Source organism: Cinclus cinclus, chromosome Z, assembly GCF_963662255.1.
Source record: "Cinclus cinclus chromosome Z, bCinCin1.1, whole genome shotgun sequence".
In the NCBI taxonomy this organism is placed as follows: Eukaryota; Metazoa; Chordata; class Aves; order Passeriformes; family Cinclidae; genus Cinclus; species Cinclus cinclus.
The window spans coordinates 59,166,343-59,310,521 of NC_085084.1; the positions used below are offsets into that span (position 1 = coordinate 59,166,343).

The following is a 144,179-nucleotide window of genomic DNA, read 5'->3' on the forward strand; positions in this document are numbered from 1 at the left end:
AAGTTGTTGTGGCCTGGACTAGAGAAATACTACAAATGTTAACCTGGCAGTATCTTGAAGCTGCAAAACACAATTATCATTTCAGTAAAATAACTGATTTTTGCTGTGACGTCATCATGCTACAGATTAGTCCTGGTGTGAGTGAAGGCTTGGAAAGGCACACAAATAAATTTGAAAATCAAGGCAATAATTGATTAAACTGGACATCAGAGGATGAAGTATCCAGACTGAGGATTTCTCATTTTCTGGAAATGTAACCTTTTAAGATAGTTTAAGCCATTTGACTAAAAAAAAAATATTTATTTAAAAAAAAAGAAAAGATTAGAAGCTACTCAGATAAATTTACACATATTTACAGCTATGAAATGTTAAGAGCACTTACAATGTGGGATTCATGCACACCTTACTCCTTAGGCATATCATATGCCTATACAAAGATGATGTTTTTTTTCTTCCTCCTGAAACCTGAAACACCTGCAGCCAGTCTTAGCTTATAACAACACCCACAGCTTCATCTGGGGCTCTGCCTGCTGACTATGGGCCTTTTGTTAAGCCTTGGGCCAGTGTTTGGCTCCATCAGTCATTAAGGCAGCAGCAACATTCACCCCTGGTTATTATCACTTCAGTCAATATCAGTTTAGTTACTCAGAAGATGAAATCTTACCAGTGTGATTAGTGTGTGATAACAGCAGAACTGCAAGCCCATCAGATCATTCCCTAACACTATCCATGACGGTGTAAAAATAATTCTTCCAGGTGGCTCAAAGCAGTTGGCTGTGTGCCTAACAACTCACTGAGGCACTGTGGGATCGCATAATAAAGTACTACTTGCCATGTTGTATTTTAATTATCGTTATCAGCTTCCAGAATTTCAGTAAATTGGGCGTACTGCGTAATGACTTTATACTAAGCTGGAGGGATTATATCACCAGTATAAAGAGAGCTATGCTGTTATATTTTACTGGATAAACTATTACACCAACAGAGTAAACTTTTTACTCTCTGAGGAAAATACAAAAACACTGAGTTTAAGGTAAACTTTCCTTCGGCATGCCTGGATCTTAAAGTCTGTGTGAATGATAAACTCCCAATATGATAAACTCATTTTGTTAAGATTATCACAGCCTGCTCTAGAATTTATCTGGAGAATAGATAAGATGACCCCTCAGGTTAGGAGACTGCAAAGTAAGGATGGTCCTCTCATGTTACATAATATCACCTTCACTTCCTTGCATATGGATATCTCCCTGCTTTTTCAATCAATGACATAAAGAGCATAAATGATTAAGGTAAAAGCCTCAAACAACTGAGCAATGCTAGCAGAAAACTCCTTCAAATTAAGATGTACACGTAGAAAACTGAGCAGAAAAAAAACTAATGTAAACAAAAACCCAGTGAAGAAACACTTCTTTGTTGTTCTTGAAGAATTTATATCCACCTTTTCAAGCAGCTTTCCAAAGCCAAGAAAATCCATGGTTTATAAATGAGAAAACAGAAGAACAATGAAGGCCAACTATATGATTTAATATAAATACATCTCTTTGACAAAGGTAAAATACATGGTTTCGCTTGGCAGGTGGGCTCCTTTGATTCTTTGAGTATTATTTAAGCTTACATTGCACACTAAAATAATATTTTATTAATTTTTACTGCCAAGAACAGCAGAGGGCAAATTCAGTTCTTGGAAGATCAGTTGGTTTTATTCTGGTTAATTTATCATAAAAAGAACTCTTAATTAAATACTCAGTGCAAAATATCACTATTATTTATTAGATTCTGGTGTATGTTTTCCTGCTCATGCTCAGAAAAAAAACCAAAACAAACAGCTCAACCAAAACAATCCAACAAAAACAAAAAAAACAAATCCCAAAAAACAAAACCAATGAACCAACCAACAACAAAAAGCCCAAGCAAAACAGAACAATAACACTAGGAAAAACTTCTAAATGGGAATTTATGCTGAAGACATACTGAAAAACAATCCTCATGGAATGAAAATATTAGTGGCTGCCCTGATCAGACAGCACCAATTTGGAGATATGTTAGACACTGGTCATTAGCCCTGCTGCACTTGCTGCTGCTGCAATAGTAGCTGCACAGGCTAAGCCACCAGTGGCACAATGCAGAGATAGAGTGAGGCAGGGGTCTGCAAGCAATTTTGATAAATTTCTCCCCAAAGACGTGCAATTCATGAAGATCACACTGCACTCCACAGTCCAGAAATGCTTACTCACAAGAGCATCCCCATTAGCTTTTGGCCTTGGACCCAGAGCATGCTGGCACTGCTTGAAGAGAAGCTGACGGGCAGCTTTCTGTATAGCAACCCTGCAACATGATGCCATGTCCTTGCTTCAGACAGCCAGTTTGATTACAGCAGGGGCTCCTGAGTCCTTTGTAGGCGCATGGGAATCTTTGGGTGCCCTCTCAGTGCTGACTGCATGGCCAGTGCTCTGCTCCATGGTGCTCACGGACAACCATGGCTGCAAGAAATCATTCTACTTGTTGGAGGGGATGCCAGTGCACACCTTGACTTACCCTTTGTGCAATGCCCTGGGTTTTGCAGGGCTGAAGGGGAATTGTGCTGGAACCAACCTTCTTCCTCTTCTTCTCCAAATGATGAATTCCTATGCTGTTACTTGCAAGAAGAATGCATGGGAAGAGAAATGATCATATTTAGTGTTTGTTTCAATACCTACTGTATATGTCCTAGTCTCTTCCAACATCATCTCATCCTTTATTTTTGTAATTCCTTTCCAATTTCAATTGATAATATCATGGCCCTCTTGGTAGTCACCTCTTAGCTCTTACTCTACTTTTCCTCCAGTGCCGACAGCCTGGAAGGAGGTATTAATATATGTTATAACATTAGGCTGTACAGCATCTGGGGCATTTTTTTCAGCCAAAATAAGCATGACTCTTCCTTGATTTCATGTTGTTCTTATTTAAAAACTTTTTCTTCTAGTAGTATTTCAAAGCCTTGGTACTCACCCTTTATGTGCTGCATGCTAGCAAAACATGGGCTTACCCTCCCAGAAATTCCATTTGGAGCCAGACTGCCATACTAGCCTCCTAACTAGCAAAGCCAATGGCAAAAAAATCTTACCATCAACCCTGATTATCCTTAAAATTACCCAAAAAACCAGGGGCATTAAACCAGAACCTAGACTTCAGAAAAATATTCTGAGGAAGAAAATAACTCTCTGTCCATTTTATTATAACTCCATCAGTGCTCTTTGCACTTCATCTCTGTCAGGTTTCACCCCAGCCAGCAAAAAAGCCCCACACACCTGCTCATTCATTCCCTCACCAGCATGAATGGGGGAGAGAACTGGAAGAGTAAAAGCAAGAAAACTTGTGCATTGATATAAAGACAATTTAATAGGTAAAGCAAAAGCCTCATGAACAAGCAGGGCAAACCAAGAAATTAATTCACTGCTTTCCATGGGCACGATGTCTTCAAGGAAAAGCAAGGCTTCATCATGCAAAAACAGTGACTTGGGAAGACAAATGCCATGATTTAGAACATACCTCCTTTCCTTCATCTTCCCTCAGCTTTATATCCTGAGTGTGATGCCATATGATCTGGAATATCCCTGTGGGCAGCTGGGGTTAGGTATTCCAGCTGTGTCCCCTCCCAACTCCTTGTACACCCCAGCCTCTCACTGGTGGAGTGGTGTGAGAAGCAGAAAAGGCTTTGGCAGAAAGGTCTGCTCAGCAATAATGAAAATACCTCTACATTGTCAACACCATTTTCAGCACAAATCCAAAACACAACCCTATAGAAGTTACTATGAAAAAAAGTTACCTCTAACCCTGCCAAAACCAGCACAGTCTCCCAGTCTTTTCTTCCATCAATTCCTCTTCTCAGTACTTTGCACCATAAGGTGGTGGCTTTAGCAGTTTTCTTCTAGATGAAGATTTACTGGTCCTTCTACCACAGCTTTAATTTAGTTTTCTACAAAAATAGCCATGGACAGCTGCTTTACGCTTTCTCCTGAGTTTGTTACTATCAAATGAGACTGAGAGTTTAACAGAACCCAAGGAAAATGATGTGTCCAAACTGGAAGACTGAACCTATAGCTTGAGATGTTGAAAAACAAAGAGGTAATCAGAGACTCCTCTGGAAATAAACAAAACATTTTCATTGAATGAATCATCTATAATGACTTTAATGCTGTTAAAAATACAATGTATAAATGCAGGAATATAGCAATGAACAATTTTATGACCCACAGGTCACAGGGATTTGTTTGAGTGCGTTCCCTCAGTGATGACAAAATCTACTGTGACTGACTTCTCAACAGAAATCCTCCAAAGAAAACATACAGAGCTTGTGGTAAGGATATCCAGATAAATAAAACTGTTCTCTCAATTTATTAGTAAACCTATTTCCTCTTAAAGAGTTGACACTTTGTGGTTTGTGGAACTGGGATTTTCTCAGGGAAATACAGAAAAACAGTTCTGACCACGTATTGCCAACATACAGTGCCTTTATGGTACTAGAAAATAGAGATTACATTCTATCTATGCAATGTATATCCATGGCTTTACTTGGAAAGGATGTATTCATTCATGCCTTTTTGCAAAATTGAGTGCAATGGCACTTTGTGTTATCCCAGAAATAGCAATATTTCTGTGCTGCTGTGGAAGAAGATACTCCTGCATGTAAAAGTAGCATTTCCAGCATTACTGGGAGGAGAAAGAGGTTTTTCTTGTATCATTTCTGTGATATACACAAGTATATACTACTGCCGACCTAAAGACAATACTGTCAATAGCTGCTATCTCAAAAGTATGCCTGCAGGGTGACTGCAGTAAAATAAGTCAGGCTAATACAATCTTACCTTCCTTAGTTTTGAAGAACTGTGCCTTACAAATTTGGAATTCAAAGCAGTTTTGGAATCAGTGTAAGGAGAAATTGGAAAAAACCTGCAATTAAAGAAGTTCATGCTGTTTTAGGGAAAACTAAGTGGAATATTTAATAGAATCATAGGATAACCTTACTTGGAAATTACCAAAGAATCATTGAATCCAACTCTTGAACCTACACAGCACAACTCCAAAAACCGGACTATGAATATTTGGAAAAGAATATTCTAATAAATGCTTGTTTTCTGCATTTTGTAACGTACTTGGTCATGGATCTATATTGTTGCATTGGAAATCATACTTTTCAGCAATGGCTTTAACATTGTTGCTTGTCTTCACAAATAATGAGAAAGAATAAAATTTCTCTGTATTTCAGAAATATAAAACGACTCCAGAATTACCCAAAGAGGTTATAATGCAACTTCTGATAAGAAAGTTGCATTATAACTTGACAAAATTCAGGACAATTTTTGTGATGAAATCATGGCAGACCCTGTCTATCCCATAGCATGGTTCCAGCTCCACAAGGACTCTTGGGGCCTTGGGCACAAAGCAAACACTGATGGTGAACCTTTATATCAGAATGCCCAGTGGTGGTGGTCTCTGCTGACTCTCAAAACAGGGGGCCTTTAGCAAAATGCTCAGCTTACTGAGCTCTCTGGGTGCCCCTGCTGTACAACCTTCACTCAAAACTTTCAGTAAATTCTGCAGTGCAATTCTTAGTCAGCACATCCCAACCTACTGCAAAATGCCAATGACTAGGAATTACTTATCAATTTAAAGAGCACCCTTAAATCATCTTTGCTTTGTGTCAGCCTATTGGAGTGCCTGGGACAGACAAATAAATAAAAACAGAAAACAAAAGAAAACAAACAAGCCAAAATGATGCTGCAAAATCGTACAAATGCTAATACTGCTATTAAGCCAAAATAGCAAAGAGCACAAAAGGAGAAAGGAACCAGATGGTCAGTCACATAGGTGGTCTGAGTGAACAACTCTGGAATTTGTTTTGAGATACATATAAAATTAAGTTAACCATTTCTACCATTTGTGCTGTTTGAGTATCAAGTTCTGTTGAAAAAGTATGAGGCTTTGTGGCAGCTGAAACACTTAAAGGACTGGATGATTGCAACAGTAAGACTAAAGACTACATCAGTAGAATGGCTAAACACTGTTTAGGCAGTATCAGAGTCACAAACCAGTCTTTTAGGAAGAGGACTCATTGGAACTTTCACCATAGTGACAGCACTAGAAGGAAAGGCTGCATCAAGATCCTTGAATGAACACAAAGTCTTGGGCAAGGGTGCAAAATGGTGCACTACTCTGGTTGCAGCTATGCAATACATGAAATTGCTGCGGCCTTGAAGAGTTATGATACCTCCAGTGTAGGACCAGGGTCTGTAGGACCTTTCCAGTAGGAAGATGCAGCAGTTCTTCAGACTCTGTGTTTGGAAGCCTGTCAGTGCACTATAAGAAATTATTCTTGCCTAGATTTCTTGCTTCCTATTTTTCTATGCAGTAGCAATTTGCCATTTCTATTGTAGTGTTCTTGAGAGAACAGGACTCTAGTAAAATAATAATAAGTGATTCTAAATCCCACAGAACTCCCAGAGCTAGCAGGTAACCCCTGAAAAATATTGAAAGGAACATCTTAAAAGTACATGAAAATATGGTGTAAAATATCTGATTGCTGTTCGGTTCCCAGAGGCAGCTTTAGACAATTCAGCTTGGAGAGAAAATAACAAAAACAACCAACCCACCCTTTTCTTTAGAGCACCTCCAAGTGCTTTTGCCACCTGAGTATCAGCATGTGGCCAACAGCCCATTGGTATTTTTCTTGTTTGTGCCTGTAGTGAGTTAAGGGACTAACACCTTGGCTTGGATGGTCCTCCTGATGACTATGGACAGGGTATGCTGCCAGGGCAGGCAGGTTTTGGGCAGCCTGTGGCCAGGCTGAACATGGGTGTCATGTCAGCCAACAGCCCAGTGCAGGAACTCTCAGCTTCCAACTAGGAAAACTAGGCCAATAATAGTGTAATTTATTCTAAACCTATGGCTTAATTTGTCTCCTCTCTTAAGTCAAGACTAAGCTCTAAAACTGGCTTGAAAGGAAGCACATATGGGGACTCTAGACCACAGGATTCTTCAGGTTGGTGTGACAGGAGATAAATTGTATTTTACTCCTAGAACCCAAATGAAATTCTGTAACTTGCAGTCCTTCAGTAAGAACTAAAACCCTGACAAACTCATGTCCTGAAACCCTAACTACAACCTACATCAACAGACCATTCTGGCTCTTGTTCAGAAGGGATGACAACTGAGCCCTGAACTCAAAGGATGCTTAAAACTACTGCCTGATGCCAACCACTTTGTCTTATCATTGTTTTTGCAGCTGATGATGTTTTAATTATCCATCCAGCTTTGTGGCAAAATGGGTACCATTTGTGGTGCAATGGTGCCTTCAATGCTTTTATTATCATTTATTGCTGAATTTTAAGTATCATTTTAAGTATCATCCTAATTAGTAAACATGATCGAATTACTTAAAACTGCTGTATTTTCCCTCCAACAGTGGAGAAGCACTAATCTTATTTTCATGAAAAGCTACATGTTCTTTTCATAGCAAATGTCAGGATAAAACTATGCAAAATATTTTTTTTTTCTCTTCCTAATAGCCCAGTGGAAAAATCTTTTTCTTGTCATTTAATTCTCATTGCAGTTAAATAAAGTACTTTTTTCAGGTTTTATTTCTATTTTTTTTCCCCTAAAGAAAAAGAGGGAAATTACTCTGATAAAAAAATAATTGATATTTCCACTGGGAACCAATGCAAAATGTTACTTGGTGCTATTTTACTCTCACTTCAAGACAGAAAGCTAAAAGTGAGAGAAAATGTTATTTTTAAAAGCAATAGTGTTGCTTTCTTCACTTTTTTTTCCTCTTTTTTTGTTAAATTTAACTTATTTTCTGTGGAGAAAGTGAAGGGAGTGGGAAACAGAAGAAATACCAATTGAAGTGGTTATTTCACTATAAACAAATAAAAGCTTTCTCTCCTTTGCAATTTAAAAAGCAATCATTAAAATTGAAGTAACATATTTAAAACATCTGAAATGAATGTTGGTCAAGTAATTTTTATTTTCCATGTAGTTAAAGTCTGGCATTATAAACCATGAAGTATTTCCCCAGAGTCAGGTACAGCTCTCTGGTGACCCTGGCTATTGCAAAATCACTGCTGCAGTAGGAGCTCCTCTGGCAGTGCCAGCCTAAGGATGTTAGAGATGAAGATGCGTCCCTGCTTAAAAAGTGGGGGAAGGAGGAGGAGCTGTCATCATGACCCACACACCTGGGTGTTGGCAGGGAAGAGCTCATTACTAATCACACCACGGCCAGCAGCTGCAGGGTGACATGCTGACTGTCCCTCCGCGCCTGTGCTGCTGCTGCTGCATGCTCTGTGACTTGCCCCAAAGGAACAACACACTGAGGAGACTCTGGGAGGTAAAGCCTGATCCAGATGGGGATTGTAGAGCTTCTGATTGCAGGAAATGGGGGGGTGGGGTGGAGTGGGGGTATTGAGAATGGTCACATTGAGAAGACATGGGGAAGATACAAAATGTTACAGGTATTATCTGCTATAGTATTGGTTGCACATTCTTGACTTCATAATGCATCAGAAGTAGCCCAGAATGGTGGTGGTCTCCATTCACGGACATATTCAAACCCCGCTGAACACAGCTCTCAGAAACGTACTCTAGGTGGCTCTTCTTGAGCAGGGGAACTAGACAGAATGACTTTCAGAGGCCCCTTCCAACCAGTCTTTCTGTGAATCTCTGACCTCAGGTCTAGGCTGGCAAATCTCCATCTCTAGAAGTTAGGCCTTCCTGCCCATACTTAAGAAATCCTACCCACCTGAGCAATGCCCTTCATGACACATTGTGCAATCCTCAGAACGGCGTTTCTCTGAATGAAGACAGCCTTCTGAGACCCTTGAGTTTCAGTATAGTTCTTATATTCAAAAAATCTCAGCATATCCTGAGTTTGAAGGGATCCAAGAGGATCATTGAAGTCCAAATCCTGGCCCTGCACAGGACTCCAAGAATCCTACCATACATCTGGGAGCACTGTCCAAATGTTCCTTGAACTCTGTCAGGCTTGGTGCTGTGACCACTGCCCCGGGGAGCTCCTTCCAGTGCTCAGCCACCCTCTGGGTAAAGAACCTTTCCCTGATATCCAACCTAAACCTCCCCTGACACAAATTCAGGCCATTCCCTCGGGTCCTATCACTGGTGACCACAGAGTAGAGATCAGTCTGTCCCTGTCCTTCCCCTCACAAGAAGCTGTAACTGCAGTGAGGTCTCCCTTCAGTCTCCTCCAGGCTGAACAGACCAAGTGACCTCAGCTCCTCCTCAGCTTCCCCTCAAGGCCCTTCACCATCTTCACGGCCTTCCTTTGGGCCATGTTAGTTTTATATCTCTCTTTTATTGTAGCACCCAGGACTGCCCCCAGCACTTGAGGTGAGTGCAATCTAAAGCAATCCACATGGATATGTATTTCTTTTATGCTAGGGATGACACTTGACCTGAGACAAAGAGCCAACCTAAAGGCTTGTACACAACTGAAACTTCATTTAAAATTTGAAGTTTGGACTTGAATGAAGCTTGAATATTAGTGGGCAACAAATGGCACATAATACCAAGAAACATGTTTTAAACTTCAAACACTTTATTTAAACTGCCTCCTTAAAAAAAACCCAACAACATCTAAAAAATACAGCTCTACATACAGTATTTGACCGTATTCAACTCTGGGACTCCAATTTGGTATTGAACATAATAAAACTACAAAATCAAACTAAAACAAAACAATCAAAAGCCAGTCAGGTGTGGGTCTCAGTCAGTGTCTCTTTGAAACAGTAAGATATTTTCCATAGTCCATGAATGTTGCTGTTTCTTCTACTGAAGGGGCATATCTATGTGATTAAGCTGCAGATAGGCAGGTGGTATCAATCTAAAACAGTGAGGGTCACAGGATACTAAGTCAGTTTTACATAGCATATCTCCACATTTTACTCAGCAGTGGACCTGATGCTCCATATTGCAGAATATAAATTAGTTTTCAGGTAGGGAAAGATGATGACAAATCTACCTGACTGAGATACTGACAGAGCAAGTCACAGAGTGAACAGTGGCTATAGAGCTGGGACTCCGCAGCTTCCTCAGAGGTACGTTCAGGATAAATCACCTTTCTTGTCTACCTTCTATCTCAGATGATGCAGCATATGCTTGTGAATAGACAAGGCCAGAGGTCTGCATCCTTTGAGGAGTTTAAAACAAAACCATTTTTTTCCAAAGAAAACCTCTTGTCCTTAGGGTTTTAATGTGTAACACATCACCCATCACAAGACAGTTTGACTGTAACAGTTAATCTTTTATCATACCATGTTCCAACTCCATGTTGTTTTACAGTGCATTACAAAATAGAGGACTACCAGAGCAGGTGTCTTGGTTTGAAAGACAGGTGTTTGCTAAGGAAAGCAGAAGCTTCCCTTTGGACTGAAAAAAACCGTGATTCTTCCGATTATTATAATTTTGGAATTAAGAGAGCTCTCAGGCAAAGATATGGGGGTAGGAATAACAGTTCTTTACTAGTGTATCTAACACGACAAACAAGAACAACAACAGCTATGAAATTACCCACAAACAGAACAGTAACTCAGTCCCAGTGTTTTTTGGCTGCAGGCACCTTTTCCCTGAGCTGCAGTTCCCGGTGCTGGGGGCGGGCGGGTCCCGCAGAGCTGCAGGAGGGCTGGGGGTGATGGCAGCGCTGTCCCAGGGAGAGAGAGAGATGGAGAGAGCCCTCCACTCATGGTGTGGGTCCTGATGCTCAGCAGAATGCTGGATGGTGGTAGTTCACAGCGAGAAGACAGCCGGGCAGGGTCCGATGGTGGTTTCCTGACACTGGGATGGCAGGGATGGGACACAGGCGGCGATCGTCCTTCTCGTCCGAACTCCGCGGGGGAAATGGGCCAAGGCCCAGCCTTCCGCTTCCTCTTCTGGCTGTTTGAATCTCGCGGGGCTTTACCTCTTCCCTCCCGTCCCCTCCCCCTTGTCACCAGGGCCCAGTCAACAGGTATCTTAGCATGACAATGGGGAAAATTCCACAGAGGGAAAAGGGAGAGAACTAACCCTCAACAGCAGGCTATTTCAAATGTCATTACATTACCTACCTGTATGTAAGCATTTTATTCTCTGATAAAATGCATTCTTTTCAGCTCTTACTTTTCAAATTCATAGTCATCTTTTCATCTATGGGTGTTTCCACTTTTCCTTACACTAAGAAAGTGCTTAAAAGCACATACAGTGCTTTTTGAGTACTGGTGTGCATGTCTCTGACTATCACATTTAACTTGCTGTGCTTGTGAGGCAAGTAATTGTTTTATCTTTATGTCCAGGAATCCGATTCTGTCTATTCTACAAACAGTTGCCAAGTCCCCTTGGCAAGCCCCTTCCATGCTTGAGAGACTAGCTGCTTTTGTTGATGATTGAAATAAAGACATATCCCAAAACTACATATAGCAGTGATGGAAGTCTGTAGCTGGCTTTCTCCAGTAGGTACCATGTGGCAAGTCTTGAAGGTATCTATAATTATAAATAAATTACTAGGAAGGGGGTCGCATAGGAAAAGGCCATGGGGGATGGACATTATTTCTAAGTAGATACCTTCACCATCCCTTGGAAACTGACATGATTAGCAAGGAAACAGCAAAGTGGGGCCAGATGAGCAGGGGTATCCAAAGAGCATCATATTAAACACCTTTGAATACCTTGCAAACCTTAAAACTGCGCCTAGTTCTTCTGCATCTACACCATTTCATTTGTTCTATCAGCAGTGTCAGCTCTAGTGAAGAATGAGCACTGCTGCCCTTCACCACTGTGTCATCTCAGCCACCTGACATGGATGTGAAAACTCTTGCCTGCACCCTACAACCTTCAGAATAATGGCAGTTCATAAAATGTCTACTTTGGATGCAACATCCAAACACACCACACTATGTAAGCCAAGACTCTGAGTGCAGTATTTATGTAGAGGAACTATTCTTATCAAAACCACTAGGTGCTATAGACAGATACAACACTATGGACCGGCAATTATAATGATCCTGTTCTAACCTTTGTGGGTTGAAACTGTAGCCTCTAGGCTAGTAAGACAAAAAAAACTTAGTGACAACCTGAAATGCCTGTGAATTAGTTCACTGTACCCTGGAAAAACATACAAAAAAGACAAGGCTTATACACTGGTTCATTCAGGCAAGCATTCTGTTCCTGAGCAGTAGGCAGAGAATTTGCACACCCAGCACTGTAAGAAGCTGCAGGAAATGTCTTCTCAGTAAGGGACAAGAGATTAGCTTAAAAACCAAGCTTAGAAGTTTATATCCTTTCCTAAGTCACAGTGACTTGAGGCATATAAACAAGAGGCTCAGTGGAAACAAGTGGCTTGCTTATGTCAGTAAAGTGAGAGGAACATCTCAGAACGATTTGACTTCTTTATCCTGCACTAGGAGAGAGTAACACACTTTCCAGAGGTGGTTATCACTGAGTATTGGGGTGTAGATACTAACATCTATGAGAAGAGAAATTAAACCTTTGGTTCTGTCATTGTGTAAGTTTTCCACTATTGTTTTTCCCTGGAGCTGCTTGAGCCTGGTCAGCATTACTTACCAAAGCCCTTTGAACTTCAGCTTTCAATAAGCTAAGAATACAGGTTTCAGCACGTTGTCCAAAACCCATGTTTCTTCTGGTGTCGTATATCTATGGGCATTAAATATATACAGAAAAGCTATGTGTGAAGTATCTTATTAAATGAACTGCTTTCAAATAAAATTAGCAAGAACATTTAGATTGCTGGGTGAGGGTGTGTGTTTGACTCAAATTTTGCTGCAGTGCTACAGCAAGACGTAGGAGAGGGCAACTGGCTTTGGACAGCAGCACTGCTTTTTCATCCGCGTCTGGAGTGCTGCTAGATTCCCGATGCCGGCTTTCCCACATGAGCTCCCCAGGTCTGCCAGGCCATCGTCACCTGCGGCTCCTCATCGCCCCATTTCACGGCTGGGACCCCGGACGCTCCTTGGGGTGACCGGCCGGCGGGGTGACGCCCCGAACGGGCACCGGGAACAGGGGACGCGAGGGGCGCGGGAGCAGCGGGGCCACGGCCGGGACAGGAGCCAGGCGCGGGGCTCACTCCTCGGCGTCCCCTCGGGGCGTTGTTCGCCCCCCGCGTCCTTCCTGCTTCCGGGGGCCGCCGCGGGGAGGATTTGCCGCAGATGACATCAGCTGTGGATGCTGGAAAGGCGGCGGCGGCGGCGCGGAGGATGCGCCGGCTCCCCCCCTTCCTCCTCCTCCTCCTCCTCACCAGGTCCCTGCCCTACACCGTCTCCGTATAAAAGCGCCGCCGCCTCCCCACCCACCCTCACTTCCTCCCTGCCGCCCGCGGAGCTGCCGCCGAGCGGCCCCTCTGCGCTCAGCGCCCCGGAGACCCGGGGCGGAGGCGATGGCCACCGTAGTGGTGGAAGTGGATTCGGAGCCCTCCTGCAGCATCCCCAACCCGAACTCCACCTCGCCCAGTCTCTCCCACCGCTTTCTAGACAGCAAGTTTTACCTGCTGGTGGTTATCGGCGAGCTGGTGACTGAGGAGCACCTGCGGCGGGCCATCGCCAACATCGAGCGAGGTGAGGCGGCGGGAGCCGGGGCGCCGCAAGCAGCTCCACGACATCCCCCGCCGGCGCCCTGCCCCTCCTGGGCGCGGTCGGGAGCCGGGATTGCCCCCCACACCCATCCCCCCGAGCCGCGGTCTTCGGTTTTCTATTCCCCGGGGGGTCCCGCCGCAATGGCCCGCCCGCTGACCTTCCCCCGCGGGGCCCGGGCGCTGCGCAGCGGGGCTGCGGAGAGCCGCAGCGAGCCCCCTCCCCGCCATGGCTGGGCGGAGGGGCCGCGCCGGGAGCGCAGAGCCCGCCGCCGAGCCCGTCTGCCCGGAGACACCGGCGGGTGGGCGTGGCACGGTCCGCACTGCGGTCCCGATGGCAGCCCGGGGCGGACAAAGGGCGGCTGGCGATGGGGTGGATGGGTTGGGCTGGCGCTGCCGCCCGCAGTCCCCCGTCCCCCACCGCCGCGCCAAGCCGGCGGGGCTTGGGGCGTTTTCCCTCTGGGCGGCAGAGGCTGCGCGGGCGGGAGGCAGCCGCGCCTTTGTGTCTAACTTTGGGCGCTGGGACTTTCGTGTTGTCTGGACGATTTCTCAGGAACAAGTTATGTACTTGTATATGTGTTCCAATAAAGAAAACCCGTTTGAGTAACTAGGCTGTTAACCCGAGTGCTCAGCCTCATTATTGTCCGACTGCGGGCTGCTCTGACTCGGCGTTTTTGTGTCCTTTTCTTAAGACGGCGATGCAGGGTGGTATTGCAAGTGAAATGACAGTTTTATAAGTTTTCGTTGTGGTTTCTTGATACAATAGATTGCAGTGCATATGCGGAGAGGGAAAACAAAAAAAAAGCCAAGCTATTGCGGTATTGGTGGAATAAAGCACGAAGAAAATTATTTTCGGACCTTGCAGTTAGTTAAACTCAGTTGGTGCTTGATTTTATAATATGTATTTTTTTATTCTGGGCTGGTGAAAACAAAGATTTCAGGAACGGCCATTGTTAAGAGTGAAGAAGAGACTCCGGAACGGGGAATTGGTAGCAGCCTTGTCATGTAGGTGTGGTTCAGCAGTCCAGCTAGGACTTCGTCTCTCTCTATTGTTGATTTCTCAACCATTGTTGCTTTGGTTGGTTATTTCTCCGAATTATTTTTCATTACTGCTTGAGGTAAAAAGCATCCTAATCTCAGCTAACCAGTTTCATCATAACATGTTCATCTTTACTGCTACCATTGTCTCTTGGGGAGAGCTACTGAGGCAGGTGCTTTGTCATTCAGAGCTTCTTCAGCATTGCACTTCCTTAACTCTATTTAATTTTCAGTTGTGTTAGAAGAGAACTGGCTGCACTTTAATTAAATTGTCAAACATTATAAAGCAAATTGCTAAAATTTCTTCCCTCAAGACAGCTAATACCCTTCCTCTGAAGAAAGGCTCTTCAGTCTCTTCTTGAATCTCCTATTGTACAGTTGCTGTTGCATAGCTCAGTTGCTGCTATCTCCTGCCACTAAGCATAACACCCACTTACAGGTTTAGGTGTTCAGAGGGAATGCTTTCGCCTTTTAATTCATCATTTTGGATTAAAGTCACCTTGCTGCTTCTAGTATCAGACCATCTGATTGAGATTTTTGCCTGCTAAGAAAACTCCTTGGTGAAATTTTGAGGTGCATTGTTCTGGATGAATGCAGTGGGAGTCTGATGCTCTATCTACGTGAGGCAATTATGGGCTCAGCTAATATTCTTCTCTTTGGAAAGTCTGCTGTAGTCTGGGAAAAGCCACTTCTTGCTGCCTTTATTCTCAGTAGAGCTTTAAGTGCATTTTGGTACTTGATAACTCTGCCTCACTCTTCTCTGGTACATCTCCTGAGCACTATCACTGAAAACTGTGGATTCATGCGCCAAACTGCAGAGCAACGTGTCAAAGAAAACATCTGCTGATAACACATCAGTGGCGTGATGCTACGCAACCTGGTGGAATGCAGAGTCATTTCTTAATATATTGTGGGGAGGGAATGGCTTGGCAAGACGCATTTTCAGTAATGACATTTTGGATGTGACTTTGCTAAGGGGGCAATCCTCCAACCCACCATCCACCAAAAGCGAAGAGGGGAGTGAAGAGGAAGCTTCAAGATTTTTTCACTGATTTAGCAGATGCTACTGGGTGTGCCCTGCCTGCTGTCTGATTAGTCCTGTGTCTAGTGGCGTTGCACTCCAAGACTGCAGAAAGAAAGAAATAGCTCCAGTTCAGCCATGTTTACAGCAGTTATGTGCACACTGCTAATCCATCATTGGATTGACCTTGGATTTTAGTTCCAAGTTTACCTTTGTTCCACCCAAAACCTGATTTAGTGATAACATTCATTTTAATACATTTTGCTACACTATAATATGCATGCATAATTTTTGCATCCAGATTGCTGAATCATGCAGTTCCAAATTTTGGAGAGTCTACCTACATTCCAGCTTCAGCTTCTGGGACCACTGTGTGCATAGAGCACACAGGCTTTTTTTCCCCTTGGCTTTGTTTTTTCTATTTTGTATTGAGTCCTGCATTTTGGACCTTTTGTGGCTCAATCAGGCAATGATTGAGCAACCTTGACTGTATCTAATCAGAATCTTATACCTACAGCAAATTAGGATTGCATCTAAGGCAGCTAGGGATAGTGGACAAGTCCTACCATTAGCAGCATAGATGAATCATAGGCCATGTTATTTAATTGATCTCCAGAAACCAATGCAATTTCTTCACCCAGCTTGGTGTCATAGGCCAGTGGAGCTGTTTGTCTTCAGTTCAGCACTCATTCATTCAGTGTACTTCAGCTTTGTGATCAACATCAGTTCAATAGTTATTGTTTTCATATGTGTGCTATGTGTAAGGTATTATATCATCTTAGTGTTCTTGCTCTCAAATATTCCAACACCTGGAAGATATTAAAGCCTGTTTAGATGTATTTGCCTGCCAAAACTTGTCCCAAAAATGCACCATATGGCCAAGAGCTTTCTGAGAAAACCAAGTAAGGAGACTTGCAGAAGAGTCTTGCCTCTGAACAATGATGCGTCAGTCAGGAAGTGGAGGTGGCTGGTTATAGCTCAGTTATTTTTCTCAAGTGGTTATGGAACACACAGGCAATACTGTATTTTCAATTTTTTCTAGAGATTCAAATGACAGCTACTTAATTGTTGGTAGCACATTGCAGTAATCTTGCTACTACCTTTACTTGGATGCTTAAAAGGAAAAGCCCTGGATGCATTCTTCTTGTAGAGGCTTCAGGCTCTTGAAATGCAGATGTTCATATTTGCATGGAGAACGTATTCAGAGCTGCACTGGGAGACTGACACTGCAGATCTGGTTTCACTGCTAGTCCCTCTTTTCTCCTCGTGCTTCATCCCTGCAACATGGCTTCTGCCAGTCTAAGTTCTGACATTTCTGTGGCCTTGGAACAGAAAATGCATATAGCATGGGAAGTGGCATTGACAGTAACATCCACAGCCTGAAACCCTGACAGAGTTAACAGCAGTGTTCATTCTAGACTCATTCTGAGGGGTTGGACACGTACCTCTTCAGGCATCTTGTTGTCAAACCCCAAAGTGGTCTAACCCAAAAATTCCATGCAAAGGCATGGTCATGTGGGGAGGGACCACCAGATACTTCCTCACCAACAATCCATTTTATGTTTGCCAGTTCATTTGTGTAGATGTAATAATGATTCTTTAGGACAAAAAATCAGTGCAATTTTGGTTTTCAAAATTGCAGCAGTGCCTGAACTTGTAGTGTTACTGCCTGCTTATTATTTCAGAACTAGAAGATTTTTTAGAACAATTTCAATTTTATAGAATTTATATAATTTCAAAATTATAGAAAAATCTGAAGAATGTTCTACTTTTTCCCCAAATTATTCATCAGAATCTTATGGAAGAAAACTAGTAATTTGTCTTTTGGCTGCAGTGACTTTTTTTTTTCCCCCCCGTCGAATTTCAGTCCTTAAAAATCCACTATGGAATAATTTTGGTCCTATAAGTGTCACATGTCTCACTTTTTTAGTAGCTGGGGGGAAAAACAGTAGGGAACAGCGATGTGCGGTTTGATTTTTAAAAAAAAGATCAAGCACAGCGTTTTCAAATCTCAGAACTAGAGTTCTGACACTTCATAAATAAAAGATCACTTAAATTTTAATTTAAAATGTGGTATCCTTCAAAGATACTGAATGAAGAAGCCAGCAATTTAATATTGCATTTAAATATTAATTAGCAATATGCTAGGTAATGCTGCCCTTTTCTTCTCAAAAGGGAAGCATGACTGAATTGTCCTTTGGGTGATTCATTCTTCCATTTTTGTAAAACTATATTGTGATTTTAAAGTCATGTCAGGGACTTGGTAACTTACTGTGATGTGGCTACTACTGCACTTCTAAAGCTGAGGTCTTAAAGAATGGTCACCCTTAGGAGAGGCAGATTGGCTTTTTCTGATTCCTGTAGGAGTCCTTTCAAAAGCATTTTTAAAAATAGCTGTGTGCCTTGGAAGGATGTGAAAGATTGGAATTTAGAAATATGCAAATAGCTTGAATGCAAATAGAATAATACTTGGTTAAAACTTCCAGTGCTCATGTGTCAAGCTAGATGTGTTTTGTATTTTGAATTTTAGGTATCCGGTCATGGGACACAAACTTGGTTGAATGCAACTTGGATCAAGAACTTAAACTTTTTGTGTCTCGCCATTCAGCTCGATTCTCTCCTGAAGTTCGAGGTGAGTTTAAGAGCAGAACTGTTAAATTACACTCTGAAATTGCCTTGCCCATTAGTTTTAGGGCTTTTTTAGAGACAAGAAAAGTCACTTTTTGACTGGTGCTACATGAAGAAACTGTTCAGTCTAGTAGTCCAGTGACAGAAGCTTATTGTGGTAGATAGAGTACATCCAATCAATAGCTGGAAAGGTTGGCTCTGTAGTTTGGCCGAGCCAAAACTGATGTCACAGTGGTTGCACAACTGCAGCTCAAGCCCTGTGTTTCTTCCCAAGCAACTTCAACTTAGCTGTCTTATTAGGTATGAGAAACTGAGTTACGGTGAGTCTACCTTCACTCACAGGAACTTTCTTTGGCTTATATGAGGAAATAAGAAATGCATAGGTCTAATAAGACTAAATATCTTTTGCTGCCTGTTTTTCAAGCCTCTTCTTCCTTAAGATGACTCATTCAATAAAGTGAAACATTTGTTTACCAGTTGTGAAGTGCAAAACTTGGGTTTGTTCTGGTTTCTTGAGAATCAAGTGTTTGGTAAGTTTTCTTAGATATCATTACTTTTAATACCATTGCGGAATGAGTATGGATGAATTTAATCAGGTCACTCATGTGATCATATAAGACCTTTTCAAAGTAGTAGAGGTGGAATCATTGTGGCCATGTGCATGTTGAGTGCTGTTGTACATTACAGCCCAGTTACTGACAAATGTTGGAAATTCCAGCTTCTGGAACATCGCTCATGTGTGGAGTAAATGGGCTGCGAAATTTTGTATCATGCTACTAAATCAACTTCCTGAGGTCAGTTGCTATACATTGTTGGGAAAGAGAATCCAATGCCTTGCTAGCATGACAGCATTGACCTGATGGTTTTGAATAATGTACAAAAATGTCTTGTGAAGCTAACCTTTTCTTCTTGCAGCATATGTTAAAGCAGTTTTTGCCATATATCTCCATATCTACAGAAAGTAAAGCACTGCCAGAGTTAAAAAAAGCTTACATACTTCTATCATTCATCCTCTGGTTTGAAAACCAACATAACTAATAAAACAATACACAGCATGAAGATTTTTCAGTAAAGACATGTAGCCCCCTTATTTATGTGGATGTAAACTGGGACCTAGAAAAGTTGTCTTTCATTTCACTTTGAATGTCAAAAAAGCCAATTCAAGTGACATTTGTTGCTTTGCTTTACAGAGAGGAAATTTATCTTAAAGAAATGGAAAATGCAATGTATCCCATTTTTGATACCTCTATGTTTTACTTTAAGTTTTAAAGATCCTATGTTGCTTCTGTAGCAAAAATATTAAAGCATGAGTAGTATTTTTACTCTCTTTTAGACGATACATTCCAATACCGCTGCATGAATTAAAATTAAACAAATGCTCTACTTTGCTATACTAAATAAGATTGTATACCCCTTTTGCAGCAAAAAGAATGTAGTATTGTTCAGGAATTTTTCTCTGGGAATTGTATTTTTGATTGATTTTTTTCCCCCTTGTTTGTCTAGACTTCGCTGTTTAATCTGTCATTGTGTTGAATTCCATCTTAATTGCATGTGACTGGAATTCATCAACATCTCTGACAAGCAGAAATGAATGTGTTTTTCACTACTGCTCAATCTTTAAACAATAAACTGCCAAAATCTGTTTAAAGAGCATTAAGGGAGCCTGAAACTTGAATAAAGACAATATTGAGGGATAAAGCTATCCGCTTTGACCAACTTCTTGTTTAAAATTTTGTGGGGAAGTGCATTTGTACCTCCAGAATCCCACTGTGCAGATCAGATAATGATTTTCTTTCTGCTTTTCTATGATGTTAAATTCTGCATGAGGCTCCTTTGTATCTTTGCTGTTCGGCTGAGAGAAGGCTTTTTTGTTGCCACATTCTAATAAAATTTCAGAGTGCTTAATTTCTGTTACAGTACCCAAATGTTAAATTTTGGGTGTTCAACCACTGAAATGGTTGACTTGGATACTAAAGAGATGATTGTATGTATTCTTTTATGGTCCCAAACTCAGAAAGGGAATTTAGGTAACTAGGTGACCTTTTGTCCAAGGGAAGCATTCATCCAAGGTGATGGGGTTGCCTGTGGAATGTAATTAAACAACCTTTTTTTTCTCAGCTCTTTGAGTCTGAAGTCTCTGTGCAGCTTACATATAGGGACAGTTTGCTCTTGAGGAAAGCTCCTGTTTTTTTCAGGTCTGACTGCTGGCTGGCTGGAGCCTGTTTAATTACCATGTTTAATTATGGTAATTGCAGTGCTGGCTCAGTACCTGTTTGTGCGCTTCTCAGAACAGCTTGAGGATATGGACAGCAGCGAAGTGAAGGGTAGGCATCTTTCTGCAAAAGTAGGCTTGGAGGAAATGGGGGCCAATCCTGTCCCCATGCTATATGCCTATGATGTCAAAGGAGAGATGTGCAAGAGATTCTGTCAAAGCACTTGTGTGTTTTCACTTAAAGAATTTAAGGTCTGATCCCCCTCCCTGCATGAACAGCAGTGTATATACTAGTACTGCAGGGAGCATGGTTAGATCCCAGGACTTTTTTGTGTTCTTTTCAAGGAGACGGGTTCTCACATTGGTATTTTTGCACGTTGTATTCAGCTGTTGGGTAATTTGAGTGATTTATGATTCCTGAAAATTAAGATTCAGAATGGAAATGCCAGCAGATCTTTTCTGCTACCTTGTAAAGCAGCTGAATTAGCAGACTCCTTAATAATAACAGATCTTGGAGTGGTGGTGTTGCCAGGTGCTGGTGAAAAATGAGTAAAGCAACTAATTAAGTGGTTGCCACAACAACAGGCAACATGACTTTAAAGGGGTACTCCAGTGGTGCCTCTGTTTTCTTTGTCATGTACTGATAACTTCCATCTTATGGTAATATGAAAAGGACAAAAAAAAATACAAACAATACACAAGTTGGAAAAGGAAATGTGCATCTGGCAGTGAGGCAGAACAAGTGGAGAGTCTTGGAAAGAGCTCATTTGAAATTGCAGCTGTACCTACCAATCTCTGCTTAATTAACAAGAAAGTTTCAGCTGCATGAAGCAGCTTCACAAAAGACCATGGTTTTGGATGGGGGAGGGTGAAGCTGTTGAGGGCCCTTCTGTAAGACTTGTACACTCATAATTTATCCCTCAGTTTCCATCTGGGGACACTTAACTGTTGCACTGGTGGATATTCAATCTCTTGTCTAGATAAAATCTGTTTTATTTAAATAGCTGTTCACCCCCAACCTTCTAGTAAATATTGCTCAAGCTATGTATTGTGGCTACTTTTTACTTTGTCCTGTGGTTATCAAGAACATATATGTGTTTCCCATCTGAATAGTATCAGGAGGCTTCCTGTTGCCCATTAGCCAGTGCAGATACCAACTGCTGACTTGAGTCTTTCCTTACCTGTCCCTAAGACTTTTTTGCCAGCCTGCCTGCAGCCAGAGGGGATCTTGGCAAAGGGCAAGACATGTTTTTATTTCTTCTTGGCAGCCACCTGCATCGGCAGCAGCAGTGAGCTTGCCTCTTTCAGGCTTCCTAAAAAGTCTTTGCTCTATGATGCTGTCATTATTCCATAAAACTGTAACACCTTCCCTTCTGACAGTTACCATTTCAAAAATCACTGTTTAGGACTGCTCATAATCTGTGGTCAATTTTTGCATTTGGGAATTTTGGTCATCAATGTACACAACTCCATACTTCGACTAAGTGGTGTATAGTCCCATTTTCTTTGTCAAAGCAGATCTAAAAACAGTTAACACCACACCTAGTAGCTTGCCATGTGAGATTGTGGAGTCACTAATAAAATCCTGAACTGCATGGGTTTTGTGCTGATTTACTTGAAAACTGCTGTTCATCAATATTCCTCAAGTCGGGACCTAGGTACTTGAGCTAAACCTTTAATTTGAAATGAAAGAAAGGGAAAAGAGACAAGAAGTCAAGACCAGATTTTTCAGGCACTATTGGAGTGCCATAACTGCCTAGGAATTAATTTTGCTTAAGGTCTCAGGTAGCCTGGTATGCACATTTGGGGACATGCTGCAAATACGATTCTTCAGGTATTTAGAGGCTGTGATGATAGCTGGAGTAGCTATTGAGTGGAATAGTTTTAGCTCATTATATGTTTGGTGAAGTTAATTTTAGTTGGCTACTAGACTTGCTTTGTATCTCAAAATATTTGTGCATTGAAAGAAAGAAAATGGAGGCAGACTGGAAAAGATAATTGAGCTGACTCACGCTGCAGTGGCTGCGAATGGTGTCCCTGCAGGGTGACCTGCAGCTGCCACTGGTCCAGCGCTGCAGCCGTGGTGCAGCCCAGCAGCACAAAGCCAGGAGCCCCTGGGTCCTGGTGGAGGATGTTGATGGGAGCATATGCACTGGATTACTCTTGAGCTTTTGTGGGGAGATGCTAGTATTTTGGTGGTTCAGGAGAGGATTACAGCCTACAGTGTAATACAGTGTAATAGCCTATGTGTTTAGATACAAGAATTGTCAAAGCCTTCTTTTCTTAATACTATTTAAAGTTCCAGAGATGGGCTAATAAGTCTCTTTATCATCTTTTTTTACAGTGAGTAAGGTGTTGCACTTATATGACAATCATTCTGGCATTGCTTCTATTTCTGCTTTTATAAAGAAAGATCTCAAAGAAAATTAGCATGAATTTGCATTGCTGCCAAAACACCAGTACCTGCTAATGCTGAGCTGTTAGCATGAATCAGCAATATTAGTGAGAGGGTATTTTTAAATGCCTTGTATCAAAATTAAATACATTGAGTTCAATAGTTTTAGAATAGTCTGTGTTTTATGGGAATAGGTTTTGGCCTGTGTGAGGCAGCTACCAGAGGCACCAGGATGAAGTTAAGAATAATGATAGTATTTTAACCACATTATGAAATCTGAATCCTCATTCCTCTTTTTTCCTCTTTATTTCATTTATTAAATGAAAACTAAGCATACCTAATGGTATATTTGCAAAGGTTATCTGATAGAATTTTAATTTGTAATATGTTGCTTGTGAGATTCCTCAATCTTTTTCATAATATTTTGTCTGTGGGGTTTCTGAAACTGAAAACTTCAACAATATTTTATTTCTGACCTCTGCCCAGTATAATTTACAGATGCCCTACCTCTTATCTCTTCCATCATGGATTTACAATACATGTTTAAGCAGAATATAGTTGCCACTTTTTAAATCTAATGTCTTTTTGTCATGTGCAACTTTTTTGTCAGATGTCTGTTTTTCTTAATTTTTTTAAGACTTATGGACTTCACTTTTGTGGAATTTGTTACTTTCTCATCTTATTTTTCAGTTATTCAAGAGAAACATTAAAGGCTTAATTGGACTTTATAACGAGAAGAGACTTGATCCAAAGGCCTTATGAAATAATTGGATTGGATTAGAGCAAGTACTGTCTAGTATTTCGAAATTAGAACAAAGACAAAAATACCCCATAATTAGCAAAAAAGTGAACATTTTATATTCTTTCTTGAAAGACAAAACTATTATGTTATTTGAAGTGAATTGCCTACCACTATATTCAGAAATAAAACCAGGCCCAAGTAAGAGGAGTTGAGACACTTCCTGTCTCCAGGCTGGGTGAAATGGGAGCTCATGTTTAGTCCCACTGCTGTCTGTAGAATGAGAGTTGCCACTGTGGCTATTGATACCAGCCTCGCAGGAGCATGAAGTGCTCCAGCTTTCATCTGCTTTGTAGAGACCGGGTACAGGAGGTGCTGGGTGCAAATCCATGTGATGCTGACTGCCAGGAGTATCCCACAGTACCTCACAGTCCCTTTGGGCAGGGGAATTAAGCACTGCAGTTGGTAATAGTCACAAACAGAAAGATGGATGGTTCTGTAACACAGGTGCATGTTTTTGCATCAACCCCATCAGATGGTCCCAACAAAAAGACAGGATGGTTAGTTGGGGTTGTAGTTGCTGGTGGTAATCTTTTCCTAGAGCTGGCAAGAAGAGCAGTGCTCCTGGTGACCTGGATTTGCAGATTTTAATCTGTTTATGATTCAAAACTGGTTGCTGGTAAAATAAAAAAAAAAAAGTGTAAAAAATTGTATTAAAATAATAACCACTTCATAAGTAAACTTGTGTGAATTTCAGTATTGTTTTGGTGTTGCAATTTTACATATTTTAGTATGTGAAAGCTTGTCTTGTAATGGTGAGATGAGTCACCATCCTATGTCTCTCTGCCCTATCTCAAGCATAGCTTGGTGTGCAGATTATGCCCATCTGTAACTCTGGAAAGCTTGGGGTTTTATTTAAAACAAGCAATTAACCCCACAAAAGACACCTTCCCCCCCCAAACAAAACAAAATAAATAAAACTGCTCACCAAACATTAGCCATATTCTTAGATTGTGTAATCTCTTGAGTGATTCTAAGGAACCACACAGACTTTCACCTGGAAGTCAGCTCCCTGCTATCAAAGGCTGCCTTTGGAAGCTGGACCGGTGTTATGGCAGTTGTAGCTCTTCTGAAGAGCGGACTGATGCCAGCTTTGGCTCCCATGTCCTGAGTCATCTTTCCTAGGCCTTGTAAGCTCTTCATGGTGGATTGTGGTTCTCCCCACACCTGAGAGACTGGAAAGTAAGAAAACTCATGGTTCCAGATAAAGGTGAATTAATATGTGAAGACAAAACCACAGAAACAACCACAACCAAACCATGTGTGTGCATATCACCCAGGCGAAATAATGCCCAGCCAGTCTCTGAACAGCTCCCACCTTAGTAACTAAACACCCCACCTTTCTCCTCTACTCTAGCTTTTGTTGCAGTGCATGATATTGCATGCAGGTAGTTGTGTTTTGGTAATATTCTTTTTTCTGACACAATTGTTGAACTTCTCAGAGTAAAGAGGATGAAGTTTGAAGAGCCTTAAGAGTCCAACTACAGGAATCTTGCTTCTGCTCTTAAGGCTTGGAAACAGCAGACGTCCTGTCATGAGTATTATGTCCCTCCAGCATGCTTTCTTAACCTTAGACTGTGTCCTGTAGTTTTTCCTGATCTTCTAGAACTTGCACAGCACTAAGACAAACTTAGAAAAAAAAAGATTATTTTGTACATGGCCAGTATTTTAAATAGATAAAGCAAACATTCAAGAGTATCTTGGGATAGAATTTCATGCTTGTCACAGACTAATAATTTAATAGCATTGCTCGTAATAATTTATGTAGTGCTATTGATTTGTTCAAACCTATCATTACTAGCTGCAAAACTCAAATTCTAAAAGTTCATTAGACATGGAAGATTTAAATATTTTTCAGTACTAATTAGGTTTTTGTACATTTGCCATTTCTGAACAACTTTATGTATTTTAATCTTCCTGTCCTCTGTTTCAATAATTTCATTTTGTTTCAGTCTGCTGTCTTACCTAACTAGCTGTCTAAAATCTGCTTGAACTTGTGTGAGGTGGTTTTTTATTGTGTCCTACAATGTGAATTGCTGAATCAGATCACAAACATGTCACCTTTCAACATAACACATAAAAGACATAAAAGTTACTCAGAAGTAATCTAAATGGAGATGGCATATTACTTGAGCGACCCGTTAAAAAGTAGGGATGGGTATCTTTAATCATAGCACTATCTCAATGGCTTAAATAGTTTGGCTGCACCAATTGTATTTTTGAAGTGAGACTACTTGCTCTGTTAGAATTGACATCTGTCACTTCGAACTTTTTTGTTGATCTTGCTTTAGAGCTGATAGACAAAATCATTGTCAGTGATTTTTAACTTAGTCTAAGCAATAATCAAATTATAATTAGTTATATATATATTTAGGTAAATATATTTAGATCAAAGTCCTTGCTGAACCCACCAAATATTACTCCCATACACTGTCCCATGTTTCTGACTGTCTTGCAAAAATGGGACACTCAGAAAACACTAGGGCAGTATTAGACCAGTTGTTTTTTGTTAGATAGTTTAGGTAACTTGGTTGGTTGTTGGCTGTGCAACTGGACACAAACACTTCATTGATAATCACTGAGGGGAAGAAAAAGAGAAAGAAAAGATGTTTTCAACCCATCAGAGACAGTTCTGAAAACAACAGAGATGTGGCTTCTGTGGATCAGCCTTGCTGTAGTCCCTATAACAACAATCATTTTTTGTAAGTGGAGTTACAGACAGGTGTTGTCCACAATCTGTAGTCGAATCACAAATTGGCTGCAGAAAGCTTGGAATCGCAGTTGCTGTAGGTGATGACACAATAAGAAACAGAATCACTGCTGAGTTTTATTTTTTTTCCAGTTCTTACTGTAGAGATTTAGACTTTGAATGTTCACACTAAGTAGTTAATAAAATCTAGATAACTACTTTTGAGACCCTGTGAAACAGGAGAATTACAGAATCATATAACTTCATAAATTGGAAGGGAACTACAAGGATCACCAAGTCCAGTTCCTGGCCCTGCACAGGACACCCAAGGAATCACACACACACCATGTGTCTGAAAGCATTGCTCAAACACTTTTTGAACTCTGTCAGGCTTGGTGCTGTGACCACTTCCCTGAGGAGTATAGTGGACACTGTTCACCAACCTAGGTGAAGAACCTTCTTCCTGATATCCAGCCTAAACCTTCCCTGACTCAGCTTCGTGCTGTTACCTCAAGTCCTGTCACTGGTCATGAGAGTGAAGAGATCAAGACTTTGCTTCTCTGCTTCCCCTTGTGAGGATGTTGAAGACCACAGTGAGGTCTCCCCTCAGTCGTGCCTTGTCCAGCCTGAGCAAACCAAGTGTCCTTAGCTGCTCCTCACATGGCGTCCCCTCCAGAAGAACAAGGAAATACAAGCAATGTCAGTCTTCAGCTCTCTTCATACTTCCTAGTTATGTATGTTGTCTTTTAAATTGTTACTATTTTCAAAAGTTAGTCTTTCCCATTGCAAAATAAAGGTTAATACTCTTCTTCTGGTTCAAAATCCATTCCCACCAAAGTTTCTGCATAAAATTCATCATACCATTCAGGTAAAGGTACTTTATTGAAAAAAAACTTCACTACTACAGTTTATTGAAAAAAATAGCAGTTAAAACAAACAAACTAACAAACACAAACCAAACAACTGACAATCCAGATCATGTTTCTTAACCCTTCCCATTTTCAGAAGCTGCTTTACAAGGAATTGTGCTCCCTCATGCTTCTATTACCAGCAGATGGCATTCTCAATGCCCATGCTCACTGCTGTGCCTTAAATGATCACATTCTAAAGTCAGTATGAATACTTATGTAATGTTTTTAGGTCTTAGTTCTTAATATGAGACATATGTTTCTATTTTTCTCTGAGATCTTTCTTGGACTTTAAATTTCAGAGACTTCAGCTGTGTTGGGTGTGAAAGATGAATCCCTCAGTGTGAAATGAGCTCAGCAAACTTCAGATCTCTCACTGTCAGTGAAGGAAAAGCTCATTCAGGTCAAGAGCTTTTTCAGGCTGAAGGCCACAGATAGTGATAATTATGAAAATGCTTAACATTAACTCAGCAGAGCTAGTAGAGGAAAAAAGCAAGATCATTGCACACAGCTAGATTTGTGCATAAATTAACACATCTCTAAATACAGATAAAAAAATCAGCCTGACAAATCATGTATTCTCTGTATTTTCTGGATATCTCCAATAGGCCCGAGCTTCTCCTGTTCAGAAGCTGCACAGTAAGACCTGGAGCAGTGCCTCTCTCTGTCTCTCTTAGAGCACATCATGGAATACAAGACCTGAGACCTAAGCGAGTAGAGTCTGACTCACTTGTCAGATTTAGTATATCTCAGGTTTTTTCCTGTCTCAGTCTGCGCTGTGACTGTCTGTTAGGAATATAGGAGTACAGTAGCAGGGAGTTTGACAAAGCAAATCAGCCTTATCTGTCCAAAAATACTTTTGTTCGTACAAGTTAAGTCCCAGAGTGGCATTTTTCCTTTCACAGAGATTGGAAAAAAAAAAATCACAGCTTTCTAAGTGACTTTAGAACACATGGTATATCATAAATCAATAGACCTGAAGTTTAATTCTTAATATTTCCCCTGAACTAAGTAAAGACTGACTGTGACAGTCAGATGTTGTGGGCAATCCGTTATTTGAATTATTCAATAGCAGTAATGTAATGACATTTAATTATTTTTGTCTTGCTTCAGCTTTCCATCAAGGCCAAGTGTGCCAGTAGGGAATCTAATGTCAGTGATTTATGCAGTGTGGTTTTCATTAAAATTCAAAATGATGCCACCAACTCTCTCCAAGTAAGCTAGTTAAGATACTAGCCAGATGTTAATATGAACACTAAATGGATCACTCAAATGTACTTGAAAATAACAGTAATAGAGATGAAAAGCTGAGGTTAGCCATTCGTGAAATTGTGTAACTCCTTCAGATTTCTGAGTTGTATTTAAAAAAAGAACATGTGAGGACCTTTTTGTTAAACAACACCTGCATATGTCTGCATGGGCAAAATTTTTCCATATATGCAAACACTGGTAAATGGACAATCAAATACTTTTCATCTCATTTAATTCTGGTGGAATAGCAGGGCTCTTGATGCTTACCAAAAACAGTTCTTTGTTACCACTCATTAAAAAAAACCACAACCCAAACAACAAATAAAAACCAGAAAATGCCCAAAACCATAGATAGCAGTTTGTCTTAGTGTGATTACTAAAAAACACTTTGACAAATTCGGCTTTGAATGAGTGTCAATTACAAGGAATTTTACTGGAAATAGATGGACCTCTCTCCAGATCTATCCTGTTATATGTTAAGGCAGCATTGGAGTGCTGTTGAAGAATTGTAATTTGTAGATCCTAGGAATGCTGGTGAAGAACTGCAATTTGTAGATCCCGTCTCTAGAGAGTTTGAGGGAAATGGCTGTGAGAACTAGGGTTTGTAATGGGTTTCTACATACATAACATGCAACACTGCTGGGTTGCTGTGACACCACTTGAAATAAAGTATGGCAATTCTCTTTTATGGTATCCTTGCAAGTCTGCATGGTGCTGGAGCTAGAAATAAATTGATTTCTGTTAGACTTCAGCCTCTGTAGGAAGCTGAGTGTCTCAACAAAAATTGTAAGCCAAGCTGGTGAAATACTGCCTGCCATCTTCAACAAAGCACCTTGTCAAGTGGGAATGAAATGCTTTTAAGTGGTGCCACGTGGCTGTGGAAGTGTGTTTTGTGACTAGAACATTTTTGCCAGTCCTAAATCCAGGAATACTTGTAAGATAAAAGTTAAAATGTCATGGGGAAATTGGTAAATGACATTTTTATTACCCCTCTGAGTTTTGCTTAATGATTGAGACAACCTTCAAATCCTGCAGAGAGAGAAGTGGCAAGGAGTAATCTTTTGCCTTTTGTCACCTCAGCTGAGCCACCCCCCACCTCTGCATGGCTGCTTATCTCATGGCTGCGGGTTAATTAGAAGAATTTGAGGTTGAGGATGTGGAAGGGAATTTAAATTGCATCTGTATGGATTATGATCTGGTGGAGTTCATTAGCATGCAGGCACAGTTCCTTTCTGCCTCTCTGCCCAGAGCTTGCAACTTCCAGGCATTTCCACACTCTCAGATCTGTTGTGCCTTATGGGCCTGGCCCATATTTTCATATTAGCACAGCTTAATTGGGCAAGTAGAGATTGCTGTGACTCCAGAATAATCTATGGTTATGATAGATCAATATTTATTACAGAGATTTTTTTTCAAATAAATGTCTGTTCCGTTGGACAGGTTTGCTCATTCAGAGGCCCTAGAGCCATTTAGGAAACAATTAAATCCTCTTTTGTGTTACGTGGAGTATTAAAAATGATTAACACTGACATGTGATCTCTCTCTAGCATGTATTAACACCATGTATTCTCTCAGTTTCATCTGCATTCCTCTGCTTTGCTATTCTCATCGTGTATGTAGGTTTGATAGAGGGAGTTGGATTCAGGGACTGCTGCTCTTTCCTTGCAGCAGTGCAGCAGTGCAGAGCCTAGTGCGAGGATGTCATTTGGGTCAAGGCATTGACTAAAAACTGTAAAGCCCAAATGTAAATATGTAGCTGTACAGTAACTTGCAAGCACTGTGCTGTGAAGAAATTTCAATAGTGTAAGTCCATTAAATTTATTCTGATTATCCAAATTTGATGTGAAAGGTAGGTGTGACATAGTCTAGTATCCCAAACACTTAACGTGAGTGGCCAGATTTATGGAGGCCATCCGATAAATGCCAAATGAGGATAGCTTGCATGACCATGTCATTGTTCATTTCTTTTCATGACTTCTCAAATTAATTCTGGTGTTTTCTACAAGAAAAGAAGTTCACCCTTTTGGGAACATGTTAGAACAATATGCAAATTCTGCTCATTTATGAACATTCACAAAGGTCTTGCATTTTCCTTTTGTATGGCTTTATTTAATGTATGATTATAATACTGTATATTGTAAATACTTGTATTTTTAAATTTTGATTTTTTAGGTTAATAAGTTATGAACTACACAGTAATGTAACTTTGTGGAGGTGTAGCCGCTTCCAAAAAATACAGTAAAGGTCATAATCATAAAGTTAAAAAAACCATAAAAATACTGGCTGCTAAATCTGATTTAACTCGTACAGCATACATGACTCTCTCTTATCTTTGCTGAAGCCTTCAAATATGAAACGAATTTGTAGCAAGTCTTGCGTGTAAAATCTTTTCCTTTCGGAAATCAGTCAGAAATTTGCACTTGATCCCAATGAAAGCAGGGTCAACCCTTCCATCGTTTATTTCTCTTTTACATAGGTAAGTACCTTTGTCTTAAGCTAAGACAGAATACTTATGCACCTCTAAAATTTACAACTATCATCAATCATAGGTCTATTCATTGCATCTAGTAAGAATTCTCCTTTTAATTGTAATTCTCTTAGAAAATAAAGAACTTAAAAATGCCAGACTTAACACGTATTGTGGTTCATATGGAAAAAAATTAAAATACGGCAACTCTGCCTAAAGTATGGAAAAGCAGAAGCTTCCAGTGAATGAATGGCAAAATTTGTATCTCTAGTCAACAGAAAATATTAAAAGTAATGAGATTTCTGTTGTCCAAGAAGGAGAGAATAAACACTGCATTATTTTATTAATCTTTGTGGAGAGAAATGCAACTATGTTGTTACCACCGTGTTCCTTAATCGTGTCCTCTGTTGTTTTTTTTTTTTTTGGTTTTTTTTTGAATGATGTTGCTGATTCTGAAAGTGGACTTGAATTGTGTTTATTTAATACTGGGAGGGTTAAATGTCTCACCAGTACCAACACTTTGTCATTATAATGAAGTACAGTTCACAAGTGCCTTTAATTACACGGCCTGTGTGCAATCAGCAAGATTTCTAAAGGGAGTCTGTCACATCTAAAATAACACTTTCTTCATTGCACAGTCTTAATTTCACCCGACATTTTGCCAGCCAGGGCATGAACTTTCTACAGAAAGCACGACAGTATCCCTGGTCTCCTTTAGACTAAAGAAGGTGGAAAATTAGGTATTATAAATTTGCTTATAATTATGTTAACGAATTATTGCATCATGTAGATGAACCTGCTGTAGATCTTAGATATTTCTTTTGTTGTTTTAGCAATTTGCTCTATTTGTTGTGCATGAAAAATATGTTTGATAACCCATGTTGATCATGCTTGCAAATGAACCAATGCCTACAATTACTGCACTTAAGAATATATCTTCAGAAGATACAATGTTAGACAGTTGCTAATGAGCTCAACAGTACCAGAAGACACTGATTAATTTAATCAGGGTTGTTTTGCCTGCCAAAGTATAGGAGGATGGATGCTGCCACTGGAAAATGCTTGAGCATTTAACCTGTGGCTGTGTTTTTAAGGAAAAAAATTGGTTGTCAGTCTGTTTCAGAAACACTAGTAATGCAAAATGTTTTCCCAGTTTTAAAGATGGTAGCTATTTAGTACCTTACTCAGATCAATTTATTATGAAGCACCATGACACTTGGTGCTGTGAATCTTTATAATGCTCAGAGGCCTTCACATGAAAATTGCTCATTTAATTTTCACTGGATTACTTTTTTCATTTAAACAACAATAATAATGTAAAGTGAAGTGCAGAGCTCAAATAACTCACTAGGGTCCTTTCCCAGTATTCTTAACCTGATTTTGAAATATGTTTATTTTTAAAATGCAGCTTCACATTTCAAAGATAAATATAATTTTATTTTTGCAGGCCTTATGTAGAAAGCTGATTATTATTAGTTCTCTTAGTCCAGCCAGAGCAATGTCCTTAATAACAAAGTATATAGGATGTTTTTTAAAGGAAAACTTCTGTCAATCCAGCACCTTGAAAGAAAGAGAGCAATAAACACAATTTGCAATATGTGAGTGATTTTCAATGTCAAAAAAAAGGGACCCAGTATAACACTTACATCTGTGTGGTTGGAAAGCAGACATGTAAAAGATGTACTTTGTCATTGAGATGGGTATTGCTAATGGAATTGCCTGTGAGAGCATTGTCTGCCAGATAATGAATAGATCAGCTCTAGCACAGCCTCTCAGGCTGCAGACACCATCCTCGCAGGCAGAGGAGGAGTGATGTGTTAGTGACAGCAGTTCTCAGGGGAGGAAAACAATAGAGACTGAGGAATATATCAAGGGGGAGATCAGTGGTAAACGGACAGACTAGATGGCTTTTACTCACCTTCTATGCAATCTCTGAATGTCCCCTCTGGCTATAAAAGAATAAAATGGCAGAAGTTTACTGTAATATCATTCACTTCTACATGGGCTGAAAGAATGTCCTTCAGTTCCTTAAGGTTTAATTATGTCCAGTTTTTGTGGCTGCTGCTGGAAGAAGCCCTGAAGAGGGAGGCTTTTTTTTTTTCCTTTTTCCCCTTCGTTTTCTGCCTGATAGTGTGCTCTTCCCATCAAGATGCACCCAGGCGCTAGGCATGGAGCTGGAGCTGTGGTCTGCTCAGAGTTCTTGTGGTACCTGCTCATTCCTTCTGACAGGCTCAAGCACTGGATGAAAATGGCCAACCCCTAAGATGAAGATGGCCAGAGACCCCCTCAGTTTTCACAGCTACCAGCTGCTGACTCGCTCTGTCAGTTGTAAGTACAGAGCACAGAAGCCAAAGTAGACACAGGCTCTCTGTTGAGAGCCATGCTTGCCCACTACTTTTCTGCATTTACTGGTTGAAAATTGTCAAAGTAAGGCTGCAAGAGAAAAGTTCCAGTCACTCTGGATGTTGCAAAAAAAGCTTGGATTTGTTTCTTGTGCAACTTTGTTTTGAGATGGCTTTTAAAACAAGACCACCCCAAAGTGCTGGACTTGGAACATCCATCCACGCTGCAGCCAGCCCTAGAAGAGAATGGACTGAATGCTGACTGAAAGGAGGAGAAGCAGGTGATGTGGGAGATTAGAGGAAACTGTCTTTTCCCTGATGTTACTCAAAGGTTCAATGAGTGGGCTTTATTCATTACTAGCAAAAATGGTTTATTGGTTATATCAAAGTGCAGTGTAACTAGTATCACCTTAATACTATTTTTTTTTAACCCAGTAAAAAATTCAATCTAGACTTTAAAAAACCCATTATTTCCTTATATCAGCCCAAAGGAAGTCTTGCTATCTCCAAAGTAATACATTTTTTCCTCTGGAGACAATTCTTATTTAATAGCCTAAGCTGAAATTCAGGCTTGAAAATAGCTTTTGTCTTCCCAGGAAAAGAAAAAAGTGCATTATACACTTCATGTTACATGTGCTCTTCACATATAATTTTGAGGTTAATTATTACTAAAGGAGAATTTTTGTGAAGCTTAAACCTTTTAAAATTCTACCAGGTGAGTGGCTCCTCACTAGTCAAACAACCTGTTCAGATCAGTCATCAGCATAAAAATATTTGATGATGGAGAGAGGTGCATCATTATTGTGTTTCTTTATAGTTGGGTTTGGGTTTTTTTTGTTACCTCATTCCTTTGTTAATGGCTGCTTCTATGGTATGTACCTGATAAGTGAGGATAAATTGCAGCAAATCTTGACATGGTCACATACTTCAGAACATTAAGTAGTCTGGTTAATTACAAAGTTATCTGTATTTGCTAACAAAGTGATAAAATGCACAAATATGAAATCACTCTCCCAAGTGGGAGAGTTTGCACAGGCATGCGTAGTCTGCATAAATGGTTAGCAGTTTGTATGTGTATGTATAATTTGTGTAAATGATACAGAGACCAAAGTCGACACAAGACCCTTGTGAAAAATAATTTTAGTATTAAATTTTCTTCCTTTTTAATGAAACATAGGGGATGGGAAGCCATGCTTCTGTGCTTTATATTAACAGATTTCCATTCTGAATTCTTTCTGTAGAAAGAAAACTGAGAAAATTTTCATAAATACCAGAGGAACTTGTATAATCCATGTATTATCAAATATGAGTGGTCAGTGCTGCTGCAAGCCATTATATCTAAAGGTAATTCTGCTGCCACATTGATTGTATGGCTGATATGGTTATGTGGACCACAGTGTAGTGCAGTCTAACAGAAATTAAGGCATAGACAAGAGCTGATTTCCTGCATGGAGCATCCTGGTGTGCCCTTGTTCTGGATGCTTGGGTCAGGGAGTCAGAGCCCCTAGTCTATGTTTAACCTGTTGGAAACCTTTGTTCCTGTTGTTACACTTGCTTAGACTTGCTCATATGTTTCTTACGTTATTCTGCATCTTTTGAGGGTTTCCTGTCTAGTTAGACTCTAAGCCCATCAGCACAGGAAATACATAATTGTCATAAATTATGACATAATTTATGTCATAATCACTGGATTGCTGTGAAGGCCAGAACTAGATGATTCACAGGAAAACACTAAGCTGAGAAGGGTAATTTTAAATGAGATTTTGTATTTTATTGTATTTACAGAAGAAACAAAAGTAATGTGAGCACTAGGAATGTAACTGAAAACCAATGTTTTTGTGAAATTTTAATTATTAATTTCAGAATGCTACTATAGACTTTTAACTTCCCATACTTTTTTCCTAAGGGAAGCAAATTGCTATAGTGAAATATAAAACACTCAGAACAAGCTTATGAATAAACCCCTGAAAATGTCTTACTTGTGTCTGAACTCCTGAGCTGTTCCCATGATATGGTTATGACCTAGCTTTGACAGGTATACTACAAATTATCTTAGAACATCAGAGGAATTCTAATTAGAAATATAGCCAGATCCCATGAGGAAATAAAACAATTTTTTGTCACTAAATTATGTCATGTGTGTATCCATTGATTTCCTTTGCTAGACCACTTCACCTATATTGCCGTGGATCCAGATGTTGTCTTATAGTTGTTCCTGCTCCACACAGAAAGCAGACATGGCAGATCATGATAGGCCTATATGCAAGCCTTACTCAAACTGTTTAATGTATTGTTATAGAAGGTAGCCAGGATTTTTTAGAGGAGTCCTGCAGAAATACGATACTGAGTGAACATGAGATAACAGCTTAGGAAAGTCAGCTACCTCTGTCGGACTTGAGCTCCAAACCCTTTCCCAGCTCTGTTGCCCTTCTCTGAGGTGCTGCGCCAGCACCTCAGTGTCTTTCTTACAGTGAAAGGTCCAGATGTAAACACAAGATATGGCCTCACCAATCCCTGCCCTGGTCCTGCTGCCCACACTATTGCTGGAACAGCCCAGGATGCCATTGTCCTTGGCCACCTGGGCACTGCTGGCTCATGTTCAGCTGCTGTTCCCAGCACCCCTAGGTCCTTTTCCTGTCATTCTGCCCCAGCCTGTAGCGCTTCCTGCAGTTTTTTGTGACTGAAAAAGAGTACCTGGCAATTTCTCTTGTTGAACTTCACACCACTGGCCATAGCACAACAATCCAGACTGTCCAGATATGTTTGTAGAGCTTTCACACCTTCCAGTGGAGCAAAACACCCGTCCAACATGGTGTCATCCACAAACTGACTGAAGCCATACTCTATCCCCTTGTCCAGACCAGTTATAAAGATATTAATCAGACTGGCTCCAGTACTGAGCCCGGGGAACACCACTGGTCACTGGCCATCAGCTGGAGGTAACTCCATGCACCACCAATCTCTGGGCTTGGTTCTTTACCCAGTGAACATTGTACCCATCCAAGCCATGAGCAGACAGTTTCTCCAGAAGAATTCTATGGGAAATGGTGTCAGAAGATTTGCTGAAGTCCAGATAGACAAATTCATGGCCTTTCCCTCATCCACTGAGTGGGACACTTTGTCACAGAAGGAGATCAAATTACACAGGCACATTCCTTGGGGCACATTACATGGTTGGCTCCCTCACTCCCTGTGCCAGATAATTATTTTCCAGACACTCCAGGAACCTCCTAGGCTATTTTGTCTCTGTTGTGTTGCATTTCCAGCAGACATCTATTAATTTGATGTTCCCCACAAAAACAAGGGTCAGTGATTCTCCTAGCTGCTTACACCATATTTTGTCTGCTTCTTAATCCTGGCTGGGTGGTCTATAACAGCCTCTCACCAGGATATCTGCTGTGTTGGCCTTCCCCCTGATTCTTACCCATAAACACTGAACCATGTTGTGACCATCATTAAGCTCAAGATAATCAAAACACTTCCCAACTTGTAGGGCTACCCAAAAGCCTCTTCTTCCTTGCCTATCCCTTCTGAAGTATTTATAGCCATCCATTGCATCATTCCAGTTTTACAAGTTGATTTTAAGGTAGGATTTGTTGCCTATTTTTCTCTATTGACCCTTAACGTGTCTGAGAACTAGACTAATCACTGGTGGCCAGTAGCACTTGAGATGGTATTGCAAGAACTTGAGAGATGTCAGAAACAACAGTATTCACCCTTAGGGATAAGAGTAGAAGTCTGACCAGGCAGTGTTGTTATATTTAGCAAATCCCTTTGTCTGGTCTTGTAAAATATTTGTTACACATTTATTTTTGTGTCAGTTGATAAGCTCTGTGTGGTACAAAAGGAGATCACAAAAGACAGGCATGAATAAAATCAGACGTGCTAGGAGGTAAGGGAGGGAAGTGAAATAACTTTCGCTTTCACCTTTCAGTTGTCCTTAAGTTGTCACTGGATAAGTATCTGATATGATTGGATTTGTCTTCAACAGCAGAGGAGAGCACAAACTAGAAGGTAGTGTTTGTGGACCAAAGTAGGGTGCAAATCTGGGTTCTGATTTGCACAAACACTTAGAGAAATAAGCTGTGAGAGTTTAAAGGTAGTGTTTTAAAATAATTAGCACCTTCACAAATATTTTTCCTTAAAATGCATTTTCAACATTAACCTAAGGCACAATAAAAAGTTAATACGTGGGATGAATAGGTAGAAGACATTGTCTTCAGGAATTTTTATAATAATTTTAGTATTATAAAAATTATAACTTTAGTAAAGTTCCACTACTACATGGTTGGGTCTACTTCTGAACTTCTTACTCAAGTAACTCATTCCATGGTCATAGAAATTTGGCTGGATCCTGTCCTTCAAAGATATATACACTTGCTTCTATCTTGATGTTTGGGGATGTTTTTTACAGAGATGTAAACAATAGCTCTTTTAAGTGTGCAGTTTTTTTAACTTTACCTCTGCCTTACAGTTTGTCTTCTTAGTCTGATTTTGAGAAGAGCTTGAATGAGATGGTTAAAAAGGACATACACATCAGCAGGTGCCTGGGCCTAAATTAGCAGAATTAGACCTAGGCCTTTAAATTAGCTTGGCTTTAAGTATTCTACTGAAATACTGTTTCTTCTTTCAACTGTTTGCAACAGCTCTTAATCCATCTGGTAATATAACCAGAGAGTTTATGCTGGGACCATCGCTGTACACATAGGTTGTAGAACTCAGTCCACAGGGGCTGTTTAGTTGCTAAAGACATTCTCAAGCAGAATTTTTTGGGCCTCTTGCTAAGTGCAGGCTAAACATAGGATGTGAACCTACTGCTGCTCTGCCAGTTTACATGAGATGGAATCTGTGCATGGGGGCAATTTCCATGTAACTTGCAATGGGATATAGAAGCATATGAGAGACGATTAATAAATTACGTCTGAATGCACAATATTAGACCGAGAACCAAATCACAGTTAACTTATTCTTGAAGTCAAAAGAAAATTCACATTGTGATACACAATGAATATATTAATTCATTTAATATCTGTTGCCATTAAGTTTCTTAGGGCTTGCTAAGGAGCAAGTTAAAATATTTTTGGCAGTGTGAAAGTCCTGTGTTTTTGTCTTGTAAGACGCACTTCAATTTAATTAATTCAGTGAGTTTGTCCACTTCACTGAAGTCAGTGAAGAAAATGTTTGCTGTCTAAAGGCCAATTGGATCTGCCTTTATTCTGCAATTTAGGATATTTCTTTGGTTTCTGGCATGTGATAGATGGTGCATGAGAAATGTATACAGTCAAATTATTCTCTATAAATATTGAAGGAAGAGATGCTGCCCCTCTGCTCCACTCTGGTGAGATCCCACATGGAGTACTGCATCCAGGTCTGAGGTCCTCATTACAAGAAAGGCATTTCTTGACAATTTTTGTTGGAATAGTCTTTTGGAACCAAGTCCAGAGGGGGTCACCAGGGGGACCAGAGGGGTAGAACACTTCTTCGGTGAGGAAAGGTTGAGTGAATTGGGTTTCTTGAGCCTGGAAAAGAGAAGGCTTCAGGATGACCTAACTGGGGCCTCCCAGTATCTGCAAGAAAGGTGGAGAGGGACTTTTTACAAGAGCTTGGGAAATGCAAGAGCACAAGACAGTGGGGAGCAGATTCAAGCCAAGAGAGAGTAGGTTTAGGTTAAATATTGGCATGAAGTTGTTCGCTGTGAGAGTGGAACAGGTTGTCCAGAAAAGTTGTGGGTGGTGTTCAAGGAGGAGGTGTTCAAGGCTGGACTGGATGGAGCCCTGAGCACCTGGTCTAACAAAAGGTGTCCATGCTTGTGGCAGAGGGATGGGGAAGAAATTGTTCCTAGGGTCCCTTCCAACCCAGACCATTCTATGATTCTATAATCTTACATTCTTCTATGATCCTATAATCTTACCTTTGTATTACTTTGTTGCTTTTATTGCAAATCATGTGCCATAGCTGTAACTGGAACAGAGATCAGTTGAATAGCAAATTATAAAATGCAAGTATTTCCTAAAAGCTCATTAAACAACTTTGCAAACAGAAATATAAACAGTAAACAGACACTGCCTTATTTAAAGTGAAGCTGTTTAACAACTTTTTTCACAGCACCCAGAAAATGATAACAAAAATTAGCAAATATATTAGCCAGGGAGATTCTAGGTAGGCAGAAGACAAATTCCTTCTGGGTAGGAATTAATTTGTGACACACAAATCTGCAAGACGTCAAGAGATGCTCTGTGGACAGAACCTTGATTCTGTGTTTTGCTGAGTCACCACAGTTCAAAGTGCATCCAGACATCTTTGTAAGACATATGCAAAGAGATGAGATGAGTAACTGCTCCTTTGAACTTTTGCTATCAAGGACTGGAAGGTAAAATTGTAACCTTGGTATTGCCACTTTCTGCAAAGATTATTTGTCTAGTACCAGGTCAGCTCTGGAAAGGGGAAAAAAAGGGAAGGAGTCAGGGAAGAGCTAATGCTGAACTATTTGTACTAAGGGTGTGCTGAAGCATCCAGAGGTCCATTAAGAAACAAAGTACTCTTGCTGTTAGTGTCCCAGCCATCAGCTTTAGAGGTCTGATGTCATACCCATAGGATCAGTGTGGCCAATTCAAATCCCAATGCTCCCTTATTGCCCTGCTCACCAGGGAATAGTGATGGTTTGTGGTATTTTGTCAGAAATGTTCTTCAGTATATAGACATGATACGTATCATTTGGAGGTACAGAGGGCACGGATGACGGTGCTGCTCGGAAGTAGGGGAGAAAGAACAGGATTAAACGTTAGACGCTTGAGACTGTTATGGGGTGTTCCCTCTGACTTACCTGCCTTTTCCATTTCCCTGCAGAACCTGGATTTATAACTGCCTGCCATTTCTCTGCTATATCTGACACTAGCCTCGTAAGCAAGTTTTCAAATTGGGGATCAATGCAAGTGAGAAATTACTTAAAGGATATGGCACTAGGGCTGAGCTAGGTATTAGTCTGGGAACTGCAAATGAAACTTCCAGGAAGGAAATGGAGACTTTTATAGCATGTGAAACATAGAGCAGCATAAGATACTGGGGGTAGAAGATGGAAAGAGCTTTTTAGCCTCAATTTCTTTTCTTATGTACTATCTTTGGAATCATAATTTAAAGTATTTAAGCTAGGCTTTAATCACATAGGTGATTACCTATTTAAAACTGGGTTACCAACAGCTGTAGAAGTTTTTAAATTACAGTTTTTTGACAGATAAGTACTGTTAGTCTCACCTGATATGGTACTCAGTATTAGGGACTGTGCAGTCTTACAAGTTTTCAGTCTTTCAGTATTCCAGCAGCTAATTCAGAATAAAAAAAGCATTAATTTTCTCTGTAGAACTTCAGTTTGTTTTGTAGTTCATTGCTTCCATTGATTCTGTTTGAAATGCAAGTAATGACAGAAAGGATAGGCCAGCAGCTGCAGCTTTGAGACATTCACTCCAAATGTAAATGTGGCACATATTGGGATTAGCCTCCTGTCCTTGTGGCCTGGAGGGTTTTTTTTCAGGAATAAAGCAAGCAAGTGTTCCCAGGAGCTGAGGGAGTGAGCTGGAAGGCACACTTGAAGGAAACCAAAAGTATAATTTTGACCTTTGTTACTGAAAATAGAGATTGCAAAGCTGCTCAGAGGTTTTAGCTAAACACATTTTAATTGAAGATGCCCTTTCAATAGAAAACACATTTTGATAAAATGTCCTATTTTTCTTTATGTGCAGGATTTTTCAGATGCAAGCAAACACATAAAAACTTACCTCTTTTTTGTTGCCCCCACAATTTCCAAATTGAAATGGTGAAAAAAATAATTCTATTTAAAAGCTCTTAGCAGAAGGGCACTGTTTTCCATCTAATGTAAGTCTGGGTTTATCAGGGACATTTTCACAAACGTCTCCTTTCCCTTAGTGTATTCCAGAGTGGGGTAAAGAAGGGTCTCCACAGCTGAGGCACGAGCAGTTATGCTGGCCATAAGTTGTAGTGACAGCTGTAGCCTGATGTGCTGATACTGCCCATGTCCACTCCATTGGGGGACTTGGAGACAGAGAATGTCCTAGATGTCTCCTTAGCCTCAACACACCTAATGCATGCTGGGCTCATGGGCAGCTCATGCTGCTTCTGTGCTATTTGGTTATATTGCATGTTTGTGTCAGTTAGTTTACCTCTCATGTGGTTCTTACCTCTGAAAATCACAGTTTGGACAGAAAGGAGGCAAGGATCAAGAAGAGAAAGGGATGAGTGAAGAAATGAGAGCGGTTTTGTAATTAATCAGCACAAACATATTAAGGATTTTGTGATGCTGGTGGTGCAAAGGAGTTAAAATTCCGTGGTTTAAAGTGGGACATCATCCCATTGTAAGGTCAGAGAGCCAAGCATTCCCAGGAGATCTGGTTTCTTGCTGCTTTCCTATTTCCTTCCAAGTCACCAGGGCTGCATGTATCCAGCAGTGGATTTGGCTGGGTGAAGACAGATTTTTGCAAGCCATCAGACTGTACCTCAGTGATGCAATTTGTGTGACCGGTGTTCACATCTTGGGTTTATGAACAGGAAATTTAAACACGGGAATTAAGTTGCTCAGAGCCAGAATTAAGATCTTTTGTGATTCAGAAGGGTTTAGAATTTACTGCCACACAAACTGTGGGGATGTACTGCAATCCATAATTTAAATTTAAATGAAGCTATTGTTTAATATCTGACGATGAGAAAATGAATGAATATATTTCTTGGAGATTAAAATAACAGAAAGAAGGGCACTGTAGAAACTCTAAGCATGCATATGGATGGAGAATGGCATATACAGTAAGTCTGATATTAGTGGAGTAGACAATACCCAGACACTTGGAATGGGTAGAAAAAAATCTGAGCATAATAATGTTGGCATAGGTCAACATTCAGAGAAAGTGAGAGTGAAGCACCATCTCACAGGTATGTTAATGCATAGGAATGTTAATACACAGAAGCCAAATGAGGGAAAAGAAAACTGCATCTGTGTAATTAGAACTTAAGGTCAGACCTACTAATTGATTTTTTTGCTCATTAATGTATCCTTCCCATGCACTTGGTGTGCATATACAATTCATGTGACTTGAAAACTGACATAGGCTCTGAAGATAAAAATGAGCCCTTAATATTTTAAGAACTCTCATCTGACTCAGTTGAATATTATATACTGTTTCTGAGAGTTTCTTGCATTAAATGAAATATTGCAATTCCAGTTGAATTCTCAGTATCCCTGAGTAAATGAAAGCAATTAATAGAATTCAAAGGACAGTTGCATAGGATCTTTTATAAATATTTTGAAATAAGAGCAAACATACTGTGTCTTGATGATATAAAGTATAAGTCCCCATGCTTTTCCCTTTGGTAAACAGCAGGGATTTGTTTGAAGTTGCAGATCAAGATCTAATACTCACAAACAGCAAATATATTTAATCTATGAACAGTGAGAGCTGTGCCAAAGAACACATGGTTTTGTTTCATAACAACCAGTCCAAGGACAGTTCACAAATAAGTGTGACAGTTTTCTGGAGGTTCTTTCATACTACTTTTTTATTCTTTGGCATATAAAAGAGAAACCTTTCCCTCAGTTGCAAGTATCATGAGGTTTTTATTGATGAACAAACCAAATATTAGTGTCTGGTACAATACTGTCATACCAGACAATATATTTGCTTAGAATTTGACTGGATTCTACACTGTGCTTCATTAAAATCAATCAATCAATCAATCAATCAATCAAAGAAACAAGCAAACAAAAAACCAACAAAAAAAATGAAAAGCAAACAAACAACAACAACAACAAAAAACTAAATTAAAAACAAAAGCACAGGTACTCTCTCACATTATTTGCAGAAAAAAGGCCAAAGAAGACCTGTTGGAAATCCAGAAATCTTGCTGAGACCCTCAAAGTGTGAATTAAGAGATGCTAGGGAGGGGGTCAGAGACATTGTTTTGAAATTTAAATCTGATTTATTCTTACCCTATTAGTGATTTCTTAAAGCACGGGTCTGACCCACCAGGTTTTTCCTGGAAGCAACAGGGAAGTAAATTAACCTCAGCAAATCTGTTGATTGTCACAGAGGATGGTACCCACAAACTGGGGTGTAACTTCCCTGTGGATTCCCAATGTGAACCATCCTGAGAGTACCAAAGCGCTCTCTTGTCTAGGTGGTACCTGCTGTTGTCAAGGGGGATCTAAATGTGTTTCTAAAATCCCCATGACATGCAGATGAGTAAAAGGGTCTTCTTCTGGCTCTGTCCTTTTAACTGTATACAAGCAGCTTTAGGATAAGCACTGAATGTTTCCAGCACTGCAGTCCTAGTGAAAGGATAAACGTACGAATTTTTCATTTTGGGTTTCTTAGCTATGTGCAGAGAATATATAAACCTCTTTATGGAAATATATAATCTCCTACCCCATGCCTACCAGCAGTCATATTCAGTTTTAACTCTACATTCATAAAAAATGAATGAATTTTTGCCCAATGACCTATTAAAAACTGAGTAGCAGCATATGGGATTTAGCCACATGGCTAGGCTTATGTGGGGACAGCTACTGTAACCAATGGCTCTTTTTATAATTATTGGGGATTTACTTTTTCTGGGCACTTAAAAATCAGCTGTTTCAGTGCCAGTTCTTTTGCAAATGAGGAAGGCACAGGTTATCTGGGTTGGGTGAGGTTCTCATCAGGCTAGGTAGGACTGCATAGTAGACATGGAGTGGGATAGGGAGCACATCCTGTGGCAGAGTGTGAGCTAGAAGCTGAATAACAGTAATGTTATGTATCAGCTAAGGAAAAAACAAAACCTGAAGAAAAACCTGTGAAGTGACTGTACTTTGAAGAAGAGGTCTCCAAAAACGGCCTTTAGCTTAAGAAATGCAGGCAATATAGAATACTCAAATAATACAGTGAAATCTTGCCCTTTGAGCAAAGGAGATATTTACTTGTGCCCTGCCACCTGTGCAGACCAAGTGCATACTCTTCATTCTAAGACAGAGAGCTTGAGAGCTTGAGTCACATTCATTCTGAGTTTGTACAGTGCTTGACTGCTCTAATGCTACTTTTAGACTTGACATATTTTTTTTACTGTGTATGCATCTGTTCTTGGGAAACAATGGTACATCATCATATCTGAATCAGGAAGATTTTTTTCTCTTGCTTTTCCTAGAGGTCTCCTTCAAATTATGTTGTAATGGACCTCCTTTTGTGCACGCTTATCCAAGGGCACACTATTGAAGCCTCTTAATATCCTGATGGACTCTTGCCAAATGCTACAAAATTTTGCCACTTTAGATTCTGCAGAATTTTTGAGGGGAAAACCTGCTGGAATTTTTGAGACATAGATAAATCAAAATTTAGATATTTGTTACTGATAGATAATTTATACTTTAAATTTTTCCACAAAACTACCATTTATCTACTGAATTTACCACAGTCCCTCATTCTCAACTGTGTAAGAGAAGAGCATTTTTACAATGTACAATGGATTTTCTCCTTTAAGAAGCTCCCAAGACATGTTCTTTTTTCTGGCTCTTGTGTTCCCCATTTTTTTTTTTTTAATCGGGAGAGATACAACATCAAGATGATTTCAACAGTATGACCCTTGAGGCTACAGGTGAGAGCCCCCCAGACATCAGAACTTCAGGAGCACATTTCCAGGTGCAGTCTGTGCACAGAGGCAAAGGCAAAGCCTCAAGATTGCTGGGGAGAGGGGACAAAAACTGTTCAAAATCCTCAATTAAAAAATAACCTTTGTATCTTTAGTATCCACTCGGTATTGCTCAAGAGATACCACTTAAATAAATTGTCAGTATCCTTATGAATTCCCTAAGTGGAATATGGACACAAGACATTTTTTAAAACACACAAAATGAAAGAACTGTATTTTAATTACAGTCCTCATTGCTGTATGCCTGTATCAGCCCATCAGCTCTATTAAAAGTACTCTCCCAACACATTTATATATTTTGGTTTAAACACTTAAAAATGTGTCATCTTGACAGTCCTTTTCTGGAGGCTACTTGGTATCAGTTGCCAGATGTAATTAGAAATCTGAAATTTGTTTAAAAGGTTGTTGATCACCATTCTTTGTGCTTTAACCCTAAGTTTTTTAGGTTTCAGATACAGAAGCAGGAGTAACCAGAGGTAATTTTTTTCACAGCATGATCTGTCATCTGTATGATGAAACCAGCTTTAATAATTCAGTTGGTGCCTGCAAACAGTTGTTTAGTGATTGTGTCCTTTCTATTCAAATCTGCAGTAAAACTCATGTGTGTGCTAGGTCACTAGCTGTTTCAAGTCAGCATGACCCTGCTGATTTAATTGGCATACACTGTTAAGACCTAGTTAAAAATACCTTTGTAAATTTAATACTTATCTTCTATAATAATTACGACAAGACAATGCTGACCAATAAAAGAGACATCTCATATGTTTTTCAGTATCCTAGTTTCTCTTTTACAGATGTCTTTGTTTTCACTGATGGTTCTCTTGAAGAGTACTTAAAATCTGCCCTGCAGCAATTTTACTTTTTGGAAAGGACTTGGTGAAGCTGATCATGTAATCATTTGGTAACTCAAGAAGACAAGCCTATGTAAAGTTTACCCTGAAAAGCATCACAAGATATTAATTCATAACTGAAAGCCTTTGTATTTGAACCCATGATTCTTTAAAAAATCTGCACTTCACAAATCTCTGTCATTCACTTAAAAATATTCAAACTGAAAATAAAAACACATGTTCTCCTCAGTGGGAGAGAAAGTTTCAGGACACTAGAGCCACAGCAGCTTAGAGATTAGTCTCCCAAGAAGAGCCTGGTTTGTGCATGTGTTACGGAAGCAGCTCTCTAGTTACCAGGCACCAGGTGGTCACCTGTGGTTGATCTAAGAAGCAAACACTGCCACAAATGCTATTAGTAGTGTGTAATGAGATTAACTCCCCATAGTAATTGCAATGTCCTTGAGGGGTTTTCTCACTGAAGCAGCACAGGGCTGATAGCACCCCTTAGACAGTGAAATAGTTTAATCTTTCATTGTTGTATGTACATACTTCTCATCGGCATTAATAGGAGTTAAGCCTACACAAAAAGGAAAGAATAAAGCTTGTAAATTTAAGCAATCATAGTATGCTAGAGGTTTCCAAGAGTTTCACAAAGGACCAGGCCAAAATTGTATGACTGTTCCTACTGAATGATGTTAAGTATTTTCAGAGATTTGACAGTTTTTGCTGTCACACTTGCTGGCTCACTGATTTCTGGTTTCAAGTCCTCTGACTTCCGTTGATGGGTATTTTTTTCTTGTATCAGTAGATGTGGGCTATTGCTGCTTCTTGTTTATGCTGCTTTTTGTTGTTCCAGTTTCAACCACTGATAAGGGTAATTGCTTTGTAGAATTTATTTGAATATGGGTTTGTATTTCCTGAAGATACATGCTGGCTTTTTTCCCCCTCTCCCTGTTTTTTATAATCTAATTAGAGGATAGTATTGTCTTTTTCTGCTTTATAATATAGTTCAATTGGTTGTACTATCATCCAAAGCACATAATCCAAAAATTAAAGGCCGAAGACTGGAGGGACTACTTTATTATGGCTTATTTTAATTCCAGAAATGGAACCCAGAAGAATATTGCTTTTGTGCAGAAACTGGTGTTCCTTCTCATTTTCTTCTCTGTAAAATCTAGCATTAATTAATAGTATTTGCCTATACTGTACACAGAGGCAATTGATTTTGTATTACATTTGCACTTTGTATAAAACCATCACAGTGAAGAATTGCACACATGCAGTAAAGAATCAGTGGAGGAAGGTGTTTTGAGGCTTTTAAGAGGCTCTGCCTCGGGGTGGAACAGTTGTTCTGCTCTTTCAGACAAGGAAAGCTGTTGCTGCCAGAAAGGGACAGTGAATTTAATCCAGAAATTGATTAGCAACACTGTTTATATGTAAAGCAGAATAAAAGCTTTGGGCATAGCTTTTTGCTATGGAGCCAGGTAGCTGGGGGGCTGCCATGGGAAAAGCTTAAACCTGGTTCTCATTGAAGGCTTACAAACAGAGCATCATGTTATGTTTTGTAGTGCTTGCATAGACCCAGGGATATTCCACAGCTGGTGAATTAGCTGGTAGTAATACTACATTCAGTAGAATGCCAGTTTCCTCAAATGCACAAAAATTAACCAAGTATTAAAAATACAACTTTTCCACTTTAATAGAGCTGTGATGATTCTATGAGTTGCTCAGGGAATAACAATAAAGCTGCGCTGTTACTTGAGAAAGGAGAACTTTACAGTTCTACAAAGAGCACCACTCGGTAAATTATGTTGAAGGAGATGCTTTGATTAACAACACAGGAGTTTTCTGGTATGAAATAAACATTACAGTACAGGGATCAAGGGTGGGTTATTAACTGTGGGGTTTTTTTCTCAAGAAAAATATGCTGATTCCCGGACTATTGGAAGATTCAAACGTAAGTGATTTTAAAATACTGCAAAGTGTCTAATCTACAGTGCAAGACTTCTAGAACAGTCTTAGTGCTTGCAAATATATCTGTCATTCATTATTTGTAGGCTGCCAAGGTGAGGAAATCCTCTCTGATTTGAGCTAGGACTAAGAATAAAAATTGTCTCTAAACCGAGAAATTTTAATAAATACATGTCAAAGAAAACATGCTTTCGGGAATGAATGGTTTCCCTATGTGTGAAGCCCTTCTAGGCTGTATTGATTTGTTAGATTTTCTATACAAATGGCAGATGAACTTGAAACTTAATTGCATGTAAGGTAATGATACCAAGACCACAAATATCCTCCAGAGGATTTTAATTGGAGCTTTGGGTATGACTTCATCTGCCATGTGATGAAAATCCATTAGTAAGAAGGCTGCAGCAATTTAGAAACATTAACAGAAACCTTCTGAAGTGATCAAAAAACAGATACTTCTCCCTAAGGACATATAAAAGAACTAAAAATGTATTCAGGTAGGGATGTCTGGGAAGAGGAAAACCAAACTTCTGAAATAATTTTTTCTGATAGACTCATTTCAGTATTTATCCCTTTGCAACACATTTTAATTTTACGTCATCATTTTCGTGATGCTGCTGTGCTCCATTTTCCTTCTGGAAGTGGGAGTTGCAGTGAAGTGCAAGAAGCATCTGCAGAATGTGCTGCAGAAGGAAGGAAAAAACTTCCCTCCCCAGGCAGTCAGGATGTTGTGGGCTGAACAGCACAGTCAGGCACTGCAGCACAGGGAGGTAAAGTGAAAGGATGTTAAAAAAAAAAAAAAAAGGTTTTAGCAATGGCAACATTAGTAAGGAAATAAATTTAACTGAGGTTGTTGGGTATTATTTTGAAATACAGGAAGGATCGGTTAAATACCACTAAGGAGAACCGTAATAGCTGATGTTTCTTATCTTGATTTCAGAAGCAGATCTTTATAATCCAAGAACCTTTTCCATTCCTCATTGACCTCAGTGGCAATATTCTTATGGAGTACACTTGCTATGCTAGTTAATGGAGGATGGCACAGTTGTACTTTGTTTAAAGAAGTACTTAAATTAAATCAAATAATTTGGTTGGTTGGCTTTGGTTTTTCCCCATAATAAGCAGCCCTTGGAAAAAGTGACAAGCATGTTTGGTGCAAAAATCTGCTTAGCATTTTTAAAAGCCCAGTAAACAGTTTTGTCTGTAATGTGAATATAGCAGTCACTTGGAATAACAAAAGAATGCTTAAGTTTCTGACCAGTCCTGTGAATTATGAAATATGATGTGTTCAATAAACCATGAAGTATGAGATAGGGGTGCTGAGAAAGAAGTTGTATTTTTCCCAAATCAGATTTTATTTGGCTATTTGACAGTTGAGATGTGAGAGATACCTTTTCTGTATAACTGACCAAAGTTAAAATACCACATTGCAGGAACTGTTTTAAATAAATTATACTGGGAAGTGGTCTGCTCTGCTCAGGATTATTTCAATTCCTAGGTCCAAGATGTTTTCCAGAAGTGAAAGCAGAAATTTTCCTTCTTTCTAGACAGAGAGGGTTGTGGAAGTAGTCTGATGTTGCACAGGTTTCCTTCTCTTCCTGGTTAGTAACCCTCCCAAACGCAGTTTCAGTTGAGGACTTTTATTGATCTTCAGGATTCATGGGTCAGCTCTGCATTACTGCAGTCTCCCATCGTGGTGTGTGCTGGCTGCCAGTTTCTATGCAGTACTAGGGCACTGTAGTGTTGTTGAAAAATAAATCTCCAGGTCTACAGACCAGTTCTGCAGTACATCCTAGAGCAATGCTGTTTTCTATATAATTAAGGATAGGAGAGAGATTAATGAGAGACAATTAAAAAGCCTAAAAATAATAGGGCTGACATGGTATATATGCCATTAATTTACTGTCTTGCTCTTAAGAGCTTCTTAAGATTATTACTTCTGTAATCTAGAGGTATGCAACTCAAGACAAATGCTTACAGAGAATCTCATATATACCTATCTGCCTGCCTCAGTTTTGTGGCATGCAGAATCTGTGAGAGGAAAAAATGAAATTGCTTTACTTTTGCCTAGATAGTCCCAGAAAAATGCCTCACAAAGTTCACTAGATGTTGTTTTCTGTTGCTGTTTAAAGCTAGGGTTTCAAGATCTGCAGTGATAACATTGTTATTGCTAAATAATATCAATATCTTAACAGAGAAGTAGTTTATGAAAGAATTTCAGCTCTGGGAAGTAGCTAACAGGTCCAGGAAAAAAAAAATACAAAACATTATGCATAGATTAGCTTTTTAAGTATTCAGTATACTCTAAAATACAAAATTGTGATGTACTTGCAGAACCAAAAGGATTGTCTAGCTGCAGCACTCTAGTTGGCTTCTAAGGCTCATATTTCTGTTTCCATATGACCTTGGAAATTATTTCCATATATATATATATATATACATATTATGGGATTAAAATTCTGTCACACTTACCAGATCTGTTCTAAAGATAAAATAAATTGTGAAAGTAGTTGTTAAGAGATCACAGTGTCCTATAGAATTTTATCTACAAAACCAGTATGTGGAAATATGCTACAACATGATTAAGATACATATTTCAGGAAGCCATTCTGAAACTGTGAATATTTTGGAGAAGGATCTTAATTTAATTATCTGTAGCATTAATAAGTGCTATATGTTGCCTTGAAAATAATGGAAAATCATTTATGTGATTCATACAGAAGGGATGAAAGGGCAAACCAATTGATGAATTGAGCAGTCCTCTAACATCTTTGAAGGGGCATGTTTCAAGGTTGGAGGAGTGATTCATCAGGGAGATAGTGGCTTCAGATAAATGAATTGTTGGTGAAAGCACATATCAGACACTGGAGTTGGAAAGAGGTGTCTTCTCAAAGCTATGCTGACTGCAGTCATGATGTTGGTTAAGGCAGTTCTCTTGACTAGGAACATTGCATAGCCCTCTAATAAGCACACATCACTTTTCTCTTTCTGCCCTGATGTTAAACTACTCTGTTCTTTAAACACTCCTTTTTTTCCTCTTTCTGTAGTTACAGAAGATTATCTATCACATGGGTAGGATCATAAAGCTGCACTTCCCTTTGGAAAGCATAATTTCAGCTGTTCCAGTTCAGATTTATGTCCTGTGCTTGCCATTCTCTTGCTGAAGTCACAGTGCTACTAAATACTGGTGTACAAGGCTTCTGGGATTTAAGCTTGACTTGTCATGTGAATTGTAAGTGACACAGGTCAGTGGAAGAACAGAAATGCCAAGAGTTTAAAGACAGCCATGCAAGGCTCTGGCATCACATGAGAAAGCAAAGACTGTTACCAGGGTTCTGTTGTCTCTAAAATTGGTTAGGATATTGTGTAGTTTCCCCAGAAGGATGGAATCTTATGTATTGGGAATAATTGGTCGTCATAGGGTAGATCAGGAATGTTTGATTTCCAAATCCAAGAAGGACTCCAACTTTTAAAGACTGTCATTCATTTTACAAAGAGGCTGGGTTTTTTCCCATTGATAGTGACTTTTAGTGCTACACAGCCATAACTTGTAGCTGAAGTCATTGAACAAGTGGATGCTGTTGACTGACTATTTGGTATATCTTTTCTTAAGCAAAATCAAGGGTGAACCCATATATTGAGAGCATTGGATTGCACTACTGTTTCAAGTTCAGCATATAAACAGCAAATGGGGGTTTTTGGGTTTTTTTAACTCTGATTTTATTGAGGTTTTCAGAAGTATTGGTTTTAAATTTCATGTCATTCCAGAGATTCAGTGAATCAATAGGCTACTTGGTTCAGTTTTTGCAACATATTCCCTCTTTTGGGAGATAGATCTATTTTAGTAGCCACTAAAATTATAATATGTAAACTTTTCATATTATTTTACTTTAGATTGAATTGCATCAACTTTTCTTTTCAGGGTAGTCTTTGATTTTTAATGCTTTAGGAGTCCTTCATAGTGTCCTGAAATTGTGAAGTATCAAGAATTATGTGAGAAATACAATTTTCTGAAGGTGAGAAATGAGAGTTGAGAGTACTAATTTTCCCAACAGTAACAGATGGGAGTGAAAGGGCAGCAGTTTGCTTCTACTTGATAAATGGCTGTATTTTGACAGCAGAATAGATGGCACACAAAGTTGGCAAACATGCAAGAAATCAATATTTAGTGGGAAAAGATGATACAATTAGTCTTTTGATCAACAGGCTGTGAAAAAGGTGATGTAATGTCTTGAATTAACTTCAGGATATTTCATGGTGAATGGCCACAGAGCAGTGAGGTCCCTGCAATCACTTGTAGTTCTTGCAACAGCTCCTAGCACAGCTCAGTTCATAAATCTGCAAGTATTAGAGATTAAGGTTTGAGGCAGAAAATACAAATCCAGCTATGCAAATTAGTGCAAACAAGTTGACTTGCATTCTCTCCCTGCTAAGAGTCCTGAGTAAGGATTGGTGAACTGGGTTCATATACTGTAACTGGAGGCTGAATCATGCAGTCATTGTTCGGACTGCATAATCATCTTCTGTCTAGCCTCCCACTCTCAGGGCTCTGTTACTATTTGGAAGTATAAACCCAAATGAGATCTGACAGATAAGGACTTACACAAAAAATAAAAATGAAATTGTATGCAATGGGTTTTATTTCATTATATAGATGTGAGCTTAAAAATGAAAAATACAATACAGGAGGATGCAGGATGCTACCTCTGAGGATTTGTAGTTAATAAATTGTTCAAAATCAGATGTGGGTAGGAAAAACATTTAACTACCACCAGGCTGCAGCTGAACGAGATGAAACTAAAATATCAATTCCATTCATGCGGGGAGAGGGAGACAATAAATTAGAAATTTATGCTTTCTGAAGAGTCACAACACAGTTCAGTATTCCAGCTGAAAAATTAACTGAACTTTGCAGAGATAACACATAATTCCCTATAAAAAGCATGTAACATTAGATACTAATCTGAATCTACCATCATGTCCAGAGCAAGGAGGTTTAAATGATGGCAAGGAAAACAGTCACACTTTTCAGTTAGTGTCATTCTTTCACATCTTTGTCTCCATTAGAGGGCTCAGCAATGTGAACTCATTATTAGATTTGTTCACAGCTGTCACATCAGCTTGGCATCCTAGCAGGATTTTTTTTCACCTAGAAATGTGTAAAATACTGTGATATTCATACATATGTAGGAGTTATTGCCGGGAGAAAATTATTATACCTTCCTTGCAGACAGCCAGAATTTAAGAAGCCATTGGGCTGAACTGAGCCCGGGAGGCAGTGAATCCATCTTCTCTGGCATAAACGAAATTATTCCTGTGTTATTCACACCCCATTGTGTCAGCTAGTTACAAGACTGAATGATTACCCTCACAGTCCCTGGCATCACCTGCAGGGCTTTCCTGGAAGGCGCTTTCTGAAGTCCTGTTCTTGTAGTCTAGTGCCTGGATTTTAGAGAGCCATTTCTCCATCAGGCCTGCAAATCATTTTCTGCTTACTTGCAGATACAGAACTCTGGAGTTTTACAACATCAGAATTTGCTTCAGTGACTCTGCAAAATCCACCACTACTTTGCTCAATGCTGGACACTTGCCTACTTCTCCAGCTTGCAGTTTAGTTCAGCAGGAAGCTTAGCATGGTTTGGTATCTCCTCCTCAACAAAGAAGGTGAAGAGGATGGACTGCTTCATATCATTTATGCAAGATTTCTTTGGATAATTGATAATTAATAGTCTGCTATAAAAGGGGATCTTGTTCCTTTCTCTATGGTCTGGAATTGTTGTTGCAATGTAGTGCCTCCAGGCAGACAGGATATTTGGGGCTGATCACAATTGCAGTATTATTTGACAATTTATACCCATTGATCTTCATACTGAAAACAAGGAGAAATATATTTATTCAGTTAGTACAACACATAGTGACCATCAGATGACCAGTAGTCCAGAATCTAAGTACTCTGTTGATAGTATAGAACAACCACGAAGAACCCAAAGTTAACATGTCTGGTTTTGGAGGACAAATTTGAAGTCCACAATAGAAATAGCAGATGCAATAGTGAACAGTTTGAAGTTACTTAAAATGTATGAGTCATTAGATTACTGTTAGGTATGCAAAAAGCTCTTTTTTTTCCAAAGAAATTTATTGCTTTCGATGTATCATGTGCAAGGGATATGATGATCTTCCAATAGCCTTCATCAAACATGGTAAATCTGAAACAGATTGTAGTTGAGATGGTTCTTGAACACCAGTTATTGCTTCCCAGCACAGTGGCTGACAAGCTCCAATACTGTTCTTGAAGAGTCTAAGTGTCCCTTACAACTTCAGGGATGGATGGTTTATGGTTCATTTTGGAGGATTTGTCCTCTTACTGTCTGGAAATTCCTCTAAAAGAACATGTGGCAGCTGGGGAGACCTGGGCATTGAAGCTACTTACAAGTGCAGAGCCCTGAAGGTTCCTAGCTGCAGACAGGTCGTTGCATATTCATGGTGTGTGGGAAGTGTCATTATCCAGCCTTGCAAGCTGTGCCATCTGTTAATACCACCCAGCAGGGTGGCTGATGTAACACAGCTGTCATGTCTTCTGGTGGGGAAATGAGACTTTGAAGTTCTTTACCATGAAAAATGAGAGATGTTTCAAATTGCCAGAGAAATGTGTTTGAATGCCAGATCAGGTGTCAAAACAGTTACCATCTTCAGGGACAAGGTGTACTTCTGCTAACAATGACCACGGGAAGGATTTGCCTGCTTCCTCTGTTTTAACTTTATGTAGGAACTGTATTGATAGGTAGCAAGTGAATGTTGATGTCTTCCAGGAGTGACAGGAGAAGCTGGTGGAAAGCCCTCTTATTGAGTAGCCTATTGCAGCAGGCACATCCGTGGGCTCAGTTGCACAGGCATGCCCAGGAGAAAGTGTCAGTAGTGACACTTGGTTAAACAAAACTTGAATGAGGTCTTGATTTCTTTCCCTTGCCATTTATTTGCATTTTGTGTTTGCACAAATTTAACATAGTCACTGTTAGAAGTGTCCCTTATGATCATGCTGCTTGATCGGCCTGAAAAAATTGACTGTGTAAATTTAAAACTCTTCTGTCCCTTTTTTAGGAAATGTGACTAACACCATCCCCATCTCAATAATCACACAATAAATGTCATTGATATTTGGATGAGTAGGGGAGCATTAGGATCCTATGGCCATAGAAACTGGGTTGATAAGTGCAATTTTAAGCAATTTTCACATGCTATTTATTTTTCTCTGTTCTTGTTCTGAATCAAACATCTGTCAGACTTTTTGCTTGTATCAGTTTTTAATTTGAAGCTTTAATTAATGGAGTCAGAAGATGAGCAAATACTTGGATTTCTTTAAAACATAAATAATATTTATGTATTAGTCTTTAGAAGGGACTTTGATTTGTTTCCTAAAAGCAGGTAAAATCTATCCACCCAACCAGTTTCATCCAATGTGGAAGTTTCTTCTTTTCTTCCAGTGTCAAACATGCTTAGACAGAGGCTGCAAAGTCCAGTAAAGCAACCCCAGATGTACACAAGTCTCAGGTTCTCCCACTCCCATCTGTAATAAAATATAAAAGTTTTAATAAAGACCTGTGACTGTAAGTCACAGTCTCTTGCCAATTTATGAGGTGCTGTTGCTCTTTTCTGCTCCCACACTGTGATAGTTAATTTCAGTCTGATAAAACTGTTCCCATGGGATACTTTTCTTCATTCCAGCTGAGCATGTCAGGATATCAACCTGGGCAGCAAGCCTGCATTGCTCTGACAAAATTGCAATAGTTCAAAGTCTTTCATAATTCTCAAGTGGTGACATGGGACCACATTACTGGCATCAGCAAGTAGCTGCAGACTTCCCAGGTATTCCATGGGATGGGAGCCCTCATAGTGACTCACACCTTGCCAATGCTGGGTCCCCACCCTGTCTGGTAATCCATAACATGTTTATGCCATGGGGCTGAAGAGGAAGACAGTCACACGTGCATCTCTGAGTGGGCACCATGTACATGGTGCAGACAACTTGCCTGCCTCTGGAGATGAGTCTCAGGGGTAATGAACCCACACGACCACTGGAGCAGGGTGTCTGGTAGGATGTAACCACCACTGGTGTTGGTCAGTAGGAGCTGTGACTCCTCGGGTCAAATCCTTCCCAGCTACACAGACACACGACTTGGAGCAGCTTCAGTTGAGTCCAAAGTATGTGCTTTGAGCCCGATGAAAGCGGTACATCTTTGTCTGACTTTGCATGTGGCTAATCGCATTTCTTTTCTACCTGTGTTTAATGTGTTCATGTCTAATTATATATGAGGCTTAGTCTAGCCTGAAGCAAAGTATGTGCTCAGTGTCACCAACTATTAAGCAAGAAATTTCAGTGTCTGCTAAAGGGAGATGATTCCTTTCATTTCCTTAACAATACAATTCAACAAACTCCACCTAATCTCTTAATTTAAGGGAAATCTGACAAACAACTAGAATATTAGAGCACAGAACATCTTCTGAAGGAGTCTGTGGTAACAAAGCCATCTGGATGTTTTATTGACTGTAGCTTTATGTGTGCATTTCTGATAGGCAAAGAAACAAAACTGTAAAAATAAATTGAATTGCAAAGCGTAATACCAGAACTGGATGTTGCAGAGGGGTGAGACCTGCCCTCTTCTCCTTCTGTAATATACAATTTGTATCCTTCTTTCAATGAAGTATAGCAGAAAGAATATGTGTTAAGAAAACAAGGTTTCTTCAAACTTAAGTAGATATTATCCCTAAGTTTCTAGGCACTGTCATGCACAAGAGAATGGACTACAACCCAGTCTCACATTTTACTTGAGAGCACTATTTTCCTTCTCCATCACTTTCCATCATTTGGTTGTAAGCTCACATGTTTATAGATGTAGAGGTTCCCCAGAACAACAGCAACAGATGCAGCACTGTGGGAGCTCAAGGGGCAAGGAGAAGGAAGAAGGCAGGACTGATGCAGGTGGGGCAGTGAGGAAGGAAGAGGGCATTGCTGGGGCAAGTGGGGCAGCAGTGAGCTTGCCCCAGCTAGAGACACTGTGGGAATGACTGGCTGCCCTTCCTCTCACACCATGTTCTCAGGCATGTGGAGCTCCTTTCATCCTGACTGTCCTCAGACTTGTTAATTTATGTCTCTTTACAGGGAACGTTTACTAAGTTGACAAATAGGTCTGTGTCCCGTACTCCCTTTAAAGCCTAATAAATTATTTTAATTGATTAATATTGCACCAAGCAGTTTACTCAGAAGGGATAGCTCTTCTGGTTTTTTAGACTAATTATCAGTCTGGATTTCAGAATGACAATCCAATGCTAATTAATCTCACTGCAGTTCTCACAGAAAGAGACCCTGATAAGAACTTGTCAATTAACATAAGGGGGAGAAATTTTAATAGTCCTGTTTTGTTTTTCTGGCATTCACTCCTAGTCAGATGAATATCACTATTAAATACAGAGACAGATTAAGTATGAAAGCCAATAGGCTGCAAGGCTGCTCCAAACTAGCCCAGACTTTACTAATTCAGGATCTAGATGTTATTTGTATGCCCTGTCACTTTTGTTGCTTGACATTGCTTGCTACATCTTTTGTAAGCAGGAGTGAGATAAGTAGGGCAGCATGGCAAGTGTCTAACCTTCCCCATAGGGAACTTTTGCAGTGTCCCAGTGTTAATCAATACCAGTGGAAGGCTGAAGGGAGCATTGTGGCAGTGTGGGTTCTTGTTTTCACTTGATTTGTCAGGGCCAGATGCTTACCTGATGGTTGTTACTCCCTTATCTGCACCAACTCTGTAAGACAAAGTCATGGATACTCCTTCAAACTGGTCAGCCAGAGGGCTGTCACACGAGACATACAGCAAACTCATGGAAAGTCCAGTATACTGTTATGATTGAATTTAATTCTTCATTTTTTCCTTTCTGCACTTGCAGGTCAGAAGATTCTTCACCACAGAAGTGATGTCTTGGAAACTGTAGTCCTCATCAATCCCTCAGATGAAGCAGTTAGTACTGAGGTAAGAAATACTTTGTTGGACATGTCATAAAAGCTCCATTAAGTGGACATGATGAGGATGCTGAAGCAGATGTAGTTGAGGTGATTATGGAGCATCAGTCACTGCCTGTTAGCTTAGAGACTAACAAACTCAAATACTGTTTTTCAAAATCTTAGAAGACACTGAGAGCAGGTCCTGATTGTGAATGAAAGGGTATATTTGAAATAAATATAATGAAAAATGTCACTGATCCCTTGATCTGTTCCCTGGTTTCCCAGACTCCTGACAAATTATCAAAAGCATAGGACAGAAACATGTCTCTGATCCCAGCTTTCCTTTTCTCATAATGCATCCAATTCTATTCTTGATAGAGTGGAGGCAGCTCTGATTAAGCTGCCTCTGCTTTTCTTATGCTTTGCCATTGTTTGGTAGTTCTAGATACCTGTTTTATGTATGAAGAAAATGTCTGAAGGTCCTCAGGGACAAATCTGGGTCTGAGAGGAATTACCAGCTATGTAGTGGTGAGTCTAGGTTGATCTATCTGTCCTTCAAAAAGTATGTGACGTGATTAGTGAGCCCTGGAGAGTGCCTGTAAGTGAACTGCTAATTCCTAATGAGCTCAGTAGAGTCAAAGAATTGATTGTGTAGCTCAAAGACAAAATTGATTTATTTAGTGAGTGAGACTGAAGGTTGAAATAATAGGGATGATTGCATTGCTCGTCTGTGCTGGGAAGGACTGCCAGTCTCATTTCTTTTGGGAGATAGAGTGGTTCTGCTGGTGGTCACTGGTGAAAAAGTTACTTTGCTGTCAATTGCTAAATTATGTTGAACACAAACAGAAGAAAGGACTCTAAAAAAAATGAAATTTCTGAACCTGTAGAAGTTTAAAAGCCACCTTAGTCAATGGGAGCTTACTAAAATGTGTGTTTAAGAGATGTGTGAAAATCGCTTAAAAGCCACTAGAGGTGCTTGGTAAGGATAAGAGGGTCACCAGGATAACAGCTCTGTGCATTCATTCTGAGTAAAAAGCCATCAAGTGTGTGCATGTGTGAAGGGGTGGAAGAGAAGAGAAACTGCCAAAAGCAGGGAAATGCTATTTCTGTTACTGTTGCTTGTTATTCCTTTCATGGATGACCACATGGAAGAACATGATGTGACACCCGTTAATGATTTCTGAACCCTGGGCTTACTCCTTTGGCTTTGGAAGGTGTTTAGCTATGTTACTGTAAATTTCATCTCACGAGACTATGGGAGGCAATCTTTACTGTGCTTTTATCCTGCCAAACTGGTCACAATCAGACAGATGAGATTTAACTTGGCTGGCTTAGCATTAGCAAGGCTCTGAACAGAGACAGTTCAGATAGAGGCGATCAGAAAGAGGTGGCAGAATTAAATCAGAGGTAGGAGCAGACATTCTTTGTTCACTATGGCAAATAGAAAACTTTATTTCATATATTAGAGATTTCCAGGGTGCATCTGGAGGAGACAGAGATATACCATGAAGCTCTGACTTCAGCAGAAGAGGAACTGGCATCTATTCACTCAGGAAAAAAAACAAAACACACAAAGAAACAAAAAAACAAACCAAAGTAAAATAACAGCTAAAAAAGAAAACCAAGCCAAAGAAACAAACATAACAAACAGAAAAAGAATAGAAGGAAATGCAATATACCTGGTAATCCAGCTGTTTATAGCCTTACCTGGTGGTAGTCCACACATGATTGTGCCTGAAGCTCCTGTCATGTTCTGTCAAATGCCAAGCACCTCCCTTAAGAAAGAGGCCCAAAAGGAGAGAGATTGTTTCCTGAAGAAAACTCCAATGAACATTTACTTCCTTTTTAGGAAGTCCCCACTCTGTTGCTTTAATTCTCCTGTTGACTGTACCATAGTTTGGGAAACCACCGATCTGCTGATGGGCCAGTCTCTGTTCACACTCCATCTTAAACTCTGTTTTGACTGAGCCTACATCTTGCTGTGCACTTCCTTCAATCAATTTTGAATTTTAACCAACAGTTAAACTGAATGGAATCATCACCTTGCAGTATTTATTCTAAAATTGAGGGGTCTTGAAATCAGGAGACGAATTTCTGATAGTCCTTCAGAAAACCTTATTTGTACCCAGACACAGAATTTATGTGTCTCTTAAGGTCTTCAATGCATACACATTATGATCTGTAATCTGCAAATCTTTATTTGCTTGTTTTCCTGGCATAGTTTGCTAACTCTGCACAATGTAGAGTTAATTTTCAATTAATAAAATTGGTTGAAGGGGAATTATATGACATCACATATCAGTGATTCACAAGTCAGAAGGAGTTTTACTGTTGGAAAACCTGATGAGTTTGAGCAAAAGTTGATGAGCACTGCTGGCAGCAGCAAAAGAAAACCTAGAGGAGGAAGCCAGTTCAGATACGGTTTCTTTACATTTTTTAGTGAAAACAGGGAAGATTTGAGTAATGCACACCAGACAAATGTTTGCACTTATCTGTATTTTTATCTGAAATAGAAATAGGTACACTTAATCCATACATTTTATTTCTGAATTTTTATTTATTTAGTACAATTAATGGCAGATCAGCATTAGTCCTACATTAAATTAAAGGAACTTTCTGCTGCTCAGTATCAGGGTCCCATATTTAATAAAATAACAGTGAAGACATAGTACAGTTGGGATCTTCTTTGAGATACATACTCTCCAATGTGTGTCTTTGAGTTGTACTGGAAATGTGAGTTGTTCAGCAGAGATTCAGGTTAGCCTTCCTGGCTCAGCCTCCCAGCATTTGCAAGAGTTATTTAGAAAAATTGATTGCTTAACAATCAATATAAATCTTAGAAAGAATATCTTGCAAGGAGAGCTGAGTTGATTATGTCATCTCCATGGAGATGGAGCTTGGAAGCAATATCATGTGGAGTTGTCCCAGATGGACTCTGCTCATTTGCTCAATTAGTTTAATATGTGGATAGCCTTGTTCTGAAATCCCTGTTCTGGTTTGATTTAATTCTTCCTTAATAGAGGAATTAGTGCGCTTGAAATACCATAGACTGAATTGGTTTTTTCAGTGTGTGGTAAGATTTTTAAGTATTTGCAAAGCATTTACTCAACATGTGTGGAATCTTACACAGGTTTTGTTTAGTTGTGTTCCTAAATTTAGAATGTATGGCTTTCTCTTAGTATGCACATAAGCCTCCTCCTTGGGAGTGGTAAACAAGAATAAACAATAGCTGTAGTCAGGGTCAAGTGAAATAAGCATGTGCTCTTAAATAGTTTACCAAGCTTGTCCTGATACAATTCTGTAAAAGTATACCAAGAACTATACTACAAGTAAGTTTGGTGTTAAAAAAAATGATTTCTTCATTCAAGTTGTATACAGTTCTGCTCCTTGCTGGTTTTGCCATGTCATTAATTTGGTTTGTTCTTCACGCCTACTTTCCAACTGTGTCTTGCCCGTCCATTTTTTTTCTCACGTTTTCCTCTTTCTCATTGTATTTGGTAAACAGCACTACAACTCCATAATGTTTTGGGAATCCTGTTCCACAGACTGGTTTTAAATTATGAGAGATAAACTGTGTGTTCTCAGTGGACTATTGAAACACACAGTTACTCCCATTCTTGATGTATTACTCTTCTTCACTCTAGGTGCGCTTAATGATCACTGATGCTGCAAGGCACAAGCTCCTTGTTCTAACTGGCCAGTGCTTTGAAAACACAGGAGAACTCATTCTTCAGTCAGGGTCCTTCTCCTTCCAGAACTTCATTGAGATCTTCACAGATCAAGAGGTATGTTTAGAAAAGTGTCTTCCATGCATTTTTAAGTGCTGGCAGAGTTTCCTAGAAGACTAAAAGTGGCTCTCTGTCTTGTTAGAGTTACCAACAGGCAGCCTGGTGTTGTGCTTTTTACTCTTCATTACAGGCTTTCTTGCAAAACATTTTTAATTTTACTTTAGATTTCAGATAAATTGCCTAACAAAATAATGAAATATTAATTTTGGAGATTAAATTACAACTTTCGTAAAGAGAAAATCAAGGAACCCTCAACAATGGAAAGAGATAATGGTGTGTTTAAAATACACAGGTTGTTAATCTAAGGTGCACATACAGAGCAGTTGAATTGAACTTGACACCTGGTTCTTGCATGTGGCTAATTAGCAAGTGACATTGATAAAACTGAGGGTGGCTGTTAGAAGAACTGTAATTTCTTGCATCATCTGTCTGCTTAACTTTTTCACAGTATTGTCTAAAATATGGCCAGTAAATCCGTAAAACTTGTGATTTTTACACAACAAAAAGATAAACATGAAATATACCAATGTTTAATGCCATTTGTTTCATGACTTGTTACTTTGCTCTCTTCCTTAATGTACTGTGTCTGAAAGTTCCCATAGGGCAGGAATACATAGTAAATAAGCTGTCATACTTAATTTAGCTGCCATGTAAAGTATATATTTAAATACACTGTATGGCTATCCACACAAATTTAGTTTGCACTATTAATCAGGACCATGTCAGTAGACTGAGATTTGAAAGTTCAGTGCTGAAATAGCATACTTTCTGTGAGCCCTAATTTGACCTTATTGTATCCATATGAAATACTCTCAAAGCCTCTTTGTTCAGCAAATGGCTGGGGAAAGAGCTGAATTCCCGCTCTCTGAGAGTCCTGGCACCTAAAATTCACTGGCACTTCTCAGAGTTACTTTTCTATGAGATTACAAACTCAAGTTCCATATGTCTCTATCTAATTAACGACATATAATTACTTTATGACTACATGCAAAACTAGGGGCAAATGCTACCATTACAATGTTTTGTTAGGAAACAAAATTATTGCTTGGAAAGTGGAAGAATGGGGGCTGGCCATGAGTTGCAGATGCTGTGGGATTGCTGCAGTAGTGGGTGTTCTGGGCACACTCCCATGGTCTATAAGTAAGGCTCATTTGGCTCATCTCTGTGGCTGGCAGTGTGCTCAGCAACCAGCTGGCATGGCTCTCAGCAAGTGTTGGCTTCCAGTCTATTGTTTCGGAAGCCTGGGGGTCTCAGACTGTCTGGAAGCTTTCACAAAACAAAAAGAAAGATCATGTTTGTCATACTGCAGTTCATGTGTGCAGCATTTTTTAAAAATTGAAAAAAATAATTAGAAAAGAAGTTCTAGAAAAAGTGGTTTTCTTCGGGGTGACGAGATGAAAGAATTACTGTGCTGTCCTGATCCTAGTGGATTTGGCAGCACCAGATTTACAGTTGGACTCAATGGTCTTTGGCACCCTAAACAATTCTATGATTCTATAACCATGTAAGGTAGGAGTGTTTATGACCTCTGCCCATTTTTGCTTCATTGGGCCAAACCTGGACTAAGGTCAAGAATGTGCTTGCAAATAAGAAAGTACACTTTGGGAGATACTTGTATAAAGTCTAATTCATAAATCCATCTCTAGCATGCAGAACTCTCTTCAGACAAAGCCTGAAAGCAGGATTTTAAATTTCCCCTATGTGGGAAGGTGTAAAATGTCCCATTTCCCCTGTTCCTGTAACAACAGCTAGAACAGGAAAATCTTTCTTTGCACCTTTGTGATTCAGGGTAGGAAGTAGTAATTGCATGTTCTCTGAGCAGCCAACTTACTGTTTGTCATCACTAGCTGTGACACTTCTAAAACTTAAGCATCCCTCAACAGATGTCTCTCAATGTTTAAAAAGGCATTCAGGTTTACAGGTTTAAAAAGGCATTCAGGATTTATTTTCTTACACAATGGTTTTGAATGTGAAGAAGGACAAAACATGATGTTTGGCTACATCTTTGTTCTACTGTCTAACCCAGGTGTCACCATTTGAAATTAAATTCATTGATACTTTTTCTGAGGCATGACTGAATTTGCTATTCCTAACAGATACAATTTGTGCCTGGAATAAACTTTCTTTAATTTTTCATTAGCCTGGGCTTCCAGTGGCTTAACACTGTCTGCATTATGCATGCCAACTTTAAGGAGCAAAAAAGTCAGAATTTAGAAGTATGAAGCAGAAATCCAAATATGGTATAATATAAACTGAAAAGGACTCACTCCAAACCTTGATACAGTATATTCATTAGCCCATTATATTACCATATGATTTTTTTTATCTAGGCAGAAAATCAGCCCTTTATGAGAAACAGTCTGTACTCCAGTTTTATTGCCTTATGTGTGCAACAGACTTGGATTTGTTTATTCAGAGGAAATTATTTTTTATTACATTTGGCACTCCCTAATAATGTGTTTTCAACCCTGATCAGAGACATATCATAAGGACTACACTTGAGATTCTAAATCCATTTCAAAGCTGTCATCCATGCTGCCCCTCTTTTCTTAATTCTGCAATAAACAATAGCAATGGTTCCCCTGTTGTCCTTATCAGCATTTTCAGCCTTTTCTCCAGTTATTCTTTCTGCTTTGTTTTTTTCATTTGCTGTCATATAGACAGGGCTATGTCTGACATATGGGTGAGATTTATTTATACTGCAGTCAAATGGTTTAGATATTCAGTAACAATGATACAGGAAGGTAGAAAATATTTATTTTGGGCTTTATTTATCTCTTGGTTGGATTGGTTCTTTAATAACAGCCACTGCATCTTTGTTGAGTTTTATGTTTGATAAATGCTAAAAATAAGTTAGATAACACAAAGAAAAAAGTGAAATCTACACACAGAGAGGCCCAAAGAGATCTAATACAATCAAACATCATTAATCTTTTATATATTCATTTCCTCTCTTGATACAGCTTGTGGTCCAAGAATTTCCAATTATGCAGCTGTAGTGTTACCTATATCAGTCTTATGAAAACTGTTCTTAAAGCTTGAACTGACAACTGAGTCTCTGCAAAGAAGGTTATGGCATTTTGCATGATGATGTGCTAGCATGTTTTCCACTGACATTTTATATCTGAATTACTTCTTTATAGAAGTTTGGTGGTCTCTTTGTTAAGGGCAAGTAGAATAGAAATTATCTACTATTTATTCATAGAACTGTTCAGGTTGGAAAAGACAAATTCTTAGAATTGTTTGGGTTGGAAAAGATATCAAAGATCAAGTCCAGCTCTTATGCAACACTACCAAATTCAACACTAAACTATGCCCCCAAGCACCACCACATCTACACATCTTAAATACTTGCAAGGATGGTGACTCAGTCACTTCCTTGGGCAGCCTGATTCAGTGTATGACAATGCATTTGGGGAAGAAATTTTCCTTCATAACCAATCTCAACTTCCCCTGGTGCAATTTGAGGTCATTTCTTGTCATCCTGTCATTTGCTACTTGTGAGAAGAGACTAAGCTCCCACCTGGCTACACCCTCCTTTCAGGCAGTTCAGACAGCATTAAGTTCTGTCCCCCCCCACCACTCCCCCAGCCTCCTTTTTTCCAGGCTAAACAACCTCAGCTCACTCAGCCACTCCTTGTCATGCTCCAGGCCCTTCACCAGCACTGTTGCCTTTCTCTCAACATGCTCAAGCACCTCAGTGTCTTCCTTGGAGAGAGGGGTCCAAAAACTTACAGCTGTTTCCATTTCTGAAGTATTAACTCAGTTCTCAATCACAGATTCACAGAATCATTAGGGTTGGAAGGGATGTGTGGAGATTATCCAGTCCAAACCCCCAGGTTTGTAGAGCAGGTGACACAGGAAAATGTCCAAGTAGATTTTCAGTATCTCCAGAGAAGGACACTACACAGCCTCCCAGGGCAGCCTGTTCCAGTGCTCTGCCATCCTCAACATAAAGTTCTTCCTCATTTTGAATGGGAACTTAATGTTTTAGCTCATGGCCATTGTTCCTTGTCCTGTAACAAGCCACCATCGAGAAGAGTCTGGCACCATCCTCTTGACACCTGCCTTTGAGATACTTACATGTATTCACAAGAACCCCTCTCAGACTTCTCTGGACTAAACAGGCCCAGCTCCCACATTCTCACCTCCAAAGACAGATGTTCCAGTCCCGTCATCATCTCTGTGGCTTCTGCTGGACCCTCTGTAGCTCTTTGTCTTTTGTGATCTGTGGAGTACAGAACTGAACACAGCACTCCACATGTGGTCTCACTAGGGCTAAGTAGAGATCATCTCCCTCAACCTGCTGGTTGCACTCTTCCTGATGGAAGGAATGGGGCTGGCTTTTCAGGAATGGTATTCCCTAGGGATACAATTGGCCATCTTGGTCACGGGGACACATTGCTGGTGTACAGTCATCCACCAAGATTCCCAGGTCATTTTCTGCAGAGCTCTCCCCCACACAGCCTGTTACTGGTACTTGGGGCTACACCTCCCCAGGTGCAGAACCCTAAATTTTCATTTGTATAATTTCATTCTCTACACCCAGTTCTCTCTCTTTCAAGGTCATGGCAGCTCAGCCTTCCAGTGTATCAGTCACTCCCTACAAGGTCATCAGAAACTTGCTCAGGGTCCATTCCATCCCTTCATTCAGGTTGTTGATGAACAGTTTGAATATCACTGGATTCTCCTCGAGTGGTCACAACTCAGTGAGCTCTGCCTTTCAGCCAGTCTTTGATCCACCGAATTGTCTGTTCATCTAACCCTCACCTCCTGAGCTTACTTATGAGGATGTTATGGGAAATGGTGTCCAAAGCCTTGCTGAAGGGGAGGCAGGCAGCATCACTGCTTTCCCCTCCTCTATCCATCCTGCCCTGCCATCACAGAAGGCTGTCAGATTGGTCAAGCATGATTTCCCCTTGGGGAATTTTTGCTGATGGCTCCTAGCAACCTTCTTTTATTTTATTTGCTTGGTGATGACCTCCAGAATGATCTGTTCCATCACCTTTCAAGGGGTGGAAATGAGGCTGTCTGGCCAGTAGTTTCTTGGGCCCTTTTTCTTGCCTTTTTGAAGACAGGAGTAACACTGACTTTGCCTCCAGTCATCAGCCATCATACACCTCTCCTTTTCTCCATGATTTTTCAGAGTCCCTTAGCAACATCTGCCAGCTACCTCAGCACCTGTGGGTACATCTCATCAGGACCCATGGATTTATGCCCAACTGATCTCTAATGCAACCCCCTACAACCAAGAAAACTCTTCCTTTCTCCAGCCTCCCTTATCTCCAAGGTCTGAGGGCTGGTCTCAGCAGTAAAGACTGAGGCAAAAAAGGCATTCAGTAATTCCACCTTCTCCAAGTCTTCCATGACCAGGACAACAGTCTGATTTATCAGTGACCCCACATTTTCCTTAATCTTCCTTTTGCTTCTGATGTACATGTAGCCGTCCTTCTTGTTGTCCTTGATAGCCCTTACTAGACTCAATTCTATGTGGGTCTTGACCTTCCTTGTTACATCTCTGCATATTCTGGTAGCATTCCTATAGTCCTTCCATGTGGTCTGTGCCTTTTTCAACACCCCATAAATTTCCTTCTTCCATTTGAGACTTACTAGAATCAGCCTGCTTATCCATGCAGATCTTTGGCTGACCTCTTTGGCTGATTTGTTACTCATGGGAATACACTGGTCTTAAGCTTGAGGGAAGGATGCTTGAATAATGATCAGCTCTCTTGAACACCTGTCGCTGGTGGGGTGGGCATGACATACAAAAGGACACACAGTACATTTCAGAAGGCTAATATCCCATTTATTACAACTGCATGCTGTCTTTTATGCACTCTACAAAGTTTATACTTTATTCATTGATTGCAATAGATCAACATAACGTTCATTAGTGTAAAACCATTTTCACTTCTGTTTTTCACAAAACTTTTCTAAAAATACTTTCCCCAGCTGCAGGTTTTTTCTTGCTTATCTTCTTCTTCTTCTTCTTCTTCTTCTTCTTCTTCTTCTTCTTCTTCTTCTTCTTCTTCTTCTTCTTCTTCTTCTTTGTCTTCTTCTTCGTCTTCTTCTTCTTCTTCTTCTTCTTCTTCTTCTCTTCTCAGTCTCCATACCAACAGGCTTGGTAAAATTCCTTTCAGAAATAAAACCTTGTCCACTAACTCTCTCTGGCTCACAGGCCAGCTGTAAGCCCCCTACCATAGACACCTGAATTTTCTAGAACCCTAAACCATGGCATTCCTCCAAGTAGTCTTTGAAGAAGTCTAAGTTTAGAATTCTAGTCCTTCTTACTTTTTGCTTCCTCCTTAGAGGATTCTGAGTTCCACCATCTCATGGTCACTGTTCTGAAAAACTCTCCTGAGGCCAATCTTAATGAATCTGGGAGCATTACTGGCTTTTCAGGAGGCAGCCCAGAGAAGGACCTGCACAAACAGTGGTGTGGTGGAATATATCCCATGAGAGAAGGAGAAAGGATAGCAACTGCCCCTGGGAGGATGCTGGCCTCCTCTGTGTTGCAGTTGCTCTCTGCCTAATAAGTGGTTGTACTTTGTCCTTTGGGTACTTGGCTTTCTCTTCTGGATGGACCAGCAGTGAGCCCATGGTAGACATACAGTGGCAGCTCAGGCTGCATTATCCCCACAGTCCTCATACCCTCTCAGTATAATAGCTAGTACCATCCTTCTATAAAGTATGGAGGAGGGAAGGGGGAACCTTAGATCGTGTTGTCCTTTGGGCAGTACTGACCAGAAATAAGGTCCTCCTTCATATTTTAAAAAATACAGTAGTAAACTAATTGTGATACCAGGTTAGTTTAGTGTCTAGGATGGGGACTCACCAGTGCAGAACCAAATGTAAAAGGTTTTATCTATCTGATCAGGAAATATTATGTGTTGACATTAATTGTCATTAAAATTGAATTTGTGTGCATCTTGTGTTTCTGTTTTATAATCCTAGATTGGTGAACTGTTGAGCACCACACACCCTGCCAACAAAGCCAGTCTAACTCTCTTCTGCCCTGAGGAAGGGGACTGGAAAAATTCCAACCTTGACAGACACAACCTTCAAGACTTTATTAACATTAAACTCAACTCAGCTTCCATATTACCTGAGATGGAAGGACTCTCTGAATTCACAGAGTATCTGTCAGAATCAGTAGAAGTGCCATCACCTTTTGACATTTTGGAACCTCCAACCTCAGGAGGTTTCTTGAAGCTCTCCAAACCCTGCTGTTACATTTTCCCAGGGGGAAGAGGGGACTCTGCGTTGTTCGCAGTGAATGGATTCAATATGCTTATCAATGGAGGATCTGAAAGAAAATCTTGTTTTTGGAAACTTATCCGGCACTTGGACAGGGTAGATTCCATTCTGCTCACTCACATTGGAGATGACAATCTGCCAGGAATCAATAGCATGCTTCAGCGAAAGATAGCTGAACTAGAAGAGGAACAGTCTCAAGGGTCTACTACCAACAGTGACTGGATGAAAAATCTCATCTCACCTGATTTAGGAGTTGTGTTCCTTAATGTACCTGAGAACCTGAAGAACCTGGATCCTAATCTTAGAGTAAAAAGGAGTGTAGAAGAAGCTTGTTTTACTCTCCAGTATTTAAATAAATTGTCTATGAAACCAGAACCTCTTTTCAGAAATACAGGAAATACCATTGACCCTATAATTTTATTTCAGAAAATGGGAGTTGGCAAACTTGAGATGTATGTTCTTAATCCTGTCAAAAATAGCAAAGAGATGCAGTATTTTTTGCAGCAGTGGAGTGGTACTAACAAAGATAAAGCTGAACTCCTGCTACCAAATGGCCAAGAACTAGACATTCCATTATCCTATTTCACCTCAGTCTCATCCCTGATTGTGTGGCATCCAGCTAATCCTGCAGAAAAAATAATCCGAGTTCTCTTTCCTGGAAACAGCACCCAGTATAATATTCTAGAGGGACTAGAAAAACTCAAACACTTAGACTTCCTTAAACAACCAATGGTTACACAAAAAGACCTAACTGGGAACATTTCTAGTCCAGCTGTGAAACAAGCAAAATTGAAACAGCGAACTGATAGTAAGGAGAGTCTGAAGCCTGCTGCAAAGACACCACCAAATAAGCCTGTCAGAAAGGAATCTAAAGAAGAAACACCAGAGCCTGTGAAGCCTAGTGCAGTACCAGAAAAGCCTCAGAAGCTGGAAAGCAAAGAAAAAGTTCCAGTTAAAAAAGAAAAACCAGCAAAAGTAGAGACCAAACCAATAGTGGTAGAAAAAGATATAACAAGTAAGGAAGACCAACTAGTGAAATCTGAAATTCCTGAAAAACAAAGTACAGATGTAAAACCGAAAATGTCTAAAGAGAAGACAGTGAAAAAGGAAGTCAAAGCAAAACCTGAAGAAAAGAAAGAGGACAAAGAAAAGCCAAAGAAAGAGGTTTCTAAGAGAGAGGAGAAAACACCCATCAAAAAAGAGGAAAAACCAAAAAAAGAAGAGATCAAGAAAGAAGTTAAAAAAGAGGTGAAAAAGGAAGAGAAGAAGGAAACTAAGAAGGAAGTAAAGAAAGAAGCTTCAACAAAAGAAGCTAAAAAAGAAGCCAAAAAAGAAGAGAAGAAAGAAATCAAGAAGGAAGACAAAGAAGCCAAAAAGGACATCAAGAAGGTTCCTAAAGAAACAAAGAAGACAGCTACTCCTTCAAATGAAGCAAAAAAGCCAGCAGCAAAGCCTAAACCACAAAAGAAGGAGGAACCTGCTAAAAAGGAAGCAATACCTGCTGGAAAGCCAAAGGAAAAAGGAAAAGTTAAAAGTGTAAAGAAGGATCTCAAAGTCAGTGGAGCACAAGCTGCCCTTGCAGCAGTTGGAGCCACAACTGTAGCAGCTACAGAAATTACATCCGGTGGAAAGGAGCTTGAAGCAGAGAGATCCCTTATGTCTTCACCAGAGGATTTAACAAAGGATTTTGAGGAATTAAAAGCTGAAGAAGTAGAAACAATAAAAGAAACAAAATCTCAAGTTGCACTTATTAAGGATGATCTGAAACTCACTGGCACAGTACAAAAAGATGCCTTTGAAATACAAAAAGAAAAATTGGATAATGAAGGACCTGCTGAGTCATCTGATGAAGGCATAACTACCACAGAAGCTGAGGGTGAGTGTGAACAGACACCTGAAGAATTGGAACCTGTGGAAAAACACAAGGTTGATGACAACGAAAAGTTTGAAGATGAGGGAACTGGCTTGGAAGAATCATCTGAAGCAGATTATGAAGAAAAGGCAGAGACAGAAGAAGCTGAAGAACGAGATGAAAATGAAGTAGAAAAAACACACCTTGATGCCACAAAAACATACATGGAAGAATCAAGAAAAATTGCAGGTGGCTCAGAAAAAGTAATGACTCAAGTAGATGCTAACATTAATGATGAAAAGTATATTGAAAAGGCAGATTATGAGGCATCTGATGAACGAGCTGAAGAAGACAGGGAAGAAGCAGTAGAAAAGGCAGAAACTGAAGAGACTGAAGAAGACGAGGAAGACAAAGCAGAAGACATCAGAGATGAAGAGGAAACTGAAAAAACAGAAGCCGAAGAAGATTATGTGATGGCTGTGGTAGACAAAGCTGGAGAATCTGGTGAAGCTGAGGATAAGTATGGCTTACTTATAATTACACCAACTAAACGTTCAGAGTCTCAGTCGCCAGTGATTGAACCAGCATCTTCTATCCATGACGAGACACTACCTGGCGGTTCAGAAAGTGAAGCCACTGTTTCTGATGAAGAAAATAGAGAAGATCAACCTGAGGAATTCACTGCTACTTCAGGTTACACACAGTCCACCATTGAAATATCCAGTGAACCAACCCCAATGGATGAAATGTCAACGCCCCGAGATGTCATGAGTGATGAAACTAACAATGAGGAAAGCGAGTCACCCTCTCAGGAGTATGTGAACATTACCAAGTATGAGACATCACTGTACTCTCAAGAGTTCAGCAGAGCTAAACTTTCTCCACTTCCAGATGCTTTTAATGGTTTATCTGAAGGATCCAAAACAGATGCCACAGAAGGTAAGGATTATAATGCTTCAGCTTCCACCATCTCACCACCCTCTTCATTAGAGGAAGACAAATTCTGCAAATCTGCATTCCAAGATGTATACCGGCAAAGAGAAAGTGAAATCCAAGGCACTGACAAATTGGAAATCAAAGAACCCTATCAAGAAGATGGTGGAAAACACAGTTCAGCCAAGAGTCCAGCTGACAGTTTGTCCCCTCCATCTCCTGTTGCCAAAACACCACTGAGTGAACGCAGTGTGAACTTTTCACTCACTCCCAATGAGATCAAGGTTTCTTCTGAGTCTGTCCCCGCTGCTAAATTGCCTGATGTACACCAAGAAGTTGCTGAAGAGCACTGTGCAAGCCCTGAAGATAAAACATTAGAAGTAGCATCTCCCTCACAGTCTGCTGCTGGTAGTGCTGGCCACACACCTTATTATCAGTCTCCCACCGATGAAAAGTCCAGTCAGCTTCCCTCTGAAACCAGTGAAAAGTCAACAGAAGCTCCTGTTAGCTTTGAGTTCAGTGAAGTCAAAGATGAGTCTGCAAAATGCAGAATAAGCCCTATGGATGAACCCGTGCCAGATTCAGAATCTCCAATTGAAAAGGTTCTCTCACCTCTGCGGAGTCCACCACTGATAGGTTCGGAGACCCCTTATGATACATTTTTGAGTGCTGATTTAAAGTCTCCCACCAGAGATTATGGAAGTCTTTCTGAGGGGAAACCTGAAAAAGACAAATCACCTGTTCAGATGAGCCCAGCTTCTGAAGCAAGCTCTGTGGGCCTCTTCCAAGAAAAACAAGATGAAAAAAGCATGGAATTTATGGTAATTAAGGAAGGCTTCAGCCTGGAAAGGAAAATGGAGGATACAGAACCCAGCAGCTCTCAGTCTTCACTGGTCTTGGATGAGCGGAAGTTAGCAGGTGATCTCTCACCAACTCAAATAGATATCAGCCAGTTTGGTTCTTTAAAAGAAGATACCAAAATGTCAATTTCTGAAGGCACTGTCTCTGACAAGTCTGCAACTCCTGTTGATGAGGTTGTTGCAGAAGACACCTATTCCCATATAGAAGGAGTAGCTTCTGTCTCTACAGCCTCTGTTGCTACTAGTTCATTTCCAGAACCAACCACTGATGATGTATCTCCTTCTTTGCATGCTGAGGTTGGTTCTCCTCACTCTACTGAAGTTGATGATTCCCTCTCAGTGTCAGTTGTACAAACACCAACAACTTTTCAGGAAACAGAAATGTCTCCATCTAAAGAAGAGTGCCCAAGGCCTATGTCAATTTCTCCACCAGATTTCTCACCTAAAACTGCAAAATCAAGAACACCAGTGCTTGATCACAGATCTCCTGAGCAGTCAGCTATGTCAGTAGAATATGGTCGGGAGTCACCCGAGCAGTCTTTAGCAATGGATTTTAGTAGGCAGTCTCCAGAATATCCTGCTGTAGGCACTAGTGTGCACCATATATCTGAAAACGGACCAACGGAAGTGGATTATAGCCCTTCAGATATACAGGAGTCTCCTTTTGAACGGAAGATTTCACCTGTGGAACAGTCTTATTACTCTCAAGAGAAAGATATTTCAGAAATTATTTCAGTTTCTCAAATTGAAGCCTCATCCTCAACTTCATCAGCTCATACACCTTCCCAGGTAGCTTCACCACTACCAGAGGAAACTATTTCAGGTGGTGTTCCACCCAGAGAGATGTCACTGCATTCTTCTTTTACCTCAGAAAAGGTGCAGAGCCTAGGAGAAAAGTTGTCACCAAAATCTGACCTATCTCCGTTAACTCCAAGGGAATCTTCTCCCCTGTACTCTCCTACTTTTCCAGATTCACCTCCTGCAATCACAGAAGCAGTGTCAGCTAGTCACACACCTTTGTTGTCACAGCGAGTGTCTTCTGTCAAAGCCTTTGGTTATCAGGAACCCCTATCAAAGCACAGTCCAGAGCCTTTACTCAGCCCAGATAAAGAAGATTCAGAGAAAAGCAGCAGGTCACCAGAACTTAGTTATTCATATGAGGCCAGAGAGAAAACCAGTAGGTCACCTGAGAATATTAGCTACTCCTATGAAGCAGTTGGGAAATCTACTAGGTCACCTCAAGACATGGATTACTCCTATGAGACAAGCAGAAAAACTACTATGTCTCCTGAGACCACAGATTATTCCTATGAGATAAGCAGGAAGACTACTAGGTCACCCGAGGGTACAGACTATTCATATGAGGTAATTGCAAAAAATATGAGGTCATCTGAAGTCACAGATTATTCTTACCAGATAACAGGGAAAACCACCATGTCACCAGGGGCCACAGATTATTCCTATGAGACAGCTGGGAAAACTGCCAAATCACCTGAAGCCACAGATTATTCCTATGAGCTAACTGGGAAAGCTACCAGATCACCTGATACTATGGATTACTCTTATGAGACAGCAAGGAAAACCTCTAAGTCACCAGAAGCCATTGGCTACTGCTATGAGACAACTGGAAGTACCACCAGGTCATCAGAGGCCATGACTTACTCTTATGAGACAACTGGGAAAGCCTCCAGTTCACCTGAAGCCACAGATTACTCATATGAGACAACTGGAAGAGCCAGCACTGGGAGGTCACCCGAAGCTACCAGCTATTCCTATGAAGCAAGTGCACATTTTACTCCAAGTAAATCGTTAGCAGAATCCCGTCAAGATGTTGACTTATGCCTTGTGTCCTCTTGTGAATATAAACATCCCAAAACTGAACTTTCGCCCTCATTTATCAACCCAAATCCCCTTGAGTGGTTTGCAAGTGAAGAACAGTCTCAAGATCAAGAGAAGCCACTAACTCAGTCTGGGGGAGCTCAGCCTCCTTCTGGGGGAAAGCAGCAAGGGCGGCAGTGTGATGAAACCCCTCCCACATCTGTGAGTGAGTCTGCCCCATCTCAGACTGATTCGGATGTTCCCCCAGAGACTGAGGAATGTCCCTCCATCACTGCAGATGCTAACATTGACTCAGAAGATGAGTCGGAAACCATTCCAACGGACAAGACAATTACGTACAAACACATTGATCCACCACCTGTCCCAATGCAGGATCGCAGCCCTTCCCCCAGGCACCCTGATGTTACCATGGTTGATCCAGAGGCTCTGCCAGTTGAACAGAATTTAGGTAAATCTTTGAAGAAGGACCTCAAAGAAAAGACAAAGACAAAAAAGCAGGGTACAAAGACCAAGTCATCGTCTCCTGTTAAAAAAAGTGATGGTAAATCAAAACAAGTGGCTTCACCAAAGCCAGCTACAAAAGAATCTTTAGATAAAATTTCCAGAACAGCTTCTCCAAAAAAGAAGGAATCTGTGGAGAAGGCAACCAAAAATATCTCTAATCCAGAGGTAAAGTCTCGAGCAGAAGAAAAAGATAAGGATACCAAGAATGCAGCAAATACAACAACATCCAAGTCGACAAAGACTGCAACCACAGGTAAAGACAAATAGCAATGCCCTAGTATTCTGATTTTTTTAGTTGGTGAAGTGTAGTTAGTTTGCCACCGTATCAGCTGAGAGTGTGGCTTGTGGCATATCCTCAAAAAAAAGTTCAGGTTTGATGTATAAGTCCAGCATGTAAATGCCACATTTAAATGCATGAAATTCACTAGCTTTACTTCTATAATCTGAGAAAATTCATTTCAGTTTGCCCAGAGAGTACATAAAATAGGAAGAACTTAATACAAGCTGTCTAAGCACCTAATAGAATTGAAAGTACTGCTTTTGTAGGTGAAGTAAAATCAGTAACTAAGGAAAACCCTTTATTCTAATTGTAAGAAATAAGTAGATAAAATTCTCAACAGAAATTAATACAATTTAATATTGTGGGAGGCAAAGTCACTATCTTTGGGTGCTCTTATTACTTTGGTGGATTGATTTTAAAAGCAGCATTTAAAAAAATTTTAACATTAGTAGAAGCATTTTGAGTGAACTAAGCTTGTATATCACGTAATATGGTCTTATGCCATCATGATGGCTAAACATACAAAAAGTTAATGTAATTTTGAATGTCTGTTGTACATTCTAAGTATCAACAAAATATGAATTAGATTACTGAAGAAGGAATTGTGCTAATCTGCTCTTTCTGGCAGACCTTAGGGGACTATTTGGAGGATACTTTGATTTTTCTTCTGTGAGGACTGATGCTCTGTTGAAAACTTCTTTTAAAAGGAGCAGTTCCAAGATTCAGCATAAACAAACAAACATTCAACTGTCCCTAGCTTCCCTGTTTTTGCTAATCCACTGTTCCTTTCTCTCACCATTGTTTGTCTCTGTTAGAATATACATTTCAAAGCAGTAATGTAGTTATTTATGCTGTGCTTTCCTGCAGCACTTCAGCTCTACATTAAAGTCATTAGGCATACTTGTCAGGTATGTGCTGGAGTAATTAGTATGACATAAAATTGTAAAAATGTAGCAACAAGTATCTTAATCAGGTGTGGTATGCCCAACTAAAAAAGACATCAGAGACTTTTTATCATCAAAGATGCTAAAATATTTTGTAACAAAAACAATAGCAAAACCTCTCTAAATCAGGAAATCTTACCACTTCATTTGTCATTTTGCCCTATGGTGAGTGTTAGGACATGCTAAACAACTGTAAGGGAGTTTGCTGGCCTCACAGTTTGACCCTAAATTAATTGTATTGCTCAGATAATTGTTTACCAAGGTTAATCAGTGTGAAGAAGCTAAGAAACCATAAGGGTTGATCATCTGGGCAAAATTACTAACTGAAGCCTGATTTTAAGTTTACACCACAATTCAGTTTAGAGCAAAAGATGTGGGGTTTTTGTGTAATATTTTAAATGTGTTTACATGTTGCACTTCATTTTGACTGAAGCTCTTCTTAGAACAAGTATTATACCTATACTATGTACAGCAGCAAACAAGCACTTCCTCTGTTTTTTGTGATAAGTGGCTAGTTTGTGTATGCAAATAAGGATACAGCAGGCAGGCAAATACTTGACTCTGTTGCCTGAATTGCTCTGCAACGTTCTCCTTCCAAGTTCCTCCTTGACCCTCTTTGTGCTTACATGTAGAAGTTTCTTGATGCATCTGTAAGGCAGCCTGAGCATATCAATTGTTGTCATATCTTGCTGTGTGACTCAGGTTTTAGGACTGCTTCAAATTTTCATGGCTTCCTGTGTAATACTAGATTTTATAATCATTCATACCCTAGACTTTCAAAAAGCTGCACTTCTTCATCAGGAAAATAATACCACCATTTACTGAATGGTAATTCACTAATCACAGCCCTGCACAGTAATTGCTGGGTAATAGTAGTATTTCTGGAAAAGGTTCAGCCAACTTTTTATTACATGTTAGTGACTTTTTATTGTATTATATAGTTCCAGTTTTTCAGATTTTTCCTCCCATTACAGTCATAATTGGGGTACAACAAAGCTGTAACATGTCATTATATGTGGGAGTGTAATTCCATAATTGGACACATCTCACCTCAGTGGTTATAACAGCAATTAGTACAGCACGCTTTTAACCAGCCTGTGGTATATTATTTTGTTTTTTGTTTTCCAAAGGACCTGGGAATACTAAGGTGGCAAAATCTACAGCAGTGCCTCCAGGACCTCCAGTGTATTTGGATCTGGTGTACATTCCCAACCACAGCAACAGCAAGAATGTTGATGTTGAGTTTTTCAAGAGGGTGCGGTCATCCTACTATGTGGTGAGCGGGAACGATGCTGCAGCTGAAGAGCCAAGCAGGGCTGTTCTGGACTCCCTGCTGGAGGGCAAGGCGCAGTGGGAGAGTAACATGCAGGTAGGATCTTCACTCCTATCTCAACCTGGAAATCTAACCTTTCTCAGCTATGAGAAACTAGAGCACCTCTGGAGTGGATGGCAACTGCCAGAGAATGGGGCCCTGTCTTGGTTTGAAAGACAGGTGTTTGCCAAGGAAGCAGGAACCTCCTTTGGAATGGAGAATGTAATGAAGGAAAGAGAGAGCTAGGACCTGTACCTAACACATTTCCCCAGACCCATTCTCCCGGTATCTCTGCCCTTCCCAGGGAAACCCCCAGGTAAAAAGGAACAGTAGTTAGCTGCATTCCTCCCCTGAAGTATGGCAACTTCTTTTGCCTCTTTTAAATACCCAGTTGTTGTTGTTGTCTCCTAGCAACAAATATGGGAGAAAATTCCTGAGAAAAAGAAACAGAAGGAAGAATCCTAAACCCCAGCAGGGCCCCAGGCTGAGCACAGATGAAACCAATGATGATGTGTGAAGCACAGAGCTGCACTGCACTCAGCTGCTCCCACATCTCTGACCCATCAGGCCATTTCCTGGTTTTTAAAACAGCTGAGAGCTGATTTATGGGGCCAGTTGACTGTTTCATAATTTTACTACCCCACTTACATGATCTTGGCATATATGAGTTTGGCATAGTTGCAGTTTTAAGTAGGGAAGACATGTTTCACACTTTATAGAGTGATTACATGCATTTGGAAACTTAATGTGTCTTTCCATTGTGATGAATAAGTAAAGAAAATATTTGTCTATAATCTGAAGAGTTACCAATGCAGATTACAACCTGATGCTTCTCTCAAAAGCTGCATCTCAGCAGCTTACAAAACCAACATTTTATTTTGATAAACTACTTATTTGCAGTCATTCTACCTTAACTACATGTTGATTTCCTTTAATCCATCTATTTATTCAAGTATATTGCATAAAAATCTACTCTTTCCTAAAGGGAAACATACTTTTTGGCTGGGGCTTCTTGAAAAGACATTTTACATATCAACTGTTTCTGTGGTCCATTCAACAGGACTTTTATTTTTTGTTGCAGGTGACTTTAATCCCAACCCATGACTCAGAAGTGATGAGGGAATGGTATCAAGAGACCCATGAGAAACAGCAGGATCTCAACATCATGGTTTTGGCAAGCAGCAGCACTGTTGTTATGCAAGATGAATCTTTTCCTGCATGCAAGATTGAGCTGTAAGAACAAGACCATGCGTCACAAGATTAAACTTCGTTTCCAGAAATTCTTCAGTTTGAAAACACCTTTTCTGAAAATTCAACTCATCTATTTCAACTGCTGAACTATATACCTGCCAAATGCTATACTGTGTCACAGTGATGCAAGTCACTAATATTTTTCAGTCTTTGTTGGTTGCTAAGGGAAATAACAGTCTTCCCATATTAGAGTACAAATTACTGCGAAAATACAGATCCAGTTGCATCTCCACTGAACATTTTGAAACCATGCACTAGCAACCCCAATGACTTTTGCCAGGTAGAGGCATTTGCCCTCTAAAGAAATACAAAGAGAGAAAGAGAGAGGGGTAGGAGGAGAAAGTAGTAAATTATTAGGTCTGCATTAGTCTCATGGCAATAGATGTATCGCTTACTACAGTCTGCTTATGTTCTCACATGAGAAGAAAGTTTTAAATTTTTATTAATATGAGCTATCACTATGGGGATCCTTTTTTTAAAGAATTAAGTTAGCTCAAAAATAAAAAGAAAGAGAACATGGCTAGGAAGGGATGTATGACCTAATCACTCATCAGCAGCTTTCCACTTTAATTTGAACTCTGCATACTGACACGCCGTAACAATCATAGGCCAAATATGCATGTAGCCTGCGCCCCATCCAGAAGTCTAAAACCTTTCTTACAACATGCAGAATTGTTGGTCTAAGGCATGCTTCCAGTGAAAGCCCACTCACTCCAGCCAGAACTGACCAGTCCACATGCTTGAACACCCATGTCCACTGTCGATTACCTGAAGCAAAATACCAAAGCAGTCGGGAGTACATACAGTAGACAATTTGCCTTAGAAAGTGACTTGAATGTACAAAGAAACTTGATGCACTTATTTTTTAATGCTGAGACAGCAAATTTATAAAACATCTGTGTGGGATCATAGTTACACCAGTAAAGAAGTGTGAGTGTACATGTGTGGTATTAGGAACTTACCTGACTGGTCAAATGGTTTGGTGCTATGAATTACGTATATTAGTTATGTGAACACTTCATTGATGCACCTGGACAGCTCAACAGTGCAAGATGAGGTTGGTTTTTTTTTTTTGAAGGCTCCTTTCATACTGTGGAAGCAAGATTGAAGTGGTGTCCAGTATCAGAGTTACAAAACTTAGTGAAACATTCAGAATGATGGAAAAGGTTACCTGTGAGCCTGTACAGTGTTCAACCTTCCTTTGTCTTATCTGATTTTATTTGTTTAATTTAAGAGTGAACATGGGAACAAATGTACAGAAGCCTTTCTTTTTAGTGCTGCATGAACTTTTAATACATGATTTGTAACAAACATTTTCATTTACAGGTAAATGCAAAGAAAAATTTTTCAAGTGAAGGCATTCTTTTCAGTAGTTTTGTAAGATAAATGAGTAGTGTTGTTTAAGATTCTAGTGAGAATGGATATTGAGGTAAAATGTATTGAAAACAGACAACTGTCAATACTTTTTTGGGGAGAGGGGTATGAAAGGATACCTTCGTAAAATTATTCTGTTGATGATGACAGAAAACGGAGTTTGAGAAGTTGATTGCTCAATACTTAGAAGGTTGTAACCCACACTGTCAACCCTCACAAGATCTTGAAAAAGGATAGAACAAGCAATAAGTCCCTTCTCTTCCCTTTTCTTTCCCTTCCTTTCCCTTTTCCCCTTTCTTTTCCTCTTTCCTCAGTTCTTTCCTTCTTTCCTTCTCTTTCCTTTACTCCTCTCTCCTCTCATTTCTTCTTTTTGTACTTTCACTTCCTTTCCTTTCCTTTCCTTTCCTTTCCTTTCCTTTCCTTTCCTTTCCTTTCCTTTCCTTTCCTTTCCTTTCCTTTCCTTTCCTTTCCTTTCCTTTCCTTTCCTTTCCTTTCCTTTCCTTTCCTTTCCTTTCCTTTCCTTTCCTTTCCTTTCCTTTCCTTTCCTTTCCTTTCCTTTCCTTTCCTTTCCTTTCCTTTCCTTTCCTTTCCTTTCCTTTCCTTTCCTTTCCCTGAACTTCCCTGAACTTTCCTTTCCTGAACTTTCCTGAACTTTCCTGAACTTACCTTTCCTGAACTTTCCTGAACTTTCCTTTCCTGAACTTTCCTGAACTTTCCTGAACTTACCTTTCCTGAACTTTCCTGAACTTTCCTTTCCTGAACTTTCCTGAACTTTCCTGAACTTTCCTTTCCCCTTTCCCCTCTCCCCTCTCCCCTTTCCCCTTTCCCCTTTCCTTCATGTCTCCCTTCTTTTCATTCTCTAGACTGCTTGCAGAGGAACAATACCACTGCTCTGTGATTTAATACAGTTTGGATTTCTTAGTCTTAGAAGTTATACCCCAATTTTAAAAATCTTTTTGCATTGCAGAAGGTCTGCAGATCTGAATTTAAGGTGTAAAGGCCTCCAGCATGGAGTTACGTGCTGGTTGTATGAATTACCATCATGGCTGGTATCAAGTTTTACAATGTAGTGAACTATGACCTCATTTTATTTTCTTTACTTATAATTTATTTCAGTTTTACATTGTTAGGATATTTTTGTTTAATAGGTGTATGTTTGCACTCCTAATTTTTATGAGGGTTTTTTAATACTGGTTTAGGGTCTTATAAACCCATTTAATGCTGTGAATTACTGTTTGTCAGTGGTTGGGGTTTTGATTTATTTTTAATGTCTTCTCTTTTTTAGGTTTCTCTAGCAATGCTGTTTTATTTATTGCTATACCTTTTAAGTAGTCAAGAATAACTCAGACTGACTATGGCACAAAAGGCAGATGGAAATGTATTGTGAAGACAAGCATGTTTGCTGGGCTCATGTAATTAATTCACTTAAAATGCTTTTGTAATACATAGTCTAGAAGATATGGGCAAAATTTTTGGCAGAATAGTTGTACTATTTCTACAATTCTTTCTGATTTGTCTACTTTATTATATAAGTCAGAATTCAAACCTTTTGAGTGGGTGGGAACAGATTTTCTGCTTTTCTGACAACACCTGAAATGGTTTGTATCTCTGCTTTGGTAGAAAATTGTTTTAAGTACAGCAGTGGTCTTGTGACTAATCTCACTTATGCCACTTACTCCTGTGAATCAGGAGCAATTTCACTACTGTCAGGGAAGTTACAGTCATCTGATCCTACTGTAAATTAAATTGGAATCAAGCCTTAAATATTCCCAAACAAGTTTATGGTGGCTGAAGCATTTGTTTTACTTCTCAAATAATAATGATAATTAGACAGTTACAGTTAACCTTAACATGTACACTTGCTTTTTTTGCTGCTACAAGAATATTAAAACCCTGGTCTGGCTATTCTGAGGTATTGTAATACCTGTTCCATCCACTCCCTTCCAAATGGCAATGGCACCTAGATTCAACACAGCGATGAGCTCCTCCGTTAGCTCCTCTTGCCCTTAATGACTTTCCTGCCTGTGGAACTAATCTACCTGTGCTAATCCTAGTACTACACAACTAGTTTAGTGTAACAGTCATCAAAATGTACTGTGTACATTAACGATGAGTGCTGTTGATCAGCATAGATTTCTAGGAGCATGGTTTGTTATTGATTACTCTAATTGTAAAGATTCAATATCTGAGTGCTAAGAACACTCCATTTGAATGATGGTATTACCCATAACAGCATTCCCAGTCATGATCTTTATGCTATTAATATAATGCTTCATATAATTCAATGAAGAATTAACTTTGGGGATCCCATCCCACTCTTGTACTTGGACAGGGCCTCTCTTGCATGCCTTTTCAAAGTCCTGTGGTGGGCCTGACTCATTGACCTCTATCTTCACCCCATCTTTCATAGAAATCACTTTTGATTTTTTTTTTACTTATTTTACATACTGTGGTGAATGGAGATAACTGTGTATATGAATGTTGGGGTTTTTTTAATTGTCTATGATAGCTTATGCATTTTAGGAGAGTTCTGGTACTCTTTTACTAAGATTTAATAAATTTGTTAATTGAATTTTCAATCCCTCCCAACACAAGCAAATGAGCTCCAAAGAGCGCTTGCTGTGCATTTGGAACATTTCTGTCATGCGCTTCTCCTTGTTCATCTGTCGCCAGAGGTTCTTGCTCAGTAATGATGTTTTTGAGAGAAATAGTAATTTTCTTGGTCTGTACTTACTAGAATATGAAAAAATTTAATGTTTACACTTGAAAGAAAAGCTTTCATCTTTTCACTTAATAATTGAACAAAACACTAAAATCTACTAGGGGTAAGCATTTCTTAGAAGGCAATTATATTAGTCACCTGGTTTAAAAATGTTTACTATTGAAAATTAAAAAAAAAAGAGAAAAATCTCTTGTTGCGACTTTACAAACAAGAATTGGTAACTAAATAAAACAATGGCATAAAATGTAGAAAGAAAAAAATTTTAAGAAGCAACTTCTCTCTACTAGGCTAACTAAGAGCTCCAGATGGCAGGAGCTACCTCTTCAAGACTGGGCTGTAATCTCAATGTAAAAGACAAAATCTGAAATATGCTTTCACGCATTTGCATGCAGCCATTATCTTCCAAACTATGGAAAGAAAGTCTTGTGGCTGGCTGAGAAGCACCTCACACACCTCCTCTCTCTTGTTCTGAATGGTGTTTGTGTCAGTCTGCAGCTGTGTATGGTATTATGTCTTATAATCCTGCATCACTTCTATTCTATCCAGTCATATCTAATGTAGAAAATTAGTTTCCAGTGAAAGTAATATGTAGTGCTTTTATGATATTTGTGTGCAATATCCCCTCTTCCATTGAGGATATTTGATGTAAAGGAATCAAATTCAGTTCCACAATAAAATACAAAAGTGGTAAAGTGGTGTTGACATGTTTCTTGTCTTTGTGTATGTATGTATTTTTAAGTTCTCCCTTTCTCTTAGTCATGATTACCTAGTATATTGGGTTTCTTTGTGAAGATCAGTGAATATTTGAATGCCACACAAACCCCAATCTCTCTTCAGAAATTGGAAAGTAAATGTGGAAGAATACTTCTATCTTGTGGTATAAAACATAACCATGATGTGCTATGACATGGCTTCTCTTTGTTTTTCTGATTTCTGAACTCCTTGACAGAATGAGAAAACGCCACATTTTCAATAAGTACACAGTCACAGATGATGCCAAATAAAATTACATCAAACTGAGCCCACCTTGAGGTATTTTCCAAAGTTGTAAGAGTTCAACACAGGTGCAGCTTGTTTCCAGTAGTCATGGACCCTTCATGACCATCAGTGCCCATTTATCCAGGTTAGTAGAGGGGACAGAGCATTTGGGGAAGCTGAGCGCTCAGTTGAGTTTTTTGCTCTGTAAGCGTTAGAATTCCTCTACAAATGTTGAGGGATGCTGTAAGATAAGACTTTCTGCCTTTGTAGTTGCTTGCTGCTGCAATGCCTGCTCCTGCTGTACTGAGGGGCAGCAGTCACTGGTGGTGGCATGAAAGCAGGTTAAGGCTGGGGCAGCAAAATGCAAGGGGTGCTCACTCCCAGGAGAAGCAGAGGTTCTGTGGGATTTCCTTCACCCTCAGACAGCAGTCTTCTCTGGCAGGCCCTTATTCATCTCAGAATTCAAGGGGTTAATTTGTAGCTTCTTTTGACAATAAGAAATGCTGTACTTGGCTTGTATTGGGCTGAGCATGGTGAAATAGAGAAAAATTATGACTAGTTGAAGGAAGTCAAGTGCTGCAAATCTTATATGCTAAGTGTAATTCTGTCTATGTGTGCATCAAGGTTTTCGAAGCTGTTGCAGTAACTAATGCTACTTAAAATACATCAAAATGCTTGTGCAAAGGAGACCAGGTCAAGCTTCAATCCCAGTCATTTACTTGCAGCTGCATAGCAAAGTTCTGGATTTGCATAGGTGTAACAGGGGCCAGGCCAACCTGGTGTGTCGTGTTTTCCTTGCTGTTGCTAGATGCCACATGAAACATCCTTTCTTCAACACAGCTTAGCAAATTCAATGAGTTTACGAGATATTTCAGATTCCATGGGAACATGAAGGTTCCTCAGATCTTTCCAGTCTATCAAAAATGGGGGATCTGTCTTGTGACATCCTAGACTGTTCATTCTTGATTTCTAGTGTTTTGTGGATGGGGGGAAATTTTAACTTTTCATTGTTTCCAGGATGAGGCAAAAAAGGGGTGTTCAGGGGTCTCTGATTAACAGGTATAATGATGTGTCAGAGATCCAGCTTATGCCCAACATTGCAACAAAATTCCTTGGCTTTCTAAAGTATCTCTGGGCCCATAAGCATTGCCCATGTCCTTCGTTCAGCAAGCAATTCTTGACCACTGCCTGCTGTTGTAGTCACTACCCATCTTTCACAGACATGACTAGTCTGCACTAGCATGCACCATCCTCTGTTGTGCTGTGTGTGCCTTCTTTGACACCATCTCCCATAGCATACTCCTGGAAAAGCTGGCAGCCTGCTGCTTGGACAGGTGCACCCTTTGCTAAGAACTGGCTGGATGCCAGGGCCAGAGAGTGGTGGTGAATTGTGCTGCATCCAGTTGTGCTCTAGTGGTGTCCCACAGTGTGAGGCCCACTTCTGGTTAGTATTTTTATTGATGATCTTGATGAGGGGATCAAGTCTACCATGACCAAATTTGCAGATGATAAGCTGGGAGTGAATGTCAATCAGTTGGAGGGTAGGAGGACTCTGAAGAAGGACCTGGACAGGCTAGATTGATGGGCAAAAGCCAACAATATGATGTTTAATAAGACCAAGTTCTGGGTTCTGCACTTTGGCCACAACAACCCCAGGCAGAGTCACAGGTTGGGGACAGAGTGGTTGGACAGTGGCCAGGCAGAAAGGAACCTGGGGACACTGACTGACAGCAGCTGAACATGAGCCAGGGTGTGCCCAGGTGTCCAAGAAGGCCAATGGCATCCTGGCCTGGATCACCAATAGTGTGGCCAGCAGGATCAGGGCAGGGATTGTCCCTCTGTATTGATTGAGTACCCACTGGAGAGGCCACACCGCCAGTTCTGCATCCAGTTCTGGGTCCTTCACTGCAAGAAGGACACTGAGGTGCTGGAGCCTGTCCAGAGAAGGGCAGTGGAGCTGGGGAAAGGTCTGGAGTGCAAGTCCTTGTGAGGAGCACCTGAGGGAGCTGGGGTTATTGAGCCTGGAGAAGAAGAGGCTCAGGGGTGAGCTGATCACTCTCTACTGATCCTTGAAGGGAGGGTGCAGCCAAGTGGGGCTTGGGCTCTTTTCCCAGGCAACCAGTGACAGGCAAGAGGACACAGTCTTAAGATGCATCAGGGGAGGTTCATGTTAGACATTAGTAGGCATTCCTTCACAGAAAGGGTGATTGGGCACTAGAATGCCCAGGAAGTGGTGGAGTCACTGTCTCTGGAGGTGTTTAAAAAAAGACTGGATGTGGTACATAGTGCCATTGTCTAGTGGACAAGGCGCTGTTACGTCTTCATTGAACTTGCTATTCTCAAAGCCTATTTCTCAAATATTTTCCAGCCTAGTTAGTTCTGTGATTCTGTGATTCAGATGCAGCCCAGAACTACCAGAGGCTGCATAATGCTGACTGCCCTCATGATAGCAGATGTTTTTGCTGTTTTTTGACTATGTTCAGCATCATTTCCATGAGATATGAATCCACAGGAAAACTACAGACCTAAATCAAACACTATAGTCTGCACAAGCATTTTTCACTGGTCCTCACAGATCCTTATCACTGGTAATAGCTGCTTCTCTGCATTTAAATACAGCATTACCAGCCCCAGTATGAACTGCTGGCAAGATGGAGGGTAACTGCATCTGATGCCAGCTTCACTGCCAAAATAATTGCATGCTATGTCTTACACATCATACTGCAGATTGGTCCATCACCTGGGCTTGTAAGTCACACTAAAAAGATAACTGAAGAATCTGGAGCTTATGCCCTAATACAAAGAAAACTAAACACACATAACAATGCCTATATGCACTCAAGTTGCATCCTCTATACCTGTTAAGGTCCAGAAAATAATGTTGATTGACCTTTTACAAACCTCATTCTATTTTACCTCAGCTCACCTGTGTTACTTTTTTAACAGCTGAAGGTAAACTGAACCACTGAGCAATTCAATAATACAAACCCTCCTCAAGAGTTTAGTTTCCAAAGATGAAATTATACCAGCAGTTACCCTCTGTAAGGATCAGAAGAGGTTTGAAAATTTCTTTGCCCAAATCACTTAAGGGAAAAATTGTCAAGGTTTGCAATAAGCAAGACATATTGAGAGCTGAATTTTGACCTGCGCTTGTCACTGGGGCTCTAATTCTAAGGCTATTTCTGTGCCTGGGACATTTGCAATTTGGGATGGGTAGAGTGGACTTGAGTTCATCAGAAAGGTTTAAGAGCAAGACAGTACTATGAAATTGCTAGCTGAGTTCAGTGACAACTTTGATTTCTGTGGGGTCACTGATCTAGAGTAGGTGGCAGTTTTCTACCATGTTTAGCATCCAAAGTTACTTTTAAATTAATATTTTGTCACTATTTTTTTGACTTACACTGCATTCTCCACAGTTTTATTTTGAAAGACTCACTGTCCGAAGTTCAGGTTGTCAGCAGTATAGCAGTAGCTTCTCTTCTATGGTTGAAGTATTTTCCTCATCTAGCAGTTCCTATCATTAAATTATCATTATATTTCTAGAAAGGTAACTTTAACTTTACTTTCCACAGGTGCACTCAAACATTCAAATAAATATACTTTGTAGGCTGTACTGTAGTTTGTACATAAACCCAGGAACCTCAGCAAAAACAGATGCTGTTTAGTAGACCACATCTTGCATCCATCTAAATCAGTGGTGCAACTCCCTTTTGTAACTGTTGACTCCAGCTTCCTGAGGACACGGGGGAAGAGAAGACACTTGCTAACCTGTGCCCCAGGCTGTCTTCTGTCTGTCTCAACAGCAGTGATGACTGCTCAAGTCAGAAATCCCCTTGTATACCAGCCAACCTTCCCCCAAATATGGCAAGCATCATCATCCCAGTTCTATAGTTTAATGGTGACCAGAGAACCCTGGGATGGGCAGGCAAGCAGCTGGGAGAGGCCACTTAGAGAGGGAACAGGTGCTTGACACCAGCACTATGTGTAGGACACAGCATATGACCAGGTCTGAAAGCATCTTGTAACCTTATCTTGGCAAAGTCAGGTGTTACCACAAATAGGGCCCATCTGTGCAAGGCTTCTGGCAACATTTATTTGAGCTGCAAGGGTATAAATATGTAATTTTCTTCTTGTGAATAATGGATAATGACCTTCAGTCTTTTGCTGGAACTGTTCTGCCAGTAACACTCAAGGGAGTTACGTATTTGCTTGCCTCAGCAGCAGCATATTTGGTGTCTGCCATGGGTTTGAATTTGAATGCTGCTTTCTTTTCTCTTAAGAGCAGCCAAATTTTTACCTACATACCAAGTGAGCTTTGCATCTGAATTGGCCTGTGTTTCTTTTGGCTACTATTGTTAAAGGGTCTCTCCCAGACTTGGGAGAATATGGGACAGCTGTTAACACTGTTTGGCATGTATGAGTCTGGCAATGCTCTACCACACACACTCCCACAGTCAGGTATTATTTGGGCTGCTCATCACAGCTCAGTGACTATGCATGCCAATATACTACTGCTTACAGCAACAGAAGATTTTCCCCTGCCTTTAGCTATAAAAACACCAGGAGAGTAAGTAGGGAAAAATATTCAAAAACTAAGAGGCACTCCTGTGATTTAGAAATACTTAGAAATATTCATACATTTAATCCTAATATTACCTTTAATACTAATACCTTTAATACCTTTAATCCTAATCACAGCCGTAGTCAAACAAAAAGAGGATGTGAAGGAACATTTCTAGGAGAGGTGTTCCAAAAATGAGCTAGTGTTACTACTAAGAAAGATTTTGGTCTGTCCCCTCCAGGAAATATTTAGCCAGTCCTATTTATGTATAGAAAGATCTAGACAGCTGTCTGAAACAGGACAGCGAGAACCAGAAATGTTTCAAAAAGCTTGAGAGCATCCTAGTGAGAAAGTGCTTATTGGGTTGTGAGCTTGCATCAAACATCAAATCAAGTACCAGGGAGCAGAGCTGGATGAACTCAGAGCTTTTTGTGTTGGTAGAGCACGTAACTATTTCTTTTTTAGATGCATATATATCTGTATATGCCTCCACATTCTTGCCTTAGCATCAGAGGTCACATTTAAGCAGCAGCAGATCAAAAGCGGCTGTATGACCGCCCTGCCCCTCCTCCTTCTGAATGCGGACAGCTGCATCACAGCAGGCGACACGAACACAGCAGAGCACACATGGCTGCAGGCATCTGGACAGAAGGGCTTTTGACTACTTGGGGCCCAGTTTCACTCCTAGATGCTGTTTCAAACTTCTTTTTAAAGAGTAATTCAGCAAGCAGGTGAAAAACAGGTTCCGTGTACATGATTTATGCAAGGGAGCAAACAATCAAGTCTTAGATTTCCTGGAGCAGGAAGGAGAAAAGCAGGTAAATTAAGCCAAGTTAGCTAACATTCTGTTGGTTTTTCATGCTGTTGCATTCGGTACAGAGCTACTGTATGATCTTCCTAGGGAAGATGAGCGTATGCCCAAACAGGACTGGTCTCTGAATTAGCCTGTCTTACTATTATTGACCTTGCTCAAAGCCAGCAGGAAGGAGAGAGCACCAAAGAGGAGAGTAACTTTCCTCCCCTCCCTCAAGCTTCATTTGCTAATTAATGCATGTTTTGAGCATCTTGAGATTCAGCTGTATCCACAGTCTTCAAACCTCAGGGTGCAGGAGCACTTGGTACCCCAAGCTGCTTCCACCACTGAGATGTGGATGCAGGGCAGACATGGCTAGCCTCCTTGGAGAAGGAGAACGAATAAATGTGGGATACATAGGAGGAACTTGAAGGAAATGACAGGTTAGATCATAAAGGAAGCAGCAATGAGGATTGCTGGAGAATTCAGGAGGGTACAGATACATGTATTGGACATGTAAGGATTTTCTAGGTGTGAAAACAGTTTGGCTAGACAAAACATTAGAAAGTGGTTGCTGTTGAGACAATAGTGAAACCTGTGGTGGGGAGGAGCAGGACAGTAACTACTGGACCATGTAGATATACTTAGCTGGGGCCTAAGTGGAAGAAGGTCCCTGGTGTGCAGTTGGTCCAGCTGGTCAAAGTGTCAAAAGTGGCTCCTCACTCAGGATGATACCAAGGGGACAGATAAATGAGAGGGCTTGGCTTTTGGTTTATGTCACAAATAATCTGGATCCTCTGCTGCAGGTCTTATGTTTGACATCCTTCATCTGGCCTCATCAATCTGATTTTCTGTCTGCAAAGCATTTTGCAAAGAAAACCCCTTCTCCCCAGGGCAGAGGGTGATAGGGGAGGAGACTGGGGAAAAGGCACAGAAAGGCTGTATCTACTGGTTTAAGTTTATGCCTTGAACTGCAGTCAGAGGATTCCAACCCACGTGCCTTGAGTAAAACAAAAGAGGCAAGCTAGAATATGTGTTAGCAGGCTACTTAGTTCACAGGAGGATTTTGTTTTTCTCCTATTGCTGTAATAGTTAAGTCTAAATAAATGGAAAAGGTCATGGGGGGGGGTGGGGATAGTTGTGGGGGAAGTGAAGCCAACCCTGTGAGACAGCGGGACACAGCAGCTGGCAACTTGCTGGAGCTCAATTAGCATTAGCAGCCTGGTGTATGGACCAGCAGGCTGAGGGAGGGAGGGTAGAGTGCCCCCAGAAACAGGCTTCTTGTGCTGCCAAGAGGCCAACAATAACCAAGGAAAAAGGTGTAAAACTGTAGTGAAGATCCTAAGAGCCAATGCCTGTAGAGGGAAGCTCATAGAGGAATTTGCAGGAGTATCGTGAAACCTTTGGAGCTATAGCCCATGTTCTGAAACTAAAGAACTGTAATACGTGGTCAGGGAAGGGACACTACATTCTCCTGTCTCTCAATTAGGAGTGACTATGACCTCTTTAATGCCACCATTTTAAGGAAACTGTTCTTAGCAGTGTATTTGGCCTTCTACCCTTCCTTAAGGCTCCCTAACTTCTTTTAGTAATCAGAAAGCATTTAGACCAAAAAAAGAGGAAAAAAAAATTACAGGAGACTTTTCTCAAGAGTCCAGGAAACTCCACTGCTAGACAAGCCACAAAATCACCCACTTACCTGGCTGGAGACAGCACTGTCTTACTGCTCTATGGGAAAAACTACAGGACTTGCTGACAAGATGGGGTCAAGGACCTTAGTATCAAGTTTCTTGGACATGAAACAGCAATCAGGCTCTGAGTGTGTTTGCTGGGAATTCTAAGTTATCCGGTGTATCATGTATGCTTTCCTTCAGTTAAAACAAGTTCACAGGTCTGCAGCATGTTCTCACTGGATTTACAGTGGGTTTGTGGTGTGAGTTTTATCACTGCAAAACTAGACAGATGCACAAAAGAACCTGAAATGCATATTTAGACCCTGTGGCAAAGCACAGTGAGACAACAGTGCTGTTGCCTTAACAAACTGCAAATACAGCAGGGCTGATGCTCAGGTCTCCCTGTTTTAAAGGACCTTGTTCCACTATGCACTCCAAAAAGTTTCTGGCTGCAGCTGACAAGATTCAGTGGGAATGAAGGGAAGGATGCTGATGCATCACAACCACAATCAATGCACTATGATTCTTTCCTCCCTTGCCATTTCCTTGTGCTCTTGTGAATAGTTACCTTGTTTTACTGACCTGAAGAATGGGGCATGGGACTGTGAAGGGAATTAGGTCAAAAACGTCACGAAACAGTGCCCAGAATATAAAAGAAAAACACACTGCAGTATGAGGCTTCTTGGTGTGCGCTGAAGTGCTGAGGTGATTGCACGTTTCTCTAGTGACTAGAAATAGAGCAAAGCAGCACCAGTAAATGCAGAAATTTCTAACATTCTTACAGTAAAGGCATATCCGAATGCATGTACAAGTGCTAACTCACTAGGCTGAAAGTCTTCATAGTTTTAAAAACAGCCTAAAATTAGGCTTCCAGTTCCACGAATGGTGCTTCAATTTTCCAAATGAGTTGTGAAAAAGAAAAAAATGCGATCAATATACGTTAATCCTCTTAGTGTCTGGAGTTCAGAGTAGCAAAGGCATTCCTTCCTGTGAGAAACCCCTATTGAAACAACTTGTGTTCGAAATTCTTCTCTTTCATTCCATCCATCCTCTGAATCTTTCATCACAGGCAAGCTACTCCTTATGCCTTTGTTTCTTTGTGTTGTCTATATCCCATCTCTTGCCAGACTGATGGTAGAAGGAAACACATACACAGGACAGAAGATTTCTAAACCACGTGTGCTTTACTTCAGGAAAGAGACAAAACGGGATATTTAATTTGCATACAGCATTCACACCTTCAGCATGATTGAACTGAGTAATAACACTGAGCACTTCAGTTCACTGACAGAGGAATGCATACCACTTCATTCCTAGTTCCAGTACTAAGCAGATGCTTTAGCTAGCTTCCTAGCTTCCATTTCCTGCTTAGCCTGTTCTCTCATCTCTCTTTCTCTCTCAATCAGAAGTACTTGTAGTTCTTCCCACTTCTTCAGGTTCTGCTCATGTTTTGCAATGTCTTCAGCTTCACATTTTGGCAGTTTTTCCTTGACAAGTTGGGTGGTCAGGGTTAACAGGCTGTCAGATTCAACCTTGCCAAGTGAATGCAGTTTGGAGTACAGCTCCTGTCAGAAAAAAGAGATTTGGCAGGGAGAGTCAAGGAGAAAGCCAGTCAATCACAAAATAATCTAGATGCTGCTATACAGGCCAGGCAACTATCACAGAAAAGTGTTTCAATTGTGGTAGTTGCTACCATTTCTTGAAAAGCTAACCTCTAGAGTATTTGTCTTTTTAGCAATACAACTGAATCAATGAAATTTCATTTTCATTAACTACTCAAATTCTCTTCTTTTTCCAAGTTCAGTTATCCAGTATTAACAAAGATCAGCTGACCAGTAAACCACAATAAATACAATTTAGACATTTTGGTTTTGTGTCTTGCCTCAAAATCAACCACATTATTTCATCCACACTGCCTATACCAGCATCCCTCCCAACAGGTGCACATCACTTCAAATGCTTTCTTTCTAACAGCATACTAAGTAACTCACATAATTTTTCTTCCCAGCTTATTATATCTGAGGTGTGACTACACTTACGCAGACTGTACAACACTGTTAAAGCAAGGGATATTTTTTCAGGGATATTCTACACTGAAACAGAGCAAAGCCTCAGTAAGGAACTCCAGTTTTCTTTCTTAAGCTTTATGTATCCAGATTTCCTGCAGCATAAAATGTTAACTCACTTAAGATGATGAATCATCCAGTGATACTATTTCTGGCTTTTTGTAATCTTTAGTCTGATGGCTCCTTAACATTCTGATTAATTGCCTTGAAAAGGCAGATACACAACCAAGGAGAGGATGATATAGCACTGGAAAATTATTTATCCCTTGTTCACTGATTAAATAAAAACACATTTTCCCAACTCTTCTTTTAAATAAAACATTTTACTCAGCCCAGCACTTGCAAAAATGTTTAAAGTATGTGTTCTAATGAAAAGTACATCCATATTTTCATTATTTGAATGAAACTTGTTTTGCATTGCAGTAGAATGGAAAGAAGATGTGGGTTCATTCTCCTCCAAACAAAATGGCAGTTCTAGAGTCATGCAGATATCCAGACTTCCAGGTATCACTGAAAGTTTATGCACTGTGCAGCTGGTCCACAGTGCTCCTCTTACCTGAACTCACACTGGCAATAATCTGCAAATGCACATCCCCTCAGTTCCTATCTGGAGGGTCTGCCTTGTTCTCAGGCAGGAAACTATTATGTCCCCTCTGAGTCCTCTCCACTTCTATCTCCCTTAGCCAACACAACTGCAGGCTTTGTTGTGTTTTACCTTGGAGGTCTGAACTGGACAGACAGCAGATTAAAGATTCCAGATTGCTAGAAATGTAGGTCTCAGGGGCTTGCATAATTTGGTTCTGTCTCTTTTTTGATTTTATGATAAAGAATAAAGACAAAGCCAATGTATTCAAAGCTAATGGACTGAAAACAAACTCAATAAACTTATTTAGGTGTATTAGTCTCTATTTTGTTTGAGATGTCTGTAAGAACACAAGGCATGAGTGAGAAAACTGAAGAGACAGTATAGCTTGGGTTTGGGGAAGAAACTTGACAACTATGTTCATAGATTAGATACACAGCTTAAATGTAACTAGTTTAGACCACTCACACTCTTCCTGTTAAACTCCATAGAGGATGCACTGAAAAGGGGCTTAAACACAGGAAACAATTACAGAAAGGCAATAAACTGTAAACAGGTTGTGTCTCGCCTAAGTAATTAGAGGTATCACTAGTATCCTGGAATACTTCCTTCTCTTATACATTAGTAATACTGATTCAGGAAAGCAGCAGGCTATATGTCCCACAGGTACCAAAAGGTACCATTCTTAAATGGTATACACAGTCTCCAGGGCGCTCTGCACGCAGACAAGTTAGGGAAGAAGGTGCATAGCTTTTGGAGAAGGTGTTCCCAGCATTTATGTCATAAAATGTTTGCTGCCTACTGACCATTGACACAGATGGAAAGCATTGCCTGAAGAACACTACAGTAAGCAGCAAGCCTCACAACACAGGATATGAAAACAGGCAATTACAACACAAATGAGTGTCAGAGTCTAGATTACAGCTCTAACAGCTTTTTTTGGAAAGAGCCAAATGCCCTCAGGTGCTCTTTGTTTTAGTGGAATTAAAGGACAAGTATCCATATCTGTTAGATTTCCATGCCTTTTGCAGGTACTTTACAAATGGTTGTTCTGAAGGTTGATATGAGACACAGAGGCCATTCCATGGACTACCATGGAGGAGCATATGTATATCTGTAGCAAATCCATATGCTTTGCTTTGCATTCTGAGGTGTATGAATTGTGCAACAGAACTGGGCGTGCAGGAGGCAGAAGCACTTGGTTTCGAGCTCAAGGAGAAAGACTGAGATGTACTGGCTGGACAAAGTGAAACCGAATTGTTTTCAGCAGCAGAATTGCAAACCCTCTGCTTACAAACCCTTACACAGAAGGGGCAGATGATCTGTGCTGGGACAGCAGCTGGGAATGCACACATTACCAGGTTGACTCAGAGCTGCCACCTTCCCTCATTGTTGTCTGGATTTCTACTGCACTACTCTGTCCTGTGAACTACACCTGTCAGTGTCCCAGGGCTCAACTGGGAAGAGCTGCTACTGCTGGCCTGATGGATTTGAGAGAAGAATCTAGTAACTCCTTCAGGCTTAGCTGAAATGGCATTCTAACTCAAGAGCTCCCTTGCTCATTCACACAACCAGAAATTTTGGCTTATTAGTGTGGGAAGCCTAGATGTCATAGGGTGGCTAAGTCTTTCTCATATTCAGACTTTTCTGCTCAGATTTTAAAGATTGGGACTAGTTTTTTGGTTAAAAGTCACTCACTGCCACACCAGGGAATGCCTAACTGGGATTAATTATGGAATTTGTGGAAAGGTTGAGCTGAGAAGCAAAGTATGTTCTTAGCACTAGTCCCCAGTTTGACATTCAGACCTCATTTTGAGTACTCTGCATTACTTTCTTCAAGGCTATACAATGGATAGACAGTAAGAGACACCTAAGAACATCTTGCTCCCTCCTTCAAAGGACATTTGTGTTTACCTAATTCACTGTAATTCATCCAGGCATTAATTGCCATATGCTGAGCATCCACTGATTCCCAAACACTTCAATTAAAAAGTTTTAACTGCCTACAACACAAGTTTAGTATCTAAAGATTAGTGGCAAAGTTTTTCCTTAAAGCAAGGAAAAGTGTGTGTGTGTGAGAGAGCTGAAATCATAGCATACTAGTCTTTCAACTTTTGAAATTTCTTTAGAACAGTCTGTATCCAGAACAACTGTCCAAGGTCACAGCCATCCAGCAGAAACTATGGAAACTGATGGGCTATGGAAAGAGCACTGCTCCTGGAACTGTAAGCCAGGTAAGTTTCAACCTGAAGTACTCAATATTTACCACAGCACAAATCAGAGATGATAAAATAAAATTAGCTCATTTAGCTAATTTATAGCTATGAGATGATCAAATAAAACACACTTATTATATAGATGTGCCCTGAATAAAAACTTTCTATGTTTCTTAATGTTATCATCAGCATGATGATATAAAGGTAAAAGGAAGCTGATATGAACCGGACTTAATTCTCCAGTCTGAAAGTACAAGATACAATATTCCTACATAGTTATAATGTAGAGAAATGGACAATAAATTCAGGGTAATCTCACACCTATTGCAATTTCTTTTAATGAGCAAGAGCCCACACAAGGTCAGACAATGGGTCTCTAACGACATACCACTTTTGCAAACAGGACTGGAGTTACCAGTTTGATGTATGAAAAGTGAAGATAAAATTCCAGTAGACAGACTAAAGACAAGCGGCCTTGAGCATTTATGTCTTTGTAGGCTGCTGCTTCCTGTTTGGAGAAATGAAAATGTAAGGTGGCATTATTTTCAAAAATGCCAAACAGAACTCATGATGCACTGAAGGGGTGTCAGTCTACCAGCCATAGTAAGTCAGCATCTGTATTTTTGAGTATGCATCACAGAGATCCACCACAGCTTAGAATATTCAGATAAATTAAACTGTTTTACCTTGAATTTGCTGTAATACTCAGGTACTTTAGACCGCTCTGTTTCTTCTGACTCTACACATTGTGACTTCTGCTCTGATTTCTTGGCTTCTTCAGCGGACTCTGGATCAGGTTTGGCTTCAAGGACAGACTGCAAAATGGTCTCCAAGGCATCAGTCTGAACAATTACATTTGTCATGGTTAGCATCAAGAATTTGGAGATACAATCTAAGTAACACATCTGTCATGTATTCAAACAACTTCATTAATTACACCTTGCATTTTGAGATGACTTCTGTATATGCTAAAGCAAAAAACAAATTATAATAAAAGGAAATGAGACAATCTTGGAAGAATTTTGTACTGTGCTTGAGATCATGGAGTGTGTGGCTCCCGGAGTCAATGCGCTGCTTTTTGGGGTCTACTACTGGATATGTACAGAGATGCAGCATTAATAAAGAATCAGTAAGAACCTCCTTTTACAAGTTCTTAGTTATTAACTGAAAAAAGTAAAAAGTACCTCTATAGAGATAGCATTTCTAGGTATTAATAGCATTTACTATTTGTAGAGTATCAGTATGCAGATGGATAGGATCTTCTATGAACCTACTGTACCAGAGAGATACAACCTTGTTTCAGCACCAGAATGTTCATCTAAAGCCCAGATCAAGATGAGGAATTCCTTAATTTGATTAGGGTTTGTAAGCAGAAAAAAAAAATCACAAGTGTATTAAGCTGCACCCTTCAGACCAGAAGGAAGAAAGATACCTCCAAAACCACACAACTGAAGAGGTAATTTAAAATGGTGGAAGTTGCAGATGTGACCTGTCTTGGACTGTCCAGTATTACACTAAGAAGCTTCAGAAAACAGAGCAATAGGAAGGAGTACCTGCTGAGCAGTGCCCTAGACTTTTGTTTGTCTGGGGAGACTGCAAGTACAGTACCGACATAGGAAAAGGGAGGCTCCCATCATCAGGGATACCTTCAGGAAAAAGTTCCAAGAGGAGGAGGCGAGTGACATTTCTGTGCTCCAGCCCATGTGGTAGCAACATCCTAAGTTACTCCTAAGCTGTTACAAGGACTCCAGGATCAGCCTGATTCCCCACAGCACTCCTAAACTCCAAGTCCCTTAGTTACTGCTGTCCTCATAAATGGACTGCATCTACCCATCCTCCCTGACTGAGGGCAGTACAAACCTTCTAGAAACCACTCTGCTGGCTTTTTGAACCAGTACCACTCAGGACATCATCTGAGGACACAGAACACATATAATTAGCCATGAGAGCAAGAAGATGTGATAATTAATCCTTACTGCTAAGAAATATGTCTCTGAGTGGTTTCAAAAACTTGAGAAACAAAGGTGTCTTCCCATCCCTGCAGACATGTTTCCTGTGACACAGATGCAGGCGTCTCTAAAAGGGAGGGCAAGGCTTAGAAAACAAACTTAAATGGTCTGTGGCAGTAATACACTCATTGCCAAGGACATGCCAGTAGATGTTATCACTGGCTCATCAACTTAAACAGTGATTCTGTTCTAAACATTACTTCTGCTGTCTTGTAAAGACCTCTGAAATTTGCAGGGCATCTTTTCATTAAAGAGGCACAGAACTCATAGCTTTTACTGAAGTTTGTTTTATATGAAACTCCCCTTGTTCAGGGGGGTATAAGCCTTATACTTACAGCCTCTTTACAGAGTTTGATGTCCCCTGACAATGAAGCCACATTTTCCATCACTTGCAAGGCTCTATTCAAGTATCCAGGTGTCCACATCAATGGCATTAGATGGTATACAGCTCTTAATCCTTTTGTCAACTCCACCTTCCCTGTGATAAAAACACACTTTATTGTTAGTGCTTCAATGTCTGAATCTTAATGGAACCTGTATAGGTTCACTGGTATCTAGCAGTGCCAGTAAGTGTCTTGGCTTCAGTGGTAAAAACAACACACTTCTACGAAGTTGCTATGATAGAACTTCCATCACCTTATTATGTTAAGGTGCCTTCTTTTTGCTCAACTTCTTCTAATTATGTGCATGCTTCTGGTACCTCCCCATTCCCCCTTACTCAGATATTTTGGCCAGATGTAAATTAGAGTAAGTGGCCAGGTTTTCTGGTTGTCTGGCTTTGAAACAGCAGCTTGTAGAAGGATGCCTGAAGGTCTCAGACAAATGTCTCCTTAGCTTTCAGCTGACTGTGGAGCATGTGTGCACTAAATCTGATTCTCCAGATTTACCTCTGTGTCCTCTAGGGTCTACTCACCCATAACAGCACGTTATGGCTAAGTGTTCTACCCTTACTACCCCTGTTTCTGCTGAGGCTTCCTAAGAGAAAATACGGGACACCTGCCAAAAAGGAAATTTTGGTTCTTTATATAAGACAATCTGTGCAACAAAGTGTTCATTGATTTTAGCAAGATCTGTAATGTACAGCACCACTTACAGTGTGGCTTTTCTTCTGATAGTAATTACTTGAGACCATGAAACTCCTGCGTAATAAAGAAAATGCACATCACATTGTAGTTGATGCAATTTACAATGACTGTCACTCAGGCTTTGATTTTCTTATTGACAGCATAACAGCATACTCTTCAAGTATAGCTTACACAAGTAGTATCCAAGCTCTCCATCCAATTTGCACTCTGGCTATAATGATACAAAACCATGAAAGACACTCTCTGTACATGGAAGAAAACAGTTCAGGAAAAGTAAGGTAATAAGTGCACAGACAAAGCCTATGGACTGTGGCTAAATTAAAATAGCTAAGGTGCTTGAGGCCACTCTGTACCCATAGACATCTTTAACTCTCCTCAGAGGTCAGTTCCATCAGTGTTGGCAAGACTTTGGAATATGTGACGTAACAGTAAATAGTTTCTGATCCACTGAATGTGAATGTCATGGATGAGGCACTATTGCTCTCAGACAAGAGTGAAGTGCGTTTTTGAAGAACACCCACTATGCCACCAATCTATATGACATTTCAAACTCTCCGAACGGAATGCCAACTGGATAGCAAAGCCCCTGTCTGCAGCAGTATCTCCACTTGATTATAAACTACAGTGCTATGAAAAATCCTGCTTTCAAATTAGTTTTCGTATTTATCCCCCTTTTTGACTGAAAATGCATTTTATGTTTTGCAGTCATGATAAATACAAATCAGCATCCTAACTCTGCCACCAGACTTTGTATTTGGAGGTGACATTTGAAGAAAAATCCACTTTTTATTACTCTCGATAATGCATTAATGAAACAAAAATTTACAATTAATTTTTGATTACTTACTTACTTTCTAGTAAATAATCTTGTAGAGAAGAACAAAAGCTATCTGCACTATATTCCACTAAAGATCCAGAGGAAATTCAAGAATTGTTTGCCCATTTTTCTTCTCCTCAATACTGAATATACTCTGATCTAACTTCTCTTTAATACTATATAGCAAGTTATTAACAGTGAAGACTTCTTAACAGATACAGGATAAAGGCACTGCTACTTGCTGTTCACAACCCCAACATTCACTTTACAGTGCCTAGTAGAAGTTCTCAATATAGTGTTTTCCAGGCTGTGCTCGCTCATCTCATAAGGTTTAAAGATTATTTTAAGATGTCATTAACCAGAAAAAGTCTGTTGTCCATAACCTTATAAAGTGTGTCATAGAAATCTGTACTTTAGGGTATTTTTTTAAAATTTGTTGGTAAACCAACCAACCAATCCCACTGTTATTTAAGAATATCCTCTCTCTTTCAGCATCTAAGCCAAACCTGCAGCAAGCCCTAAAATTGGTTCTGAAGCTGTCTGATGAATCAAATTCAAATCAGTTCTACCTTCCAAGCCTATAAAACAGATTCAGTCAGAACTCTGAAACTGTCCCTCCACTATTTCTTTTTTTTTCCCCTTTGCCTCCTCCTTGATTACATTTCAGTAAAGCAAAGATGCCAATTTAATTCAGCCACTGAAGACAAGAGGGGAAAGCTGACAATGGGGGAGGTAAAACTTACCAAGGAATGCATAGCCATAGAGCTGGGAACTAAAACCCACAGTGTTACTTTGCTTTAGACCTGTAAGCAATAGCGATGCTCCAATATTTCTCTCTTCTTCCCACTGCAAATAATGTATCAACTAAGTAAGTGTTCCTTAACAAACACAAATACAATGGCAGCAAAGACAGCATACATGGCTTTCATCACAGCTTAGCAATAAAGAAAATAATCATTAAACCTATCCAGTTACAGTGTTATCTGTACTGAGGAACAGTAGGAATTATACTGAGGACAACTCCCTTTGCAGAACACTGTAAAACACGAGTGGTTGAAATTTTGCAATAAAGTTCTCCTTACTATGTCTACTTCTACCGCTTAAATCAAATACAAAACTGGTGCTGAGCATTATGGGGTGTTGAATGGTACTTTTAATGGTATATTAAAATAAAAATATTATTTCATTGCTGTCTTTGGATGGGTTTACTTCAAAATGCATATTAAGTAAGTCATGGCTATATAAATAAGCTTGCCTTAGCATGTCATATGTTCACATCACCCTGGCTTCCACATTCAGCTTTCATGAAACACTACACATACTGACAAATGCTTATTTCCACAGTATGGATATGCAAACATGGACAAACACAATGGAAAAATGATATATTCATCCCTTTGTTTCTCACATACAAGTGCCTAAGCATACTTGATTTCTAGGGAATTAAGAGAGAATATCCAATAGGGTAAATGCGCTTTTCTCTTCTTTGGTGAAATCTGAAATTACAACTCAGTCGGGTAAAACCTGAAGGCGCCTGTAAAATGCATTTTGGATAATGCTTCACGTAACATGGATGGAGGCTTCAAGCACTTGCCATATAGATGACAACATGCTATGGAAGACTTGTGCCAAACTACATTAAAAATATCTTTCCACAGAGATCATGGCAGAGCCCTTTACTGACTGAGCCCCTTCTACATAGGTAGAATAATGGGACTTCCAAGACCCCACACTGTCATTTTGGCCTTAAGCATGAAGCTGTAAATAGTAAATCTGTAATCCTTGGAGACAGGAGAAACATAACAAATTTAATTTTGAAACAGATAAGTAATAAGAACCAATACGCCCAAAGCCAAATGGGATACTAAAAAACCTACTAAAAATGCTTTATAATTCTGCAATATCACTCTTATCAAGCTCTAATGGTGAGCAATACTCAGCTTAACAGGGTCCTATACAATAGGTGACACATTTCTTTTGGTGGTAATTGATAGAAAGTGCTTTGAACTGAAATATCAATTCAAATTCTTCAAATGGGCATACATTACATCTGAAAATCCCTACACACCCTCCATTTCAGAGAGAGGAACAAAAGGGGTGACAAGTGTTTTGATGGTTTTCATACTTGGTTGTTTCTTTTTTCCTTTCTTTCTTCAGCAGTTGCAAAAATAATAAATAAATTGAGCACTTTTTCCCCTGGTAAACTTAGGGGAAATAAAATATATTCGTGACTGAATGTCTAACTGACTGCACCACAACACTTGGAAGCAGAGGCTCTGTGTAACATTCTAAGTGTGGTCAGCTTACCGTATATTCAGACTTGGTTGCCAGGTACTGATACAAAATGTACAGAGAAAGAAGCTGCGTTGATAACTCATCAAAACTTTCTTGGAGCATGATCTCTGTTACTAATGACATAGCATCTATGGAGACAAACAATACTTAATCAGCATGGCTTCCAATACATATCTTCCTTTTGCACTCACTCATGTTCACTGACACTTTATTGCAGTAGCATGCGTTGATGTGGTTGAAGAGAAAGTCAAACATTTCTTGCAATTAGAATACACTTATAGAATTAGTCTTAGTCCACTCTTGGATTGCTCAAACTCACTGCATGAAAGAAGAATGGGTTGAATAGCATGGAACTACAGCCAAGGAGCTCTTAAAATCATCTTAGCTCTATAGATTTCAGTTGGCTCTTCCTCAGCTCTTCAATCATTTAAAAAAAATTTAAATTATTTCTTTGTTCTTGTGCTTTGATTACAAACAAGAGAAGACTGCCTTAACTTCATTAACCTTAGGGTGACAGGAAAGTACAAAGGAGCAGAAATGCTGTCACAGATCACCCACAGTGGTCTCTCTATTCAGCAAACAATGCTCTAAAGGAGCTCTACACAGAGTTCCAGTGAAACTCACTGTCAGGAAGAGCAGTTTGTAAAAAGGCCTGCAGTTTCACAAAGAAAAGAAATACAGATAAAATAAGAGGGAATTCAAAGATGGAGGAGGTGTGTCTCAAAACAAAAAACCAGACATATTAATTTGCTGTTTAGCAAGATCTTTCAGTTCCTTTCAGTTGTCTGTTTTATATGAGCTTGATGCAAAGGAAAGCTTACTGCAAGTTTACAGTACTAGAAAACCTGAAGTGAAATTAAAATCAGTCATCAAAATTAATATCTGTCATCAAACACAGAGGATTACTCATCCAAACACTTAAACAATCAATAATGAAAGGTGTCCCAGTATGGCAATTCAGCATAGTTGGCTTGCTCCAGTGAGACAGAAAGCCTACACAGTTTAGATACATAGCTTTCTGAAGAGCTAAGCATATGGAAAATGAATACCAACATGCATTTTGATTCTGGTAGCACTCTAATTGTCATTAATAAGTCCTATCATATCATTAGCCCATACATCAGATTTGTAACTGAAGAAAAACTGTTTACACTTGCAATAGGATTCGTAACAGTAGAAACTGTCAATCACACAAGTTTCAAAACTATAAATTAATAAAATCCTGCAAAAAATGAGACAAAAACATGCAAAAAATATTTCAAGGGAAGTTGAAGTTATGTTTTATGATGAATTCAGAAAAAATACGGCTACAAGTTTTTAATTCAAAGAAAGAGAATACAACTATGAGCATACAACTAAGGATGCAATATTGATATGTATTTTCTTACCTTCATATTTCTTCTGCTTTATAAAGCAATCCAACAAAATATTGAATGTAAAGTTATCTGGAAAAATTCCATACTGAACCTGAAGCAAAGAAGGAAAAAAAGTTCAGTGTGTGAACGTGCTGTTCAAATCTTCCCAAGTACAGTGCTACACCAGAAACAGCAGAACCACAACACCGCATACTGATGAATGTACGGTTAAGCAACACAAGAGATTGCCATGGCTCCTGTGATGCAAGCCCTCCAATTTCTGATGCACTAGATTTGTTTTAGCATTTCATCTGAACATTTCAGACCAGGAATGGCACTGTCTATCTCATTTTTATGCCTCCCCTGCATTTAACATGCTTTGGACATCAAAGCTGCTTAAAATGAAAAAGCTTTCTGAGAAATGAGAAGATTCAAAAGCTGTAAAAAGGCTCTTGCTAAAATTCAAGTGTAACAGTAATTTGTATTTTGACACAGAAATCTGAACTTAAAACCACAGTCTACAGGACTTGGCTGCAACAGGAATTTCTGTCAAGCCACACTTGAATCAAAAAGCCAATCAAATACATTCATGTCTCTTTCTTGGGAAAACTTACCTTGTTTTGTATTGTGTATAATGCTTTATCTTGAGCACCATATTTTAAGCACTGTCTGATCCAGCTGTGAATGGTCCAGTCTCTCAAGTACCAGGAATTGGGGCTATGCCGAAACCTAAGGATGAAGAAGTTCTGGTGACAATATGACTCTGCTATCACAGATACAAATTCTGTAATCAACCGACTATGAGTTTCAAAACCTCACCATTCATGAACTCAGACACAAATTTCTCCATGTCTGACTTTGCAGTCAAACACTGCTCCCTAAAGAGCTCCAGATAGGTCTTTCAAGTAAGAGAAACAAACTTTGACACGTTAATAGTACATACAAAGGGGAATCTGACTTTTTCCACAAACATATATATGCATAATACTTAAACTTCTCACTTTCCAGAAAGCCTATTGCTTTTTACCTGAAAAAAAGAATACCAAAAAATAACACTTTGGTATATTTATGAAGGCCAGCTGAGTCTGATATAAATATTGTAGTATTTTCTGACCTCATCCTTGTGATTGCGTAAGATTGTACTGTGTAACGTTTTGATGTATAATATTGCTGGTCTTGTCAAAGAGCTACAACTGATGACATCAGCAAGTATCAGAATTACATCAAAATATAACTGCATCTGAAACTTTAGAGCTTGTGTGATCTGGTGCCTTTCACCCTCTCTAAATCATGCCTCACTTCACCAGTTAAGAATTCATTACGCCTCAGCACAGGTCGTCCCTGGTCTTCTGCATGCTCCATTTGTCTTAGAAATGCTTCATCAGTGAGACATATCTCATGCACAGGGAAACTCTGCTGGAAAGCCTTTCCCTACGCCCCTCTGCACTGGTTTAATCTAATCTGAGACAACTCATGCCATGACCTCAGCAGTCTTCCAAGGCAACCCACTCCAGTGCTCAAGTAATTTGTAAAATTAAATACTCTTTATTTTATTTCACCCTTCTTCAAACACATGCATTTTGCTCCATATTTGAAGAATTGGCAACAAAATGCACACAGAACTTTAGCTTTGGCAAACACTCAAAAGTTAAAAGTTCAGTGGTAGGAGTTGCTGCCTTTATCCTGAGCTGAATTTCACACCCCCATATTAAGAGATCCAAGCAGTCTTTCTCAATTGAAATGAAAACTGATCTCAGTCCCCAGCACAGAAGTGGCTGCCACTTTCTGTAAAGAACACCAATGACCAAGCTCATGAGCAGATGCTTGCAGCCCCAAGCCAAGCTGCAGCACCATTTAGAGGCAGGACTGACTCTTCCATCTGAGTGAGCATGCTTTCCAGAATGTTTATCAGATTAATGTGGCCACCAACCCTCTTTGCCCCTCAGTAAATCTCTTGTCTATCACTGAGGGCTACACAGACTGGAAAAGTACTGCAGCCTAGAGAGCCTTCAGAATGAAGAAGACAGCAGTGCCAAAAGTGGAGCTAAAAAACAGAGTCTAAATGTACATGTTTGTAAGTAGCATATGAAATCTCCCCATTAAATTAGAATTTAACAGAAAAATATAAGCATGCTTTGAATATTAATTTACAAGCATCCATTACATTGCTATAATTGCTTTCGATTTTCTTGTCTCTGGAGTTCAAATACTGAGTAGCAAGAATGTGTATTTGCTGTCATTAAAGTCCTGTGTCATGGATAAATGCTTTCAGGAAGTATCAATTACAGGAATTTGGATTTAATCATATTGTGATAAAAGAAATTACCTAATTGCTACAGACTCTTTCACCAGTCATTTAAAAAGAGTCAAGCTTGAACACCGGCACCCAGCAATAATGCTGCCAATATCTTTTAAAGCTTCATTAAATGGTTAATATTGTTTCACAAGTGGAAAACAACAAACCTGTGTTTCAAAAAGCATGACACTCAAATACTTGCTTTCTACTGATATAATCTTTGCAAACGAAAAGCAAGTACTCAAAACACAACACCCCCTGCACCAGCTGTTTTTAATGCATTTGAATATTTGACTTTTTTCACAGGTTTGTTCATGCTCTTGAGTATACCACTGTGAGAGAGAGCACTCCAATACCTCCTGCACCTTGGGACTGCTAAAACTTACAGTGATGAAAGCTTCTAAGTTTCAAAGTAAAATTGGACCTGGACACCAAAAGGCCTAACAGGGATGCAATATGGCCTAGAAACAGAATAAAGCTGATGCTCAATCAACACTCATTGCAGGAATCAGTATGCACAAAATCCAGAAGCATGTTATAAAAACTGTATTTAGGTTATGAAAATCCCGCATTATCAGCTTTTATAGGGCTGGGACTGATTTTCACATGCATGCACACGTGTGTATGTATGACAGGATCTTTCAGATATAATTGCTGTTACTATATTATAATAGCATGTTACTATTAAGGTTTTTATGCTGATCTTTATGCTCAGATCAGGTCTTGCCTGCCCTAGGTGCTATGCAAATGAAAAGCAAACAGCTTTGCAACAAAGTAATTTTCGAGTTAATTCTAACAATTAATTACAAGTCAGCTGCGTGGGAATGAAGAGAGGGGACTGGTGCATGAATGCAATATATATGCACATACAAGATCTCTCAACACTAGACACTTTGATTAACCCATGATGTGGGTAGGAGAACTGGAAGTGAAAGGGAAACAACTACACTGCAATCTTTATTTGTTTCTGATCCTTATAATGCTGGGATAAGCTCTGACTTTATTGTGCCAGCTGAGAAGAGAAACCAACAGTGTATCTGTTGTTTTACAGTTAACCTAGACAAATCAACCAAATGTTGTGGCAGAGACTTGTATTTGAAATGGAATCAGGAAAAAGAGGAGGCTGCTCATCATTTTAACAAGCATTAACATCTTCCTCCTTCCCTTTGTCCACCAAACAGGATACAATTAAGCAAGGCAATATGTTCAGGGACAGATGAAAAGACAGAAGGAAGTTAAAACTACATAAAAAAGAGGATTCAGAATGAATTAAATAAAGGAAGCATCTAGCAACTGCTGTATGTTTAATAGAAGGACCAGAAGGTTATCTTGCAGATGCCTGGTGCTGAAACTCATTTTTCTGAAAACTAATAAAAACCTGAGAAGCCCAGGATTCTTATAATGTGTTCAGAAAAGACAAGAAGCAACTGTAACAGTATTAGAGAAGCTCTCTGTTAGTACATTTTAATGTTAATGGCTAAAGAATCAATATGGTCATCCTTCCAGTCATTCAACTGAGAACATCTGCCTCCATGGGGAATAAAAAAAGAAATATCTGTAATACAGGGAGATCCTGAAATTTCAATGACACTGTCAATCTAACAGCACACAATGTAGTACTCTAGAATTCTCTTTCTTTTTAAAATCATTCAAATTATGCAGTCCAGAAACTTGATTTTCACTAACAGTTACTTCGTACTTGCAAAATTATTATAACTTGAAAGAGATACAAGGAGTGTAGTCTCAGTACAAGGCAACCAGAACATTTTTAGCCAAACAAATACAGTCTTTTGCTCATAAACAGGCCAGCACATTGGGCTACATTGACAGTTTACTAAGTTACTGCATAAAGCCCTACTGCTCGTTATTTTCAACAGTGCTGGGGTACTCATGCTGTGTGAAAGAAACTAAACAATAAAACAGTGTAACAGATGCTGAGAGTGCTTCATGGGGTGCTGTACTACTACAGCAAGCATGACATTGGTGCCCTCACACATTGCAGAAAAGCTGAATTCCTGCCCTACTCATTTATTTCAGTCTTGCAATTTTGTTTGTGCCATCAAGTGGTGATGCATTCTAGCTGCTTTCACACACCCTGTCTTCTCAGTAATGCAGCAAACCGGAGAGCAAACAGAACCACACCTTGCTGGTCTGCATTCTTTTCCCTAGGTTGATACAGCAGACTTCATTGCTTTGGGGACAGTCACAAATGAGGAAAACTTGCTGCATTACAGAAGAGAAAGTGCTGCAGAAGTAACATACCATGAGGAAGAGCTCTGCTCTTCCAGGTAGTATAGAGGGAAAGCCAGCTCAGCATACCAGTTCCCATTCTTTGTTGATCACAAGTTCCATTTTGTATTCTGTGGCTTTCTTAAGGGCCAGTCCAATTCCTGGTACTCCCAGAAGGTATCCTTGTGCAAGACACTATTTTTCCTCTTCCCCATGCTCCCTTGAACTGTGAAACAGAAGAAGAGACTGCTCCTTTCCCCATCTTTACCCAACATAATGAGAAACCAACTCGTAGTGACCCACACATCCTACATTTCCTATCTCTCTTGCTTCTCTTAAGAGACAAACATGTTCATATACTGCATGTTCATATACTTTCAACAGAGAGTGCCAGATTTCTCATCCCTGTAAAATTCTACAAAGTCCCAAAGCAAAATGTAAAGAGACTTAAAATGAAAAAATATATTACAAAATATCTCTCCACACCAGGAAGAAGCTATCTCAATGGAATTAATCCAAAGCAGCTCCACGTTTTACGGGAGTTATACAGGGCTGAGAAGCATCTTAGGAATGCCGTGGTTTTTTCTTCCTAGGCACATTTTTTCAGCTACAGTGCATAATGATCAAATGGGTTCCAGGCAAGCTTAGCTTGGAAACTGGAAGCCTGTCACCCAAAACTCTCCCTTTGTTTGTCATTTCAAGCCACAAGCCCTGGGGAAAATCATCTACATTTTAAATGGACCCAGAGCCTTTGCTCATATGTCAGTGTCAAAGAAAACAATCCTGGAAAAGCAATCATTATTGACAGAAATTTCCTTTTAAATATGAACAGAACTTTATTTTTCCATTTATTCTTTGCCTAGCATTTTAGTCTGCATCTTTTTTTGTACAAATCCTTTAAAAATTTCATGTGGAAACCTACCAGTCCTATAGGAAATACCTCACACATTAACTGCATACACTCAAAAACAGAGTGAATACATTGCTTTTGTGTTGAAATAAAAAATTCAAGTAGTATGTGTACTATAAGAAATCTATTTCCAAAGCAGTAATTAGACAGGTTAAAAAATTAGACATGACAACTATAACAGAGCATAGTCTAAGGCTGAAGCAGAATCTTACACAAGCAGAAAACTGGTTTGCAGACTCCCTGAAAAATAAATCCACAGATCCTACTCTAATTTTTATTGACTTTCCCCCGTCTTTTATTTTCAACTAATTTAACCTGATTGCTCTGATGCTAAAATTAATTCTTCTAAATTAAGCTCTCTCCACCTCCATATGAATTCATATTTCATCCACAACATTTTTTGTTCAAGATTTGCACAGAGTTCTTACGCCACTGATGCATGTCTGATGATGGCCCCAAAACAGACTTATGATCAGGTATGGAAAAACTACAGTACAAAACCACAGTCAAACAACAAGGCTGAGCAGGAGACTTCAAGGATATTTTCAGTATCATGCCTTGTTTCAAGTTATACTACATTCAGCTTTTATTTCTGCTCACTTCAACATTACACATTCCCCTTTTCTTAACACTTAAGCTTAGTAATAAGACTAGATTTGGAAAAGGAGATATTTTGGCTATAAGTACCTACTACACAGTTACTTAGGAAGATTCAGGATATCACCTGAATAACCTCCCTCCTCCAACAACTGAAGGGAGAAAATTCACTCTTCAGTAGTTTCAGGGTAGCTATTGCATTGGTCAGAACTACATTCATGCACAGAAAGCTCAGTTTCACAAAGTTCCCTTCTAGCATTAACTATCACCAGCTAGGATGTAGTTTATTCTTTACTGACCTAGCTATTTTGACAGATTTTAGCTGAGTACCAAATGACAAACTGAATTTCTGATATAACAAGCATTTCTGCCCATTGTTGTCAGCCTCTTATCACTAAATGCTCTTCCTCCTTTTGATGAATTTAAGGCACTTTGGAGATTAGAACATAAAGAACAAGCTTTATTACATTAAAAGAATAAACAATATGAACAAAGAGTGGCAAAATCCCAGATAAATTTTATAAATTTCAAAATAATGTATGAATGGACAAGCAGTTTACCACAGCATGAAAGAAATGCTTTGCTTATACGTAAATAGACATAAGAGCCATCACAAAAGAAATAGCGATACAACAGATAAGGAGCGTATGGCAAAGTTTGATGCAATTTATTGGTATTCCTGGTATAGCAGCATGTTAAACAACTACTGGTACTTCTGAAAAATATCTGAATTATTTATCAATCCTTCCATCCAGAGGCAGTCAACATAACAGAACTGTAATGGTGCTGCTTTTCCAGCCTTCTGCACCAGGATACACCAAGCAGCCTTGAACCCCCCCCCAGAAATATTTGCGAAGCACAAAGCAGCAATCCTTCAGACAACTTGATTAATATCCCATGGGCTCACCTTAAATGCCTCAAACCTTTATTCTAATTAGTTCAGACTCAAAAAGCAAAGCCAAGGCTCAAACAACATACACTCAGTACATTCTTTGTCTGTGGGAAAACTCTTTGAGGCTGATAAATGTGTTTCCTAAAAAGCTCCTGTAGTCATGTAGACTTAACGACCTTCAGAATTATATATTTCCTGGCAGAACTCCAATGGAAGTACACTTCCAAAAAGAATGTGAACTAGTCTGTGTTAGTTTGGGGAACATGCTCTGTATGTCTAACCTGCAATAGGATGACATCAGTCACAGGCCTTAGGTAGCTAGAAGCTAAAGATGTTAACATTCAAAAATCCAGTGTCAACACGATTCCTTGTTCTAGGCTAAAGGGAACATCATCAGCTAGCTCACTAGAAATGGATGTCTGGATCCTCAGCATGACTTGTAGGTGAAAGAACACTGTTACTATGAAAAGGTGGTGATGCCTGCTTTAGTTTCATGAAGAAAGTAAATTCTTCACATTCAGTTTCATTTCAAATACAAACTACGAATAAAGCATCCCCCCTTTTCAACTTAGCAAAATGATGAGGTGAACTGTAATGACGGAAAACAAGTAAACACATTTTTGAATTCAGTACTTGTATTTTTCTCCTCTTCCCAGGATAATAGTTACCCACCACCCTCCACCTCTCCCACTCCTTTAAAAAAAGACAATCAGGAAAAATCTATTTTTTCTTCTCACACACTGGAAGAATCTATACTATATTCACCATAAAGATGAAATTCATTTAAACAGCAACAATTAAGAAGAAGAGGTTGTGTCATAACAATAACAATAAAAAGCTACTAAAAAAAACCCTACTGACTGTAAAGGAGACCGCTCTCTGTGACAAATACTTCTGGAATTACAATTGAAATTATTGGTTTTAAATATAAATGTCACTAATACAGTATGGAAAACATCACAGGCTGAGAAAATACACAGGGAATGATGAAGTGTGCTGTTGCTATAGTGATTCTGATAAGATTCTCTCAAGTGCCTTTCCTTTACCCCATGCAACCATAATAAAGTCTAATTTAAAACCAACTCTTCCATTAATTATATCTTTTTCCGGTATCCTGGCATACAAAACCAGACAAATTAAGAACCGTACAAGATACTACATTTCTTGCTTCAGGGAATTTTTTTTAATCTCAGCAATTTCAGAGTGCATCAGGACAAAACTTGCTGTTTCAAAGCTCAACAAAGGGTCAGTTCTGCTTGATTCTTCTACTTGGATCTCTGAAACCTGATTAACACAAGTCTGTAAAAAAAGGTACATATGAGTAAAGCACTGATTTGATTATTACCATTTGACTAACTCAGCTATGCCTGTCATTACTTCAACAAATTAAACCTGTCTGAAAGCTAGTACACAAGTTACCGACTTATTTCTCAAAAGAAAGGAAAAAGAAATGCTTGCAAAAGCCTGCTTGCAATTCCTAGTTACTGTTACCACCCTTGTGTCCCATTCCCATTGCCAAGTGACTGCCCACTAAAGGCTGCCACAAAGTCAGTTTCCAGCAAAAAGGTAGCTCTCACTAGCTGTATTTCAAAAGTAAGTCATAAATCTTTTGTGTACCAAATAGTACTTATGGTCATCGACTTTCTTCAACTACAGATAACTTTATGTCATTTGAGGGACTAAATTGCTTTAAAGCTCATATTAGACTTAATTTTAAAAAACAAATTGCTACAGATGTTTTAGAACACATCCATCTCCTAGCTACCACCCACTGCAGGGATGTCACAGTGAAGCTTGTTTTCCAGTAACCATTAACCAAACGGGACAAAGATACAGTACCAAGGACTTTTGATGCAGACAAAACAGTGACTCTGAGTTCTGTGATAGTTCAGTGTCAGAGGGAAGTGCATCACACATTAAGGTGTTCTGCCTTTTAGCACTAAGCCTCAGCTATGACAGAACACCCCTTTCATGCCATATTAAATGGGCATATTTCATGCAAATACATAAAAATTGCAAGAAAAGCAAATAATGATTTCTTGATTTTATGGCAGGAAAAAAATATCAGCCTTTAACAGACATTGGTGTTACTGTATTTGCAAACAGCAACCTTTTAATAATGCCTAATATTTAGTCTAAATTTAACCTGGGGTAAAATTAACATAATTTTGTTACAGGCTTCAGCATTGAGAGCCACCACCTACATTGGAACTAGATTGCATTTTCCATTTATTTGACTCAAAATTCTTTATGGTTCACAAAACAGCTCCCAGAAATAGATCGCACATTAGCTTTAAACCACTGTAACATTACACTGACTGACACAACCCTTGACACTTTCCAGTTTGATCACAGCTGAACTTTCTCAGATCATAAATTATGTATTTCTGTCTTGAGTATGTCAAAGGCTGCAATACAGAAGTGTACAAGCCAAACTGTTTATTCTGCAGTTACTCAGTTTCACACCACATGCAATTAGAGCAAAAAAGAAGTGCTGGGAAGAGAGTGCTTCAGGAATACAGATACTGAATGGATCTCAGTAACCAACTTAAGCAGGGGAAAAGTCAAACCTTGCATTTGCTGCAAAACATTGCACAAAGTGGATCTATACAGCACAGGTTTCACCATTTCAGATCTGCTGCCACAGGTACACGATTCAAGTTATCCTAATTCTGGCCTAATATCTGTGTTCTTTACATTTTTCACTGCTACAGTCTGATGTCCTTATGTATTGCTCTCCTTTTGTACCCCATGAGTGAAGGGGAAGCAGATAAGAAGGCTTTCATATTAAAAGTAAACACCTAAAGAGAAGACAAACCCCTGATATCTGCAGTTTCAGCAACACCCACTGTCCAAAAAGACAACCATTTTCAAAACATTGACCATTGGTGAATAGGCCGATCTTGGCTACCAGGCAGTTCATCATTATTCTGTTTACTTTTCATATCATATCATATCATATCATATCTCAATGAGCAATGTTTACTGGTATTTATTTTTTCTTCCAACCATGCATTTTCCTAATAAAAATACTTACAGCAATGAATAACAAGAAATGCTCAAGTCCTTTATACATTTTTAACTGTTCTCTAACCACAGTACTCCATCACAGTACCTCTCAGGCATCTAGCTAGTGTACCTTTTCGTATATCTAACTTCTGAGACCAGTGAGACCGAAATGTCCTTTGCCTCATTGCACATGTCAATCCCAAGGAACAGCAAGTACATCAAGGATAACCATGGCAAACTGGACTCAAGCATTTTGTAAGGCAATTTGAAATGTGTGGGCTCTTACCAGCTATATAACCGTTTTACTCTTATTCTTTTCAGAAAAAGCCTGCTCCGTCAGATATGTTATTTAAAGAAACAGCAGGTACCTCTCTAAGTACTGTATGTACTGCAGGACAAATGCTCCCTTGCGTAGGTAGCTGCAAGCTGCACAGTAAAATGAGATCATGCCACCCAAAACAGGCAGAAGATTTCATAATGCAAAAAGGCATATTGTAGTTTCTCCCCTTTTGAGACAGGAACACATCCAAGATTGCTAATTATAAATATAGTGGTCACAGCAAGCAAGCCCACCAGAGTCCAGTAAGCATTTGGACAATGCTGTCATGGTGTGAGTCTTGTGGTGTTCTGTGCAGAGCCAGGAGTTGGGCTCCATGAGCCTGACTGGTCCCTTCCAACTCAGCACATTCTATGATAACTCACTAATGCTTTTGCTTCTGCTTATGACACAATGCAAGGCCAGGATGACTTGCTACTTAGCCCTTTTACAGTGGCCTACTCAGACCTTGTATTTAGGCTCCAAACTGACATTTACAGTACCAGTTCCCCAAGGCATGGTATAGAGCTCTTATACTCATCATATTACTCACTGCACAGGAGAACAGAGGAGACAGAAGAGCAGGAGAAACACTACAACTATGTGCATTTATGTACTGCATGCCTTTCAGTCTGGCTTTATTTCTCCAATGCATCAGGGCTTTCAAAACATCACAATAGCATCTTATATAAGACAAACTTGCTGCTTTACGACTTAATCTGGGCAAGGAAAACCACAAAAAGAAGTAATCACTGCCAGACAGTAACTTCAATGAAGACAAAAAACATCAAATCCTTTTGCTGGTAAAGTGGACTGCACCACTCCTGATGCACATGCCCTGCTGTCATGCTCTCATAGTAGCTGCTACACCACATCCACCCCCAGTCACAGACACACCAACAGCCAGTCTGATTCATCAACTTTGGCACGGGTAGTGTACACAAGGAGGAGGGAAATGGTGTCCACTTTACACCCAGCTGTCTGCTGCCAGAGGCCATCTACTTAGCTTGTAGCTCAATTTAGTCCAGCTGTGCTCACTCCCTAGTGGAACTTTGAAAAAAAAAAATCCCATTTTTAAAATGAAAACAATAGTTACAGAGAGCAAAATAAATGTCAGCATATCAGCATAAAGAGGATCATCTTAAAGTTGACTTTTGAGATTAAAGGCAGCTTTATATCCACACCAGTTCTTGAACAGGTATTACTCATAAAAGTGAAAATATGCTTGCAAATCCAGGAGCCAAAATTTGTGTGCTTTCATTTTGACAAGTTCTGGACTGAAGGAAGTGGGGTGTGTGGGGGGGAAATAACCAAAATCTCTGTTCACTTTTCAGAATGAGAAAATAATTATTATTTGACCTACATTTACAGCTAAGCAATCAGGCATTTCTATCAGCTGCTCCCTTGTATACCCCTTTCCAATTTTAACAATAAACCTAAGAAAGCATTTGTTATTGCTGCTTAAATTTTCTCTAAACTAGATCCTAGGCCTAATTCTCACCTGGTCCAAAGACAAAACACAGTTACTCCAAGCTACCAGGAACCTGTCTCAATCATCTGAGGACCTGGCACACCACACATGCACATGATCATTAATTAGATGAAAGCTAGGAGGCAAGGAGAACCTCAGTACCTTTCAAGGACATGCAGTTCAGCATCCCACAGGGATGCATCAGTGGCAAAGATGGAAACCAACTGCTGAAAGCAGCCACAGTATTATTTCTGAAACAACCAACTCCATGTTTAATTGAGTCTCTCATGCTTTCAAACTGACATAGCAAAGAAGAGACAGAGAGGCAGCTGAAAAGCCTGGGAACACTCTCTTACAGGGACAGGGGCACATCAGATTTTAGGAAATAGATAAGAGGATAAAATCAACTGACAAGACAGGCATCAACTTCTGTCTAAGCTTTTTCCAAACCCATACTGTTCTTCCACTCCACAGTGCCCTCCAAAAAAAAAAAAAAAAAAAAAAAAAAAAAAAAAAAAAAGAAAGGTAAGGAAGGGACTATTCAGGCATTCGATAGGAACCAAGGATTTCCAAGTAAATCTCAGAAACAGAAGGAGGCAACAGGAACTATGGCAGAAAGAACAGCTGCAGGTAGCTCAGCAGAGTGCTTGGTACAGAGAAGCACAGAAAATGCAACTGGACTCATTCCAGCATACAACTCAGATACGTTACCTGGAGCATGCAGCTTTAAAAATAGCTCACTATTAAAGCAGCATTTAAACAACAACAAAAAAAACCCAACCAACCAAGCAAAGAGCTGACCAAACAACCAACATAGCAATCAACCAACAAAAAAGTAAGCACCCTGAATGACTGCTTTGGTTTGTTTTTTGTTTTTTTTCATTTTACTACTGAGCATCTTCTATTCAGAAATTTGCATCTTAAATTAACTTTTCTGGTAAACAGTAAGCATAATAACCATGACCTTTGCTTACCTACTGATTCAACACTCCTCTATTCAATTACAACTAAGCATTGTTTTCTGGATCTGTCTGCAATCAAGCTTCTGCCTTTAGGGAGAACACTTTTTCACAGGCACAAATGTATATGCAGAAACAAGCAGATACACAAGACAAATAAATGTACCTACTTGTTTTTATTTTTGTTCTGCACTCTTATATTTTTGGACATTTCTGAAGGTGGAGTTATTTAGAAAAAAATGGAACCATTGGAATAGTGTAACGTAATTGACTTTTCAAAATTCTTTATTACTCAGGCCAAAAAGAAACCTCCAGTCTGTTGGATATAATCACATAATTTTCTAGATGCCTTGATAACTGAATGTTGACATAACATTTTCAGTCCTACAAAAGCATAAACATCAACTTTTCAAAAACAAAAGGCAGCTACCTGAAAATTTACATGCCAAATCATCTACAAGCTAAAGAAAATGCATGCTAATGTAAATCTACCTTCCCCCAATCACAACAATTTTTATTTGGTTATAAAACCCTTTTGTCTAAAATGGAGTATAACAGAACAAAGTAAGAGGAGACCATCTCTTAACATGGTCATTTTAAATGTTCTTATCATTTCCAAAGGCTTTCACCTTCTGGAACCTGTATCACACCTCCTATCTCTTACTACACACTGTGCAGCAATGTGCATCAAAACTACAGATAGTCTGAGCACAACAGTTAATACTGGATCCACTCTATTGTATCATATTACTAAGATGAACAGCTTCACTGTTACCAACAAAGCATAGAACACTTTTCTTGACTATGAAGTCGGCTTAGATGGTATAGTTCCTTCTCATGTGCTTGATCAGACCATAGTCATCTTAAAAGGCTGTGAAATAAACGAAGATTTTATGTAACAATGATTTAAAACTAAGACTTTTCATTACATATAGCAAAACGAAAGGATGTCCTCACTGAAATATTGCATAAACCTTGTATTTCACAGGTTGGCTGAGGTGTGACAGGAAGAAGTTTCTTAATGCCTTTGTCCTTCTCTCCATCAGTCTACCCTATAAACTAGCACATGACTTGCCATCATTCAACCATACTGGCAGTTTTCTTAACAAGTGTGGTGCAGAACAGGAATTCTCAAGCCATGGAATGTCAGAGATTCTTTGGTCCCAGGCCTGCTTCCACACAACCTGCAAGAGCATATACTGTTACCATGGCAAAAAACCAAAAAAATGTCATGAAACTGCTTGTATAGGTCTTACTAGCATTCACATTAGTGTCCTGAAAAAATCTTTCCTCAAATACTGCAAAGAAGAAAAGAAACAAAACCACCAGAGGGACATCCCTTTCCATGTTAAACTACCATGTGATATGCCCTGGAGTGTTTCAAAGCACTTCACATTCTTAGCAGACATCCAGTTCCACTTTCATGTAAGGCTTTCTTTAGTTACAAGTCAGAGAAAATATTTATAAGAAAAAATACAAAGTCAATTCTGATAAGTGGCTCAACTTCACAGCATGTACATGTAACCCAAGACGCATTTTCAACACAATAGCTGTGGCAAGCAATCCAACCCCTATTTCCCAGATTGAGGACATTTGAAAGCTAACACTATTTACTGCGTATCTTCACTCTCCAGCTCCTAACTCATTTTTTTTCCACAATAAAATTAACACAAAACAGGCTCTAAATACTCATCCTATTCTTAAAAATTGATTTTCAGTAAAATTATTTCTCTCACAAGAAGCTCATCCATAGCAGCTTGCAGAGTCTTAAGTCAGAACACCCTGATTCACTCCTTGGAAAATCACCTTCAATGGCAACAAAATAACAACCTACCTCAGAAATTACCTTTATTCTTTCTTTTACTACTATTAGAGTAAAAGAATCTTGATCACTGATATTCCTAAGACACTTTCTGCCTGGTCTGGAAACCTTTTTACTTTCCACTTGGCCCTCTGATTATGACATTTAGACTGCTCAGCATTTTGAGTATGCTCATTGCAGTAGCACAAAAAACTGAATTTCCCAATGTATAGGATAAACACTCGCTCATTTTTTGGCCCATTTTATTATTTCATATATGATGTGTAAAAAAAAGAAGATAAAATGGCCTAATATTTTCATTTGAATTGCCAACTCACAACCCAGTGCTACTAAGCATCACAATTCTGTAAATTAAACCTAACCAAAAAATCAACAGAATTCCTATTTGAAAAAAATAAGCCAGCTCACATGCCCCACAAATAAAAATCCATATTAAATGTATTTGTTTCCCCAAGAAACATATACTGTACAGGTAGCTCTACAAGCAGCATTAACACAAACTAGAGGAGGTTACTAGTTAAGCAACTGAAAATAGAATTTTTAATAACTATGGCCCCTTCTACACCTGCAGACACAATATACTCCTTACTCTTCTATGTTACGTTTAGTTTAGCCCCAAAATGAGTAGATGTGACTCAAAACAGCAAGAATGTATGCTTACCACATCTACATTAATACACAAATAAAAACTAGCACCTACAAATACAAAAATCCTGACATATTGAGAATCTTATTTCACCAAATAAAAAACAAGATTTCCTAAATTGCTACGTTTGAAATAGAAAACATTTTCTAAATGCTTTCCACGTTATATTTAATATAATTAATGTTTACTTACTCATTAAAATGTGAACACCTGCAGAAATGTAATACTTTCATTTAAGGTTCTTTCTCAAAGGCAGCTGTCCACAGCAGGAAAAAGAGCATTCTGGTAAACATTTATATCTTTTTTGAAAATAAAATCAAATCTAGAAAACAAAGCTGTAAAGAAATAGATGTAAACCATGGAAGTATCTACAAAAGACTGTCTCTTTGCTCGGTAAGAAAATTATTCCAGATTGAGTACAATCCTTCCAAAGAAATGAAACTGGTTTGAAGAACTTATTTTCTGGTGCCAGAAAACAGCAGTAAGGCTTTCTTTACAAAGACAATTTAAATCATAAACATGAAACAATATTAAAATATTTTATTTGAATTAAGGTTTCGTGTTTTGTGATTTAAATTAAGACCAATTCAACAATTCAAATAATTCTAATCAACCTACTTGCAGTAAGACAGTCCTGGCCTATATCATGTCAAGATTATTCCACAACAAGTAGTTCATCGTTATTTTTTCTACTGTATTTATTTTAATCCAAAAAAGAAATACTTGGACCCCACAGAACAATTATTTATGTTGATGGATACAATAATCCAAAAGTTAGTAATTCCTAAGGAAAAGACCATGGCAGCTCTGGTAATGGTTGTAAGCTTAATAAAAATTCATGGTTTATGCTGGTAGCTGCCACTTTCAACATAACTGAAAGTGAGAAGACTGCTGTAACATTTAACACTATTTAGGAAAGTTAAAGGACAATGAACTCAATAACTTCATATGCTTTTTTTTTCTATTTACATGGGATTGGAGACTGGCTTGGACTACTCTTGCTGCTCAGGGGCTCTAGTGGAACCAAGAACTCCTTGCAGGGGAAGCCAGATGGGAGTTAATTCTCCACTATACCTTTACTATTATTAGTTGTACTAGTCATTAACTAAAGCTAGCAAAGGAACAGATCTTTGCTTGTACTTGTTTTAAATTCTGAACCTTATAAAAGGTTTTAGTCTCTCCAGGCCCTTTTGTATTCAAACGAATGGCTCGCTCTCTACATTTCTGGCTGCATTTAACCTCTCTCTGGACTTTCAGTATTTCTAAAACATAACGCAAGACCTGCCTCCACACCGGCTTTGTGACGATGCAGGGGTTTACTGAACAACTTCTGGAATGCCACTGGACATAGCAAAGTTGACCTCTAAGGACGAGCATGGGTCTCTGAGGCAAACTCTGAGACTTGCCCTTTCTCTTTCAATACAGGAGTGCAACAGTTGAGATCTGGTCACATTGTATCTTTAGACTGTTTCCAGCAGAAACTACTAGATAGAAAGCTTTGACCTGCTGGCAAGAAAGATGCTGGATGAAAGATAACGGAAATTCTGCTCATACTCTTTTCTTCCAAGAATTGTAATGAAATCCTGTCTCTTCCAATACTAAATGAAAAATGTATCCACATGGAGTGAGGACCAAGTAATTTCTGAATCTAACTGGCTTTGTCTTTCCACTGACTCCAGAAATACTGTGGATGAGGAGGACATATTACCCCCCTCCCAACAATGATATTGCATTCTGTTTGTAGTAGAATCCTTTTTTTCCTCTTATTTTAAAGCTTTTAAAATCCAAATGCTTATCCTTCTAGTACTAGCAACACAAACAAAAATTAGCCTTGATGAAAAGCCTTCCAATGTTTTGTGCTTTTATATGCAGTGGCTGGAAAACTACTGACCAGTTTCTGTGAAGTTCAAAGAAAAACACATATACAAAAGGACAGATGAACTATGAAAAGCAGACAATTGAAAAAACATGTATTACAGGAAAATATCCCTCCGAATGCTTTTCAATGTTTTATTTTTACTGATTGTTCTCCTGAACTCCACAGCACGTCACAACTAATGGCTTTTTCCAAAGATTCCAACAGTTCAGACTGTGACAAACCACAGACACATGAAGACAACACCTGTATTTCTGTCATTCACATGAAAATAAGTAAATATTCTAATAAGGTACATCTCTCTGGTGCTTCCCTTCCTTGTTCCTCCCTATGTTCTTGAAAAGCTGCCTAAATCTTTTGCAAATGAACTTATTTTAGAGCAGTCAGCCTAGAGGTGTCCAAACTGGTAAAACATACCATTCTGCCAACTAAGTGTATTTTTCTCTTTAGATGCTTCCACCACTTCTCAATATCATTTCAAAATATAACTGCTGCATAACTTGAATAGCGGGCAGCTATTTCTGACTCATTTATTTTTATACCATTTTTTAAACCCATATACTTCTCTGGAGGCATTGTAAACTAAGATTTGATCAGTTAATGAAGTCTATTTCACCTACAGACCTAAGAGAATAAAAAAACCTCAAAGGAAGAATTAAATATGTTATAGGACTTTCGCTACATTTATTCTATTTGTGCTTGATGGCATTCAATATGTACTCTATACATATATAGACACAAAGCAGCATCCTAGTGAGAAAGAATGCCATGCAAGTATCATTCAGAAATAGATTTTTTGGTTCATTGTGAAAATTCATTATAAACAATACTTTAGTAAGCTGCTTGACGGGCATGAAAGTAAAAGTGCAACCTCTGAATTCATAGAACGAACATGCAAATACAGAGAGTGCAGGTAAAACTCATTTTGCATATAATGTTGCCCTAAGCAATCATACACAGGAGTTACTAGGAAAAAGTACAATTTCATACCTACAGAGATCACAGCATCAAAATTATTTAAAGGCTGAAATCTGGCCTCAAAATTGTAACTTACTACCATCCAACCTAAACAATTCTATAAAAGACAGTACATCTAAGAATAGCTTGTAATAATTTGCTATTGATCCATTTTGTTACTATAATCCAAGTACAGACCCCAGGTAATAAATCCTTAAGTCTGCAGAAACAGCTGTTTTCAAAAAAAAAAAATCACTGATCACAGAAGATGTCGCAGAAAGGTAATAAGAAGATCTAGGCACATTGTGCAAGAATTTGAAGAGCACATGCACATACAAACACATTCTCCAGAGACTGTGTATACTTTTTTCTACACTGTGGGTCATGCAAATAAAAATTCTCTTGAGGAGTCCAAACACAAAAAAAAACTTCACCAATTCTTTTCACACACACTGAAAAAGTCTTTGTTGGCGTAAAACCTACACAAAAATCAGCAGTTACCTCATCACAAAACCTCTCCTCATTATGCTAATGTTTCAAACATATAAAAAACACCCTGATGTGTGAAATACTGACATCTCAGTGAGACAGGACAAAGTACAGCGAACTGCAGATCTTTGATCTGGCTGAAAATGCTCTGCATTCTGATGAGAATTTCTGTTGGGATCCTAGGAGATGAAAGGATTTTTTAGAAGTCTGACAGTTAACAGAGGGAAGGAGGTATTCAGAAGAGAACAAAAAGAGGAGCACTGAAAGCAGATGACATCATGCCTCAAACTGGCCTTTACCATCTTACTGACATGTTCCACAATGTAGCATTGCAGTTTCCACATAGCTATTCTTGAGAGCTCAAGATCCTCTGTGGAGACGGTATGGCTGGAGATCTACTGCTTATAAAAGGATAGAAAATTTAAACTGGTCTAAATATAACATATATATTTTATTTTGGGATCCTAAATGCATTATGGTAATCCTCCAGAATACTACCTTTTGAAACTATGTTCTGCCTCACATTAAAGATTCAAAGTCTCCAGTCTACAAAGCTAACAAACACAAGATCTGTCACTCCGGTCTCCAGGAAAACACAACACTGCAAGCATGGAAATGCCATTACTTCCCTCTGATTCTTCCCACAGGCAGTCCACCTTTTGTACCAGGGACATCTTCCAACCTTGTAGGGGCGTTGGAACCGATTACCCTTCCCCTCAGGTTACCAGAGGCTCAAAACTCTGGGGAGAGGTACCAAATTCCCCTCGATACTCTACAAACAGCTAAGGGCAAACCCACAGGACTTTGGAAATTGACTGATTATTTATGTCCAGGCAAATACACATACAGTCAACTTACCATGCCATGTACACAACATTTGTTTGCAACTTGTATACCTCAGAAAACATAAAATATTAAAAATGGACATAAAACCAGTTTTTCTATGATACTGCCTTTGTCCTGTTCAGAAGTTTCATCTCTTTAAATAGAAGAAAAATTGTACTTGGAACTTTTTCATTAAGACAGGAAAAGAGAGATCTCTTGTCAAAGCTTCTCTTCTTCTTAACTTTCCCTCTCTACCCTCTCATTTATGTTTCATGGTGTGGCCATTTACATGGGACATTTTCCTGTGTCAAACATCCTCACATCTGCAAAGACCTATCTTTACAAAAATTTCATTTTACCTCCAGCTCAAGTGCAAGATGTAAAGACCAATCAAATGGTCTTGCAAATATCTACATCTCCTATGACCGGGAGCTAGAACACTTATTTTCACTTGACAGAGAAAATACTGTTATAATTAGGATTTTTACATGAATTGCAGACCTCTCAGTGCTGTTTCATTACCTGCATACACATCCATTTTGAGAATAGTTTTACAGATCAATACTGGAATGAAGTCTTGAAAAAAAGACAGCATTTTGCAACACCAAAACAAAGCAGCATCACAGGGACACTGAAAAGATAAATTCCTTCCAGAGCATGTCTGACAAGCCATGTGACACATCAGTAGTTTTCTATGTCACCATATGGCCAACTAAAATCTGTATCAATGACAAATTATTATATTTGATATGCACACAGCTATACTCTCACCAGCCATAATAGAATTTTATCTTAGGAAAATAGTAAATAGCCATGACTGATTGTAACTGTAACTTTCTCTCTACTAGAATGTACTCTTAAGGATAGAAATCTTGTGGTTTTACCTGAGGTACTAACCAGGCACATATTAAGACTAAAAAGGATATTTACATATTAGAGATTCCCATAATGGACAATTTTTATGCTTCTTTGTCACTCTTTCTGAACTTCTTTTTTCAAGAAGAAAGAACCTGTAAGATAAGTTACAGGCACCTCACTATCTGGATTTTATCTCTGCCAATTTTGAGACTTTGAAATTCAAACTACCCCACTTTCCTTTGCACATCAGGGAAGTTACAGGTCTCCAGCAATCCCTGACTTTAGAGGGCCTGACTCCATCAGAGAGGACTTAAGGACATGTGGCATAATATAACACATGCAAGAATGTTACTAAAAGGTACTAGAGGGCTTGCATTAAACTGGCTTTACCTCGTTCTGTTTCCATCTCTGCTGTTGCAGGATGGAGAACTGATTTCTGACCACAGATTCTGGTAAGACTAGTGAAATCTTGATCAAAAGGAATGAAAACTTCACTAACCACCCCTCTGTGATTATTTTTTCTACTTTTATTTTTAAATTACAGGATATTGCTAGTATTAACCCATTTCTATTGTTCCCATCTTGAAGTTCCGAGGTTTGGATATTGTCCAAATAGTACTACAGAATCAGGGACATCTGAAGTCTAACACTGTCACATACTTAAAACTGTGCGTATAATTAAACCAGCTATCTAGAAAACAAGTTAACTAAAAAAAAAAAAAACCCTAATAATTATTATTTATGAGTAACAACCTGACATTATTTGTATCTCTCATGCACTTTAACGGGATGTGTTACTGTCTTCACAATAAAATTTAGTTCTCAAAATGTGTGTGATAAAAGAACTAATTTATTCTAGCGATCAGCAATAATTGCTACCCTCTTAAAGTCAATATTGAGAGGTATTAACTTGAAGCAAGCAAGCATTCAACCTGACACTACCAGAAAAGGTACCTTGTACACTCCAATCAGCACAAAAATAGTCGCCAAAAACCCCAACAACCCATGCATAAAGTGAACTACACCGCTTATCTGAGAAACATAAGTTACAAGGGGATAATATACTTCATTCAGCCTTGACTTAATCATTACCACAGGATGCACATTTTCATTCTTCCATGTTCTAAGGAAACAAACTCCCTTGAGCTTAGACATCCAAAAACCATGTACCCAATTTAGATAAATAATGACTCAGAGAACAAAAAAAAGGTATCAGAAGGAAAAACTGTGAGTAAACATTACTCCTTACAATTTCAGCATCTCTAACACAAACCACAGCTGGAGATTGCATTAGCTGCTAGTTCAGTATCTCAGATTAACATGCTTGACAGAAGAGAATGCCAGAAGTCCAGAGAAGGCAGACATAACCACGGAAAAGTTGGCAAGAAAGTCCTTGGCTGTGAGTTGTAAGACAAGTAGATAGGCATACTTTTCAAGAGAGAGATCACAGCCAAGAAGCTGGGAAAGGTCAGTCTTCAAAGGACAAGGCTTCATGGCATTTACTTGTATGACTCAAACTTCATGTTGGGGGGAAAAGATGCTTACTTGTATAGGTAGTATTCGGCTTGATCCACTTCTTCTCGTGAAGAAATGTTGTCAACAAACTGATTAAAAAATAAGAAATAAAAGCTTAAAAAGGGAGCACCAGCATAAAGCATATTAGAAGAAAATGCAATCACAAAATACATTCGTCTGGAATATTTAGGTGTCTAACAGTACTGAAACTCTTCTGGAAATCTTTGCTTGTTCCTAATTCTGGTGTCTTCTAGACTGCTAAAACTCAAACCTTTTTAAACTGAGGCAACTCTCTTCCTTAATTCTGAGAAACTTTATGCATCTTGAAAGCCATCTGAGGATTAAACACCTATAGCTCAGTATCCTGTATTTTTGCTGTTCTTCTAAACCTTTTGTTCTTCAATCATACCCCTTGTTTTAAGCCTATATTCAGTTCCTCACATTTTTTTGCCACAACTGAGTCTTGACATGACTCATTTCTTTCTCAAAAAAATATTCTTTTCTCTATAGTTTGCCTGTTGTGCCTATTCATACTATTATGTCTATATTTTGAAGCACAGAGACAGCAAAATTTTGTATTTCACTACATTTTATAATGGTAGGGAAAAAAATCACCACCCCACGCTGTTCAGTACAATCGTCCTCTCATTTACAATCCTGTCTCCTTACAGAACTCCCTGTGCTATCAATTACTTAAATTCCAACCCAGTTTTCAACCAGACTTTGTCTTATGGTAACAGTGAATCCTGTTTTCCTGTACATTTTACTAGCATAAGCATAAAGGCACTATAGCATCTTTATAACATAATACCTTTAGTTCAAAATAAACAAACATGTCCTTAAGGTCAGTACTTCTCTTTACCCTAAGCCTAAGCTAAAAACAATTTCAGCTGACTAGTATTTGGTCTCCCATTTCTTAATTCTCTTAGCATACTATACATGTAGAGATCTCATTTTCTGAGCATGGCAACAGCATGCCTGTGTGCTTTGTCTACATTTCAGAAAATAAGAATCTGATGTTAGCTCCAAGTATTGGAAAGTGGGGCTGTTTGACAATCTGAAAATGCCATTTCTCCAGGGAGGTCAGCCCAAAGCAGGAAAGGAATAAATCTGATTCATAAAAAGGAGAGGAACACCCATTTCCCTTGCGGACACTCAGAAGCCATGTCTCAGAAGCCACGGTCAAGAATCCTTGGTCTGTAGAAATGCTTGCTCTTGTACCAGAACAAAGCATTTTGTGACTCCTCAGTTAGGGGTGCAAACTATCCTAGTTAAGTTATATTACCGAGATAACTCAGCTTCTCTGGATAATTTTGAAACTGAAATTAGTTTGTTGGGTTTTTTGTTTTTGTAAACAAATGACATATTTATTCTCCTTCCTCATTACAAACACTCATTTGCACAGGGAATTTAAAAACACATCTCTCTGCTTTTCCTTCCCCTTTCCAGATTAACTAATCCAGAGGATGGAACTGGTTACTAATCCCAGTAAAAATAATGGCTTTGCTTAACCCACATCAGCATTTATTCTGCCTCAGTCTGCTGCAACAAAAGAAAGCTATAGAAGCAAAATATGCCCACCTCCACTTCTCTCTGAAAGAAGCCTGGAACTGGAGTTCCAACTATAGTGCAGTATACTAATTCAACATACTCCTTTAGCAGACTGGGTTCTTATACAGTACCTGAGGAAGTTTTAAAGCTCTTAAAAGACAGAAACCATAGGAAGGCAGGAAACACATATTAGAGAAACAGACAACCCATTAACAGTGAAGCCTAATGTCACTAAGACAAAAATCTGTTTGGAAGACCCTGTGGTCTGGGTACTAACTAATGAGTACAAAGCATCAATAAAACAGCCTTCTTTATACAGCAATTTAAGAGTATAACAAGACATTTATGATCCCAGAACTCCTAACAGAGGTGGCATCATTTATTGCCTCTCAGCTCACTTGACTACAACTACACAATCATTCCACAGTCACTTCTACCAGTTTACAATTGGGATTTATTTCCTTACCCGGGCTACTGTCAAAGAGCTGACAGGCAGTTTTCTTTCATAAGTTCTGTCCATTAAGTGGGCTAAGTCAGCTGGAGAAAGCAGAAAAAAGCATGTGTTTAATCAATTGGCACAACAGGAAAATCTGCAGAGCCATCATATAACCTAGAATAGAACCTATGTCCTTGAAATCAAATTCTGGGTTCTCAACATACCATTTTAAAATTGTATGAAAACAGTACTGTCAGTACTTACATGGGAAAGTTCTCAACACGATGATCCTAACTTATTAGAAAAAAAAGGGTAAGAAACCTACTCTATAGCTGGATGAAATTAGTATAAATAATGTAAGTAATCTAAAACAAAAAATTAGCTGATGTCCTTAAAATTCCCACTTGCTTTCAAGCCTAGCATATATATGCTGGACAGTGCTTTAGACATGGGGGTTTTTATTTTACAGTAAAACAATGACACATGTACTACCATACTGATAAACCTTAGAGTCACAAACAGCAATCCAAAGAAATCCTGTTAATCAAATGGGGAACTATGTCAGTAACTAAGTGGCTTTATACCATTCTGCTTCAGCAGTTGTATAACAGTATTAATCTGACCATGCCAGAACTTCAACTTCTGACTGCAGACAGGTAGTCATTGCATTTAATGAATTAACTGGAAGTTAAATTAATTTGGAGTTTTAGCTTTGTACTGTTCCTGGAAAATAAAGACTACTCAGAAAGAATAAGCTGCTCAATGTATGCTTTAATGTCATCTGTTTGACCGTGAACTGACAATATCAAATCTATAAGCTTTGGAGACTTCAATCACACTGTTTCTTGTTATTCTCCCCCATTTTCAGGACCAGAAACCTAACACATTCCCTCTGCAACATGTGGAACTTGCTTCCTCTTTTGCAACTGTTACTTGGTGAGTCACCCCTTTGACACCTCTCAGTAAGGTCCACTGGCCATCCTTGGAAAGCATCCTTGGCCCATTTTACAATTAATTTTCCAGAAAGGTCAATCTGCCTCCACACCTGTGAGTGAAATGTGAGTTAAGCCAACTGCAGCACTACATCAGAATGGAGTAACCCTTCTACCCTTGCATAGGTGTCTGGGGCAGGAAACAACATTGCATCAGTAACACTGATCTGTCTCTGAGGGACGATGTCCACAAGACCAGAAATATCACTATTTATTTCTTTAAAACACCTGTACCACAGTGAACACTGGAGGGCACAGTTTTAACAGAACAAATGAGACTCATTGCTACTCTGACCTTGTAGGCAATCTGTCAAATTACAGCACATGGAGGAAGTTCACAGTAAAATGACAGAGCCCTGACTTGCAATAAAACAGTTGACTCCTAGTCTGTACAATGATGCTGTTTGCCAAATAGGAGCACTCCTTGTTGACATAACAGCTTTCCTCCTGAGGAGTTCTTCAAAATGCAAAATGAGCATTTATCCTCTGGCTGAGGGAAGGCAAACTATTCATGACCATGAAAGCAAAGGGAAATTTGTAGCAAAGTTAGTAAGGCCAGTACCAGCTCCTACAAAAGACAGCGCAAGATGCTGATGTGATGTGGGTTATCAAGGCCATGCTATACAAGACAACCACAAAAAAACACATGCAATTTTTTAATGGTAAAGAAATTTATATGGGTATATCCTTACTAGTGCCTTTCACTCTGTGTTACCCATCTCTCCAGAAGTCACAAAGGTCATGATGAAGTACACAGGTGAAGGCACAGGGAACATTCCCAGTGGCACCAAAAGTTACAGAAGAAGGGATGCTGCAACCAACTCAGCTTATCCAGATCAAAGCACAAGGTAGGTCCTTGCCTAAATTAAGTCAACGTTCATCCACCATTCTTAATCTCCATTTTGAGACAGCTGGAAAGAAGTGCTTGCTTCAAAATCTATTATCTTTGATGATACAGCAATGTGGACCCGAGACTCAGAGTTCATTTATCAATTCCAGAACTGATTTTGTTACACATCACCCTCCTGAAACTAGAAGGTGATCCCTAAGACCATTCTGGGCCACCCTCAAGCCCTGAGTTTGGCATTTCTTTCGTCAAGGAGATGAAGAGCACACTCTAGAAAACACTGACTACTTTAGCAGAATATAAACCAAATGAATACAATGCCATGGATACAAGATCACAAGGCTGTTAGCCATCATACAACAGCATCCTCAGAGATTTCACATAGAAAATTTTAATGACTGACCTTTATTGCTGTTGACAAAGCTGAAACCCTCCATCGGATCTACAGTATGGAAAGCACTTATCTGTGAACTCCATATATATAGTAAACACTTATCTGTCATCTTCAGTGTAAGACTCACAACAAAATGAGGGCTGATTAAAAGAATAGCAGACAAATGAAGATAATGGGAAATTTAGCTTTGTTTTCAGACAAATTGCTGTTTCTGCAGTAGTAGTATTACAGGAATTAATTGCAATGAGTAATTATTTCCTAGCTTGTTTTTTGTGAAGAACACCTAAAACCAGACTTTTTCTCAAATGCATAATTTGAAATAATTCAGCCACCTTTTGTAAATCAAATTTTCATAAGCTGCTACTCAATAACCAAGATTAAAGTTTCTTCTTAGTTAAACCAGCCTGATAGCAGGACTAGAATGCAAGAATGTGAATACCCAAGTCTCCTAGCATTGTTGGTGGTAAAAGCTGAGTGCTTGCATTGGTGTATAAACCAAACCAATATTTTAATGGCCAAATCAAAATTCTGCACACATTTTAACAGATACACACTGCAAATGCTTTTATCTGACTCATCAAAAAAAACCCCCACTAGTTCTACACAATCTGTCATGTATGCTGCCTAAAAATACATTTCTACAAGATTAACTCCATAAATTTAATTTCTCTAAAAATGTATTACTGCATATTCAAGAGTTAATGAAATGAACGAAACAAATGAACAAACCATAAATATAAGCTTAGGTCATTTAATTTCAGCCCATGACTTCATAGAGGTCTCTGCAACATTGGTATATGAGATATCATGTTCACTTTTATTGTTATTTGTTCACAGAAACTCATCTGGTTGCCTGCAACAGGGTGGTTCAGGACAACGATTAGAAAAATACTGACCCTCACCTTCCAAGCCAGCGGTTATGACTCTGATACCAGTTTGCTGGCCTAGGAAATCACCACAGTTTCAGTTCAATTCACAGTGCATACCATCCACGGAATGTAGCCACATCAACAAGTAGCACATTATCAGTAAGTGGCATATTTGGCTGCCATATAGGTCACTGCTATTCTACTTATACCCTTGTATTCTTAGAAGTGATTCATTCAAGACAGAGTTCTGATCCAGTGGTGGGAAACGGCGATACAACTGAGATGCAAAGTTTATCTGTCCTGGGAGTGATGGGTAAAACTAATACCTTAATTCACAGACTGTTGATATAAAGAAAGCCTTGTTTTATTTTAAAGACCCAACTAAAACATAAAGGCCAAGGCAAGCATTTTGCCTTACTAATTTATTTGTTCCACATTTGTCTCTATTTCCACATAACTGGAAAGAACAAGACCTTTGTACTGAACAAGGCTTTGAATGGAAATTATTAATGAAGGGCAGCACTGCCACCTGGTGTTGCAGATGAGCCAATTTAGGTACTGTGACTCTTTCTAACAAAAAAAAATTCCCATGTCACCTGCATTCTGCCATCCCCTAGGATTCTGGTTTCCTTGGTACTACACTTTTAAGAAGTGGAATCCAAATTACTTCTAGGCAGGTATGTTCCTACCAACAAATAATTTGCAAATTCCAAATTAACACATTTTCAATTCCTATCTTCTTGAACAAAAACAATTCGGTACACAAAATACAGTCTTGCTTTTTCCCGTACATTTTTCAGTAGTGAAGTTTGCTAAACTCATTCATACCTGGATTCTAAACTGAGGTTACAGAGAAGAAAATAAAGCATGTCTAACATGGACACAGTAAATGAGTTTGTGTCTGGGACAGCACATCATTGCAGCAGAGAAATGGAACTGGCTTTAAATCAACAAAAGCACTTGTTTTTCCTTTAAAAGTATCTTCACAATAAAGTTTTGCATAACAACAGTTCTGAAACAACTTCTGAAACAAACAAATAAAAGAGCATTTCCTCAGCACAAGGAACTCACTCTAGCTATAATCACCAGCTAGTACAGACAAGATTGCATGTGCAACCATACAACTGACAGTACAGAGCAGACGTCTGCAGGGCTGTCTCTTCTCTGAAAATGCTAATACAGCTGACACTGTGCTAACTTGTTTTCTCTTTTCTGTGAACACAAAATGAAAATGCAAAGCAGCTATTTGAAAATCATGGAATAGACATATGCTTTGGCTCAAGACCATCAGCAGAGGAGCAGCAAGAACTGTGCCTGCCAAACAGTCACAGAAGGTCTTGCCAGGCCTGGAGAAAGCCAAATAGCACCAGCACAACATTTTCTTTTACAGTGGACTTCAGTTGGCTATGACATTTGTCAAAATAAGAACCCATTCCCACCTGAAAGTGACTAGTTCAAATGCATCCCAAGACACAAATCTGTGGCTCCAGCCCAAAATATACTGCATGAGCAGTCCTATTGACAGCAAAGTGTAACAAGGTATTAACAACAGTTTCTGCAGGATCCAAGCTACAGACATAAGGACCCACTCACTGTCTGCTTTTCATCCATCTTGACAATTCCCACCTAAAGGCTCATAGGCAAATAAAAGAAACAAATTACTGCATAAAACACTGATCAGTCTGATCATTTTTCTGTCCTTCTACCTGATAAAAGCCTCTGAATTACACTGATGATTCTTTCAGCCTCAATCTGTGTTGCAAGTAAAAAAACACAGTTCAGGGGCCCAGTAATGAAAACAGACTATGAATTAACGAGTCTTCAAAGCACCTGTAGTACAAAATTTAAAAAATAAATAATCTATCTTTACCATGGAAGAATGCTTTGCCAGATGCTTTGCATTTAACGTAGTCACCAAAAATAGTGGAATGTCATTTCAAATTCAATCTATACAAATAATTTAGCTATAAAATCTGCACAGGAGATCTCAGTACTATCAGCAGACAGTTTAACATATAGCTCCTTGAAAATAAAAAGTTTAGCTTCACTCTCCACCCCTTCTAGAAAAATCTGTAATTCAAAAAGAAACTGCAAAACCCTGAGGAAAACACCCTCCTTTAAAAATATCCTTAAGTATGACTGCCCTGTAATACCTACAGAATAGCTTTTTTTCACACTGCAGTACTGTTAAAACAATGTCAATGAAGACATCAGTCAGAAACAGTCATACACTCTGGATTTTGTGAAAGAAAAAAATCAGCTCATAGAAACTGAACATTAAGTAAGCAGACAAATTTAAGCTTGTTTCTGCACTATGGCTTTGAATACACATGACAATTTTTTAACATGTTGAGCACTTTTTTGACATAGAAACTCAGAAGCATATTGTTTCACAGCCTTTTTATTTTGAAGGATTTACAGATGGAAGGTAACCAAAACTGTTCTCAGGTTGCAATTAATTAGACAAATTAGAGAGAAGAAACAACCGTTCTCACCCAGGCTGTGCTCCTCTTTTTTTCTCTTTTCCCATCTAGAGCTATCCACATAGGCTGAAGAAAGAAGAGATCTTCGACCTAATGAAGACAGAAATCACTATGTAAACTGGGTTTCTTAAACAGCTCTAAACAAACATTTTATTAGGTATCACCCTTTTGTGTCATAGCTACCAAGTGGGATGCATTAAACTGTCTTTATGTCAGTATCTACTAATGTAAAAATTCAGATTCTTTATACGTGCATCAGCAATTACATTATAATACTTAAAACTGAAAAGCTTTCCCTAAAAGTTTTTTTTATCAGCATGAAACAAGTATTTCCAAACTGAAAGTGTGCATTTAAGAAAATAGCAAATCTGTAAATGCAGAGAAGACCCTCAACAATAAAAACAACTTCTTTGTGCACACATACCTCTTTCATCACCTTAGCAATTAGCTAAATGTAAGTTAAAACCAAACCAAAACAAAACAAAACAAAAAAGCTCCAGACAGGCTTTTCTGCTGTTGTAGAATGGTTATTATTTCCACCTATAAAAGCGTGTGTCACCGAAAATGCTTTCATTTTTTCATCATTTCCTTATCACCCTTCTGACACACAATTATACCCACACATCCAGCACTGAACACCTCAGGAAACTATCGTCAAAAAAATTCAGAACACAGGATTCCACAGTAAGACGTTAAAAATATGAAAATACGTACAACACGTCACCAAACAGTTAGAAAATTAAAAACAAAATAAAATATAATAAAGCATTACTGGTTGGTTGGTGGCATTTCCTTTAGTTGTCTTTTTTTCACTATGTTGATAAAAGAGGTACGCAAAAGATTACGGGGGTTTAGCGTGGTTTGGGGTCTTTTATTGTTTTTTCCCCCAGCATGAACAAAATGTCATTCATTCATTCATTTATTCACAGCTAAGGAGGCCACTAGGAAGCACGAGGCTTTGCGGGGCTGTTTCTGCAGCACAGGCCGCGCGTGTGCGAGTGCTGCGCCGAGGCCAGGCCCAGAAAGAGCCAGGGCCAAAAAGAGCGAGAGCCAGAAAGAGCCAGGCCCAGAGGGAGAGCCAGGCCTAGGCCCAGAGACAAAACCAGAGCCACAGCCAGGCCCGGAGAGAAAGCCAGAGCCAGAGCCGTGGCCAGGGCCGGGGCGGCACGGCCGGGACGCGCGGCTCCAGACACCAGCAGGCAGCACCGACACACGCGTGCTCGGGGCAGCAGCCGCCGATCGCCGCCACACTGTACCCATCGCCACTGGGCTCAGTTCTTCCCAAAGGTCAGATCTTTCACTCTTCCAAAAGATCAGCCTTGGTGGCGCCTCCGTCACCGCCGGTACCAGTTGTGCTGAACGCGCAGTGCCGCGGGTTCGGCAGCCTCCCGTACAATTCCGCGTGGCCTCCCCTAACCCAAAAAGGCAAGTCCTACCACGTCGAGCTATGAAATCGGCAGGCGGGTATTATCTATTAAAAAAACAAATTGCCAACAGTCTCCTGCACTACGTGCTAGCCATTAAACGTCTTCTGAACGACCTCCAATTCCACACATGCACACAGAGAGAGAGAGGAAAAGGGAAAGCTGAGTGAAGTCCATACGCAGCATCCCGTCCCTGCACATGCTCCCCACCGCAGCCGGCGGCAACCACGACAACCAGCGCCGCGCCCCCCGCCCCGCCAGCAGCGCACCGACCTGGGGCCGCGCCGAGGGCGCTCCCGCTGCAGAGCAAGGCGCGCCGGAGCACAGGGGCGGCCATGGCGCCGAGGCAGGAGGAGGGGGGGCGGCGGCGCGGGGGAGGCTGCGAGCGCCCCGCCCAGCGAGCCCGGCCGTGAGATGGCGGCGGTGCTGGCGGGCGGCTCTGGGCGGGCGGTGCGGGAGGCGGCGCGGCGCTCGGCGGTCCGCCCGCCCGTCCCGGGCGGCTGGGGCTGCGCGCCCGCAGGTACCGGGGGTTGTGTGGCGGGGGTGGGTGCCGGGATGCCCGGCCGGGGCGCGAGGCTGCCCGCTGGCTCGGGAGTGGCGGAGTACTGCAGGTCCCGGCAGGCTCGCTGGCCGCTGCCAGCTGTGTGCCTGACGGGAGCTGTAGTTCTTGCGGGAATGCCTCTCTCGGTGCGGGTGTCGTGGCGGGGAGCTCCGCGGTTTGTGCTGCGGTGGACAGGCCGGGCTGGCGCGGCAGAGGTGCCCCGCGGGGACAGGCGGCGTCACAGAATCGGTGAAACAATCACATAATGGCCTGGGGTGGAGGGCACCGTAAATATAATCCACTGAGAGCCCCGTACTGTGGGGACACCTTCTAGCAGACCACGTTGCTCAGAGCCCTATCCAAACCGGCCTTGGGCACGTCCAGAAATGCTATCCACAGCTTCTCTGAGCAACTTATTCCACTGTCTCGGTGCCCTCCTGGTAAAGAATTTCTTCCTTGTATCTTACCTAAATCTGTTCTTTAGTCAAAGCCTTTGACTCCAGTCGAAGACCATTCCCACTATGTTCCAGCACTACATGCCCTTGCGCGTGTTCCACTCCAGCTCTCTTGTAGCCCCACTGAAAGGCTGCGATGAGGTCACCCCAGAGGTCAGTGTTAGTCAGCATGTCCCCCGCTTGCTGCTGTCAGGATATGATATTTTAAAAAAATCAAGCCAAACAAATGAACATGCAGCTTCATAAATGTGTATTTATTCTGGGAGGATGACAGCCTTATCCAGAGCCTGGGATTCAGAGATGAGGAAAAAGAGGCACATGGAAAAGACGTAGAGACAGAGAGCTCCCTAGCCTAGGCCCCGGCTGGCCTTTTGACACGCTGTGCCAGCCGTGCTGAAAGTTTGGCTCAGGTTACACCTCTGTTTTACCCCTCAGAGACATGGAGACCCCTCTCTCTGAGCAATGCTCCGCCTATCCCCTTCAGAGGCTGGCCGTGTAGAGGGTTGCAGTGTGCCTGACGCTAAGCAGGTTGGTTGGTTGAGTTCTCTGGGATAGCCTGCACCACCTGCACATGCCAGCTCTCATATTCATCTCCCTCCTTTTTCCTTGGTGGTCCCTTTGGTTTTGAAACTTTTCTGTAACGCTGTAAGATATGAATCTAAGGAAGCGGTACAACTCAGCAAATTGAATTGAAGAAGGATAAAACTCTGCTGCCCTTCTGTCTCTGTTGACACTGTGACCACTGAGTGTTGATGATGTGTGGTGTACTAGTCCCAGCCCAGGCACCAGCATGATTTCTGCACCAGCATGATTTCTGCACCAGCTTTGGAGAGGCCCACGACAAGGATGGTCTTTCAGTGCTAGAGCAGAAGAGGTCTGTGGGAAGGAAATGGCAGTGTAATACAGGTCAATTTCATGCTGAATAAAATGTATTTGTTTACCCATTGGAAGTGTTTCAATCAAATTTAATGGATAAATGTGCCATTTAATGGATTTTTTCCTTCAGGTTTTATGAAGTGTGTCATCATGCTTCACTTGGTTAGAAAACAAGTGTTCTTGTTTATATGGCCAGTTATATTTTCCTAGGGATATGCAGAATAAACAACCTAACTCAGTTCAGTACTTGCTCCTGCTCTTTCATGGTTAGAAAAAATCTTTAAAAGCCAAAGCCTTAAAATTTTAGATTGTAACAGGGTAAGCTGTTATGTGATTCTCTGTTGCAAAGACAGTAGTTGCGAATAAAAATCTTCTAGACACCTGTTTTTGTGACAGCAAAAACTTGTCAAATAGTTTTTGCATGATGCTTGTTTTAAAGAACCTTCCAACACAGTACAGTTAAAGTCAGGACCCAAAGTTAATTTTGACATTCTACACTAAATGACTGTCTTATCTCTGAAGTCTCTACTGCAGCAGAACATTACTAGCTGCCGAGTGTTACTACAATCCAAATAATATCCTTGTTGTTTTTGTAAATTAAAAAAATAAACTTTTTGTGTCTTCCTACTGCTTTTGGAGCTTCCAGAATGATTCATTTTACAGTAGTAAGGAGAGCATTTGTGGGGTAAGAAGGTTGTGCTACTAGTGAATTAGGTAAAACAAAGGAAAACAAGACAAATCCTTACAAAAGTCTAAAGGAGGGGGCAGGGATTTTGTGCGGAATCTTCTTGTACCTTGGCTTAGTGGAGAGGAATGTAACTTCTAGTTTTTCTTTAGCACAGCCAGTAACTAGGTACTTCTTCATCCTTGTGCACGTAAGCTCTGGAAAGCTGTGGCATGTTATTTGGGTTCTTTTGTTAGTGATGTGAGTAGCTGCAGTTTTTTGCAGTCTGTCTTTTAGTGTCATATGTGAATGATTTTTCATTGCACAGTTGTCAGTAATTCATACACGCCAGGTTCTGTACGATTAAATCATACATTGTAATATAAAACTCAACCTTCCTTTTTTTTCTTATGGCAGGGAAGCGGTATCTGCTAACAGAAGAAGATATAAAGTTACAAGAATTTCAGCAGGTGAAAATGGCAATTAGAAATGAGCTTCATGGTAATAAAGGTATAGCATTTATTTCATAGTCACCACTTTTAGCATGTCTTAGGAAACAAAGTCATAATAATATGATGCCAATTGACCTTATTTAAAGAAACAAAATATGCCTTCCTCTTGCAAGTGTTTTGTACTTAACATTAATGGAAGATCTGAAGCTTTGTAGAATGAAATGTAGTATTAATTACGGTGTGTTGAGAATATGTGTTGAGAAGCTTTCATGTGTGTAAGGTTTTTACATAAGACCTGAAATATTTGTGCCCTCATTTTTCCAGCTATGTTAGGTAGTCTAATAAAAAAACCAATTTCAGTCTAGAAATCTTGCTTCAAGTATATTATCAGCACAGAAAATTAATGCAAAGCTAAGTAGTTACTTTACTATCCAGAAAAGGGCTTTCACAGATTTTTTTGGTGTGTTTTAAATTTCTTTTTTAAATTTGCTCTCTAAATTTTGTTAGCATATATTTTTAGATATTTTTTTTTGCCTAATGTGAGTTCTCAGTTTTACACTCAGTTCCAAATGATATATGCTACTCAGAATATGAAAAGCAAAATGTTTTCCAAATTAATGTAGGAGCAAGATCGGTGGATTTCTTTCTGATTTTGTCATGTTATTTAAAAGGTATACAAATTCCTTTCTTTAAGAAACATAAAGCTGCCCTCATTATTTAAGAAAAGCAAGGTAAAACTCCTGGTTTCTCATGCGTGGGTGTGCTAGTGATACAAACTGTTCCAAAGATTGAAGTTAATTTTAAGGCAAGAAGGGACAAATAGTCAGATCTAGTTTTATATAAATCACTCCTCTCAGGGAGGGAAGCAAAATCATCCTGATGTTTTTTTTCTATATTAAGTTGAATTTAAATTGTGCAGTTGTTAATCATAGTATCATCATCTTTTCCTGGGATGATATTCTCATATTGTAATTTATTCATCCTATACTTGAGAAACATTGATTTTACTGCTGGGGGTAAATTATTCCTGCCCAAGCAAGTTATTAGAAGACAGATATTCTTCTATATGGATCACAGTTCACCTTCTGCTTTTGTGCAAACTGTATCCATTGAAAAGTAATGAAATCATTGTTCCAAGCACCTATTTGTCTGTATGAGTGCACAGTTTCTGTATTAAGTGTTTAATGTTACACTTGAAAGATGAAAAGTAGTAATTATGTATACTAATAATAGTAGTAATAATAACAATAGTAGTAGTAATAAACTCAATTTAGAAAGTTTAGGGAAAAGAGTAATAACTGTTATACAGAATATATAATTACAATTGTTTTTTGTTTTTATGAGGCAAGTATTAACAATTGTTTTACAGTAGTTACAATAGTTATACTATTAGCTACAGCAGTTATAGAGTTAAAATAATGTAAATACAGTTCAGATCCCAAATATTTTTGAAATTTCTGTACACTTTTTAACACATCACCACCGTTATATATGCATATGCGTTTTTCTGGCTTCACAGGCTTCAATTCTGCCTATTCAATTCTTCAACTCCATTATTCAGTTCAATTCAGTTCAATACTCAAAATTGAAGTCTTGAGGAAGGACTTGTATTTGCATGTTAAGCATTAAGTAACTGTACACATTGTTCTCTGGGATGCCTACTTTGCACCTCTTGTGCAAAGAGTTACTAGCTTGGGAAGAGCAGTGACCCAGCAACTGCTACAAAAAAGTTAATTTCCCAAATCAAGATAGGTGGCAGCGCCATGAGAGGAACGCAGCTACCAGGTGGTATATGTGATTTTAATCTTGTGCATATATGAATCAGATGCTTGAAATTACCAACTGAAGGACAAGTCTTTGTGCTTGCTTTTTCATAGGAAAATGTGCTGGATAGAGAACCCTCTCTTTTGGAGCAGAAGAGTAGCAACCCCAAGGTTATGGTATTTAAAGAAATAGGTAGATTATATATGAAAGTCTTTGTGTGTTCATCAGCTGTGAAAGAATTTAAGTCTTCTTTATGAACAGTGTTGAGTAGAAGTTCTTATAGTCATTTGAATGCTGAGTGGAAATAGTTTTGTTTGCTTGCTTGCATTTTAGAAAAAGAACAAAAAATGTTAAAAAAATTTGTTCCTTGTTAAAACTTCTGCGTTAGCTGATATGCTCCGTAACATATATAGTGAAATAAAGTTCACAATATGCATCTCCTTCGTTTTCTAAATCTGGCATGACTTCATGGGGACACATTAGCTTGCTTGCCTGTTAGAAATTTTATGCCATTTTCTTGGTAAAAAAAAAAAAAAAAAAGAAAAGAGTTCTGCTTCATTGAGTCTCCATGTTTCAGGTACCAAGTATGTAACTCAGCTAATGGAATTGTCTATAGACTGCTGCTGTATGTGTTTTATTTTCAGATCAATACTTTAAAAATATTAAAGAAAAACTAAAGAAAAATGGAATAATTCTCAAAAATGAATTAAAAAGTTTGCTGCATTTATGTCAGACTTCATCTGATGTGGAACTAGCCAGAGAAGTTATTTACAGGTATTTTTAACAATCCAAGTAACACCCTTTTCTGCCTTTATCATTTTGCTTTGATTGGATCATCTTTTTTTGCTTTTATTAGATCACCAGGTTATATCTGCAGTTGAGGTCTTGACCCTAATTCAATTGCAATACGTATGGTTAATCCCTTAATTTAAAACTGTATTTTTATTTAAATACTTTGGATCTTCCAACCCTTTAGAGGCTCTCAGGTCAGAGGAAAGTTAAGCTGTGGGAGCAAATTGGTGTCCTACAGTTTGGTGAACCAGAGAGAAAAATTATCCCGCAGCTACAAGGCAGAGGTGTTCTGGGGCATTCCAGCCAATACATGACTAGTTATAAACTGGCCTGTAACCAGTAGTCAGTAGCAGGAGGTTTATGAATGGAAACTTTCCCAGCAAATATGATACAGGGACTATAAAGAAAAAAGTGAAATGCTTGATATTTTTGTTGAGGTATTTTAGCTGGTACTGCTGCTAAAATAAACTGCTTCAACTTCCTTTGCTGTTGTTCCATAAATAGAAGATAAAGTAGCTTGGAATTTTCAAGGCAGAGACCCATGCTATTCTTTATCCCATGAAGGTTACTTTATTGGTAATAAAAGAGGTTATTTATAACCAATTAATATATTTTTTGATCAAAACAATAATTTTCCTTAAAATTAATTTCCTGTTATCTAAATATCTTTGGCTGGTGCAGCTAGGAAATTGGCATAGTCATTGCACGTACATACCCTCCTCTTTATTTAAAGCTGTTGTCCGTAGGCAAATTCCATGCCCTGTGTGATTAATTTTTTAATCTTTCCCATAGGTACCATGAACAGAATGGAATCACAGCCTTACATAATTTTAAATTTGGACCACTCTTTATGAGGCTGTGTTACGAGCTAGACCTTGAAAGACCTGCAGTAGAACTTATTAAAGATCAGGTAATTCCCCTATATATATTAAAAATATTGTTGTTCTTATTATTAGTCAGATATGAGTAATGGTATGCTACACATGAGCCTTGCTGAGCTGATAGATTTGAAGATGTGTTGCAGTAACAAGGATGTCCATTACATTAATGTAGGTGTGCAGATCACATGGTTTATATTTTAACACAGTAATTAAAAAGAAATTAAATACTAGTTTGATTGGTTAATTTATTTCTGTATGATTGTGTAATTTGAATAAAAATTGAATTAAAAGTATTGATGAAAGAATAATTACTTAAATTAATTCAGCTGATGCATGTTTTACTGCATCCTGTGTTGCACTAAATCTTGGAAATGAGCACTTGTGAGTTTTTCTGTGGTAGTCCTCCAAAATTCCTTGGATTACTTGAACCAACAGGTTCACTGTATTGCTCTGTACTTCAGTCTCTCTCTGAACCCTATAGAAGTGGTATGATACTCATTAGCTCGAAGAAGAAGCTGAGGGATTTGTTTCTGAACATCTTTAAAATTCTGTGTCCTCTATTATGGCAAGATAATAATCTGGTCCAGTGTGTACAATAATGTTGTGACTTCAAAAATCTCACAGCCAGTGTAAATCTTGCTGACGTTAATTCATTAAGGCATGAGATTTGCCTAACCAGAAACGGGAGAAATCTTGCCACTATTCTTAAGTTAGGCATGTTTAAGAAAGGGTATATGTAGTTTTTATTTGGTTTGAGGTTTTTTTTAATTGAGATTTGTATCATTAAGATGGGAACTGCTGTATTTATAGTATGTAGTAACTGGTGAATAGTAAGGCACAGTAACACTTCTTCAGATTCATTTGGAGAAACTCAGTACCCCTGATATTTTGTCTATTCCCAATACACAGTGTGGTTGAAGTGAAATGTAAAATTTAATTAGTGTCTCATCTGCTACTCATACCATCCTCACTCAAGCTCTTGTGCTGATCTTTCAATATTGTGATCAGCAAAAAATTCATTGAGTTTCATGGTGGTGGTACTTTACCCCAAGGATATTGTTCATCAGCTGCAGCTCTCAGTGACTTCTGCTTCCATTGACTTAACAGGTCATTAAAAAAATGATAGTGGGACTCTCTGAGAAATTTCTGTTTAATTCTAGTAAACTTTTGACCATAATGAGTCACTGGTGTTTTAGACACAGGGAACCGAGAAGATTAAATGCTGAACTTGTAGAGATGAGAATTGTTCCAATAGGAAAACCTGCTAAATGCTTTGCACAATAAGACTCTTCACTGTCCTGACTATATTAATGCTTGCTCTATTTCCTTCCAGAATTTGCATGGTTTTTTCTCAGACAGTACATCATTCCATATTTTGATGTCTATGTTGTTTAAAAAGGGCCATTTTGAAAGTAAGTACCGTATTTGCTAAGGCAAATTAATTTTGGTGAGGATGCTTCTCACTGTAAGTGGTGTGTGTGGGTGTGTATATGTATGTTTGCTGATTGGCTATGGCTTTAGAAGGCCAAACATTGTATAAATAACTGTAGATGCGAATGAGTTGCACTGTAGTGTAATAAAAATGGAAGAGTCTATTTGTTTCATACTTCCCACAGAATTCTTGCCATTCAAGTTCCACAGAACTGTTTTATCCAAGAAATCTTTTCCCCCAAACCCTCTTCACTAAAGTCTTACCTTTCTTTACTTCATAATTTCCCATAGCATTTTTTCTTCTCTATTCAAAATCTGGTTTATGTGAGCTTTGGAATGTTAATTTCCTCAACAATTTTTTTTTCTTCATTCTGCATTTGTGTCAGATCAAGGAGGAGTATTTTTTCCCCCAAAACCGTATTATATTCTTGGTTTCTCTTACTTCTGTCCTCACACAGAGTGGTTACTGCAATGTAGAAGTCCAGCCTCAAATCAGTTTGGCCCTTTGTGAAGACAAGGGGAAATCATCTGACCTAACTTAAAAGAGTTTCCATAAGAAAACCTTAAAACTTTTCTAGCAAATCCCTTTATTTGATTATTGTTGCACACATAATGGCTGGTCTCTTAACATTTGGCCAATTTAAGTCCAGCAGTCCTTAAAGTTGACATTAAGCCACTGTAAAAGAAACCTAGATCAGCACCTCAATGCAGCATTATGAAATGGACTGTGTGATTTAATGAGGAGATGCTATGTAGTTTGCCTATATTGGTGGAAGCTTTCCCGGCAGTTAGGAACAGTGAGGGTGGCTTTATCAAGTATATAGAATTTAGTTTTTGATTTTTATATAAAAATAATAGAAGAATAAAGCCATGTGCTAGTGTAAACTGAAAACCTCCTTGCTAAGTTGAAAGAGATCCAAATGACCTTGCACTAAACTTTCTGAATTTTTCAAATAACGGATTTCAGTTCATTCATATTTTCAAATAAACTTACTGAACTCATACCTTACTGAACAGTTTCTTCTTTACAGTTATGAGAGGTTAAAAATTAAAATTTTGAAGTGAGCAACACCAATATATTTTTGATAGGTGCTTTGGAAGTTCTGGTAGAAATGAAAAAACAAGGTGTACCTTTCAACAAAGAAACCTATCTACTTGCAGCTGCAATATGCTATAAACTGGTAAGTATTATGAATGCAAGTATTTGAAGTGCCTTCTCTATCTCTTATTTTAGATTTTAAATTTTGGATTTTTTGAGGGTTTCCATAAATTCCATGTCATGATTTTGTATCTAGTGCAAATATTTTAAACATATGCAAGTCCTAAGGTACTTTGTAGTACATGATATGGTGGACATATACAGGCATGAGCATTAAGGAGCAAATATAGTACAGCCTTTGATTACCTTGGAGTATTTTTCTCTGTCTGCATCTCTTCAGCCTCGGTATTGTTTTTATAGTCTCATTTCCTTAAGGCATGTATGTACATGATATGTTCTGTTTGCCAGACATCCCCCATCCATTTCTTCACTCCCCCCACAAGAAGTCTTGAACCATTTATATAATTATACACAAGTTTTTCAAGGAATAGAGTTGTAATCTCTTCTCTATACGCCTGATGAAAATGGGCAGCTAAATGGAGAAAAGAAACATAAATTAATGCCTTTAGGTAAACAAGCAACCCCTTGAGCTTACCTGATGTTTAGCTTGAAGAAGAAGCGTATGAGCATGGTAAGAAACTAGAATACATCAGTTCTAGTGAATGTTTTTGTAGAATTGTTTCCCTTTCATAGCAAAGTGAGATCCCAGAACTTTTTTATTTTTATCTTTCTCTCCAGATTTGAATCAGTTCTGCACTCGAACCTTTCCAAAACTCATTTGGAAACATTCTCTCATCTTTTATAAAGATTCTAGCTAGGGAAAAAAGTTATACCACTAGACTAAACTTCCTTATGTTTCTCAGCTAACCATGCAATGAAACTGGCCATATGTGGTAACAAGGAGTTAGCCTAAAATGGTACCTCAGCAGTAGTTTATGGGGTTTTTCTGCAATTCTCAGTTCTAATGAATTGAGGCAGCTACAGGTGCCTTTAGGTCTGCTGTAGCTTCTTTCCTAAAATCTTTACAAGTTTTTTTAGCATGGCCCACAGTTAGAACACTGGGATCCAAGGATGTGCAACAGGAATAGGTTCCCAAGTCTTCTTTTTCTCAAGCTTCTGGCCCTACTTATGTTTTCAGTGAGAATCTGGCCCATAATTACTATTGATAAAAAGAGAGGGGGAGATGATTCTACACTGTCACCTGGTTGGATTGAATAGTCACAATAAATCTGTGGGACTTTTTCACTGAGGTAAAATACTGTCCGTGGGGCAATAAGTAGTAACCCTTCATGCACTAAAAAGGATTAGGTGGAGCTCTTTTAAAAGCTTAGTCTGTTGGTTCATCTCTTAGGAGGAGGAGGAGGAGAAAAAATGAAGCTCAAAGTTG

The 144,179-nt window shown here is 39.4% G+C and overlaps 3 protein-coding genes across 4 annotated transcripts in view; 2 read left to right on the forward strand and 1 right to left on the reverse strand.

The window, feature by feature from the left end:
- The first annotated feature begins 13,411 nt into the window (after window positions 1-13,411).
- On the forward strand, window positions 13,412-78,633 carry MAP1B (microtubule associated protein 1B). Its single transcript, XM_062513193.1, has 8 exons — window positions 13,412-13,589; window positions 18,193-18,294; window positions 57,773-57,855; window positions 61,472-61,612; window positions 68,570-74,265; window positions 74,320-75,113; window positions 77,215-77,453; window positions 78,478-78,633. Exons 1-8 carry the CDS (start codon window positions 13,412-13,414, stop codon window positions 78,631-78,633), a joined length of 7,389 nt encoding a protein of 2,462 aa, XP_062369177.1.
- A 13,308-nt stretch (window positions 78,634-91,941) lies between these two features.
- On the reverse strand, window positions 91,942-134,174 carry MRPS27 (mitochondrial ribosomal protein S27). Of its 2 annotated transcripts, XM_062513140.1 has the most exons (11): window positions 134,111-134,174; window positions 132,426-132,503; window positions 126,859-126,929; window positions 124,872-124,930; window positions 103,789-103,903; window positions 103,208-103,286; window positions 101,832-101,947; window positions 100,268-100,370; window positions 97,958-98,100; window positions 96,300-96,455; window positions 91,942-92,313 (listed from the first exon to the last, which is right to left on the reverse strand). In XM_062513140.1, the coding sequence occupies exons 1-11, from the start codon at window positions 134,172-134,174 to the stop codon at window positions 92,074-92,076; spliced, it is 1,224 nt and encodes a 407-aa protein (XP_062369124.1). In that variant the 3' UTR covers window positions 91,942-92,073. The 2 variants fall into 2 exon arrangements, with proteins under 2 accessions (XP_062369124.1, XP_062369125.1); XM_062513141.1 differs by lacking the exons at window positions 124,872-124,930; window positions 126,859-126,929 and having other exon boundaries at window positions 134,111-134,171.
- The window catches only part of PTCD2 (pentatricopeptide repeat domain 2), a 15,503-nt gene continuing 5,496 nt past the window's right edge, over window positions 134,173-144,179 (forward strand). Inside the window, 7 exon segments of the mRNA XM_062513142.1 lie at window positions 134,173-134,202; window positions 134,204-134,357; window positions 136,791-136,883; window positions 139,234-139,363; window positions 140,162-140,291; window positions 141,596-141,674; window positions 142,783-142,874. Coding sequence (XP_062369126.1) covers window positions 134,173-134,202; window positions 134,204-134,357; window positions 136,791-136,883; window positions 139,234-139,363; window positions 140,162-140,291; window positions 141,596-141,674; window positions 142,783-142,874 — 708 coding nt within the window.

Coding starts and splice junctions, on each gene's coding strand:
- MAP1B (XM_062513193.1), top strand. CDS start 13,412: ATGGCCACCGTAGTGGTGGAAGTGGATTCGGAGCCCTCCTGCAGCATC. Junction 18,295..57,772: donor ATTCTCTCCTGAAGTTCGAG/GTGAGTTTAAGA, acceptor CTGCACTTGCAG/GTCAGAAGATTCTTCACCAC. Junction 61,613..68,569: donor AGATCTTCACAGATCAAGAG/GTATGTTTAGAA, acceptor TTATAATCCTAG/ATTGGTGAACTGTTGAGCAC.
- MRPS27 (XM_062513140.1), bottom strand. CDS start 134,174: ATGGCCGCCCCTGTGCTCCGGCGCGCCTTGCTCTGCAGCGGGAGCGCC. Junction 126,930..132,425: donor AAAAGAGGAGCACAGCCTGG/GTGAGAACGGTT, acceptor TGCTTTCTCCAG/CTGACTTAGCCCACTTAATG. Junction 101,948..103,207: donor AAAGCAGAAGAAATATGAAG/GTAAGAAAATAC, acceptor TTGTCTCCATAG/ATGCTATGTCATTAGTAACA.